This window comes from Nuphar pumila, chromosome 6 (genome assembly GCF_984573655.1).
Source record: "Nuphar pumila chromosome 6, dmNupPumi1.hap1.1, whole genome shotgun sequence".
NCBI classification, from domain to species: Eukaryota; Viridiplantae; Streptophyta; class Magnoliopsida; order Nymphaeales; family Nymphaeaceae; genus Nuphar; species Nuphar pumila.
The window spans coordinates 102,690,386-102,834,564 of NC_143254.1; the positions used below are offsets into that span (position 1 = coordinate 102,690,386).

A 144,179-nucleotide genomic window follows, 5' to 3' on the forward strand; every position below is an offset into this window, starting at 1 on the left:
TTTAAAGAAAATCGATTTTCTGAAATAAAGCTCAGAAATAAATCTAAAGGAAGGGAGTGTGGCCCCATTGAATATGTTCATGATGCTTTCTAAACCTAGATGATGCATGAATATGATCTTGAGAAAATATTTTTCTGAAACATCTTGAGAAACTTATTTGAAAAGGAATTTTTATGCCTTATAGAATTTCCATGAATCAAATTCTCTACATATCCCTAACTATAGCCATAAATATGGATTGAATATAACCCATTTGATTCTAAAAGGATAAAAAACATTTATAAAAGATTGAAATATGCAATGGTTTTTTAAAATAGCCTAAGAGTGTGGGCTGATTGTGGCTTAAAAGAATGTGATAAATCTGGATTTCGTTCGTATTCTGACTATGGCCATAAATACGAACTCAACTGAGTTTACCAACTCCCTTAAAAATAGTGCACATGCTATTCATGTAGACCACAGTAGAATTAAAATACGTGCATGAATGACAAACATAACAATTATATATCAAAGTTTAAACTATATGCAATGCAAACCCTAATTCTAAAAAAGAATTTAAATTTTTATTCCAAATTTATTTACAATTTACATCACTAATTGAATTTAAAATAAAAATAAAAGGAGAAATACAAGCTTGAATGTCCCTGCAAAACTAGAAAACTTGTTAGTGAAGATATGTTGGCTTTTCTAGATTTATCCAGTAATATCTGAAAATTTCTAGATTTATCTAGATATAAGTCTTTTTCTATGTTTTTCTGAGATAAACATAATGAAATATGAAATAAAATTGGAAAAATAATAAAACTAAACAACTTTTAAATTCAGAATTTGAGAAAAAATGACAAAAATACCCCTAAAAACAAGATTGGCCTTGAAATTATGGTTTTCAGAAAATATTTTGGTAAAATTTTGGATTTAGGGTTAAAAAAGACTCAAATCAAAGTCAAATCGAATATGAAGTGTCCTAGCATGATTCTAAACATGACCAAACCCTAAAATATATACTTTTATGAAAAAAATGAAAAATATCACAAAATCATGATTTTTGCTTGAATCAGGGACTCCGCGGGCATCCTGTTTTCATATTTTCATCAAATGACATACCAAATGGATTAAAAAATTAGCAAAAATCGGCATGGTTAGTCATGATAACTCTAAAATTGAAATATAATAAAAAAGATCAATTTTTGATATTACTTCAATATGGAAATTGCATAATAACCCTAAAATATATGATTTTTACCCGCGGGCATATACCTATCCCAGTGTTAGACCCGAATTAGGAACCAAATTACCATATAAATTCATAAAATTTTTCAAAAGAATACTAGACAAAAAAATAAAGATTTTTCTCTTTACAGATTAGAAAAATCTTCTCCGGTTAGGGAGATATCATTCCAGCATTGTATGCTTGAATTTAACGAATATAAAATATATTAAAACAGGCACTTTCAGTTTTGGGTACAGGGAAAAATAGCAAACCGCATTACAAATTTATTAAATTTTAGCAGTGAATAACAAACATATAGAAAAAGGTTTTCCTTTTTATAGATTGTCAATCAGATCTCCAGTTAGGGAGATACAATTGACACAAGTCAACTAAGAGTTTAAATGAAGCATAACGAGTTCTGAGAAATTGATCTTACTTTCTGACAGAGGAAAAATAACAGACAGAGACAGAAAAATATGATAAAATTACATCAAATAATAGACACTAATATGAAGCTACTACAATTTACAAATTATGAATCGGGTCTCGGATGACAAAAATATCACATATGCAAGTTATACTTGAATCTCAATAGTGATTTCAAGGCTAAGAAATTATGGTTCAACTTTTTATTTTTCTGACAGGGTTCTCGAATCCAAATTCATATGATTTTTTTACAAAGAGTTACTGACAAATCCGTGAACCTACCATAAAAATCAGAATTTTCTAACGAATATTTATACATAAAATAATATGATTTTTACGGCTCCGGGATTGAAATACATGAATATCCAATAAAACACTAAAAAAACCTAATTTGAACATGCAAGTTAATGAAAAAAAATATGTAAAAGCATAACGAAATTGAAATAGTTGTTGGAACATGTGAAATAAACACTAATATGATAAGAAAATAAAAAAAAATCCAGGGAATCCATGGTTAGATTTGATTTACCCTTTGAAAAGATGGATTTAGCCCATTTAACGGGCAAATCTCATCTTTTATTGGTTAAAAATATAAAAACCCTATTCTAATCTATTCCAATGGATCAAAAATGAAAAATCCACCTTAAAACAACATCTAATCCATTCCAACGTTCTTGATTCTATTTTAGGGTTCTTGATTCTATTTTAGGGTTCTTGAATGAATGGTATGGTCGAATCCAACATCAAATGGGCGGCAATGGCTAGAATATGAAATAAAACGAAGAAAAACTAAAAAAATAATAAAAAGAGGAAGATAATCATACCTTGGATGTTGCAGCAATGGGGGAAGTAGCTGGGAAAAGAGAGAGAGAGAGTCCAAGAAAGGAGAGAACAAAGCCTTAGGGGCCGACCCCCCTTTGGCTTCTATTTATAGAAATAAATTAGGTCAAAGAGTTTGAAAAAATCTCTTTTCTTAATTGGACTTCTTAAGGGGGGGGGATTTTTGTGGAGGATTACTAAACTACTCCTAACCCTAACTAACCTAATTAACATCTAATTAAACTCCTAATTTACCTAAAAGACCTTCAAATGTGGTGCCACCTAGTGTGGGCCCACATTGGATTTTTGAAAACTCTAAATTTAAAACTTTGAAAACTAATGGTTAAAAATCAAAGTAAAAACAATTTTTCAAAGTTAATTTTGACTCTTCTAAACTCCTAACCTAACTAGAACACTGACCAACTCTAGTCTAACCCTGACTTCTTCAAATGTGGTGCCACCCAGAGTGAGCCTCATTTGATTTTTCAAAAACGGTTTTAAAGCTTGAAAATGAGAGATTTCGAAAGAGGTTTGAAATTAGAATGAGAATTGAAAGTTTTTGAAATAACACAGAGTCCTGACTGAATCAGAATTCTTCCAGATATGGCACCAACTGAGTGGGCCCCACATCGAAGTTTTTTTAAAAAAAGTTGAAATAAAGATTAAAAATGGTTTTAAAATGGGGTTATAATCAACAGATGAAATTCAGAGGTTTTGAAAATAAAGCCCTAAGCGAACTGAGACTTTGAACCAGAGTTCTGAACCGACTAGAACTCTGAGATTTGGGTTTTTGAAAGCCAAATGAAGAAGTTTTTGAAAGATTTTATCAAAACTGGTAAAAATAAGTCTGAAAGTACATTCAGGGTTAGAGTCCTAACTTAACTAAAACTCTGAAGTAGAGTCTTGAATCAATCAGAACTCCACAAAATGGACCAATTTTGGAAAAACAAGTGGAGAAAATAAAAATGAAAGTAAAAACAAGATTCAGAATAGAGTCCTAACTGGATTAAGACTCTAGGACATAGTCCTAATCGGATTGAAACTTTAGATTTTTGGTATTTTCTGAAAAATAAATGAAAGAATTTTTTAAAACTAGTGAAAATAGAAACAAACAGTGAAATCCAAACAGAGTTCTGATCCAATTGAGAGTCTGGGGACAAAGTCCTAATTTAGTCAGGACTCTTAAAAATTAGATTTTCTGAGAAAACAAACGAGAAGATTTTGGAAAATAGGTGAAAATAAGGTAGAAATTGAAGCCAGGTTCAGAATCCTGATCTGACTAGGACTCTGAGGAAGAGTCCTAATTTGACTAAAACTCTAAGAATTTTTTGTTTTCTAGAAAACAAATGATGAGATTTTAAAAAGAACTTTTGAAAACAAGTGAAAATGAAGTAAGAAAATGAACTCGGGATAGAGTCCTGATTTGATTAGGATTCCAGGATAGAGTCCCAGAATTTTGAAATTCTGTGATAAAAGTGTAATAATTTTGATTTCTAAAGAGGTAAATGAAAAGATTTTTGAAAGATTCTCTCGAAATTGAAATCAAGGTCAGAGTCCTGATCCAGCTGGGATTCTTTGAATAGAGTCCTGGTCCAACTAAAACTCTAAGTTTTTGACTCCTTTCAAAAGATTTTGAAAGATTTGGTTGAAAACAAGTAAAATAACAAGGAAAGATAGAGGCTTAATTCGACTGAAACTCTGAAGTAGAATCCCAGTCTAGCTAAAACTCTAGAATCTTGACCAGAATGAAGGATTTTGACAAAACTTTGTTGAAAATAAGTGAAAATAGAGATAAAAAGTAGAGTTCTAGTCTGATTGAAACTCCATGATAGAGTCCTAATCCCGCTGAGACTCTAAGATTTTGGTTCTTTTGAAAGTCAGATGAGAAGATTTTCGAAAACAAGTGAAGAACAGGAGTGAATGATGAAATCAGGATAGAGTCCTAGTCCGACTAAAACTCTAAAGAAGAGTCCTGATCCAGCTAGAACTCTAGAATTTTAGCTAAAATGAAAGATTTTGAAAGGTTTTCTCAAAAACAGGTAAAGATGACAATAAAAAGTAGAGTTCTGATCCGACTAAGACTCTGGAAAAAGAGTCCTGATCCAACTAGGACTCTAAGATATTGGCCAAAATGATAGAAATGGATAAGGGATAAGAGTGCATCTGGTTTAAAATCAAAATGAAGTTTTAAAAAAGTTTAAAAGATGAAAAAACAGAGTCCTGATTCAACTAGGACTCTAGAATTTTTAAGAAATTTGATAAGTAGAGGAATCCAGAAGCGACACCACCTAAATGGATCTTATTTGAGAATTGAAATCAATTAAAATTGAGTTTGAAATGAATTCAGATCATTTTATGAGAAAACATTATGTAATATAAAATCTTGGGGGTTGACAAATGACAAAATGTCGATTCAAAACCCAAGTTTTAAAATTGATTTTGAAAGATGAGTTTTAAAATCGAATCTGGATTAAAAGATTTTGAAAAACATGAGTGCTGGATCTCGATAATGAGATGCAATGCCATGAAATGCAATGAAGTGATATGCCAAATGCATGCAGTGATATGCAATGACACATAAAATGTAAACCCTGGATGAGGGACTTGGAATCCCGAACCCCTGGCAGAGACAAAGAATTTGGAAACTCTTATATGAGAATGAGAACCGATAATTAAAATTGAGGATTGAATCTTGATTGCAGGATGAAGTATTGAAATTTTTTATAAGATTTGGGCTACGAATAGCCATGACTCAAATATCGACCAGTTGGTTCCCTGAAGACTGCAGAGAGTGGATACCTGTGGCAGGAGGCAGATGTTTGTGAATGAGGGTGAAAATTTGGGGTGTTTACAACCACCTCTGGTTCAAAACCAATAAAATGAAAGTTTGAAAATGTTTAAAAGGTAAAAAGACAGAGTCCTAATCTGACTAAAACTCTGAAATAACTAAAATTTGAGAAATCTAAATAAAGGAAGTGATCCAAAAGCAATGCCACCTAGATGGGTCCCATCCGAGAATTGAGATCATTTAAAAATTGAGTTTAAAACGAATCCAAATTGCTTTCTAAGGAAAATATTTTGAAATAAAGGAATATAAGATCCTAGGAGTTGACAAATGACAAATATTGATCTAAAACCCAGGTTTTTGAAATTGATTTTGAAAGAAAAGTTTTAAAATTGAGTCTGGATTTGATATTTTAAAAAACAAGAGTGTTGGATCTCGAGAATGACACACAATGTGATGCAATGCGATGAAATGACATAAAATAAAATAAAATGATGTGAAATGATATGAAATGATTACAAAATGTAAACCCTAGATGAGGGATTTGAAGTCTCGGACCCTTGGCAGAGACAAAGAATTGAACATTTCCGTTAGAGGATGAAAATTGTTAATTGGATTCAGATCCGACATTGGATCTGATCCAAATATAAAATGGGTGTCGGATATAACTAAGATTTTTAGAAAAAGAATTGATCCGAGCTCCGATTAGTGGTTGTACCAATTGAAAGAAGAAAAAATGATGTTTTGGACAAAATGATCCGAGAAATGATTTTGTCCCTGCAGGGCATGGAGTGACACTAAAAAACTGGTTTGAATCGGTTTCAACTAGTTTATACTAAATCCTAGGGTTTCTGAACTCAGATGAATTAAAATGACACTGACTTAAGCAAACTCCTAGACTGAATGATCAAGAAATGGTGTGATTCTCAGAGAAATTGTGAGAAATGACCACCAGAATGAAATAAACCACAAAAATGCACTGGGTTTGAGCTATGATAAAGATAAAAAATACTAAGGTGAACTAATTTCAGAGCTCAATCACTAGCTCAACTGATGAGGGTTAGCTCAATTTCAGCTGAAATGGGCTAAAGTGGACTGTGACATTATGAAGAGTAGACTTGAACTAGATCCGAGCCAATTGAACTTTTGGTGAGCTCAAGTTAGACTCAGAGGAACAAGACTAACTGGACTTGACAGACTCAGAGACAATTGACTGGGATTCAAGCTAGAATTGAGCTCATTTCTCAGAAAATGAACCAATTTTAGCTGAAATGGTTAGAAATGAATCGGATTTACTCATTGTGAGCTCAAGTGAGCCAGAAATGACTGATATTCTAACTGTTTTGAACTTAAGAATGAGCTTGGTCGACTCCGACTGATTGAGATCTAAGGTTATCTAGAGCTAAAATAATAATTTTCCTAATAAAAAAAGTGAAATGACACCTAAACTAGAATCAACCTAGGGCTAGATTCCTACATTGACCTACATGGGGTTGGCATCTGCTGAAAAGGGGTGTATGAGGATGAATGGGGAAAGTTTGGGGTGTTTACAAGGAGACAGTGCAGGGGGCACGGGGGATGGAAGAGGGCGATAGGTGGGAGAGGGGATCTGTCGCCTGCCCCCTCTCCCCCTACGTAGCCTAAAAAGCAGAGCGGTGCCCTGACCCTGATGCCTATTTTGGATCCAGGTCAGGTCCTGATTCAGATCCGACCCAGGTCCAACTATAATTTTTATATGGATTTTACATCCTTCTTTCCTTAAAAGAATTTCGTTTACGAAATTTTATTACATGGTTACCCTATAGAGATCATAGTCTAAGTTGATAGATATGGACAAGGATACACAACATGTGTATGATCCTAAACATGTATGCTTTTAAAGTGATCAGGATAACTCAAAATGAGTTTCTGAGAAAGCTTTCAGTTAAACTAACTATATGCGTGATTTCATTGATAAACTTTTGTTTCTTGAATGGGGTCTCGATATTTTATCATTATCATGTCATCGTTTGTTGCCTTTACTATTCCAACAGACTCTTTGTCTTAAATATCTTAACTTATTCCCATATCTCAAGGCCTTGTGCGGCCAGTTGTCTCATGTCATGACTTCGCTTAAAGTGTCATTCTTTCTCAAAATGGGCCAAAACATATTCTTATATAAAGATCTAAAATTAATAAGGATCTGATTCTCTAATATGAAATTCGTATATAATCATGTTATAACAGAAAAAGCTAAATCTATAGATTCATAACTGGATATCTCAATCAATCTGAGAAGATCGCCATAACTCAATATAACTCTCTATGTAATCAAAATTCATAAGATCCACGCCAAATCACCTGGTCTAAGAAACATACGACCTTATAAGGAATTACCGCTCTAGATGGTTTACTTGGTTTTGGACAATACACTTCCTCACAGGAATATACCGTCTTTGCGGCTACTTGATCTTGGACAATGTACTTCCTCACAGAGATTTACCGCTCTAGCCGGGTTACCTAATCTTGATCATACATATCTTCACAGAGAATCCTTTGGAGACCAGGTCCTCAACAGGTACCAAATTTAGTGATACACGCATCAATACAAATGACTGCCACAAGAAACATTGCATTTCGAAAATTGAACCTTAAAACATGCATAGCCAAAGCATGAGCTCTATGCATATGTGAACATGTACAAAGGATTCACGTCATATATGCATCTAAGACATTCAAATCATTGCATCATCTTCATAAGCTTTCACAATTCTTATATTAAATCACATTCGATCATGTCAGCGTGACACTCACATACCTGCTAAGAAATTTAGTCAGATATTAATAATACTCATCAATTATGCTATACAAGTATGATATAACCACTCAAACAATCATAATGTGATCATTTGCAAAAAAGCTATGTAGAGGTGATGTGTCATTCACTTAATAAGTAAAATCTAATCATTTGTAGGCGCGATATGTCATCCACCTAATAGGTCAAAACTAATCATTTGTAGGCATGATATGTCATTCACCTAAATGCTAATATAAACATCACAATCATAAGAATCTTGAGAGCACATTTGTCCATAGAAAGTTGGAGGGTTATCACATCATCCTAAGTTGGTGCTTTTGCAAACCAACTCATCCACCTTATGATCCAGGTTCTGGACCATTGCTTAGAGCTGTATAACTGCTTCAGTCAATGCATCTATTGACTCAATCAATTCATTAAACGACATCTAAGCAGAAACACATTTCTTTGACTAAAATAAATATAAAATAATTTAAATAATAATACTTATAGTGTGATGGAGATGCCGAAAGATCAAGATTCACTATTTTTTCTGTCGCTCTGATACCAAGTTGTAATGCCCCAAAATTTAGGACTTGTAACTTTTTATGAATAGTTTGAAAGCTTTGTAATCATTTATTTATCATAGTTTTTAAATAGTAATTCATTGAAAAATAGTGTTTGAAAAAGAAAGTCGATAGACATTGGGTGCATTATAGCGCAAACTTTCTTTCACAACAAATTTGAAACTCTGTACATTTTAAAAAACCAAAGAGATTATGAAAATGCAATTTTTATACTTTAAGACTTGTACAAATGAGAGATTTTTAAGAAAACTTTTATGTAAATTTATCAAAATATTCTCAAGAGCGAAACGTCAGGGAAAGAGTTTCATCTTGATCTCATTACTCCATTGTGTCATCGTAGTCTGAAACATCACCTGCCCATAAAATAGGCCAGTTTCGTAAAAAACTAGTAGGTGCACAAGTGAGACAATGTGAAAATGAAATAAGCACTAATCAATATGCAATACTCTGAAACAAACATGATTGGTTGATTTACTCAAGCAAGTAAGCCACCTAAAGCATGAGCAATAAATTATACAAATGAACAAGTGTCTCTAATATGAGCAATTGAGTTAAGCAATTGAGCAAGTAATTATGAAATCAAGTGAGCTAGTATCACAAGGTATACACAGTTTCTTGTCAAGTAGATACATTAATCATAAGATGCATAGAAAGTAGTTTTATAAATCACCCAATGTAAGTTGTAAGCAGTCATACAAGAGCCACTATATTAATCACACGCAGTAAGCAGCTTATAAGACAAGGACTTACAATAGTCATTAGTTGTAAATAATTCATAGATTACAAGTTGTAAGCAATTACATTAGTCATAAGAGACTCAAACCAACAAGTACTGTGAACAAGATATTTATTGTTTCGATATTAGCTGGCCTGTGGGTACGTAAAGAAGCAAAACATAGAAACAGTCGAGACTGAACCGGGGGTTTATTATGCCATGTGTTTTTAATAACCTGGATAGCTGACTGAATCTGCTCTTAAGGGTACTGTTAGTAACCAAAAGAGGATTCCCTAAAGACCACTCGTTCAAAGGATGCATTCAACTTTTCTAGAAGTGCCTGAAGCTACCTTTTGTAGCCCATTTCTCCTAACTCCGATGACTGAGGAAGCCGAGTTTTTTGCCCAAAATAGCCATGAATGGCCTGTCCATTAGAGTTTTTGTACAATTCATCATCTCTCTTGATGAACCATGGTGAATGGGCACAACAAGGGTTTCTTAACTGCTGCACTGTTCTACATGCTCTGGTCCATTAGACCCACTTGAGCATCTTGCATATGAAGGCGCATAGTCACCATTTTATGATTTCAACAATATGCTATTGCACGCTTCGAGGTTACCACAAACATCTCGTCTTACTCATCGTAGTACGCAATATACCTATTCAAAAGTACAACCACGATGAGAGGGGTCAGGATTTCTCCAAAGAAATCCCCACAACATTGTTTTGTAAAAATACATTGTGTAATCATTCAAGTTTAAATTTAACATGAAAGTCATTTGTACGTTTCGAGGTTGCCATAACCTCATCATCTGATCATCGTAACACCAACTTAATATATTTGTCCAAAGGTACGACCATACCTTTTAAAAGATACAACTATGATAAAAGGGTAACAGTTTCTAAAAAAAAACATTTATCTTTCATAAAAAAGTGATACAATAATTACTCAGTTTGACAAGATCAAGTCTTTTAAATTATATTAACAATAATAGGATATTGCACGATACGCGATCGCCTTGGATCTCTCATCTGATCATCATATTACTACCATGCTGCGCATGTCTATAAGTACGTTACGATGAAAGGCGTATAGGTTTCCCAACAAAAACCTCAACACAAAAATTACTCTAAGATTCAACACAAATCAGAAAATGCTTAGATGTCACATTTTCTCTTTTGGAGTGACGATACAATATTGCATGTAGGAGATCGCTACGGATCTTGCTTTTATTTTCCAGAGACACGTTACTTTGGGAGACTTTATTGTTATATCACAGCTCCCAAAACCTTCGAGCTTGCTTTGCAAGACTGTACACTCGATAAGTTATAACCCTTTTCAGAGTTTCTGAGTCATCAAAATATCAAATTATAGATGTAAAACATTCTTTTTGAAAATGCCAACTTGAGAAAACTTGATTACACTTTCGCAATCTGCAAGACTTTCAATATTTGCTTTTGCAAACGGTGCATTTAAAAGCTGGATTTGCATAAAGAATCCTTTTAAAAAGAACTGTAGCACACAAGCGCAACTCGCATCCTTTGAGGATGAGAAAAAACGAGATATATAAAAAGCTGTATTTACTTGTATACCATAATTGCGTGCATGCGCACATTATAGCGTGACAGCAAAGTACTAAGCAATACTCGATGTGTGAAATCACATATTGAGCAAAAAATGCATAAGCAAAATGCACGAGGTACGAAACCATACCTCAGCTAAAAAGATGGACAAGTAAGTAAATTTGTAAGCAATGCATGAGGTACGAAACTATACCTCAACCAAATACTTGAGCAAGCAAGTAAATATGCAAATAATGCATGAGGTACGAAACCGTACCTCGACCAATAAGCGTGCAGGCAAGCAAATATGCAAAGTCGATAAGTACAAGAAAAATAAAGTAAATCACGACATATCTAGCATGACCGTTTTAATTATTTCAACTTAATTTGGTTCATCTACTGCTCTTTTTGTGTAAGTTTCCCCTACCTCGGGGAGTTGCAGTACTATGTACGCTAGCGAGCATAAGCGAGGATGGGCTCATACCACAAGGCACAAGCATGCTCTGTTGCGCAATCTGCGAAGATACATCATATTAGTATATTAAAAAGGAATAAGCAAGAAGGAGCAGAGCAGGGGACGCGTCTCTGCCGACTACTGCCAAAAAGACAGACAAGGGGCATGTTTTTTCCCCTGCGGGCAGAACCAAAGCAATAGGAGGGTACAATAACACCCTCCCTCGCAGAGAAGCAGGGGTCAACCCTTGCTTATGGATCAATCGAAAAGATGGTAGGGGCAAGAGGGGCCTTGCCCTAGCCAACAGGACCAAGATGATGGCAGGGGCTTCATGCCTCTACCTGCAGGTGACAGAGGGTCTGGCAGGGGCTTCATGCCTCTGCCTGCAGATGACAGAGGGACTGGCAGGGGTGGGTTCGACAACATGGCTGAGCCTGACTCGAGTGAACAGAGCTTGGCCCGAGCTAGCAGAGCTCGAGTCTGGCAGGGGTGGGCTCGGTAACCTGGTCGAGCCAAGTTCGAGCTCGACCCTTACAAACGGGGGGGAAAGAAAAAGAAGGCCGAAGGGCCAATGCCCTCCGATCGGTGCCAAAAGAGAGGGAAAACAGGGAGGGGGCTGAGCCTCTCCCTTGTTAAATGTAAAGAGAGAGAAAGCAAGGGAGTGGGCTTGCCTGAGTCCGACCCATAGCAAGCGAGGGAGAGGGCAGCGATGCCCTCCCCTCTACCGCACACAGTCAGAAGAAGAAGAAGAAGAAGAGGAAGACACACAGAGGGGGAAGGGGTTACCTAAGGGGAGTCATCGACATCAGGCAAAATGAGGAAGGAGAGGGAAACAAGCGAGGGAGGAGGGAAAAGGGGGGTGTCGACTGGGGTCAGATGCCCGGTGAGGTGGCATCGGCGATGCTGTCGGAGAGGGAGGCAGTTGGGTGCCTAGCGAACCAAAATAGAAGAGAGGGAGATGGCAGTAGAGATAGGAGGTCGGGAGGTGCCCCAACTAGGGTCACCGACGGAGGTTGGTGGCCGGATGCGGGGTGGTGTCGAATGTGGCAACCGACATGTGTGTGTGTGTGTGTGTGTGTGGGGGGGGGGGGGGGGGGGGGGGGGGGGGGGGGCTCCGACGAACAGAAGAGGATGAGGGAAGGAGGCGAGCGACAGTCGGGGTGGTGGTGGTGGTGGTGCTCCGAAAAGGGGGACGACAGCTGGGCTATCGGCGGTAGATGGCCAAAGCTCAGACAGGGGAGGAGAGGCTACTAAGAGGGACGAGGGCGAGCAGCTGCGGTGGAGGGTTAAGGTTCTTTTAAGAACCCTAACCTACGTCCTCTCTTAAAAAGAGATTGGGGGGGGGGGGGGGGTGGACAGTGCAGGTGACACGAGGATGGAAGAGGGCGACAGGTGGGTGAGGGGGTCTGCCGCCTGCCCCTCTCCCCCCTGCATAGCCTAAAAAGCAGGGCGGTGCCCCGACCTCGATGCCTGTTTTGGATCTGGGTCAGGTCTGGATTCGGATCCGACCCGATTCTAGCTATAGTTTTATATGGATTTTACATGGACCATACCCGGTAAAATCAATTTTTTTAATTTTTATATTTAAAAATTGTGGGTCTTAATAGAAACTCGGGTCGGGTCGGGTCGGGTCTGGGACTGGTATAAAATTTCACAAACTATACCCGAGTCCATGTATTACTCGAACCTTCAGGTTGGACCCAAGTCTTAATCGGGTCTTCTTATTTATCACCATAACCAAATAATATAGGGTTTAGTTCAAGTCGGGTTCGAGTAAACCATACCCATTGACACCCCTAATCAAAGGTAGCGAGAGTAGGAAGTGGTGAATAATCAGGGCCGAAATTGTTTGAAATGGATGCAGTTATGGGAAGTGATGGAAGTCGGTGGTATTTAACACTTTTACTTTTACATTTCACTTACCACCTAGATGATGTGGAAGTGGTCAAATTCTACACCAGTTCTCACTTGGGTGACTGCTCAGATGAGCTTTCCAATGCTCTTTCAGTTTTAATTTCAGCTTTTCAGCTGCATTCTAAGCAGTTGAATAAGTAGAAATGATAAATCCCCAGTTGAACTGTTCCACCTGTCTCAAACAACCATGTGATTTGCTAAAACCACAAAATTTGGGAATTTCATAACTGCATGATTAGCTTGCCACCAACTGGCAGTTTCCTAACAGAGAGAAGGACGACTTTAACCAGCGCCAACCTAAACCACTGACTCAAATTTAGACCCACAGATAGGGATGTCAGTGGGGCGGGGCGGGGCGGGGGACAAGGTTTCCACCCCCGCCCTGCCTCAAAATTTTATCCTCCACCCCCGCCTTCATCCCCGTTTCATATCCTCCATCCCCGGTTCAAACGGGGATGAGGCGGAGCGGGACGGGGATATTGCGGGGAAAAGTGGTCGGGGCGGGGACGGGGCGGGGAAAAGTGCACGTCCATCCCCGCCTCCACCCCCGGACGGGGATGGATTTTAACCTTCGTCCCCGCCTCCATCCCCGGTCCAAACGGGGCGAGGCGGGGCCCCGCTTTCCCCCGGTCCACTGCCATCCCTACCCACAGATCAAACACGTTAGTTGTATCATTTTTAGACGGGTCTGGCATTGGACCCAATTCACATGAATATGGATCGTATCGCATTTCAAACTGGGAAGCTGGAGGGCCAAATGATAGTTCCACTTCCACGGTTGGGTTGCATTATCATAGGTGAGGGATCTAGAGTCCAAATCCCACCGGTTATCCTCAAGCTCGACTATCCAACACAAAAAGAAAAAGTACACTCCTGAAAGGGTACAGTCGGGTCTTTAGAAGCTTATACCTTTTAGGACTCTTTAATTAAGAGAAAAAATACTTCTTAATATTCAAAATTGTTTTTTCTGTTTTAAGCTTTACGCTTCAAAAGGCACTGAGACTTCCTTCTCAAAACACCCCTAAACTTTTGCCTCGTCAGAACTTTTCTAAAATGGGCCATTAAACATGAGCAATCAATTTCATAAGCAAGCTCATAAAACCAATCTCATAGGGTTGATTTGAATGGGGCCTACACTCAGGTGTTGATGGCCAACTCAATGATGCCATATGACTGCTTATGAGATTGCTGACTATTGGATCCTGTCACGTAGATAGCTTCCTTAAACCCTCAAGGACCGATACAAGGATCTATCATACTTGGTCCCAAGCAATTCAAGCTCTAACGCGGAGTTTTTCTTTAAATGCTAAAAGCTGCTAGATAGGGTGAAACATCCACAACGACACTAAAGGCCTGTTTGAAATCTCCCCACTGGGATGGGCGTTTATGCATTTGGTGTTCTGGTCAAACGCCCATGGTGGACACATTTGGAATCTCAGCGATAGGATGGGCGTTTATACATTTGGGATAGGAACTGAGGCCCTTTCTCCTGGAAGCAGATCAGGTCATGCTGAACATGAGCGTTTTTGCTCCTGCCGACATGGTGGCCATCCAATTTGTATTTTAAAAAGCAAAAAAAGTCAACAAAACCACGTGGCATTCATCCAAAATGCAAACAGACGGCCACGATGTCGGCATGAGCAAAAACGCTCATGTTCAGCATGACCTGATCTGCTTCCCTTTCTCTTTTGTATTTACACTAGAGGACGGATTTGGCTAGAGGTGGTAGCTGCCAAAGCAGCTGCCACTTCTTCAAATGCATAAACTCCATAAACGCCCATCCCAGCTACCGATCCCAAACAAGCCCTAAGGCTCTGTTCAGAAACCTTAAATTAGAGGTACATTGCAGTTTTGACCAGTGCAAGGTATTGCGAAAACACTGCATTGAAAATGGAATGGGCAGCCCCAACACTATATTTCAACATCATTCACAAGAAGTTTTTGACAAATCAATTCCATCTTCATCACCACATCTGTTGCAATCTCAATGAGATGCTCCCAAACATAGCCTAAATTACATCATTATCCAGTGCCGGTGGCGTTGGGATAAACAGCTGCTCACAAGCTTAAGGATCAGATGAGACAAGCTTCTTGGTCCATTGTTGTTGTATGATCAACATATAGTAAACCTTAAGGGTTCCTCTCATTTGTTAGGTGCGGCTACTAAACATCACCAAGTTGACAGGATATCATGAGTTAGAAACGCACGAGTTCAGGCTGCTAATGTGTGGTTGGTGATTGGGGAGGTTCCCTTCGCCTTGCCAGGGAAATTTTTTTTAACAGGTAAACCTCGTCTTGGATGGGGCTAAATCTATGTTATTTAGTACTTCTATTTATGTTAGCATTTGTTCATACACCAGTTGGATTCCTGTTGGATGGATATGCATAAAACGCTTCAGGACTTGAGAATATAAGGCTCCTTTAAGGATATCAATTATGAAACCGGTTTAAAAAAATAGAAAATGACTGTATTGTACGAGTAATTTAACCAGATTTCTTAAAAACCCTAAAAATTTTTATATTCTCCCAATGTCCCAAATATCTAACACTTTTATCCTTTGCAACTACGAATTTAAGCTTTTTTGCGATAAAATTTTACCGCCCATCAAATATGTCCAACACCCACTTAAATCTAGAATCGCAGGTTTTTTTATGCGAATTTAGATCTCATGAAGTCACATACATTTATTTGCAAAATCTCGATAATACTAAAACCACCAAAATCACAAATATCATACTCTTTCGTATATATTTCATGAAATCGCAAAAATATATGTGTGAAACTCTAAATTAGCAAATATCATATTTTTTCACATATACTTCTCGAAATCACATAAATTTATATGTGAAACTGCACTTGCCACCAAATTCGTAAATATCTTACTTATTCGCATATACGACACGATATTGCATAAATTTATAACATTGTTTTATTTTGTGAAACCTCACTAAATTTGCAAATATCTTACTTATTTGCATATACTATATGTTCTCGCATAACATAATATGTGGATGGCCTTATATCACAAATATCATACTTAACCATTTGTGAAATCATGACACATGAGATCTTGCTTATTTGTTATGAAATATTTTCTTGAATCATATATAAACTTGTTGTGGTCCCCAACCTAATTATTTTTTGCATAATCTAGGGTTTTTTTTGTCTTTTGTCCCAAACCAATGTTCCCTTACCTGTTTCCCTTCTAGCAACTACTTTCGTCAAATATTTCTGACAACTATTCATCAGAGGCATTTCATCGTTGATAAACCATTGATAATGTTTTCGTCAAATATTTCTGACAACTATTCATCAGAGGCATTTCATCGTTGATAAACCATTGATAATGTTTTCGTCAAATATTTCTGCAACTATTCATCAGAGGCATTTCATCGCTGATGAACCATCGATAATGTATTTTTTCAATAAGCACACTGTGTCCATTTGTTTAACGGTTGAATCAAACACTGTTCCATTTTTTTAATGGCTAAATGAAACACTGTTTTCATTGTATTTAATGGTTGAATCAAACACTATTTTATTTTGTTTAACGGTTGAATGAATGAAACATTATTCACTTTTGTTTGGTTTTTCTGAAATGCAAATATGTTTTTTATTTTTTGCAATGCTTATTCAATATTCCCTATATTGTTATTGCAAATTTTTTGAATATGTTTATTAATATAATATGGCCAATAAGAAGAAGATTGTGTCAAAGGGGACCACACACACATCATCTAAAATTTCTCAAGCACAACAACAAAAGCCAACGAAGAAGTATGAACTGTGTCATCCTGGTAATTTGGAAGCACGACTTAGTGTGCATAAGTGGGTAGAGAGGGAGCCACATTCATTGCCAAAAATATGGTTGTTTGATATTTTTCACAAAAAATGCACCATTGATAATCACATACAACTGCGTTTAAGTAGTGAGCTACAAATTCCAAAGTGGCTTGTATCTAAGGCAGAATGTGCAGAAAAAGTTAAGAAGTTTGTGGGTATAATCGTGTCTCCCATCTTAAAAGCATTTAAGGAGGGAGAGGGTGACCCATTGGTTGGTTGTGAGGTTGTTTCTAACCTCAATTCCCAGATAAATGAAGCTAAAGATGCAGCCACCTGTAGTGACAGTGGTGAGAAGGCGAAGAAAGTACCTGATCAAAAGGTTGTGCTTAATGTGGACCCTCCTCAAGAAGTAGATGTAAGTGAGAGTCATGCGGCTCGGTCGGATGCAAACACCGCTCATGAGTCTAATGATGCTCTCCACGTGCAAGAGAAAGTGCATGCTCTAATGAAAAGGTCATAGTAGGGAAGAATATTCGGTGCACATGAGTAGGTAAAAACTCATTGCAATAGACTAATTTCATTGATTAAATGGATATATATATATATATATATATATATATATATATATATATAGCTATTGGTACTATACATGAATTCATTGAAATTGACTGATTTGAGTAAAATTAATTTAAATTACAGGATTCTCTGCCAATGATTTATAAGAGCCAACATTCTCCATGCACTGGTTTTACTGGAACCAACCATACCAATGATTTTTAACACTAACGGTGGAAGCGAAGGAGTTGTTGAATCAAATGTTTTTTTGTAAATTCTTGGAGATCACACCATGGAACATCGGGCACCCCCTCTTAGAGGCCATTGTGCAGTTTTGAAATCCGACAACCACATATTCCAATTCATCGATCCTGAGATGACCATCACGTTAAAGGATGTGGCACGAATAACTGAATTGAAATACCATGGAAAGCCAGTTAGTGGATAGCGGTGGAGAAATTTCAAGCAATTGTGTGATATTTATTTGCAAGTAGATGATGATGCGTTCAAAACTGACAAGATCAAGTTTTCAAAGCTTAGGAACAATTATGATGGCAGTAAGGCGAGGAGGATGAAGGTGAAACTACCATGCATTGAAAGAAAGGGCAATAGTAGGGTGAACAAGACAGTGTGAGCATTCTTGCTATACTTTGGCTCTTGTTTATTCATTGACGTGAAAAGTCGGTCTATGCATCATATGTCAAATATTGAAAGACCTATATCGGGTCGATCAATACGCACGAAAAGCAACCGTACTTGCACACTTGTATACAAGTTTGAGTAGCACGATGAGCAAAAGAAAAAACCTTGCAAGGATGTTGGTGTTGTTGGAAGTATTTATTCCTTCATTGTACCTAATCTTTTTTATTTATAGATATTATTATACTTATATACTATATTTTGATACATATTGTATATTAATTCTTGTTAATCACTGTTATGCAGGTTTGGATATGGGAGCACATATCCCTTGAAAGGCCTCAGATACTTAACATTGTGTAATATTCATAATTTTTTGGCAATTATTTAATAAATAAAGATGATTTTTATGTTTTATTTATGAATTTTTAGGTATTCAAATATGCATCGGGATTAAAAGTGATTGTGTTATTAGTTTAAAAATTTAATCTTAAGGGAATTGATATTTTACTTACGAGGTAGGTGCATCAAACACATAGGCATTTGTCGATCTAAACACATGGGATATACATGGGGGTCATACCAAGATCATAACTAAGGGTGGATCAGACCTTGAAATAACAAAAAAGGATTTGGTTTTGGTTTTTAAAATTAGTTTTGGTGAAACCATGTCATCATAATTGATTTTCGAAAACCAGTTTGACAAAAAACAAGATTTGAAGCCTTAAAGCAAAACTCGGTTTTGGAGTAGATTAGATCTATGACTAAGTGTTGGATCTCAATTATTTCAAGCATATTTAATGTATAAATGATGGGTTATGTGTTACAAGTATAATTTATAAGTTCCTAAATTTATTTGGGCTTGAATCTTGGTTTAAATCAAGTAAAATATTTTATAAAGAGATTTTGGCAAAATTGATATGGAGTTTCATATCTTATGGTTAGATTAGATTCTAATTAGCATGCTAGTGAGTTATAGTAATGTAAATTAATATGTTAATACCTCTGAAAAAGTACCATGGTTATGCTTTGGTTGATTTTTAAATTGTTTGTTGGTTAAGTCTATGCTTTCAGATTGAATACATGAAAGAACCATCCTTTTGAAATGATGTATTTGGTTATTTTAATTGTTTTTTACACAACAAAACTTTTAATAATTGTTGTGATGTATTATCAATGTGATCAAACATCTGAATTTAGGGTTAGTCATGTATTTATAACTTTCTTGGTCTTAGTTATTGGGTAGATCATGAATATTGCAAATCACTGTTATGTTGTTCTCGCTTTTTATCCCATCGGTCTAAAAAAAAATTGTTCCTCCTAGAATATGAATCCAAAAAATAAAAATAAAAATAAAAATAAAAATAAAAATAAAAATAAAAGTATTAGGATGTTTTACACATCCATGAATTGATTTTAGAATCTTATTTGGTCCTGTTTGAGTAAGTATTGAGGACAAAATTATTGTTGCAATAGAGCATAATTTTTATGTCATGTTTGCAGAACTATTTCTATAATGCCCCAAAATTTTAACCCATTTTTTTTTGAGAAATTTCTTTTCTTTTAAAAACAATGAAAACAACTTTCTTCTTTGAGTTAAACATTCTGGGCGGGTTACAATACGATTAATCATTATAACTAAATAAAAATGTGAATAACATTTACGTTTAAAATTTAATTCAGTCTCAATAATTTAAAATACATAACAGAGTATTTTGGGTCCAAAATAACAATAAATATTTTTTTTTAAAACTATCCCTAAAAAAGAAAAAACTGCTCTCAATGTCGCCCAAGCATTCTGCATCTACTCCACAACTATATATCTTATTTCACCCAAAACTCCATAAAACGGGTCAAACTCGTGCAAGCGTGATAGGGATTACCAATACAGGTGAACCAGAACCAGTATACATGATCATATTCCTATAACTTGTACAATGCTGCAAACAATTATCAATTCAAACATGCATAACATCTCGGTGCATCACAAGATTATCATTCATAAATAGTTAAAATTTTATGCATGATCAGATAAACATGAATGCACTTACCATTATAGGATAGAGAATCATTTATACATGAGTGACTTAAATTACCTTTATTTAGGTTTTCTTTTTACGTGATGCATGTCATGAATATCTAAATGCACAAATAATTAAGATTCTCACTTCTTAGCCATGTGGGTACTACACAAGTAGTACTTGGATCAGGACCACAACTTAGGAGGCGTATTCATACAATTTGTGGCATTACCCTGGTCAGGCACCTTTCACAAGTCCTGGGTGAGGGATGACCTAGTCGAGATAGAGCTCCCAACACCTCCATCCTGATGCATCAGACTTCCACCCATGAGTTTTGTAACCATCCACCCTACGACTAATGCCTATCTTCATAGCTGGGGAGGAGTAACCTTTTGTACTCAAAACATATTTATGAAGTTAGAAGTATCACTTACCCTCTCATTGTAAGCCCAATAGATTTAGTGTCACATGATTATCTTTTTAATTTGTTAATTTCATCATCTATCTATGCATAGAATGAATCTAATCTACGATTCAAGCCTTCCATTCAGGCTCATGAATTCAGAATTCAATGCCAATGAAACTAGTATGTCATATATGCAGTTGTGACATGTCAAACTTATTTATGCATTCACCAATAAGCATTGATCATAATTAACTAGATGCATCCATACACAATTACATAACACGTAATGCATAGTACATTCATTTCAATATCAATGTGCAATAAGGCATACAAATGCAGAGTAAGCTCTTTTCAGTTCATGCCCCTTTAGGCACTTAACACATGCATAAATACATCATTAGAAAGTGAATTTACAAGTTCAATTAATATTTCAAAACATTCATTCATTGCATGCACTGTTGATCCGGTCCATAGCCGGTTCGGGACTCGATTATGCCCCAAACTATCTTGTTGTTCCAACTATCATAGTTTTGTGTATATTCTAGGAACAGAGCTCAGATTCTCATAGAATGTGAAAAAATTTATCAGCTTTTCAATGCCATAAACCGCTCTTAAAAACTCCTCTAGACGAGAAAGATACAACGAATTTGGGCTCGTATATGCTTTTCTGTTCTAATTGTCATTGTTTTGTGCACACTCTGAGAACATAACTCAATTTTTTTTCACAAATTATGAAAAATTTCATCAGCTTTTCAACTTTGTAAGCCATTCATAAAAACTCCTCCGGACGATGGAGATACAATGAATTTATCGGGTGTATATTAGATCTTCCACACATAGTCGGGAATACGCATTTGGGTGCAACGACTAACACATGTTTTATGCTTTCTTTTCACTGATTCTTCAAAACCAAAATCTGTAAATTTCTTATTTTTTTTTCTTTTTATGGATTGGGTTTAAACAAAACCCCAATTTTGATCTATTCAAGTTCATCACTGATTTGAAACGATAAACACATATAAGTTCTTTCGAAAACCATTTTAGCTTTTAGAAACAAACCACATACATTATTTTTTTTCATTTTTTTATCATTTATGACAGACTGAATGCATGCATACTTACAAACATATTAGTTCCACAACATCAATATGAATAATAAGGTTGAATTCAAGACGCCTAAGGACAAAGATTTGTGAAATACCTACAGGTTTTCAAAAACATTTTTTGAAGAAACCGTTTTTGAAATACCTACATCGTTATGGTCGGACCCAAGGTCAACTATACATGTCCATATACGAATTGAATTCATACATGATCAACATATAACCATGACTGTAACAGCCACACACACATATAGATACGCACATAAGCCTCCACCCAAAAACATTTTTCTCATAAACATTTTTGGTAAATCTACTCTATTCGTAGATTTTAGCTCTTATTATATTAATTTTTTTCGTGATAGGAATTTGACCAACCCAGCCCAACGTGGTCTAGTTAGTCTGTTCCTACGTTGATCAAAACTGATACACAAGAGAATTCGTTCAATATCCCTCGTGCGACCGATTTTGGACCAATCGGCTACGCCTGATTTACACACACACACACACACACACACACACACACACACATATATATATATTTGAAAACCCCATACCCTTACATGTATATAGGTACATATACATATGTACAACATAATTACAATCATACGATATTCATGATTGATTCATACTTGAATCGGTAATCAGTTTTGAAAACCGATTTGATGCTTAGTAGGATGGGACGACATCGATTTCTCATAGGTGATGATCGATGTATGGTTTAACCTATTCAACATCGGGATATGCTCGTGCATACGAGCCCCGACCCACGAGTATTGAGTAGAACCTCCTACTACTTTTGACGAAATCAGTGAGTCTGGGCACCAAAAAGACCAGTTTGTTAGCATGTATCACTCCCGTCCTTTGAAGTATGGTTGCAACTTCTTGCTCAGCCCTGATTTAATTGTTGTTTAGACCACCTTAGCTCAGAGAAAAAGGAAGCAAGGGGGAAAAGAGAGAGAGAGAGAGAGAGAGAGAGAGAGAGAGAGAGAGAGAGAGAGAGAGAGAGAGAGAGAGAGAGAGAGAGAGAGAGAGATCAACTAACAAAAGAAGGTCAATATGGGGGGTGTGAACCCCTCCCAGCCCTTTTTTACTCTCTAACGTTTCTACCTTCTCAAAATAATCTTAGCCCTTCTTTGTTTTTCTTTTTCTTTTTACTAATATATCTCTCCTAATTATTTTCAAAATTTTCTTTCTAATTAAATTTTTTTCTTACTAAGGCCATACCTTAGGTCTCATACATAATTCATATGATGTACATTATCATGTACATCATATTGCCATGTAATCAAAGGGGTCCACACACTTGCTTGAATAGCAAGTTCATGACTTTGCTATATTTTTTTTTCTATTCTTCCTTTCCTTCCTTGTTACTATTTTTTTTCTTGTTTGACAACCCAACCTAGAGAACCTTCTAAGATGGGACGTCCCACCCTAGAGAAAATTCTCTTCTAGTCAATAGCCAACACAAGTTGTCTTGTATTGGTTTTTTGCAAGTTTTAATTTAACCCAAATTTTATTTTTAGGAAACTTTAAAAAAAAATATTTTGCCTCTATTTTTAAATTTTAACTTTTGAATTTGAATTTCACTTGAGGTGTCACATAACATGGGCCCACATAGGGGGATGCCCCACCCTATAGACCTCTATAATTCTATTAATTTTAATTAAACCTAATTTTCTATTTCATAAAAATCTATTTTAATAATTAGCAATATTTTGTATTATGGGTTTCAAATCTATAAAAGCCAAATCCTAATTTAATGAAATGACATTACATACATGTTAAATTATCCTAAATTCATCTTAAATTATATCTAAATTAAATTAAATGCTAAATGTAAATTCACACTTAATTAAATTCAAATGCAAACTAAATTTTAAATCTGAATTCAATTAAGATTCAAATTAACGTGCAATTCAAACTCGAATTAATCATTCCACTAAATTCTAATGAAAATTTGAATCAAATCCAAATTCAATTAGAATATCTGAGATCCACTTATTAAATCCGAATTAAATGCAAATCTAAATTTAAAATTTCAGAAATCGAAATTCATTAAGACTCCAAATTCAAATCTCGACTAAATTGAAACTCTAAATTGCAATTAAGTCTAACTTAAATCTAGATTAAATCTGATTAAAAATCAAAACCTAATTCGAAATAAATTTTTAGTTTGAGATTCATTACAAATCCAAATTAAAGCTCAAATTACAATTAACTATCATTTTAAGTTCAAATAATATTTTAGCATTAAATTCATATTTATTCCTCATAAAAATATCGAAAATTCATGGGGTTTACAATTTTGAACTATTATTTTGAAAATTATGGAAAGCTATTCAAAATGACTTAAAATAAATTATGAAAAATCTGAGTGGAAGCCACTACATAGAAGAAGACTGTAAAAAAGATTTTATCAAATGAGTTCACAGTAAATCCTAAAAAATTCTTCAAGTTTGGAAAAATCTTTGCAAGTTACAAAATCTGTGTTTGAATAGAGGTTTGTTACAAAATTTTTATGGATTTATGGAGAACTATTTTGGAACTAAAATTTTGGTGGTCTGTTCCTGACATGTTAAGACAACTTAAGTTAAATTCTGGAGGCCAAAACTATTTTTTGTAATTTTTGGTGATTTTTTCAAAATCAAGTAAACAGAGATCCCAATTTCCTAAATAACATGTGTTAATGCCTAATTGTTTTTCTACATTACTAAGCATGATGAGTGGTGGTTAAGACATGATTTGTGATATTTTATGCATGTTAACTGAATATTCTTCATGCTGAATCATGTATGTTAAGAAGTCATATGCCATGTATGAGAATGTGCATTATGCATCATGAAGCATGATCTTAAGAAAGAATTGAATACACATGATTTTATTGAATGAGCATAGTTATGAATGAAGTTATGCATGCAACCTTTATATAAGCATGTGAGTGGGTAAATTGATGTTTGCATAATGACAATGAATATGTGGTATGAGCATGAACATGGCTTGTGAGTGAGCCTACGTTCGATGGAACCCACAAGTGTTTGTTGAGCACCAAGAAAAGAAAAGACTTAAAAAGACATGCACATAATCATATAATTGCCTCAAGCATACCGTGCTTAAGGTTACCAAGAGATGAAATTTATATTGCAAGCAGTTTGAATGGGTTAAGAAACAACCTTGTGTTATGAAATCTCTTCGAGTAAAGCTTGGTCTATTGAGCCTGTGTGGTTAAGATCACTTGAAATTAATTTATGAACTTAATGTTAAATAACACCTAATGACCCATTCAAACCTATGACCACCTTAGGGTGGTGGTACACTCGATCGGTTGACCGTTTGTTTCTTTGGAGTGCTAGATGTCTTCGTTGATTCCCAATCATCGGTCATAGGGGGCTAGACTATCATGTACCCTTGGTGGTATATCCCGAATCTCTGTAGAGTAGGAATCGATTTTGTATGGACCACTAAGAGTTTTCTCTATCACAAACTGCTCTAATAAAAAAATCTAAAAGGAGTTGGTAGATTCATCTAGTCACTGGGGCTAATAAATTACATGGCATAACAGATTCCCCATTGGATTGGTTGAATAAGAGTTAGGAACCCTGAGTGTATACCCTTCAGGGTGAAAAAAGAGAAACAAAAATTAAGTACTAAATCACTGTCATTACTACAGTTTGATAATGACTGCAGGGTTTATTATGAATTATCAGTTTACCTTTAAAATTGTGCATGGTAGGATACTTATCTTGAATGTTTCTTGTAACCATGACTGAGTTATGAATTTATGAAATGTGTATGCCTAAGCATTATAATTGCATAATTGGAACCTCTATCTAAACATGAATATGTGTATAACTCTTGTGTTTAGACTCTATCCATGTTTATGTCATTTAGTGTATCCTACTTGGGCTGTGGATTAATGACCCCCTACTTTAACATTTTTCAGATAGTGCATGAGCTAGTGTGATGGTGGGCTGCTCGGTGGCATCAAACAAATCATTATCATTCACTTTATCAGGGGATCTAGCTTCATTTTGGATATTTTTATATTAAGTTGTATTTTTATTGAGACATGTAAACTATGAATTTAATTGAGTACGGGTTTGAATTAATTTCTTTAATTAAGTTCATTAAATATAATTGTCTGTGTTGATGTGTTATTGTAACCTACCCAAAGTTTGAATCAGTTTCAAATCTTCTATTCTGTTGTGTTTGCAATTAGATCAATCGAATTAAAAAAAAATCCTTCAAAATTTTTGATAAAATTTTAGGGTGTTTCACGTTGCCTATGAATTTTCATGTGCCACAATGTGAAGTCAGTCATGCAATGAAGAGGGTCGTAATTGAAGATTAGTGGGTCCTTGCATGTCATGTGTCAACTACGCTGCATCACTTCGCAAGTTGAGTAGGGCAAACATAAGTATTGTTGTTGATATTTTGTATATTTTTTTAATAAATGCATGTATGCAGGATTAACCATAAAGAAAATGTAGGTAAACTGGTATCCCTATGAAGGCACGTTGGAGGAGGAGGAGAATGCCGATGTGGTTATGGGGGCGAAGGACATCGCCAAGAAAGACATTTTGATGCACAACATGAATGAAATTGAATGCCAAATGATCAATCGAGTCATTCGACAGTTTGGGTTTGTTCAACAATCAACCAATCGCCCTCATACAGTTAGCGAGCTTTTATCGCATGTTACAAAGGATTGGATGAAGGATTACCCCACGGTATTCCTCTCTGGACTTTAAGATTTAAGTGAGGGCAGCAAAGACATCGGCTTGTCGTCCATGAAACGTGCCACCAATGACAATTTTGTAGCCGTCCAGTAGGTTGCATGTTCTTCAATGACAAAGAGGGTCTTTCAAGATGAGAAGAAAGTTGGAGAGAAGCACAAAAATAACATAAGTGGATCGAAGGAAGGTCAACTCTTGTACTTGAAGAAATCCGCATGTTGAAAAATATGGTACGTACTCAAGAGGATATGATATATAGTCAAGCTAGAGAACACAAATAAGGTCATCGAGGAGCTATGATCGTGGCAATCACAACATCCTCAACCGTAGAAATTCATTTGATTATTTTTTTTTATATATATTCAAAGATCAACATTGTAACTCATTGATTTTTATATAATGTCATTTGAATGTTTCTATTAATGAATTTTTATATAGATTCATTCATTTGTATATAATGTCATTGATTGAATGTTTAAATGTAAAACTGAAATGACTGTTGAATGTTTAAACTAAAATCAATGCTCTTGCATTTTAGAGGTTTTGAATGTTCAAACTGAAAGCACTATTGAATGGTTTGTATATAATGTCATTGTTTATATATTTATATATTTTCAAATCATTTGAATATTTAAATGATTTGAATGTTTATTTGTTTACATTCACTGTTATTTAGGTTGTTATATGCGAAAATCCATAGTTGGTTTATATATGATTCGAGAAATTCCTAAAAAATAAAAAAATTTGTATATTTGTTATAATTTTACAAATATTTAAGTACAATATTTATGATATCTGAAGATTCACAAATAACCATGCGAGAGTGTTCAATATATGCGAAAAGTAAGATATTTGCGAAATTAGTGGTAAGTGTTTCACAAATATATCTTTGTGAAATATTAATGTATATGCGAAAGAGTATCATATTTGCGATTTTGGTGGTTTCAATTTCACCGAGATTTCACAAATAAATTTATGTAAGTTCATGAGATCTAAATTCGCGATTTTGAATTTAAGTGAGTATTGGACATATTCGACGGGCAATATAATTTTATTGCAAAAATACCTAAATTCGCAGTTGCGAAAGGTAAAAGTGTCTTAACGAGGTTGAAAATTTGCGATTTTGAACATCAAAAAAATATAAAAAATTATAGGCTTTTTAGAGATTCGGGTCAAATAACCCATACAGTGCGATTATTTTCCGCTAAAAAAATCACCATTGTGAAGAACAAGTCAAGTTCTGCTCAAATATGCATGCTCGGCTTCTCTCACAAATTAGATTTACAATATCACTGAGTCTATTTTGTTAATTTCAGGACTGTTCACTAAGCTGAATCGTGCTTTTGTACATGACTTATAATCAGCATATCTTTGCTCAAATTGATCCGTTTACTAATTAGGAAGAATTTGTGTAACTATCTACTTGCACATGAATAAAACAATAATTAAGAGAGCATATCACTACTAAAATACATCCGTTTTCTAATTAGGAATAACTACGATAAAACACATGCTCTTCAAGAAGTCAATAATTTTCATGTCTCTGATAAGTCTATCCCAAAGTTTTAGTGGCATTTTGGTTCTCCATCCCTTTCCTAAAATGACACAAAAATGCTTCAATTTTGGCGAACAATGTAGTGACCAACTACATAAGGCTCTGTTTGGGAGCCCACAGTAGGTGGGTGTTGGAGGAGATTCACAGGTTTCCCAACCACCACCATTATTTGGGAGTTTGGATATGAAAAATCCCATAAGACGGGATGAGATTTGGTAGCACCAAATCCCTTCCACCTCACAAATCCAGCTGCAACCATTATTGGTGTAGTTGAAAACTCCAACTTGTGACCACCCTTGTCATCTCCTTCCTCAACTCCTTTTTAGTTTATATTGGTTGCTTGTGAGCTGATGGTTGGCAAATAGATCGTTTTCAGCTGGTTGTCAAATGTCAGCTCCAAAAGTCATGGGATTCGCCAAATCACAATGCCCCCAAATCCTGGATTTGAGAATTCTAAAACTTGGCATTTCGATGCCAAATACAGGCTCCCAAACGGAAACTAATTAGCTGAATTGATCGAGTTAGAATCGTACTAGGAGCTATGCCCAAGCTTGGCTGGGTGGGGAAGTGTATAGTTACCATTAGGGGTTGGGTGAGCAACAAGTTGGGCAGCACAGCATTGCTAATCCCACCTGTCCCAACTTAGGCTGGGTTTGTGTCAGGGTTTTAGGCCATGATCCATTTAGTACCATACTGAAAACCACCCCTTTTAATAGTGGGTTTAAACTCGGGTCAGCCCATGGGCTACATGGCCAATACATCGGGCTTTACTTGAACAACATTGACGGGCCCCAAGGTTTCTTTATGTGGCTTCAAAGGGAGAAAATAACCCAAAAGAAAAAAAAATACAAAAATCTAGTAAGTTAACGAGGCAGGCGAACATCGTACCTCTACCATGCGTTCATTGTCAAGCACATTCGCGGAACTAATGAAGATACTTCCGCTTCTGCAATTATTCTCCTAAAATTGCCCAAATTTGAACCGGCGAAGTTTTCCAATATTGAACGTGAAAAGAGGAATGCAAAACTTGTGCTCCGAACGGCACACCATTTACTTGTCGCCAAACTAGATACATATTTTTCAAAACGATTCTGCTTTAGCACTCGATGGCATTACAAAAAACACGTGAGACTGCACGTGGAAAAGAAAGGAAAAGCAAAAGGCTGAAATGATGTTACAACAAATACAGTTGATGAAAGTTAGTGCTTTACAGGATGACTAGTGGAGTGATCGGCAGCCCTCTCTTCTTCCCAGATCTAAAACAGAGAATGGGAAATGAAAATAAGTCAGCAAATCAACCATGACATGAATATCCAAAAGCAGAAAAGGCCATGCAATATATAAATAATGAGCAAATAGTAATGTACACAGCACCAATCAAGCCGTTCAAGAAGGCTGAATAGCAGGATTAAGGAAAGATACAAAAGGGCAGATAATCAGCATTTGATTCCCAAAATCGCCAGCACAGATTTAAGGCCCTGTTTGGAAACTAGTAGCTGGGATGGGAAGTGGCAGCTACCACCTCCTAGAGGTGGTAGCTGTCAATTCCATGCTTTAGTGTAAATACAATGCCACTTCCCATCCCAAATGCATTAACTTCCATCCAAGCTACCAGTTTCCAAACCGCCACCAGGTGGTAGTTTGACCAACTTTTTGCCAAATGCATTAACTCCTATACCAGTCCTAGATTCCAAAAAGGGCCTAAGAGACTTTATCAAGTGGTCTCCACGTAAACACATGCAGTAATTGAAGTTTGATCCTACTCACCAAGGATGAAACTCAGAGTTGACTTCAGAATGTCTCATTGCCCTTGACATCAGCTTATTCAGTTTATCTACCACGCATAGCTCTTCATTGCATGGCAAAACTATTTTGACCAATCTTCCTTTCTTTTGTTTCATATACATTCTTAGAAGCACGAGAACCACCCACGAGCATGAAAAAACACCAAATCTTGATGGTATCAGAGCATTGTGGTGTATGTACAGTTTGAGCTATAAAGAAAATATTGATTATTTGACACCCTTGACTGGAGATCCAAAAGGTTGTTCTGCTCCCTTCTTTGGAGTTGAGACTTTCAGCTGCTCATGTTCTACTTCTCTTTGAGCTTTCTTTCTCTCAAGCTCAACCTGTCTACAGTTTTCTTCATGAGCGTGCCCAAACATCTTTGCAAAATTTAGGAGTGTAGAGACAACTGCAAGAATTATTCAAAAACAAATTATACACTTCTAAATCCACCAGAGTGGATGAAGGAAAGCCATGACTGCTATTTCAATTATATTAAAATAAGGGAATGGAAAGAAATAAGAACTATTGATAGAATAGCAAGTACCATCACAGCAGAGAGAGAATGAAACACCATCATACGATAACAAGAGTCCTTAGAATTTCAATTTTCAACAAGTTAGATTGCAAATATTTAAACTAAATCTGCCATTGGCAGCATGCCAACTCACCCATTTGCTAATACCAACCCAAGATAGGAGGTAGCCACCTTGTGTGACTGGTTGGCAGCCAGCTTTTCAACAAACTTTCTAAAAGCTCACAAAATGTCTTATAATAAATTACACTAATATTAAGGTGAGATGGCTTCTCATTCTATTCATGTCAGAGTTTAGTTCCTTGATCCATCCGTTAGGTTTAGCAAAATATAAAATGGACATAGAAGATGCAAGAATACCTCCTTGCTTGCACATATGGAAAATGAATTTATAATTGGAAGTGTCGCTCTATTTATATGAAGATATACTTGCATATTGAACAATGAAGGAAACTTATAGTACAACAATCTGGAGTTGGAATTTTACACCAAATTCTCTTCAACCATAGCATAAGGGCACGTTTGCTTGGCCCCCAAGTGAGAACCGTTCTCTCACAATGGTGAGAATGATTTCCATATGCAACATTTCTCACAGGTGAACAAGCATGAGAAAATGAGGCGATGAGATTCAAAATCATGTTTGGGGTCATTTTACTCACTTCTCATGTGATTCCAATCACATAAACCACATTGTGATTTGGAATCATATGACTTTGGATCACAAGGGATGGAATTGTGTGATTTCAATTCACAAGATGCAAGCAACATGCCCATAATATGAAAACAATTCTGAGATCCCTTTCCTAATAATTATAAAGCACACTCTAAGGAAAGATCAAATTTAAATTAAGAAATTAATGAGATCAACATATGCAATATAACATCTAGAGCAACAAGTAGAAGGTTGAGCTTTCTTAAAAGCTAAATGAAAATATCAAGTGTGGGAGTACCTTGTTCAAATGGGCAGCGAACAGGGTCCTCCCCAAAATATAGGGCAAGTGCATCTGCATTTCTACCCTGAGCAAGTGGATATAACAATTAGGGAAGTTACCTGAAAAGGTTCATGAGCATTTAGTAAACCTGTTCACATACCACTGCAGAATACAGCAAGGTTAAGGATCGTACTTCAGATTCAGCAACAGTAAGGAATCCCCTCAGGGTCTGAAGAATAAGAATAATATAAATATCCATGCACATAAAAGAATTGTGAGAAGATATAATTGAAAAGAAGACCAAATAAACATATATTGATAGAAAAAAATGTCCACATCACTCAAAATACATAATGATGAGGGAGCTTCAAAAGAAATGAATTAAGAAATAACACAAGTAAATTGTAGAATATCTTAGACTAAAAAAAATGAGTATGTTGTCTTTAAGGCAGGAAATAACATTTATACAAAAAAAAAAGTTACAAAACTTCCCATGGAATTCCATAGATTTCTTACAATGAAGGTCAAGAGTGAAAAATGAATCTAATTGCTAGGTTATATGGCTTAAGGAGGAAACAACTGTTGCTGTTGGTCATGAATCATTGAATTTGCCCAAATAATCAACTGGAACTTCTTCAATGAATGATGGTTGAAGGTTCCAAAGTACCAATGTAGGGTTTGATGGAAAATTTATGCGGACTGGTCGCAATCCTCCAAGATTTTGATTGGTGCAACAAAGAAGCTAGGGTACATTAAGAAGAACTAAGAAACCACCGAGAATGACCCCAACTATTAAGACTCCAAGTGTGCAAACTATCTTATGATGGCATGTTCCCTCAATGAATGGAGCCCTTCATTAGAGGAACCTTTAGAGTGTTGACAACGCTGCATAAGTGTGAGATGGCGTGGCTGCTACTCAGAGAAGTATGAAGTGAAAAAACATGATGTCTCAAACACAATCTGAAGATGTAAGAGGGCAGACCCTTGAATTAGTATTACATGAACTTAAGAAATTATAGGAAGATCTAAGCTATTATTATGCAAAAGTGGATAATGATGAATTTGATGAGAAGGCATTTGAACTTGATAGTAGGTATGATGTAGTGAAATATGTGAAAAAACAAATATAAAGTCTAATAAAGAACATTATAAAGCACTAAGGCACTACACAAGCACATAGTGCACATACAAGACTTCAAAGAGTCAAAAAATAACACAACATAAAAAATATAATCTTTATTGAGTAGAATGCTTAGGAAAAGTATTAGAAACAAATGGGGTTTTTACCCCTATTTATACACAAGAGGTAGTCTCAATAAAGTTGTTGGAATGATCCAACAACTATGTCACATGGGTGCGGGTGCGGGGATGCGACACTTCCAAAAAACCTGGGTGCGGCAGGGGCAAAAATGTAAAAAAATAATATATATATATATATATATATATATATATATATATATATATATAATTTTGAAGTTTTAACAGTTTAACATTTAACATTGTCTGAATATCATTCATCATGATGCAATATATCAACCTAAATATCAAATTATCAATCAAATAAGTAAAGCAATTACAGAAATCAACCTAAATATCAATCAAATAAGTAAAGCATAAAAGAATTAAATTACATACCAAAGTATATCCTGATGAAGTAATGGATGTTAATAATTTTCTTCTTCATCATCAAATGCATCATTAGAAGGAATACTGGGCTCAGATAAATCCATGTTTGTTATGTTGAAATCATGCTCTCCCTCGAAGTCACACTCTTCTGGGTTTACATCCCAAAATTTGGATGTTCCTTGTCTGTATTACAAACCCAATTTGAAAATGTTAAATACAATGCAAGTATATTTAAATGAAAAACTAAGAAATAATCGAATAACTAAGAGAGCAAATTAGTACCTGTATTCATCATTGGTTCGCGAAAGTAGTCGAAGATTTGAATGAACATATACTAAATCCTCTGCACGCTTGCTGATGAGTTTGTTTCTCTTCATATTGTGGATTTGAGAATATGTGCTCCAATTTCTTTCACAACAAGATGAACTAGCAAGCTGCGATAGCAATCTTAATACAAGACGTTTGAGAAAAGGTGTTTCTGATCCAAATGTTGACCACCATGCGATAGGATCTATATTATCTTCTTCTCTCGAGAATAATGCCGGTCCATATAATCTCAAAGATGAAAATTTTTCAAACTCTTGTGTGACTTGATGTAGAAGATATGCTTCTGGAAAAAGTCATCATACACATATTTCTATGTTTTGATAGCTCTGGGTCTAAATTTGGAGGGACACGACCAATACCACCAGCCCGCCACTTTTACAAACTGGAGCATTGTCCGTAATGATTTGTACCACTTTCTGATCACCCACTTCTTTTATCACTTCTATAAACAATCTCTTCAAATACTCTGTATTTTTATATTCCCCAGATGCATCAACCGCTTTCAAGAATATTGGGTCACTAAGCGAACAAGTAATGAAATTGATCAATGGACGCCTTTGAATATATGTCCATCCATCAAACACAATAGAAACTCTAATTTTCTCCCATGAATATTTTTTAATCTCCAGCAACCTCTCCACATTTACCCTCTCTTCTGCAAGAAGTGTGGTTCATATTTTTTCTGAACTTGGAGGCACATAACCACTCAAATTACAATTTGCCAAGGATGTTACTAAATCCTTCCAATAAGTATTTCTAGCCGCATTAAATGTGAGTGAACCAGAATAAAAATACCTCGCAACTTTTCTATCCAATTCTTCTCTTCCATATGTATTAAATGATGCTTGTATCGTTCTTCTACCTCATATATTGATTTTTTTTTCCGGCATCTTCTTGGTGGCTTGCAAATGGCACACTAACTGCAGAAGAATCAGCCATTGCCTTTCTCTTCTCATATTCTTTTTGTATTTTCTTATATTGTCTTCGCGTTGCCTCATCAACTTTTCTGCAAGCTGAAAGGCCATGTCCTGGTATCTTCAACAAATGAGCCTTCACTCTTGTGTAAGACCCAACAAAATCTCTTTCACAGAGCTTGCATCAAAATCTCTTGTTTCCACCACCGCCTTCTCCAGTTTTTGCAAGTTTATCTACATGTACCCATAGTGGCCCCACATCATCAATCCCACTACAACTAGCAGCAGAACTCACATGTTGGGATGAAGATAACGCAAGTCCTTTCCCTTTATCCGTTATTTTTATCTTGAAAACAAAAAAAAATACATTCAAAATTTTAAATCAATTATACAACATTATCTTGATATAAAATCACCAAGGAGGTGGGATCTGCCCCTTCCCTGCCAAAAACAAGGAGCAGGATGGGGGCTCGACCCCCTCCCCTGCCAAAAACAGAGGGAGCAGGGAGGCTCAACCCCTCCCCTGCCGACCCAACAAGAGAGCGAGAGGGGGGGCTCGGCCCCTCCCCTGAAATCAAAATGAGCAGGATGGGGGGCCTGACCCCTTCCCTGCCGAAAATAGGGAGGGGCTCAAATCCTCCCCTGCCGAAAACAAAGGGAGCAGGGAGGGCTCAGCCCATCCCCTGCAGACCCAACAAGAGAGCGACAGGGGGGGGGGGGCTCAACCCCTCCCTTGCCGAAAACAGAGGGAGCAAGGGGGGCTCAACCCCTCCCCTATAAAAAACAAAGGGAGCAGGGGGGGGCTCAGCCCCTCCCTTGCCGACCCAACAAGAGAGCGAGAAGGGGGAGGGGCTCGGCCCCTCCCCTGCCGACCCAACAAGAAAGCGAGAGGGGGGGGGGGGGGGTCGGCCCCTCCCCTGCCGAAAACAAAGGGAGCAGGGGGTGCGCGGCACCTCCCCTGCCGAAATCATAAGGAGCAGGGGGGGGGGGGGGGGGGCTCGACACCTCCCCTGCCGAAATCAGAGGGAGCAGGGAGGGCTCGACCCCTCCCCTGTCGAACCACCTTTAGAGCGAGAGGGCACGGGGGGGGGGGGGGCTCAGCCCCTCCCTTGTTGACCCAACAAGAGAAAGAAAGGGCACAGAGGGGGCTCGGCCCCTTCCCTGCCGGCACACGCAGAGAGCGAGAGGGACGTACCTGCGACGAAGGAGAGGAGGAGCTCAGGAGGTGGCGTCGGGAGGAGAAGGCTCGAGCTGAGCTGTGCGGGAGAGGAGAGGAGTGATTTGGGCAAAATTTTTTTTTGCCTAATCACTCCTTTTCATCGGGATTTTTTTTAACGTCCGAAATCTGGACGAAAATGACCCTGGGTGTGTTGACCGCACCCAAGGTCGTGTTGACCGCACCCGCGTCGCGTCGACACGGGCACCTACTTTGCTGAGTCCCTGTTACTTAGTCCAACAACTATAAAAGCGTTGTTGGACTGTTCCAACAGTTCTTTTGACTAGTCAACTCTATGTTGACTAGTCCAAAAAGAACCTAACTAAAAGAGACCCTTAAAACCCAAGGCAATTACAAAAAATATCAAAAACAAAAATAAATATAAAATTGTCCCTGTAGGACAAACCTATATACAAAAAGTAAAAAGACTAAAATGCCTCTTATGAGTTACAACAAAATACACACACACACACACACACACACACACACACATATATATATATACATATATATATATATATATGTGTGTGTATATATACACACACCACAAAACAACTTACATTTATCAATCATAACCAATCCACTGAATTCTTTTATTAATGAATCAATAAGAGTAATATGTTCCATGTCAAAAATGAAATATCAAACTGCAGGAAATCAGAAGAACTAAAAGAAAATAAAGTAGAGCCACTCTGTCCGTAAGTGAAGTCGTCTGAAACAAATGTGACCCTCGTATCTCTCAGAAGCTAGTCGACTTCACTGATCACCTGTGCCTGGAAAAAACCAATAAAATAAGAGGGTCAGAAATCCGAAGAATTCTGCGTACAAATTTCCCTAATGAATCAAATAAGAAAAAGAGCATAAATAAGATCCATGTAATATTTTGAGGAATACAATTATAGTCAATTCTTAAGTCAATTAACCATTCATGCATAATTAAACAGTTAACAGGAGGGAACACGAAATATGCAACATTGATCATAACTTAATCAATATGGCAATTAAATGTAAAATAGAACAACATCATACAATGATCAACATAAACAACTAAGTGAACAGGTAAATATGCATGAACTAATGCATAGCAGGAATATGCATGATTTGTGTGCAATGCATGAACCATTTATTATCTTCCATTTAAGTTTTTCTCTTTCCATATGCATGTCCTATTAAATGCACACATCCTTAAGTTCCTCTTTTTAATTACAGTGGCCCGCGGATACACCAAACGGGTACAATCCCCGAGGTTAAGTAGGGTTCCCAGGGTAGCTTCACACACAATTTGTATTTTGTTACCGGGTTCCAAACTTAGCCCTTGACCGATATCAGGAAACAACACCATCCATCGAAACCTTGGAAAACAGCATCCAAAGTCGGGGACACCAGGGAAAACAGCATCCACTGGCGCCACTTTCTTGGTATACCAAAACAAACTCACAGCTGTGACCAACACACCACTCCCGGGTAAAGTGGCGGATTCTCCCTAAAACCGTGGCCAAGAGAAGAACCTCAATATCGGGTTCAGGGGCAACAAAACGCACACGGAGTTTTTGTATCCTCACGGTTTCCCCTAAACCGCAATATCCAAGATTCCCACGCTAAAGCAGGGACATCAAGGAGAAAGTGAATTACACTGTTCTTTATTTTCTTTTATCTGGTTATTAATTCATTTCCTTTTACATTTGCAAATTTACATGCAGAATTAATAATATAAGCTTGCACATCAGCATGCTAAGCTTTTCACGGGACCACAACCCGTGACAACATAGAACAGTTCAGTAAAATAATATCACATTTGATTTGTTGCAATGCACCAAAAATAACTAAAATAGAGAACAACTGGTTCTCGAGGCTCACCCAACCCCTTATGATCCAATTGACCATCAATGCCTTCATAAGCAAAAATCATCAAGAGTATGTCACTTATGCATTCTTATCACACACTTTTCAATGCACATTCTTCTGCGACCAAAATCAATAATATTTTAATACATGAGCACGAGTTTCCACACCAACAATGCAATGCATACTTTCATTCATTGCACAATCCCTGCCAAATGCATGATTTCATTAATGAATTATTTCAGTTAAAACATACGAACACTCATGCTATTTTGATCTTGCAAAAGCACCTAAATTTCGTATATGTACCTGCACAAGTAAGCCTGCTTGCAACAACAATTTTAAATAAGTATCACACAACAAGTTCATTCACATAAGGAAAAGCACCCCTTTTGTGTGCATATGATTAGGCTCAATACACTTAACATAATCTGAAATATTTGCAGGCATAGCCTAACCAATTCATTTTTCATAAACAGAGAATTTGGGTCTGTCCAATACCAAACTGCATATATATTTTATATATATATATATATATATATATATATATATATATATATATATATATATATATATATATATATATATATATATATATATATATGTTTTTAAAAGGGAGACACCCAGCTGACAAACAGTCGGCTGGGACTCGGCTCCAGCCCAGCCGACTCGGTCGGCTGAGCTTGGCAGTCACCATACACGCCCAGCTGGGCCAGTGAGCACCCTGCTAAGGCCTAGCAGAATGCTGCCCAGCTTGCACCAGTCCGACCGGGCTGGACTAGGCCTGACAGGGCCTGGCATGCCCCAACCGACCCACTCGGCTGGGCTGCCAGGTGTCCAACTGGTACGAAGATGGGTCTGGTTCAGCCTGACCAGCATCCATCCTATGATGTTCAAGGAAGGATTTAAGTTAACAACGAATAAGTATGAACCATACAGAAAAAAAATGCTATATGTCTAGAGAAATAATGCAACTTAGCCTTTGACATTAATGTACAAAACAAATTCAAGAAACAAATTAGAAAAATATGAGACAACCACCTAAAACAGGAAATAACCATGCCAATCGAATAAAATAAACATGTAGAGATAAATTCCTGACTCAAACAAAATAAAAGATTATGAATAACATAAACTGGGAATATGCACTATAAAACCGATGGGAAAGAAGTATCAGTGCCAGGTCAGTCCTGCACAATAGATCAACCCATTTGTTTCCAAAACTGCTACTTTTTAATATGTGATCTAAAACGAGGTGCTCCAATGACATTCACCATGACCAATCATGCACACCTGACACGAAACTATGACAACTGTTGTGGGTACACTTCATAGCCCCACAGGCTTGCATAGGCCTTTGCATCCAGACTTTTTCTACAAGTACTCTAAAGGGGATAAACATACCACTCAACACCAATGTTCTCAACTGAAAGCACATAAACATACTATATCTCAAATCCTAAAAAGAAATATTGCCCATATGTCAAGATAGATAATACTCATGCAGTTAATTTTTTTCACTAAGTGGACGGTGAGTCTCATTCATATTTGAAAAACCTGCAATAGGCCTGCCCTTGGTTGGCCTGGCAGGGCCGACAGCTGCCCCAACCGAGCCCAGCTCGGTTGGGCTGCCAGGCACCCTACTGCGGCCAACAGCCCACATTAAAATATGTTTTTTTTTTTTGACATCATACCAAATTTCCTAAAAAGTTTCAGAACAGCATGTATGCTCACATAACTCAAGTATACACATATTTACAAAGTTCATAGCCATGTCATGAAATAAAATATCAGTCATAAACATACGTTCACCAAAGTTTTTTTTTTTTTTTTGGCCTTATTTCCAAATTTACATGTCTTACTAATCCACAACATGGGTTCTTCAAAGAAAATTAACATCACCATGGGCTCACACATGACAATCCCAATTTTGCACAGATAAAAATTCTGTTTTACTATAAGAATGCATTCATATGTACGTTGTTTCAAATAACCTAAAACAAAAGACCATGAAACACATGGATTTCATCAATGGATTGTAGAGTAAATGCTTAGATTTACTCACCCACATAGTTCTACACTAAAATACTTCAGGGAAATCGAATCCATGTTCGTTTTCCTCATTTAACCCAAAAGAAAACCCGTACCTTTTTCGCTGGTTTTCCGGCGATTTTACCGGCGATCGGAAACTGTAGGCGCGTCCCTTGCGGCTGCTGTGACAGGGGTACCCACCGTGGCTGCGGTGGGTGTTGTTTTCCGGTGACCTCCACCTCCCCAGAACGTGCCCACACAGTCCGAAAGAGAGAGGGACGAGGGAAGAGGGAAGAGAGAAAGAGAGAGACGCGGGAAGAGAGAAACGAGGAAGACGAAGGAGAGACCCCCTCTCCCTTCCCTTTTATCGGCTGATCCCCCCCTTTCCATGCCGAGATTGGTGGGGATCGGTTACGCCAGCCGACCCCCCCCTTCCTTCCTTCCTCTTTAGAAACAGTTTGCTCTTCCCCAATTTTTAAAAAGGCTGCAGCCCGATATAGGGTTTTAAAAACCCTATCGGGTTATGGATCTGGGTCGGGTCCGACCCGGGTCCAAGAGTTCACTTTTTTTTTTTTTTACTTACCTGCTAAGGGGGAGGCGCGGCCCGGGTCCGGGACTGAGACCCGAGATCCTATCACTATCAGGGCCAATGGATCCTTTGCCGATTTGGGTCTGTGAATTGGATCCATGACTTACTCGAAAAGGTGGATCCACAGGTTGGATCCAACTGTGGATCCCTGCACTAACCTTTAATTTTTTATTTTATTTCTTTTTATCTACATATATGATATTAACTATATATATTCCCCCTTATGGGTCCTGGATCCGAAGTACGGATCCTTAGGCCCATTCGCACATTTCGCATTATTTTATAAATGAAAATTCATGAAAATTTCTGGTTATTACATATAAGCCTAGACATGTTTATCCATCTTATCATGCTTCTTTCTACAATTCTAGACATGCTAAAATATTTTATGATAGAAAGAGTGATTATTTTCAAAAGAAACCAATATCCAAATAGATTTGGGTTCCTAAGACTAACTCTCATGGACCCAAAATGAAAAGGGGCAAAATGTTGTCTTTCAATTTTGTTGTAGATACACAAAATAAAGAACAAGTGGATCTTGGACAGCGGATGTTCCAAACATATGACTGGAAGGCCGGAGTTATTTTTCATCCATCAAAGTAAGGATGGAGGAACCATCACCTTTGGTGATAATAGCAAGGGAAAAGTAATCGGTATTGGTAATACAAACTTTCCTTGGATAGAAAATGTTCTTTTAGTAGATGGATTAATACATAATTTATTATCTATTAGTCAATTATGTGACAAAGGTTTTCTCATTTCTTTTGAACATAATTTATGTTTGATTTATGATTCTTGTTCTAAAATATCATCTTTAAAGGAAAGAGAAGGAACAATGTGTATGAACTTTATCTTGATGAGTTACCCACCCTCAATGAAAAATGTCTTATTGCTTCAAATGAAATTCAATGGTTATGGCACAAGAGACTTGGGCATGTTAACTTCAAATTAATTTCTAAGTTATCCAAGAATGATCTTATTAGAGGCCTACCTAGAATATCATATAAAAAGAATCACTTATGGGATGCTTGCCAAATGGGTAAACAAATCAAGAGTTCTTTCAAAGCAAAAGATATAATTTCAACAAAGCGTCCTCTCGAACTTTAACATTTAGATCTTTTTGGACCATCAAGAATTCAAAGTTTGAATGATAGTAAATATACTTTTGTCATAGTAGATGATTATTCTCGTTTTACTTGGGTGATTTTTCTGAATTTTCTTAACTCTGTAGAAGAATTACAAATGAAAATTTTACCTCTATTATTACTATTCGTAGTGATCATGGAGGAGAATTTGAAAATGAATCTTTTCTAAAGTTCTATGATTTACATGAAATATCTCATAACTTTGCTTTTTCTAGAGTGGCTCCCCAAAATAGAGTCGTTGAAAGAAAGAATAAAACATTGCAAGAATGTGCTAGAACTATGCTTCAAGATAAAAATTTACCAAAATACTTTTGGGCTGAAGCAGTAAATACATGTTATGTTTTAAACCGTGTTCTTATTCGACCGTTTTTACATAAAACCTGTTTTGAATTGTATTATAATCGTATACCAAAGATCTCATATTTCAAAACTTTTGGTAGCAAATGCTTCTTGTTAAATACCAAAGATAATCTTGACAAGTTTGATTCAAAATTAGACGAAGCAATATTTCTTGGATATTCTTCTAGAAGCAAAGCTTACTGTGTTTTTAATAAAAGAACTTCTTGCATTGAAGAGTCTTTACATATTGTATTTGATGAGAATGGTGAGCAAATTGCACCTCTAAGCGAATGAGAAAAAGTTATACCTCAAGGAGAACCTTTGATAGAAGGGAGTGACAAAAGCCTTATACTCCCCAATATGTTCAATTTTGGAATCACATTTCAAAGTTTCAGCCATACTGAAGATGCAATTTAATTTCAGCAAAAAAAAATCAGATTACCTCACTTGAACAACAAGTGTTATAATCATGCGTCAGGCAATATGACAGCCAATAAGAATATCAGGTCTTCAGGGCACGGTTAAACAAATCAGTCATATCTCGATCACAGGCAACAACACATGAAATGAATCTCGATCACACGCAATAGCACAGGAAATTAAAATTTCTGCTGCTCCCAAACAACAGGAAATCACGGCAGAAAAAAAATACTCCAAACTGAGGAGCTCAAGGGTTACGACTCCACATCTGCTCCCTTAGATCTGATGACAGATCTGGGTCAAATCCCAGATCTGTTATCAGATCTTCTCAGTTGGTTTGTCCATAAACTGTCTAACTTTGCTTACTGCTAAAGCAATATCCGGCCTGGTCACAGTTACATACAGTAGCTTCCCTACTATGGAGCGATAGCTTTTGCTATCAACCGGTTTTGACCCTTCTTCAAACAATTGAACTTTATGGTCCATGGGAATATTTGTTGGTTTAGCTCCCAACATTCCTGTTTCCTTTAATAAGTCAAGAACATACTTCCGTTGAGACAAAACCATCCCTTCACGGCTCCTGGCAACTTCTATACCCAGAAAATATCTAAGTGAACCAAGGTCTTTTGTAACAAAGTGTTTTTGAAGATGAGCCTTTGTGGCTTCAATAGCTTTCACATCATCTCCTGTAAGAATGATGTCATCCACATATACCACCATAACAACTATGCCAGACTTAGTTTTCTTGATAAATAGTGTATGATATGCTGCTGACCTATTAAAGCCAAAGTGTGACATCACTTCAAACAACTTTTGAAACCATGCACGAGGACTTGGTTTCAAGCCATAAATCGCCTTTCTCAATCTACACACCTTTTGACACTTCCCCGCAACCTCGAATCCTGGAGGTTGTTGCATGTAAACAGTCTCAAATAGATCCCCATATAGAAATGCATTTTTCACATCTAATTGGTACAAGCTCCAAACATGTTGAACAACTACTGAGAGAACAAGACGAATGGTACCCATCCGTGCAACAGGAGAAAAGGTTTCAAAGAAATCAATACCATATGTCTGAGTATACCCTTTTGCTACTAATCTGGCCTTGTACCTTTCAATAGAACCATCAAATTTGTACTTTATTGTATATACCCATTTACATCCAACAATGTCAGCATCCGCTGGGGAATCAACTGGATCCCATGTATGCTGAGATACTAAAGCATCCATTTCTTCTTGCATGGCCAGCTTCCAGCGGTTATCAAGCTCTGCCTGTTGATAGTTCAGAGGAATAGTTTCAGCAGATAAGGCTGAAATAAAAGATTTCATCTGATTTCCAATTCTGGCATCAGAGACAAAATGAGATATGGGATATAAGGTACATTGTCGTGTCCCCTTGCGTAGAGCAATAGGCCTGTTATCATCATCATGAAGATCACTATTGTCAGTAGAACTTACCTCAAGGGAAGAAGAAGATGAAGGCACTTGCGGAGGTGGAGCTCTACGCACATATACCAATGGAGGATTATTAAATTTGAAAGATGATGAAGTTTGGTTCAGTAATGAGGGCACAAATTCCAAAGGAAAAGGAGGTATAGGTAATGAAAAAGACTCAACTGGATCAACCTACAGCGGGGAACCAGTACTAGAGTAATATGGAGTGGATTCCAAGAAAGATACATCCGCACTGACATACTCTCGGCGATAAATAGGATCATAACATCGATATCCCTTTTGATTTTTGGGATAACCTATAAATATGCATTTTTTAGCTTGAGCAGCTAATTTATCACGGTCAGGGCCAAGTTTGTGTACAAAACAAACACATCCAAATATTTTTGGTAAGAAAGAAAAGAGTGGGGCATTAGGTTTTAGGATATGTAATGGAATTTGATAACCCACAGAAGACGAAGGCATGCGGTTGATCAGATAGCAAGCAGTGGTAATCGCATCACCCCAGTATAACGCAGGAACATTAGATTGAATCATAATGGTCCGGGCAACATCAAGCAGGTGCCGATGTTTTCGCTCAACCACCCCATTTTGTTGAGATGAATAGGCACAGGAAGTTTGGGATTGAATGCCATGATCTTGGTAAAATTGTAACAGACCTTTTGATTTAAACTCAAGAGCATTATCAGTGCGAACAATCTTGACAATAGATTCAAACTGAGTTTTTATTTCAAGAATTAAGGATTTGATAATACTTGGAACTTCAGATCGTTCTTTTATTAAAAACACCCATGACAACTTAGAGAAATCATCAACAATAACAAGATAGTATCTGTAGAGAGATGCACCGAACCCTAGGTAGAGAGAGAGAGAGAGAGGGGAGAGAGAGAGAGAGACGGCTGCACAGCAAGAGTAACTCGTTAATTCACATTAGGGCTCTCTCTATGTTAAATAGAGAGAGGCAAAAAGAATAAATTACATCTAAGTCCCTTATTAAATAAAAATTTCAAATAACCTCCAAACTAAGAAGATTTAAACTTAAACCACCTATTCTCAACACTCCCCCACAAGCTGGAGCATAGATATCAATCATGTTCAGCTTGTCACAACATTTTGAGAAATTTGGTCTAGCAAGGGGTTTTGTAAACATATCTGCAACTTGATCTTCCGACTTTAGATATTTGATAGTGATATGTCCAGCTTGAACCATATCTCTTACATAGTGGCAATCAACCTAAATGTGCTTTGTTCTCTCATGAAAGACAGGATTGTTCGCTATATATGTTGCAGCCTTGTTATCACACTTCATGGTCATAGGAGAGAAAACCTTCACCTGAAGATCATGAAGAACAGTACGAACCCACATCAATTCAGCAGCTGTTTGGGCCATAGCCAAATATTCTGATTTTGCACTCGACCTAGAAAACACATTTTGTTTCTTACTTCTCCAGGAAATCAAGTTGTCTCCCAGAAACACACATAATCCTGTGGTAGATTTTCTATCCACTACAGATCCTGCATAGTAAGAATCAGAATAGGCCACTATCTCCAGAGTTCCACCATTCCTGAACAATAACCCCTTTCCAGGAGAAGATTTTAGATATCTGAGAATCATAATAACTGCATTCCAGTGTACCTCAGTTGGTTTGTCCATAAACTGGCTAACTTTGCTTACTGCTAAAGCAATATCCGACCTGGTCACAGTTACATACAGTAGCTTCCCTACTAGGGAGCGATAACTTTTGCTATCAACCGGTTTTAACCCTTCTTCAAACAACTGAACTTTATGGTCCATGGGAATATTTGCTGGTTTGGCTCCCAACATTCCCGTTTCCTTTAATAAGTCAAGAACATACTTCCGTTGAGACAAAACCATCCCTTCACAGCTCCTGGCAACTTCTATACCCAGAAAATACCTGAGTGAACCAAGGTCTATTGTAACAAAGTGTTTTTGAAGATAAGCCTTTGTGACTTCAATAGCTTTCACATCATCTCCTGTAAGAATGATGTCATCCACATATACCACCATAACAACTATGCCAGAGTTAGTTTTCTTGATAAATAGTGTATGATCGGCTGCTGACCTATTAAAGCCAAAGCGTGACATCACTTCAAACAACTTTTGAAACCATGCACGAGGACTTTGTTTCAAGCCATAAATCGCCTTTCTCAATCTACACACCTTCTGACACTCCCCCTCAACCTCGAATCCTGGAGGTTGTTGCATGTAAACGGTCTCAGATAGATCCCCATATAGAAACACATTTTTCACATCTAATTGGTACAAGCTCCAGCCATGCTGAACAGCTACTGAGAGAACAAGATGAATGCTACCCATCCGTGCAACAGGAGAAAAGGTTTCAAAGAAATCAATACCATATGTCTGAGTATACCCTTTTGCTACTAATCTGTCCTTGTACCTTTCAATAGAACCATCAAATTTGTACTTTATTGTATATACCCATTTACATCCAACAATGTCAGCATCTACTGGAGAATCAACTAGATCCCATGTATGCTGAGATACTAAAGCATCTATTTCTTCTTGCATAGCCAGCTTCCAGCGATTATCAAGTTCTGCCTGCTGATAGTTCAGAGGAATAGTTTCAGCAGATAAGGCTGAAATAAAAGACTTCATCTGATTTCCAATTCTGGCATCGGAGACAAAATGAGATATGGGATATAAGGTACATTGTCGTGTCCCTTTTCGTAGAGCAATGAGCCTGTTATCATCATCATGAAGATCACTACTGTCAGTAGAACTTACCTCAGGGGAAGAAGAAGATGAAGGCACTTCCGGAGATGGAGCTCTACGCACATATACCAATGGAGGATTATGAAATCTGAAAGAGGATGAAGTTTGGTTCGGTAATGAGGGCACAGATTCCAAAGGAAAAGGAGGTATAGGTAATGGAAAAGACTCAGCTGGATCAACCTGCAGCGGGGAACCAGTACTAGACTAATATGGAGTGGATTCCAAGAAAGATACATCCGCGCTAATATACTCTCGGCGAGAAATAGGATCATAACATTGATATCCCTTTTGATTTTTGGGATAACCTATAAATATGCATTTTTTAGCTTGAGCAGCTAATTTATCACGGTCAGGGCCAAATTTGTGTACAAAACAAGCACATCCAAATATTTTGGGAGAGAAAGAGAAGAGTGGGGTATTGGGTTTTAGGATATGTAATGGAATTTGATCACCAACGGAAGAAGAAGGCATGCGGTTGATCAGATAACATGTAGTGGTAATCACATCACCCCAGTATAACGCAGGAACATTAGATTGAATCATAATGGCCCGGGCAACATCAAGCAGGTGCCTATGTTTTCCCTCAGCCACCCCATTTTGTTGAGATGAATAGGCACAGGATGTTTGAGGTTGAATGCCATGATCTAGGTAAAATTGTAACAGAACTTTTGATTTAAACTCAAGAGCATTATCAGTGCGAACAATCTTGACAATAGATTCAAACTGAGTTTTTATTTCAAGAATTAAGGATCTGATAATACTTGGAACTTCAGATCGTTCTTTTATTAGAAACACCCATGACAACTTAGAGAAGTCATCAACAATAACTAGATAGTATCGACACTGAGTCCTAGTAGGAATCTTACTAGGACCCCATACATCTGCATGAAGAAGTTCAAAAACTTTATTACTAGATTGACTCTGATTCGAAGGGAACGAGCTTCGATGAAGCTTGCCCAGTTGACATGCTTCACACTGAAAAGATGTGGTGGAAGGAATTTGAGGAAAGACCGAACGAAGCTTTGACAATGAAGGGTGACCAAGTCGGCGATGCCACTGAACAGGACTGAATGAATGTTCCACGGCAGCATGAACATTACCATTGGATGATGTAGGTAGTAAACTCCATTTTCTTCATAGCCTCCACCAATCTTCTTCCTCGTCAGCAAATCCTGAAAATGACAACCCATCGGATCAAATATTACTCTACAGTTTTGTTCTTTTATAAGGCAACTAACAGAGAGTAAACTTTGAGGAAAGTTTAGAGCATGAAGAACATTTTGCAACTGTAATGAGGAGGATATAGAAATATTTCCCTGACCAACAACCGGGGAGGAACTCCCATCGGCTAATGAGACTCCTCGATGAGCATTAATATCCTTTAAATCTGAAAAAACAAGAGAATTTCCACACAAATGTCTGGATGCACCAGAGTCAATAATCCACTTATTGTCAGTAGAATGAAGATGATTTCCTGTTGAATAGGCAACACCAGCTACTGGAGGGGTGGAACTCACAGGACGAAGAGCTATCAGCTCATCATATTCAGCACGACTGAGGGTGATACTACTGTCACTTGCAGAGATATTTTCCTGTATCTTTGTTGCCTCGAGAGTAGTAACATTTGCTTTAGGAGCATATGAATTTGATGAAGAAGAGGTTGGCCGACCATGTTTATCCCAGCACCGATCTTCTAAATGTCCAGATTTTCCACAGAATGTACATTGAAGCTTTCCTCTGCCTCCCATACCTCGTCCACGACCTCGTCCTCTGATATTCTGAATATTTCCACGCCCATAACCAGAGGAGACAACTAGAGTAGATGACTGGGTCACAAGCTGTGATTATAGAAGAGATATCGCAAGTCTACTCAGGCGATTGTATGCATCAGCAAGAGTAGGTACATCTGATCCAGTCAACATTTGGACTTTTGCAACAGAGAATTCTGAAGATAAGCCTGTAAAAAAATGAGCAACCATAGTCTGTTCTTGATGATCCTTCTGCTTCGAACAACAAAGAGGCCTGTGAACATTAAGTCTTTCAAACGCAGCTTTTACTGATGCATAATACTGGGCCAAGGTCTGATCTCCTTGTTGTAAATTATATATCTCCTGTTCGACTTGCAGGATACGACTCACATTAGTCTCTTGTGAATACGTATCTCTAAGATTGTCCCACATCTGTTTGGCTGTATTATAATAAATTAAACCATCTGCAATATGGGTTTCGACACTATTCATGATCCATGACATAACTATGTCATTATCTTCATCCCAGGTAACATATTTTCCCACTTTTTCAGTGGGTTCTTCTTCCAACAAGATATGTTTTCTACGATGTCCAGATACCGACATCATAAAAGTTCTGGACCACCTGGCATAGTTGGCTTCATTCAACCTTACAGAAGAGCTGTACGAGAAGGGATTGGCAAAAGCCTTATACTCCCCAATATGTTCCAATTTGGAATCACATTTCGAAGTTTCAGGCATACTAAAGATATACTTCTGTTTCAGTAGAGATAAAAATCTGGACAGACTTCAATCAACACAGGGAATAGCGTGTGTTACACTCACACATCAACCAATATGACAACCAGCAGCTGTTCACACACACAAAACCACGACAGTAAGAAATAGCAGCCCACAACAAGCGTAATTTCCCAGCACAGCAGGGAATCAAGCCTGCAGTTTCCACGACAGTAGTGAACAGTAGCCCACAAACATGAATAATAGTTCCAATTTTTTTTTCAGCACAGCAGGGGATCACGACCAACATAACTATGCATATGCATAAACTGAATCATAACAGAGGCTGCTCCCAGACATATATAGCTTGACAGTCATATCTCAATCACCAGCACAGCACAACAAGTGCGATTGGTGTTTCTCCCAAATAACAGGAAATCACGACAGGAAATCACGAAAAAAAAACCACGACAAGAAGATTGCTGTTGTGCCCAAACATCAGGATATCACGACAATAAAACTTGGCAACAAAACATCACGGTAGGAAATCCAGGAAATCACGGCAGAGATAAAACTCGGCAACAGGGAATTAAAGCTACAAACTCGGCACAAGAGAAAACGAGGGATATCACGACAACAGGGAATCACGACAGAGATATCACGACAACAGGGAATCACGGCAGGGATATCACGGCAACAGGGAATCACGGCAGGGATATCACGGCAACAGGGAATCACGGCAAGAAAAACAGAAAACGAGGAGCACGCATCCACGACCAGCAACACGCATCCTGTTCCCTTAGATCTGATGACAGATCTGGGCCATGACCTTGGTCAAATCCCAAATCTGTTATCAGATCTTACACAGAAAAATAAACAACTGACGTGGAAAAAAATTTCGTTGGTGTAGAGAGAAACTCGGCAACAGTTTGATCATGATCAATTAAGCTCCCACAATCGATGCTCTGATACCATGTAGAGAGATGCACCGAACCCTAGGTAGAGAGAGAGAGAGAGAGAGACGGCTGCACAGGAAGAGTAACTCGTTAATTCACATTAGGGTTCTCTTTATGTTAAATAGAGAGAGGCCAAAAGAATAAATTACATCTAAGTCCCTTATTAAATAAAAATTTCAAATAACCTCCAAACTAAGAAGATTTAAACTTAAACCACCTATTCTCAACAGTATCGACACTAAGTCCTAGTAGGAATCTTATTATGACCCCATACATCTGCATGAAGAAGTTCAAAAACTTAATTACTAGACTGACTCTGACTCGAAGGGAACGAACTTCGATGATGCTTGCCCAACTGACATGCTTCACACTGAAATGATGTAGTAGAAGGAACTTGAGGAAAGACCGAACGAAGCTTTGACAATGAAGGATGACCAAGACGACGATGCCACTGAACAGGACTGAATGAGTGTTCCACTGCAGCATGAACATGACCCACTGGATGATGTAGGTAGTAGACTCCATTTTCTTCATAGCCTCCACCAATCTTCTGTTAAAATGTATCTCCTAAAAATCCTTATTGTAAATATAAATATATATTTATATACATAGAGATATATTTACATATAATATATTATATGTACATATATCTCTCTATATATAAATATATATATTTATATATATATTTACCCAAAAGGGTATTTTTGTCATTTCTTGTTTTGCGCATATTCCCTTTTGAAGTATGTTGTAACTTCTTTTTTTATTTTTTGTAATTCTTTTTTTTCTTTTTATTTTTGACATTTTTTAATGTGCATTGGGGGTCCCCCAATAGAGTCGTTGGGGGCCCCCAACGGTCACAAATGTGACCGTTGGGGGGGCCCAACGGTCACAAATGTGACCGTTGGGGGCTCCCAACGACTCCTTTGGGAGCCCCCCCTTTGCACTCTCTTGCATTTGTATAAATAGGGGTGTTCCCCCCTTGTATTTCTTAAGCTTGAGAGTCTCAAGCATTTGGTTCTTTCTATAAAATACATGCCATTGTGCATGTTTATTATTTTTACGCTTTTGCGTACTTTGTTCAAGTGTTGCGAGAGTGCCTTCGTGCACATCTTTTCTATATTATTTATGCTTGTTTGCGTATTGTCTTTTCATAGACAATTTTACATGGTATCAAAGCAAGGTTGATTATTGAAGATCGTGGGATTCTCCATTTTTTAGTGCCTCGAAAAACATGCCTTCCGATCTTTGAAGTTTGAAGTGGTGGATCTTTCTTCTCAAATATTTTAGAAGAACCTTGTGCAAAGTTGGTGTTGGAAATATTGTGTTGGTACGCTTTTTTCTCTACCTCTTTACTCTCTAATGGGCGAAAAAGAGTCCCATTTTGCTCTTGGTTTCAAATTAAATGGGTCCAAGTATCATGTTTGGGCCAGAAATATGGAGGCTCATATAAAAGGGAAAGGCCTATGGGGATATGTACTTGGCACAATTCCGGAACCAGAACCCAAGATTACCGTAGTAAATGGAGGCAAAATCAAGATTCTTGAGGGAGAAGAAAGAACCAAAGCCCTTGAAGAATACTCCAAGAAACACGATGAATGGGAAATGAAGAATTTCAAGATTCTTTCATGGTTTTTCTCATCCGTGGAAACCAAGATTAATGCCAACATTATCAAATTCAAAAAGGCATCAGAAGCTTGGCATTATCTTGAAAAAATGTACACCTTAAGGGATCTCTCTCATAAGTATTACCTTCAAAAGAAGGCTATCTCCCTTACTCAAGGTGAAATGACGATTAGGGAATACTTTGCCGATCTTTCCTCTATTTGGGATGAGCTTGCAATGCTTGAACCAAAATGGAGTGGAGAGGCAATTGAGCTCCGTCACAAGCAACTTGAAGAAGATCGGTTCTTCAACTTTTTGAATGAGCTAAGGCCCGAATTTGAGTAAATAAGGTCATCTCTTCTCTCCTCTTTTTCTCCCCCTTCTCTTGAAGATGTTCTCACCAAATTAAGTGGTGAAGAGACTCGTATGAATTTATGTAAACAAGGACCAAATGTTCTTGCGGTCCCTTATAATATTGAAGAAAATAGTGAGGTCAATGCCCTATCCAGACTCGGAAACAATGTAAGAACCTATCGTCCCCCGCACTTTAAATTTCAAAATCAAGGTGAAAATGGTGGTCAAAGAGGAAGAAGGGACTATAGCAAAACTATTTGTCATTTTTGTAAAGAACCGGGGCATATCAAACCCGTATGTCCCAAATGGAAGAAACTTCTAGCCATGGCTACCACTGGTGTACCGCAGAAGGATGAGGCATCTTCGAGTGGGACCCTTTCTATAAATCAAATAGTGGAAGCTCTTCAACCTCTCCTCAAGGGATCTACCTCCGGTGCGGCCGTATCCACTTCTTCCTCTCCAGGTAAAATCTCTTGGCTTTTGGACTCCGGTGCATCCTTTCATATGTCCCCAAACATTTTTTCACTTTTCGATTATTCGAAAAATGGTTCTCCATCTTATGTCTCCACTGCTGATGGAACCTCTCTTGAAATTAAAGGAATAGGCAATTTTGAAACTCAAGAATTTTCTATTCCAAAAATCAGATTTATACCTAAACTTAACTTAAATCTCCTCTCTGTTTCTCAACTCACGGACCATGGCTGCGATATTAAATTCTCTTGTGATAAATGCTTAATACAGGATCGCCAGTCCGGGAAATTGATTGGGGAAGGCTTTAGAAGAGGAAATTTATACTATATGGAATCTCTTCAAGTTCCAAAAGTTTTGTGTAATGTTGCCCGACATAAAGATATAAATGTGTGGCACAAAAGACTTGGTCATCCTAATATCACCAAGTTATCATATTTGCATTTTGCAAAAGACCTATGCAAAAGCTCTTTTTCTTGTAATGACTGCATTCTCGGAAAAATGCGAAGTTTACCTTTTGAGCAAAGAACTATGTTCTCTTCTAAAACTTTCAAAATTGTTCATTCGGATGTTTGGGGACCTGCACCTGTTGTTTCAAAAGGAGGTTTTTCTTATTACGTAATATTTGTGGATGATTTTTTCAGATATTCGTGGATATATTTTCTTAAGTTTAAACATGAAGTGTTTTCATGTTTTAAAAATTTTCATTCAATGATTAAGAATCAATTCAACAGCAACATAAAGATTTTTAGAAGTGACTCTGGAGGAGAATATCTCTCCAATCAATTTAAGGTATATCTTGAGGATCACAGAATTATTCACCAAAGGTCTTGTCCTAAAACACCTCAACAGAATGGGTTGGCTGAAAGAAAACATAGGCACATTATTGAGACCACTAGGACCCTTCTTATATCTCAAAATATTCCTAAAAGCTTTTGGGCTGAAGCAGCTTTTGCTTCTGTTTATTTGATAAATCGCTTACCATCTAGGATATTAGGAAAAATATCTCCCTTTGAGGTATTACATAAGCTTGAACCTGATTATAATAGGTTAAGAGTCTTTGGATGTAAGTGTTTTATACTTACGGATAAGAATGACAAGCTCTCTCCCAAGGCTATACTTTGTGCCTTTCTTGGTTATTCCGAAACTCAAAAAGGTTTTCGTTGTTATGACCTTAGAGATGATAAGCTATATGTCTCTAGAAATGTAACTTTTTTAGAAAATGAGAGTGGTTTTGAAAAAAATGTTTCTCAACAAGAAAATTTTGATTACTCCTTATTTGACTTATTGTCTAGTAATGATGATATATCTAGTGATGATGAGGTATCATTAAACCATGATGAGGAAAATGATGCAGATATTGGTGAATATAACCCACTCAATGAACAAGAAAGTAGAGTTCCAAGTGAGCCAATAACCTACTCTCGCAGAGACCAAGACACCTTTAGAAGTGCTATTGATCAATATAGTGAGCTTTCTCCTATTCTTGACCATAGAGGATCTGAAAGGAATAGAAGACCTCCAACTCGTTTTGTATCCTTTGACTCTTTTTCACCCCGATATAGGGCTTGTCTTAGTGCCATTCACTCTTATTTTGAACCAATAAATTTTGAAGAAGCTAAAAAATGTATAGAATGGCAAGAAGCCATGCAAAGTGAACTTAATGCTCTTAAAAGGGCAGAAACTTGGGATTTCCAAACTCTACTTATAGGAAAGAAAACTATAGGTTGTCGATGGGTCTTTAAAGTTAAAACTAAGAGCGATGGTTCTCTAGAAAGGTATAAAGCTCGCTTAGTTGCAAAAGGGTATGGGCAAGAGTATGAAATTGATTACGAAGAAACCTTTGCCCCTGTGGCTCGAATGGTTACCGTTAGGTGTCTTATTACTATTGCATCTATTAAAAATTGGAACATTTTTCAAATGGATGTTAAAAATGCCTTCTTAAATGGTGATCTTAACGAAGAAGTATATATGGATGCTCCACCAGACATGAAGATTCCTAAAGATAAAGTTCTTCGTCTTCGTAAAGCTCTCTATGGTTTGAAACAGGCCCCCAAGGCCTGGTATGATAGATTTACTAGTGTAATGTTGGAAAATGGTTTTTCCTCATGTTATACTGACACCGCTCTATTTACTAGAAGATCTAATGCAGGAATTGTGATTCTATTACTCTATGTTAATGACATGCTAATTACAGGTGATGATGTTCAAGGAGTCAAGGGTATTAAGTCCGTCTTGACTTCAAAATTTGAGATGTCAGACTTGGGTTTTCTAACATATTTTCTTGGTATTGAGGTTGCCTATTCGCAACGTGGTTATTTTCTATCTCAGTCTAAGCTTGCTTGTGAGATTATTGACAGATCAGGAATTTCTGATGACAAAGTTTGCGAAACTCCTGAAGTCATGAGATAAAAAATGAAGATTGACGATGGTGTTCCCCTAACAGATCCTACTCCTTACAGGCAGTTGGTAGGCTCTCTAATGTACCTTAGCATTACTCGACCCGACTTGTCGCATGCTATTCACATCGCCAGTCAGTTTCAGCATGCTCCTACAACCGTTCATATGAGTGATGTCCTTCGCATCATCAGATATTTGAAAGGAACCATGAACAAGGGAGTTTTTCTATCTTCTTCCTCTGAATTAAAATTGCTTGCTTATACTGACTCAGATTGGGGAGGTGACCCTAGTAACCGTTACTCCACCACTGGCTTTTGTATTTTCTTAGGAGAATCTTTGATCTCGTGGCGATGTAAAAAGCAACAGAAGGTCTCCTTATCATCCACTGAAGCCAAATATAAAGCCATGGCATCTACCACCATGGAAATTGTATGGATTCGACGTCTTTTGGAAGATATGGTAGTAGTTGTCAAAGAACCAACAAAGCTATGCTGTGACAATAAAAGTGCAATCTACATTGCCAAGAACCACACCTTTCACGAGCGAACAAAGCATATAGAGATGGATTGTCATTATGTCCGAGAAGAATACTTGAAGAAGGTCATTGATCTACCATATGTGACATCTGAGTATCAACTTGCCGACTTCTTCACAAAAGCTCTATGTTCGCCTAGATTTCATTTCCTTCTTGACAAACTTGCAGTTATCACACCGTAAGTTTGAGGGGGGGTGTTAAAATGTATCTCCTAAAAATCCTTATTATAAATATAAATATATATATTTATATACATAGAGATATATTTACATATAATATATTATATGTACATATATCTCTCTATATATAAATATATATATTTATATATATTTACCCGAAAGGGTATTTTTGTCATTTCCTGTTTTGCGCATATTCCCTTTTGGAATATGTTGTAATTTCTTTTTTTTCTTTTTATTTTTGACATTTTTTAATGTGCATTGGGGGTCCCCCAATAGAGTCGTTGGGGGCCCCCAACGGTCACAAATGTGACCGTTGGGGCTCCCAACGACGCCTTTGGGAGCCCCCCCTTTGCACTCTTTTGCATTTGTATAAATAGGGGTGTTCCCCCCTTGTATTTCTTAAGCTTGAGAGTCTCAAGCATTTGGTTCTTTCTATAAAATACATGCCATTGTGCATGTTTATTATTTTTACGCTTTTGCGTACTTTGTTCAAGTGTTGTGAGAGTGCCTTCGTGCACATCTTTTCTATATTATTTGTGCTCGTTTGCGTATTGTCTTTTCATAGACAATTTTACATCTTCTTCCCCGTCAGCAAATCCTGAAAATGACAACCCATCAGATCAAATATTACTCTACAATTTTGTTCTTTTGTAAGGCAACTAACAGAGAGTAAACTTTGAGGAAAGTTTGGAGCATAAAAAACATTTTCAACTGTAAGGAGGAGGATATAGAAATATTTCCCTGACCAACAACAGAGGAGGAACTCCCATCGGCTAATGAGACTCCTCGATGAACAGTAATATCCTTTAGATCTGAAAAAACAAGTGAATTTCCACACAAGTGTTTGGATGCACCAGAGTCAATAATCCACTTACTGTCACTCGGATGAAGATGATTTCCTGTTGAGTAGGCAACACCAGCTATAGGAGGAGTGAAACTCAAAGGACGAATAGCTATCAACTCATCATATTCAGTACGACTGAGGGTGATACTACGGTCATTTGCAGAGATATTATCCTGTACATTTGTTGCCTCGATAGTAGTAACATTTGCTTTAGGAGCATATGACTTTGATGAAGAAGAGGTTGGCCGACCATGCTTATCCCAGCAACGATCTTCTAAATGTCCAGATTTTCCACAGAATGTACATTGAAGCTTTCCTCTGTCTCCCATACCACGTCCACGACCTCGTCCTCTGATATTCTGAATATTTCCACGCCCATAACCAGATGAGACAACAAGAGCAGATGAGTGAGTCACAGGCTGAGATTGTGGAAAAGAGATCGCAAGTCTACTCAGACGATTGTATGCATCAGCAAGAGTAAGTACATCTGATCCAGTCAACATTTAGACTTTTGCAACAGAGAATTATGAAGATAAGCCTATAAGAAAACAAGCAACCATAGTCTGTTCTTGATGATCCTTTTGAAAAGAAGTGTTTTCTCGGTTACGGGTCATGGATCTGAAGATCCAGGACCCGTGACATCCACTTCTTCATTAATGGCATTATGTAATATTGATTATTGTAATGAGGGGTATTTTAGTACCCTAAAATTTTGTAATCTCTTGTTAATATGAAGGAATACACAGCAGCCGACCCTATTGCTGAAGGGGTATCGGTTTCTCCCAACTTCTCTCTCCCTTTCTCTCTCTCTCTCTCTCTGTTTTTCAGATCTCACGCGTGGAAGGACCTGGAGATTCAAAATCTAACATGGTATCAGAGCCACGCTTCAGTTGAAACTGGATTCGATCTCAAAAGGTACGTCCGATAGATCTATTCTTCTCGATTTCTTCTTCTAAGTCAAGAACATATCCCTTCGTTCCCTACTTTCATTTTTTTTTTCACGAACGACCCCCCACATCCCTTTCTTCTCTATCAGATCTGATATCAATCAGATCTGAAGATAATCAGATCTGATTCAGATCTGGCTTCTTCTTCTCACAGTCTTCTTTTCGCCTCTTTCTATTTTTCTTTTACCTCGGTGGTGGCTGAATCTCGATTCCCCCACAACCTTCTTTCTATCCCCTGAGTAACTCAATCCAGATTTGGATTTTCGACTCCACAGCCTTCTTTCTATCCCTTAAATAACTCAATCCAGATTTTCGACCCAAATACCTAGTTTATCGCGGTTGATAACAGCGTGATCTAATCACGCAGGGTCCTTTTTCTCATTCTATCACTCGCATACCTAGTTTATTGCTGTTGCTAGCAGCGTGATCTAATCACGCAGGGTCCTATTTTGATTCAGCTGCATCCTTAATTAAGCCGATACATTCATTTTCTGTTTCATTCATATCAAATCAGAAATCTGATTGACATTCAATTTCTGTTTCATTCATATCAAATCAGAAATCTGATTGACATTCAATTTCTGTTTCATATCAGCAATCTGAATTGGTTTCTGCAGTCTGATAGCATCGATCTGAGTTAGTTCCTGCAAAAAAAAAAAAAAAAAACTACAGGTGTAAGCAGATTGTACTGAATACTTTCTTTATTCTGTGAAACATGAATTCACTTCCTTAGTCAATCAGTTCTTTCTTCCAGTTTTCTCAGTCAACTCGTGTCTGAAAAATTAAATAATGGTAATTTCTTGACTTGGAAGAGGCAAATCATACCTTTCATTAGGAGTCAGGATCTTTCTGGACACCTGGATGGATCTATTCCAGTTCCTCCTGAGTTCCTATCACAAGAAGAAAGGGACAGCAAAGGGGAAGCTAATACTGTATATGTTAGAAATCCTGAATTTGTGGCTTGGATGAAAAGAGACCAAGCGCTTGTTGCTTATATTACATCAATACTGTCACAAGAGGTTCTTGTAGCCATTCCAGATGACTGCACTGCCATGCAACTTTGGAACAGACTAGTTTAGACATACTCACAGGTTTCTCAGGCCAGGATTATGTTTCTTAAAAGAGAATTTCAAATGCTAAGAAAGGATTCCATGTCCATCATGGAATATTTGAACAAAATGAAGGTTATCACAGATCAGTTAGCAGTTGTTGGAAGTACAGTTTCTGATAAAGATTTGGTACAACAAACCCTCAGTGGATTGGGACACGACTATCATATGATTGTCACTTCTCTATTATGTTTACCTGAGCTGCCCAACTTTGAAGATCTGCGCGCAAAATTGTTACAATATGAGATGAATCTAAAGGGATTTTCTGAAGACTCATCTATGCAAACTGGGGCACAAGAAGTTCTTGCTACAGGGGTTACTTATGCACGAGAACGAGGAAGCTATGATATCAAGGGAAAAGGAGCACAAGGGAGAAGTAGCCATGTCGGTCGTGGATTATTGCCTACACCCAACTCATATACCAACTCACAAAGACAGAGGCCAATCCCTACTTGCTTTCTGTGTAATAAAAGGGGGCATATCAAAGCCAACTGCTGGTTCAATCCCTTAAATAAAGGAAAATCAACACAAACTGAAGCAAAAAGAGGCACAGACAGTACAAGGACCAATGAAGAAGTAAAAGAGTTGTTGTTGTCAGCCTTAGCAGAATTGAATCTGAAACAGAATGAGCAAGGTACTTGGTATGTGGACTCTGGCGCAGCGACTCATGTTACTGGTGATGCAGGTAAGCTCCTAAAACTTGTTCCTTACATTGGTAGAAGTAGTATAGTTACTGGAGATGTATCACACCACTCTGTCTCGCATATTGGAAACTCCATCATACCCTTGCCCGAATCTTCCATCAATCTTTCAAATGTTCTTTATGCTCCTAATATCAAGAAAAACATTGTTTCAGTTTCTAAACTTGTTGATGATGTCAAAGCCTCAGTTGAATTTACTCCTTCTTCTGTTCTTGTTAAGGATCTCTACACGAAGGAGACGTTCGCTAGAGGAAAACGACAAGGCAATATGTATGTTTTTCAAGAAGATCCTTCAGCACATGTTAGCTCTGCAGATCCAAACTTGAAGCTCCAATCATCGTTGTCTTCTGAAAATCCTACATGCGTTTTTAGTGTCTCTGAAATCAATAAGCCAAATCTTTGGCATGGTCGTCTAGGTCACTGCAGTAGTAGTTTCATTGAAAAGCTTGTTTCGAATAATCTTATTCCCAAGTCAAGTCTAGGAATAAATGTCAATGACAATAAATGTTCTAGTTGTCTCTTATGTAAGAGTCATGTTTTACCATTTCATTCTATCAATAAAAGAGCTTCAAGACCTTTTGAGACTATCTGTTCTGATGTTTGGGGGCCTGCTCCAGTTACTTCCATGTCTGGAACTAGATATTATCTTTTATTTGTTGACAGTTATTCTCGTTATTCCTGGATATTTTTCATGAAACATAAATCCGAGACTTTCAAGTTGTTCCGTAACTTCCATTCCTTTGTCAAAACCAATTTTCTGAAAACATCCTAAGTTTCCAATGTGACGGAGGAGGTGAATTCTCTTCCATTGACTTTACTAACTTTCTTCAAAGTAATGGGATAAGAAAAAAGGTGTCTTGCCCACACACACCTCAGCAGAATGGGATTGCTGAAAGGAAGCATCGTCATATTGTTGAGAGTGCGATGAGCATGATGCATGACAGTAATCTTCCGATCACTTTATGGACAGAGGCCTTTCATTCTGCAGTTCATGTGATAAATCGATTGCCCATGACTATTTTGGAAAACAAGTCTCCTTACTTGTCTCTTTTTGGTATACACCCCAACTACCATGATTTGCATGTCTTTGGATGTTTATGTTATGTTCATGTTGATAGTTCAAGGAGACATAAGTTTCAGGACAAGGCTTTAAAGTGCAGGTTTGTGGGTTATGCTGATGACTATAAAGGGTACAGGTGTTATGATCCGGTGAGCAAGCGCATCAAAATATCAAGAAATGTCATCTTCGATGAATTGAATTTTGATTGTCGATGTACTAGTTCTTCAGAATCAAAACATAGAGTTGAGGCTTATTATCCTTGGTTGAATTATGAACTTCTCTCAGGAGCTAGTGATGCTTGCTCAAATTGCATTCAAAAGGATAAGACACTTGTGTCTACTGATGGAATGATTGATCATGAAAATACCGACTCAACTTTGAATCCAGGAAGGTATAAAGGTCTTGTCTACACTCGACGAGGAAGAGAGTCACCCACCATAGTTGATTCAGACATGGACGCATCCTCAACATCCAACATTGTTGATACTAGAAGATCCACACGTTCTCGCCATCCAATTGAAAGGTGGGTCAGTTATGAAAATTTCTCATTAGATTTTCAACTCTTTCTAACAGCCTTGAATAAAGAAGATGAACCCACAACGTTCTATCAAGCATCAAATTCCAGAAGATGAATTGAAGCAATGAATGAGGAGATGGAAGCTCTACATGAATGTGGTACGTGGGATGTCGTATCAAGACCACCTGACAGAAACGTTGTTGGTTCGAAATGGGTGTACAAAATAAAGTATAAACCGGATGGGACTATAGAGCGATACAAGGCGAGACTTGTAGCCAAAGGTTTTACACAGGAGCAAGGACAGGATTATGATGAAACCTTTAGTCCAGTTGTGAGGATGGGGACAATCCGAGTCATACTTTCTTTAGCCATTGAACACCAATGGACCATTAGCCAACTTGATGTGAAGAATGCTTTTCTTCATGGAGATTTGAGAGAAGAAGTTTACATGGAACAACCCACAGGTTACGCAGAAGGTAATCCTACAAAATATGTCTGCAGACTAAAAAGGGCGATATATGGATTGAAGCAGGCATCTCGATCTTGGTTTGACAGCTTTTCTCTTGAAATACAAAAGTATGGTTTTAAGAAATCTCTTCTTGACCACTCCTTATTTATATTTAAGAACCAAGACACAATTACTCTGTTGTTGATATATGTGGATGATATTATCATTACTGGCAGTTCCAATGAGCACATTGAAGAAGTCAAACATCTCTTGAATCAGAGGTTCAAAATGAAGGACCTTGGCAAACTACGGTACTTTCTTGGAATTGAAGTCGACAGTTCCTCTGAAAAAATGACTCTCACTCAACATAAGTATACCATTGATGTTCTCAATAAATCGGGTATGAAAGACTGCAAGCCCTTGAGCACTCCTAGCGTTCATCAAAGGCTTAGCTCTCAAGACGGAGATCCATTTGATAATCCCACACAGTACCGTAGCATAGTGGGTATGTTACAATACCTCACTTTTACTCGCCCTGATATAGTCTACTCCGTGAATCAAGTTTCTCAGTTTATGCATGCCCCATGTGAAGGGCATATGGAAGCAGTTAAACGGATACTACGATATCTGAAGGGAACGGTTGGAGATGGTCTCACATATAAGCGAAAGACAAATGGGCAAAGTGCACATGAGATCACTATTTATTCTGACGCGGACTGGGCGGGAGATCCAGATGAACGCAGATCAGTATCAGGCTATTGTGTATTTGTTGGGATGAATTTGGTTTCTTGGAGTAGTAAGAAACAAAAGGCTGTTGCCAGATCCAATACAGAGGCTGAATACAGGTCAATGGCAGCCGCCACTGCTGAGGCTACTTGGGTTAAACATCTACTGACAGAAGTCGGAGAATCGATATCTCGATCACTTCTTCTGTGTGACAACCAGAGCGCCATTAGTATGTCTTTTAATCCAATCCATCACAGTCGTGCCAAACATATTGAAATAGACCAGCATTTTGTGAGACAAAAGGTAGAAGAGAAAGAGATTGAGCCTGAATTTGTTCGAACTACAGATCAAGTGGCGGATATATTTACAAAAGGATTGACAAAAGACAGATTTTGGATGTTAAAAGGCAAGTTGTTCATGATTCAAGATCATGCACAACTTGAGGGAGGGTGAAAAGAAGTGTTTTCTCGGTTACGGGTCATGGATCTGAAGATCCAGGACCCGTGACATCCACTTCTTCATTAATGGCATTATGTAATATTGATTATTGTAATGAGGGGTATTTTAGTACCCTAAAATTTTGTAATCTCTTGTTAATATGAAGGAATACACAGCAGCCGACCCTATTGCTGAAGGGGTATCGGTTTCTCCCAACTTCTCTCTCCCTTTCTCTCTCTCTCTCTCTGTTTTTCAGATCTCACGCGTGGAAGGACCTGGAGATTCAAAATCTAACACCTTTTGCTTCGATCAACAAAGAGGCCTGTGAGCATTGAGTCTTTCAAACGCAGCTTTTACTGATGCATAATACTGGGCCAAGGTCTGATCTCCCTGCTGTAAATTATATATCTCTTGTTCGACTTGCAGGATACGACTCACATTAGTCTCTTGTGAATACGTATCTCTAAGATTGTCCCACATCTGTTTGGCTGTATTATAATAAATTAAACCATCTGCAATATGGGTTTCGACACTATTCACGATCCATGACATAACTATGTCATTATCTTCATCCCAGGTAACATATTTTCCAACTTTTTCAGTGGGTTCTTCTTCCAACAAGATATGTTTTCTACGATGTCCAGATACCGACATCATAAAAGTTCTGGATCACCTGGCATAGTTGGCTTCATTCAACCTTACAGAAGAGTCGTACGAGAAGGGATTGGCAAAAGCCTTATACTCCCCAATATGTTCAATTTTGGAATCACATTTCGAAGTTTCAGCCATACTGAAGATGTAATTTAATTTCAGCAAAAAAAAATCAGATTACCTCACTTGAACAACAAGTGTTATAATCACGCGTCAGGAAATATGACAACCAGTAAAGAACATCAACCCACAAACAGGAAGAATTTTCCAACACAACAGGGAATCACACTTGCTGTTTCCACGACAGAAAAAAAAGCAGCAGCCCACAAACAGGGAAATTTTCCAACACAGCAGGGAATCACGCATGCTGTTTCCACGACAGAAGGATAACTGAAACTAACATGCTTCTTTCACAACACGCATGTTAAAAAAAAACCACGACACAGCAGGGAATCACGACTGTTGAAATCCATATTCTGAAATAAAACAACCAACTAAAATCCAGGGAATCACGACCATTGCTGCTTCCAAACAAATCACGACCAACAATAATATGCAGGCGCAGAAAAGGAATCACGACAACTGCTGCTCTCCAAACATATAAGGCTCGACAGCCAATAAGAATATCAGGTCTTTAGGGCACGGTTAAACAAATCAGTCATATCTCAATCACATGCAACAACACATGAAATGAATCTCGATCACACGCAACAACACAGGAAATTAAAATTTCTGCTGCTCCCAAACAACAGGAAATCACGACAGGAAAACACGAAAAAAAATCACGGCAGAAAAAAATACTCCAAACTGAGGAGCTCAAGGGTTACGGCTCTACATCTGCTCCCTTAGATCTGATGACAGATCTGGGTCAAATCCCAGATCTGTTATCAGATCTTCCACGACAGAAAGAACAACAAACCTGATTTTAATATAAGTTTTTTTTTCGTTGGTGAAGATCAATCCCTATTGATTACGCTCCCGAGATCGAAGGCTCTGATACCATGTAGAAGGAAGATGTGATGGGCAGTCACCTGGGTAGAGAGAGAGAGAGAGAGTCGGCTGCACAATAAGAAATTCGTTAACTTGTTATTAGGGCTACTCTCTATGTTAAATAGAGAGAGACCAAAAAGAATAAATTACATTTAAGTCCATCATTAAATTAAAATTTCAAATAACCTCTAATCTAAGAAGACTTAAACTTAAAACCACCTATTCTCAACAGAAAGCACTTCATAAGAAAACATTCCTCAAAATCTTCCACCGATTTGGAAAGAACTTCGTAATCATCCACATGAGCAGATTATTGGAGAAATAAAGAGTGGTGTCCAAACTAGAAGCCAGTTGGAAGAATATATTACAAATATTGTTTTCATATCAAAATTAGAACCAAAGAATATCAATGAAGCTTGTGATGATGAATTTTAGCTTTTGGCAATGTCTGAAGAACTTAACCAGTTCACTCAGTATGATGTATGAGATCTAGTTGATAGACCAAAGGATCATCCGGTAATTGGAACGAGATGGGTCTTCCAGAACAAGCTGGACGAGAACGATGAAGTCATTCAAAACAAAGCAAGGCTAGTAGCACAAGGCTATAACCAAGAGGAAGGCATAGATTTTGATGAAACCTTTGCTCTTGTGGCTCGATTGGAGTCAATTCGAATGACGCTTGCTTTTGCTAGTTACATGAATTTTAAGTTATACCAAATTGATGTTAGGAGTGTATTTTTGAATGGATACATCAATCAAAAAGTTTATGTAGAACAACCACCAGACTTTGAGGATGAGAAATATCCAGAAAAAGTCTACAAATTAAAAAGAGCTTTGTACAGATTCAAACAAGCACCAAGAGCATGGTACGAGTGTAATGAAAAGAGGCGGAAGCACCAATATAGCAAAAGCACTCTTTAAGAGTGACGCCAAGAGCCAAGAACACAAACACTAGAGGTGTACACACAAAACTCACAAAAGTAGAAAATGACTTAAAGTCATAAGTTGAATATTATTGAAGAAAGAAAGAGAGGGGTGAAAAACCCATGCCTTACAAGAGAAGACACCTCCTCTATTTATAGAGGAGGGAGTGCAAAGGAAGGGACCACAAGGGGCTCCCATGTAGTCGTTGGGAGCCCCAACGGTCAGAAATCTGACAGTTGGGGCCCCAACGACTACATGTGTGAGGCCCTTGTGGTCTTACAAAAAGGAGAAAATAAAAAAGAAAAAAGAAAAAAGAAAAAAAAGAAAAAAGCAAAAAAGTAAAAGAGAAAAAGGGTACATGTGGTTTTACAAGAATACTCCTATTGGGTATTTTAAGAAATGGAAAATGTATATATATACATATATGTATATATACTTATATCTATAAGTATATGTATATATATACATATTTTAACACGCCCCCTCAAACTTTACGGGGAGAAGACCGAAAGTTTGTCAAGAAGAAACATAAATCGTGGAGTTGGGAGCGCTTTGGTGAAGAAGTCAGCCAGTTGATATTCTGAAGTGACGTATGGTAATGTGATAGTTCTTCTGAGGTATTCATCTCGAACGTAGTGGCAATCCATCTCGATATGCTTGGTCCATTCGTGAAACGTATGATTGCTTGCAATGTAGATCACACTTTTGTTATCACAGCAGAGCTTGGTGGGTGAGGAAATGAGGACACCCATGTCACCAAGGAGTCCTCTGAGCCACACGATTTCCATTGTCGTCATTGCCATAGCCCGATATTCAGCTTCAGTGGATGATAGTGAGACCTTCTGCTGCTTCTTACATCTCCACAAGATGAGAGATTCACCTAAAAAAATGCAAAGACCAGTAGTTGAGATGCGATCATTGGGATTTCCTCCCCGGTCAGCATCAGTAAAAGCAGTTAATTCAAGAGATGAGGAAGAGGATAAGAAGAGTCCCTTGGATATGGTATTTTTGATATATCGCACAATTCTCATTACAGCTGCCATATGAACTGTAGTAGGTGCGTGCTGAAACTGGCTTGCAGCATGAACTACATGAGCTATGTCTAGACAGGTGATGGATAAGTAAGTGAAGGATCCAATTAATTGACGATAGGGAGTTGGATCCTCAAGAAGAACACCATCCTCAAGTCTCAGTTTTGCATTGATAACTTCAGGAGTCTCAACCTTCTTTTCATCAGATATTCCGGATTTGGTACAAATGTCTGTTGCCAATTTCATCTGAGATAAAATGTATCCTCGTGGGGAGTATGTCACTTCAATTCCTAAGAAATATCTCAAGAATCCAAGGTCAGACATATCAAAGGTTTCTTTTAACATAGACTTTACATCATTTACCCCCTTTTTGTCATTCCCAGAGATGATCATATCATCAACATATAATAGAAGAATAACGATGAGATTACCTGTTTTCTTAACAAAAAGAGCAGTGTCAGTATAGCAAGAAGTAAATCCTAAATTGATTAAAACACTACTAAACTTATCATACCAAGCTTTAGGAGCTTTCTTAAGACCATATAGGGCATTTTTCAATTTCAAAATTTTACCATTTAAATTCATACCCGGAGGTGGTTCCATGTAAACTTCTTCATTTAAATTTCCATTTAAAAAGGCATTTTTGACATCTAATTGAAAAATAGGCCATTTTTTAGCAGAGGCTATTGCAATAAGAGCTCGAACACTAGTCATTCGAGCAACAGGGGCAAAGGTTTCATCATAATCTATCCCATACTCTTGGGCATATCCCTTGGCCACTAACCTAGCCTTATATCTTTCCAATGAACCATCACACTTAGTTTTGACTTTAAAAATCCATCTACATCCAATGGGTTTCTTGCCATTGGGAGGATCAATGATTTCCCAAGTTTGTGCCTTTTTAAGAGCATTAAGTTCTAGTTCCATAGCTTCATTCCAATGAGCATATTGTTTAGCATCATTGTAGTGAGATGGTTCATGAAAGGAGTGAAGAGCAAGTAGACATGCTCGATAGTTGGGAGAAAAAGAATCATAAGAAACAAATCTATTTGGTACTTTTGAAATACGATTTGATCTTCTTTGAGAGGTTTCTTCGATTGACTCACTTTGAGAGAATTTTTCAAGGGCACAAGGTGGATTTCTTTCATTTCTTCTAGAGTAGAATTGTATTTGTCTTGACATATTTTCTTCTAAATTTTGATCATCATTTGGATGTTCAAAATGATCTTCAATGAGAGGTTCACTAGGATCAATATGATCATCTATGATGTTTTCTTTAGGCAACAAGTCAAATAAGAAGGAATAATCAATGTTTTCATTTGGTTGGTGCGAAAAACCATTTTCTTCTTCTAGGAATATGACATCCTTTGAGATATAAAGTTTGTTTTTGAATATGTCAAAACATCGATACCCTTTTTGTTTTTCGCCATATCCTAAGAAAATACATTCAATAGCCCTAGGAGAAAGTTTATCATTTTTGTGAGTTAGAACAAAGCATTTACATCAAAAAATTCTTAGTCTTTTATAATCGGGAGACATATTGTAAAGTTTTTCAAATGGAGAGAGATTTTTCAAAGAAGAAGAAGGGGTTCTATTGATAAGGTATGTTAAGGTTAGAACCGCTTCGGCCCAAAAGGATTTTAGAATATTTTTTGAAATTAATAACGTTCTTGTGGTTTCTATTATGTGCCTATGTTTTCTTTCCGCAAGACCATTTTGTTGCGGAGTGTTGGGACAAGACCGTTGATAACAAATTCCGTTTTCTTTTAAATAGCTTTGAAAATCATTGGACATGTATTCACCTCCCGAATCGGACCTAAGAATAGATAAGTTTCCCAAGAATTGATTTTTAACCATCGCATGGAATTGTTTAAAGAAGGAGAACACTTCGGATTTGCGACTTAGGAAGTAAATCCATGTAAATCGAGTGAAGTCATCAATAAAGACCACATAGTACGAAAAACCTCCTTTAAACAAAATAGGGGAAGGTCCCCATACATCAGAATGAACAAGTTCAAAAGGCCGAGTGATGAAGTAACTTCTTTGAGGAAATGGAGTAGCTTTAGATTTCCCAAAAATGCAATCTTTACAAGCCATGTGATTGTCTTTACAAGTATTGTTCAAAAAAGGAAAAAGAGACATTTTTACAAAATTTGGATGATCAAGTCTCTCATGCCAAATTCCAATACTTTTGTCTTTTACAAGATTGCAAGATGACTTAGATGGAAGAGTCAAAAAATCCATAAAATAGAGATCACCACTTCTATGGCCTTGCCCAATCAGCTTCCCTGACTGGAGATCCTGCACGGTGCAATCTTTAGGTGAGAAAGAGACTTGGCATCCATGATCGGTGATTTGGGAAACGGAAAAAAGATTTAGATTAATTTTTGGAACGATTCTTACTTTAGGAACGAAAAAGTTTTGAGAATTTTTAAAATCAAGTGTTCCAATACTTTCAATTTTCAAAGATGTTCTATCGGCCGTTGAGACATAAGAGGATATGGGTTCGGAAAAAATATTTGAAAGAGAGTTTTTATGAGATGTCATATGAAAAGAAGCACCAGAGTCTAGTATCCACATACCTGGAGGTGATGAAGAATAGGCGATGGCGGCTCCGGATGTTGAAGAAGACGTCTTGAGAAGATGTTGGAGAACTTCGGAGATATGATTAAGAGTTTCTTTGATATCTCCCTCTTTGGCACTTTCTTCTTCCTTCTTTGGAGAATTTTCTCCAACCGCGGCTACTTTTCCCTTAAGTTTGGGACAAACCGGTCTAATGTGTCCCGGTTCATTACAATAATGACATATCACTCATTTTCTAGGCCCATTGTTTTTGTTAAAGTGAGGAGGTCTATATGCTTTTACATTTGATCCAGGCCTAGTAACGGCTAAAACTTCATCACTCTTAATGCTTAGGCCAAGTCGAGTTTCTTCTTGGCATATTTCGGCAAGAGCGTCTTCTATGGGTAAGGCTTTGCTTCTATGGAGAAGGGATGCCCTAACTTGTTCAAATTTCGGTCGAAGACCATCAAGAAATTGAAAAAAGTGCTCATTTTCTATTTGTTCCCTTCTTAACTCAATATCTTCCGGGGCCACCCATTTGGGCTCAAGAAGAGCAAGTTCATCCCAAAGAGGGGTTAGAGAGCTAAAGTAATCCCAGACACTCATATCCATTTGTTTGGTGGAACGGATTTTTTCTTCACAAAAAAATTGTCGAGCAAGATCCTTTTGGGTATACATACCCTTAAGGAAAAACCAAGCCTGATTGGCCCTTCTAAATTTGGCAATATTAGCATAATTTTTAAGGTCAACATTGTTCATAAACCATGCCAAAATTTTGGCATGGTTACTCTCCCAATCCTCAACTTTGGATTGATGGTCATTGATAGCTTTGATGCGCTCATCACCATTTAAAGCTTTTTCAACATCATTTTCGATTTTAGTGAGAACAAGAGAGGGTTCGAGAGTAGTTCTCATAACAAAACCCCAAAGTTTCTTACCTCTTAGATGATTTTCCATAGCGGAGGCCCACATAAGATAGTTGGACCCATTGAGCTTAAAAGAGAGCTCAACTTTAAAATCACGTTCCATCGGCACCAAATATTCTTCCTTTCTTTAAAAGTTTGAGAGGCACACGTCCCAAGATAACAAAGAGAAGCCCAATCACCAGCCGAGCTCTGATACCATGTAATGAAAAGAGGCGGAAGCACCAATATAGCAAAAGCACTCTTTAAGAGTGACGCCAAGAGCCAAGAACACAAACACTAGAGGTGTACACACAAAACTCACAAAAGTAGAAAATGACTTAAAGTCATAAGTTGAATATTATTGAAGAAAGAAAGAAAGGGGTGAAAAACCCATGCCTTACAAGAGGAGAGACCTCCGCTATTTATAGAGGAGGGAGTGCAAAGGAAGGGACCACAAGGGGCTCCCATGTAGTTGTTGGGAGCCCCAACAGTCAGAAATCTGACAGTTGGGGCCCCAACGACTACATGTGTGAGGCCCTTGTGGTCTTACAAAAAGGAGAAAAGAAAAAAGAAAAAAGAGAAAAGAAAAAAAGGAAAAAAGCAAAAATGCAAAAGAGAAAAAGGGTACATGTGGTTTTACAAGAATACCCCTATTGGGTATTTTAAGAAATGAAAAATGTATATATATACATATATGTATATATATACTTATATATATACGTATGTATATATATACATATTTTAACAACGAGAGACTACGAAGTTTTCTAGAACTATCTTTTTTTCTATCGGTCGGGTAGACTCCACTCTATTTATTAAAATTCTAAATTCAGATATTCTTATTGTGCAAATTTATGTTGATAATATAATATTTGATTCTACTAATCATTATCTTTGCAAAGATTTTGCTAAAGCTATGCAGGAAGAGTTTGAAATGAGTTTGATGGGCGAATTGAACTACTTCCTTGAACTTCAAATAAAGCAAACCGAAAAAGGAATCTTCATCAATCAAACCAAGTATACAAAAAAACTTCTTAAAAGATTTAGCATGGACTCATCTAAATCAAGAAAAAATCCTATGAGCACAACTACCTCTCTTGACAAAGATGAAAACAGTAAAACTGTAGATACTAAGCTCTACAGAGGTATGATCGGATCTCTATTATATTTAACTGCTAGTCGACCTGATATAATGTTTAGTGTATGTATGTTTGCTAGATTTCAAGCTAATCCGAAGAAATCACACTTAATTGTTGTAAAACAAATTCTTCGATACTTAAAAAGATAGTTCAGACTTTGGATATTTTTACCCAAAGTCATCTTCCTTCGATTTAGTTTCATATAGTGATGTAGATTTTGGTGGAAGCAAATCTGATCGCAAGAGTACTAGTGGAACTTGTCACTTCTTAGGACATTCCTTAGTCTCTTGGTTTAGTAAAAAACAAAATTTGGTATCACTCTCAACAACTGAAGCAAAATATATAACAGCTAGTTTAGCATGTACACAAGTACTATGGATGAAGCAAACCTTAAGAGATTTTGGTTTGAATTACTCCACAACAACTATTTATTCTAATAACACTAGTGCTATAAATCTTTCAAAAAATCTTGTTCAGCACTCACGAACTAAGCATACTGAGGTGAGACATCATTTTTTACGATATCATGTTTTAAAAGGTGATATTTCTTTGAATTTTATACCCACAAATGCAGAACATGCCGAAATTTTTACTAAACCACTCAAAAATAAAGATTTTATGAGAATTAGAAGAAAACTTGGTATTTACTCATTATTGGACTTATAATGTTTTTTTTGAAATTTTTGTTTTACTTAAATTTTTTTAAGACTAACATTTTTTTTAAACTTTGATTGCTATGATAACATTTTTTGTTTGTAATATTTTTGAACTTGTATCTGCATGTATCTTTTTGATACTATGACTTCACCCACTCCTTTTGATAATGACAAAAGGAGAGAACAATATGCATGTGAACAATGTGTGATATATGGAGAACAATATCATGTGAACAATGTGTGATATATGAAGAACAATATGCATGTGTGATATATGTTATTTGATATGCTAACTTCTTATGTTTTGACAACATATTGATAGGGGGAGTAAGTTATTCTATCTGTTTATCAATGCTCAATTTGTGACTAGTTTGACATCATAAAAAAAGAGGAGATTGTTAAGATAGGGAAGTTGTATACGATAATTCAAGTACGATATTTTGATGATGAACAACTGAAACAACTGGATTTCAGCTATGGCAATAAAGAAAGAAGAAAAAAATTGAAGAAGTTTACAAGTTCTACATTGAAGAATTGATTGAAGATTTCGTGCAAGTGTAAATCTCTTTAAATTCTTAGATTCTTGTAAGAGCCTTACTTTGATTGCATATCTCACTTGCATTACACTTAAAAATACTTAGGAAAACTTTCCTAAAAAGAACCCTTTGCAAAAATCATTTTAGAAAGCCCTTTACCTATATTTTTAGTTTTATTAGTCGACCAATAGTCTTATCAGTCGACCAATTTTCTCGCGTCTTTTTTCAAAGCCAAATGTCTATTTTTTGATCAGCCGAATAATCTACTCTTAGTCGACCGAAACGAATGTCCGATTTCTGAAAAATTTAACAGAAGTCGATTGAAAGCTTTTTTCAGTCTACTGATGATTTTTATCAGTCGACTAATTTTCAAAATCCCAAATTCAAATCTTTTTAGCTAGACACAGTAGTCGATTGATTTAACAATCAGTCTGGTAATATTTGATTTCAGTCGACTAATAACTTTTTTAGTAGACTAATATAGTCGGGGGGGGTTGAACTTTTCTGAAGTTATGTTCTTTCTTTTTTCAAACATTTTGACTATTCAAAACTGTCAGTTTGACACCCCTTCGTACCACCAATGTTTGAAATTCTTCAGCTATAAATAAGAGTGAGATCTACACTTAAAATCAATGAATTGAAACATCGAATTCTGTGTTTTTCACTCCTATTCTTTCAAGCATTCATTTTCTCACTCACTAAGTCTTTTCACTCAAGTTCTTCACTCACATTCCTTTTGTGAGTCAGTGAAATCGTGAGTTGAGTATTTTTGAAGCCTTAAAAGCCTTTGCAAACCTATTCCACTTTCTTTGCATTCATAAAAAAGGCTTATAGGCTGATTGTAAGTTGTTTATTTCATTTTTTCTGTAAAAGGACAGAGTCTCTTTGGTTTAAAGGAGAAGTTTGCTTTCAACAAGGTTGTTGCTGAAAGTGGGACCGGTTTTGGTCAGTTTGATCTTGTCGTGACACAAGTTTGATAGTGAAAATCTCAAACGGGTTTTGCTTGGGGACTAAATGTAGGTCTGGAGGACCGAACCAGGATAAAATCTTTGTGTTCTTTGTGTGTGATTGCTTTGCAGAATTCAAAATTTTTCAAATTCCAAAGACTAAGTTTAAAAACACTATTCACCCCCTTCTAGTGCTGGTTGCATCGATTCTACAGTACTTTCATGGTCAAAAGAACATAGAGTCATTGAGAGCATCTCAACAACTATAATTAGAGCCCTTTGGCTCTCCTTGTATACAAAGGGACTTTTTGTCCCTATTCAAACCAATGCTTTTCTTAAACATTTTATAAATTATTTCTATTATTTTTACTTGTGTTCTCTCTCTCTTTGTGAGCGATTCATGTATGCCTTTGTGGCTTTTGTATTTTCCCATTAGTGGCTTTTGTATTTGTGAACAATTTGTACTCTTGTAGACCTTAAGTGACATTTCTCTTGTGCTGATTGCATCGATCCTACAGTACTTTCATGGTCAAAAGAACATAGTCATTGGGAGCATCTCAACAACTATAATTAGAGCCCTTTGGCTCTCCTTGTATATAAAGGGACTTTTTGTCCCTATTCAAACCAATGCTTTTCTTAAACATTTTATAAATTATTTCTATTATTTTTACTTGTGTTCTCTCTCTCTTTGTGAGCGATTCATGTAGACCTTTGTGGCTTTTGTATTTTCCCATTAGTGGCTTTTGTATTTGTGAACAATTTGTACTCTTGTAGACCTTAAGTGGCATTTCTCTTGTGCAAACTTTGATTTCATTACATATAATTGGCTCATATCTTCACCAACTCAATAGATTGGGGCATGTAGATCTATTAGGCAAGTTGAGGATAATTAATATCTTCTACTTTTTCTCAACTTGAGGGTAGTGCAATAGTGTTAAGAGTCATTTTCCTCGATATTGATGTTGATCATGTTGACCAAATGCCACAAGTGGTGATTGGAATATGTTTTGTATTATTAAGGGTACTATTGTCTTTCTATACAATTTCTCCATCTAAATAACAAAAGAACTAAGCAAGCAATTGTAGGTCATGATTTTAACCCCGAAAGTATCAAGTCTTCACTTTCTTTTCTTCTTCATTCCTCCCTGTGCTTTCTTATAGCAAAAGACCATCAATCACACCCTCCAACAAGGAAAAGGAGGTTGCTGATCACAAATACTATTGAATGCACAAAATTTTGTAATGTAAAACGGAGAAAAAAAGGAGAGAGATTAGTGTATCAATATTAGCCATGTCTTTGTTGATTTTTCACTCTAGATCAGCCACAATATGCTTCTGCTTGACAAATACCATGATACAGATAAATTATACACCATAAACAAAGCAGACAAGAAAAAAACTGAAAGGCCCTGTGAAAAACTTCCTTCTCATTCATCAACCATAAGAATGCAAAAAGGGGTTTAAATGTCTAACGTTACCTGTTGAAAACCATGTGACACAGGACCGTCATTCACACAAGCTGTCAATTCTTGTTCAACCTTCTCTAGACCTTTACTTATAGCTTGCATCTCTTCTGCCAATGATTTCAATTGTATCTAAGGAGTAACAAAAGGAAATAATAAGGCATCTCTAAAATATGAGAAGAAAATTATACAATTATCGAAAATGAATTTAAATTGGTAAGTTGGGAAATATACCTTTGATGCAACTTCTAAGCTTATGAGGTCTTTGTGAAAATCTAGAAGCTCTGGAAGCTTATCAGCAAGCACCTACAATTAGAAAACAAAAATAATAACAATATAATAATGAACAAAAAATTGGAAACGGCAATCATATATCTATATGTATGAAAGGCTGGCTTTTTGACTGATCACCTCAACAGTACTAGGACCATCACAAAACTAAACTCATGAAATATATCAAGTGGACATCACATAAAACTCTTGGGAGAAGAGAAAACTGAACCAAAGCATCTAAGTGACATGGACATGAACATGGATGCAAATTCAATATGGATATGAGACACAAGTTCACAATTTTTTTGAAAGCTAGGATATAGAATTTTTAGTATTTAATTGATAAAAGAATATACTTTCGATATTTTAATATGTAAAATTTATAAACAATAACATTAATGCTGGATATATCAAAGGGTGTCACATGGCATACACATGTGTCATGCCATGCTATGCCCCCTAGACAAAGGACCGTATATAGTGTGTCCCTGTGTTAGAACTTACAACAAAACATTGAAAGAGATTTAGTGCATACCAAGTCTTCAAAGCAATCGATATCCAGGAAGCAACTCAAGCAAGAAAATTGACCTTAGATAAACCTGTGTTTTAAGAATGTTGCATACCCATCTTATGCACACATACCTGTGTTTTAAGAATGTTTCATACCCATCTAATTATGTGCGTGTAACATATATGCATGTTTGTGCTAAATTTTCTGCACCTATAGGTGTATCAGTTACAATTACAACATACATAGGATACTTTAGCTAAAAGAAATTTCTGGTTTGTGACAATTAAGGACATAAGTCTAGTAGTCAGAAGGCTTTACCTTAAATAAACCCTGAAACTGTTCTTTGATGATAAATCCATGATCTCCAGGCCTTGCCTTAACATGTGTAAAAAGTGCATGTGAGAATTATAATATAGTATTGAGGACTTAGCGATAATAGAGTTGTGACATTGCAATTATCGCTTTCTTAAACTTTATAATTTCATTAATGTTTAGTAAGTGTTGAATTAAGCTAACTACAATTCATACAAAAATAAGTTCATAATTGAACCTGTAATTCAGTGAACCATAAAAAATAAGTTCATAATTGAACCTGTAATTCAGTGAACCATAGTGATGGCTTGTGAATACGGGTTATGCCCTTATATGTAAAAAGATGTATTGGTTTAACACTGGCTCATGAATTGCCAAGTTTGTTACTTGAGGGTTTCGCAGTGGCCCCTTGAGTTTATAAAGCTAATACACAGGTAAACTTAAATATTAACTTTTGTCTGATTGGTTTAAAGATATCAGAGCATTTGTGCTCGTCTGATTTAAAGGTACCAGAGCACTCTGGGTGAGATTTGCACAATTAAGTGGAGAAAATTAGTAACAAACCTATCTATGGTAGAAATAATTGGGAATATACTACTACTGTAGTATGATTCATAATTTTTGCGAACACATGTGGCTTTGAGCTAGTGGGTACAAATCAAGGAAACCCTGAAAAGTTAGAGAACAAAATTATTAAGATAAGAAACCCACTCGGACTTGGGCTTACCTTGGAGAGGGTAGGTGGTACATAACTTCGAGAACATGTGATCTTTAGCTTCGAGCGACAATGGCTCGTTGCTCCACAACCCTCGAAGTTAGGGGACTCAGACTACCAATTTATCCTAAGTGGTAGGTCTAAGTTCTTTTGCAGAAATTAAGGATGCATTCTGTTTGTTTGGCCATCGGGAGGTTCTCTCGGTTATTTAACCGCTCGCTTAGGATTTCAGTTTCAGTTAGACATTCGGGTTAATAAAACACTAAGCATAATAAACCCCCGAATGTTCTCTTCTTTTACGGTTGTCTTGGCCTGCGAGTACCCGCAGGATAATTACAGAGAAACTTAAACTAAGCATGTTTATGTTCTTCAGTCAGCTGAAAATTTTTGGAATACAGTGATTGAACCTGTTATTATTTATTCATTGATAGTCAAGAATTAGAAATGTGATATGCAATTGAATGATTTCCTGTTAATGTTTTAATTTATGTCATGTTATATCACAACTTTACTTTTCATTGAATATTCAATTACCTTGCATATTCTTGATACAAAGTACATCTTCATAATCATAGTTTCCAAATACTCAGACCGGTTGTAGTCTGATTTAATTTACTTTACCATTTTTTAAGTGAAGAATAGATTAATCAGAGCGGTTGCAGGATCATGTATGGGCTATGATGCATGAATTATTGGTGTTTCCAGGATGTTCAGAAATAGAGTAGTTATTTTCAATGCTGCCATTATATTGTTCAGAACACTTGGTTTATTATTAATTTTCATTAGAAATGGAATGGATGGTATTGCTTTGACATGCCCGAGATGCTTAACCTGGTTTAAATTGAATATTTTCGCTGTTATAAAAAAAATCCTCGAAATTTGAATTAAATTTCGGGTCGTTACAATATATATAAAAGAAATAAAGGTCAAATGTAATTAATCAAGTATGACTGCACATTGGAAGCTACAACCTGCCATTTTGTAAGGAGTACAAATAATTCAAGAAGGAAGCAGAGCTATCTCCATCAACTAGTGAAACTTAGCTTAATTAAAAATAAAAAAGGACACTAGCAGACTTTTAAATGACTAAATCATATTCAAAAGAAACAAAACAAACAAAAAAAAAGCAGTAGAAAATGCATTTTTAAGTCAAATTGACACCCTTAAGCTCAAAATGGACTAATAGGAACAGTCAAGAGTTTGCAGCAAAAACATATAAACAAACAGTAGGATGTAAATCTATGCTAAAATCCAATTTATTCTTTAAGACACGTAAGTTAGATAGCACTGGAAAGGGATTATTATCCGCATCTGGAAGAAATGGCACCCGATTCCTTTTTCAGATCCTTGCCTGGCTGAAGTCAACGTTGCAGGTTAGCAGCACCTATCTCTTAGGAGTATCCATCGCGGAAAGTGGACATTGACTCTTTTTGTTCATCAGGATCATTTCACTGATCAAACTACAAGGAATCTGCCCGAGGTTAAGTTCTGAAAGAAAGGGCACCGGCACTGAGCATTGAGTAGGAGGTTACCTGCCTCTTCCAATGGAGTTCCTAGAGTAGAATCAATGGACCTTCCTCCTATTTAATGAGACAGAAATAAGCTATTTGTGAAGTCATACAATCCTGACTTAGGCCCTGATACCAGATTTTAACATTTCTGCTGACACCAGTAATCATTATTGCTTCTTGACGCACAAGAAGAACAACAAATATTCAGAGATAAATGCATAGCATGGCAGCAGATTGTTGAACACTAATGGAAAAAATAGATTCTGAGGAAAAAAGAAAGTCCAACACAGTCCCTACTATTACAAACACATTAATGATCCTTAGCACTAGTTCACTGAAATGATCTAAAGAGTTCTGATTAACAAAATGAATGGTTCATATCTATGTTGGACTTTAACCGAGTTAAGTAGATTACCCTCACTTCCAATTGGTGAAATCTACAAGCACTTGTCACTTAATGGATTGAAGTTTAAATTTAAAAGCAACTACATGCCTGTTGTCACAGTGACATATGTACAAGTGTTACAAAATGTGAGAATCAAGAATGAAAATGTTGTGTGAAAACTATGTATATTTCTTAAGAAGCTGAATACATACATCCAAACCAATGACCACTTGAGTACAACATAAAGAACATTAAGAATTAATAAACATCCAGTTCCATATGATTGAAGAGAGATGAATAAAGAAAAGGATCTAATACATGATTTGTATCATGGTTTCAATATTTTGCAGTTCTATTATTGTCTGGGGGAAAAGAATATGCCATAGGCCTCTCTTTATCAAAGAAATCAGAACATAAAAGCTAAGACAACTTGGGCTGATCATATGCATAAAAACTCTATGCAACTTAATGTTAAAAGATCCTACCTTACAAAGATAATGCATAAGTGTCATCTTGGTGTTGCGAGCACGTGTATCAGTTAGTTTCAATAGGCTGTCCAACCTAAAACCAATTGCAGAACCTGGAAATTTTGGATTCGGTTATGTGTACTCACCAATTGCAACAGAAACACCAATTAAATTTGCTATACATCAGTAGCTTAGAAAGAAAAATCAGGAACCTTGAAAGCTTGTAAATTTGACACATTAGTTACAACTTTATGCAGGTTGTCAATTTAGTAGAAAGAGGTTGGCATGGAGTAAGCAATAAAGTCATGTCCATGATTACATGGATATAGATATAGACACAGACATGATACAAACTCAAGACATGAATAAGCAATTTTTACAAAAATTAAGACACATCAATATGCGTTGTCTTCAAATATTTGATATATAAAATATACTTCTAGCAGTTACAACAAATAAGAATATGTTTGGAATAAAAAATGATTAAATTATATAAATGGTGTAAAAAATGTGTTGCATGTGTTGTCCAAGTGTTGTTGTGTCATGTCCCCCACACAAGGGGCTAGGATGTCCCTGTTACAGGCTACGTCAATTGGATACAGAAGTAGATAGTGGTTACTGCTATGTCACAGGGATTCGGCTAGCAAGGTGCCGCACCCGCGTCGACGCGACTCGACGCGGGTGCGGTCAACCCGATCCTGGGTGCGTTGACCGCACCCAGGATCATTTAGGTCCATTTTTTTTTGGATTTTTTTAAAAAAAAAAATCCCTATGAAATGGGCTGCGATTTTTTAAAAAAAAAAAACTATGCTGACAGCAGCTGTCTGTCAGGGCTGCGATTTTTTTTTTTTTTTAAATTTATGCTGACAGCAGCTGTCTGTCAGGGCTGCGAAATTTTTTAAAAAAATTTCTGCTGACAGCAGAAAAACTGTCAGCAAAAAAACCAGCGTCGGGGAACCCCCGACCCCCTTTATATATATATATATATATATATATATATATATATATATATATATATTTACATTTTTGCCCCTGCCGCACCCCCGCACCCAGGTTTTTTGGAAGTGCCGAATCCCCGCACCCGCACCCACACCCATGTGACATAGGGTTACTGTCATTTTATGGAGTTCTCCATTATGAGTTAGTACGATAGTAAAAAATGGAGTATCCATATGATATAGAAATAAAGGCTCATAGGCATACATTTGTGTTAAAATGTAATATGTATATATATAATAATTATATTATATTATATTATTATATATATTTGTATTTTTCTTTTATTCATTTTTTTGTTTTTTATTATCTAGTTCTATTAGAACTAGAATTAATAAACCAGTCAAGTCCCAACTAGGACTTGACTAGCTAATGGTCGTTGGACCCTAGTCCAACAGCTATATTTAGAGCCATTAGACTAGGGTCCAACGACTCTATGGAGAGCTCTAAATGAGCTCTCCTCCTCCTCCTCTTCTCAAATGTGTAAAAATAGGGGTCATTCCCCCCATTCTTGTATTAATGCTTCTTAAGCATTTTGGTTTTCAATAATAAAGATTTATTATTTCATTTTCTGTTCTCCCTTTTATGGGTTTTGCTTGAAGTGTCGTTTAGACACTCTTTTAGTGGATTCAAGTGCTTTTGTGGAAGACCACCATTTCATTACAATTTGAAGCAAGGGCAATCAGTAGGTATTAAGTCTTCTCTAGCTAATTTTGCAATTTATGGTGAGAAGTACATTCCATAAGGGCTGTAACTTTGAATAAATATTTTTTTCAGAAAAAACTAAACAGCATGAGGAGAAAAACAAAAAAGAGGGTAGTTTTTGCAAGAATTTAAGGTTTTGAAGGCAATTTGGGAAATTTCTATTTTAACTTTATGGGAATATCACAAGAGAAACCTAAAACTTACTTTTACAATGAAGTTGGAACTTGGGAATCTATTCTACAACCCAAAATTTTCTTACACATAAAAGGGTGAGAAATACCAAAAATGCCATGAGGCATTTTGACTAATCCTTGTTGGGCAACAGCAGTATTTAGACCCATAATAGGCATTGGATTGGATCCATAATAGTTAGATTTAGACCCAACTCTAGATCCTCAATGCTTTTGGACCAGTTATACAGGTTTTGATTATTGGCCTAAAATGATTGAACCAAATGTAGATCCAGTTAATAGATCAAAATAAGTCATTGCATTAATTTGAGCTTTTATGGACCCAAGTATATCATTGTGTGATGATTCCAATTGTAGTATACATGTTAGTAGAGGTTTTATAGTGTCACATCTTTCTAGAACTGGATTGACTCAACCCCAGCATGGCTCCTTCCATTGGGGTTTCAAATTCGAAACTATCTCCAATTGATATATTTTTAACCTCTGGAGCTAAGCCCTATATAAATCTACGTAAGCTTATCCTCTCTTTAATGAGTCCCAACACTTGAATCCCTAGGCCCAATGATTTCAGACCCTCCATCTATCCAATCCAGATTACATATTTTTAAAATAATTCAAACATACTCTACAGGTTCGAAATCAATCTGACAAAAAAATCCAAGCTATACATACATATATACGAACTCACATACATATATACATATAATATATTTACATCCTTCATTCCAATAATCAGACTTTTGCATCCTTATTTCCAATAACGGATTCTTGGATTATTAACTTTACTAAAATTCATCTCTTTGACAAACAACCATCCATATTATTGATATTATTCTATATAGAGGACGTATATGATTTGCTTAGTTGAAGACATAAACATATCACTCTAAATATGAACAATCAATTGGTCTACAAAGCATTCCTTGTTGCAAAAAAAGTGTCCTGTCTCTCCTTACATATGGATTTGTTTATCCTTGGTAAAAACAAATAAGTTTCTTCTCTCGAAGGGCTTCCTCTGCACATTCATTTAGTTTAGTATGCTGTCAAGGAGAAGGCTTTGAATCATCAATTGGTCAAGAAATGGATGACAAATCATCATAATAAAACTAGTCATGAAAAGGTTGGTGGTAATCCTATATATGTAGGATCATGATGACATAGCTAGGCTAGCAATATATTATGAAAAAGAAAAAAATAATTAGATGCTGGTGCCTCAAGAAACATGTAACTATCCATCGCATTAGCAAGCCATGAGAGATGACAAAGCACAGTGGTTGATGGCAGAGCATTTGGCAATGGTGCACACTAACACCTGCTACTGATCCACTCCCAAAAGTTATTTGAGGTCTGTAGGTTAATGAGTTGAGTTCAACTGCACTGTTCGGTGAGGAATCTAGACCTACCTTCACTCATGGAAATTTTAGGCTTCATTTGGTTTTGCCACCTGCAATGCTGGGTAGAAACGACACCTTAATTGAACAAATATTATATTGAGGATGAGAACTAAACTTAGTTCAAAGTATGTCAACCAAGGCCATGCAATATCACCAGTCATGGTTCATAACAAGAATATAATGGGATTTAAAAAGTACTATAAGAATTATCTGAAGTCTCATGGAACTTGCCTAAAAAAACTGCACATTTGGATATTCTAGAACCACTTGGATCTTGATCTTCCATAAATGAATTTCCATTGTATCTTTTAATATGCGATAATGCAAGCACCTTTCAACTTTTGAATGCATTTGGATCAAGATTGCCACAAAGGGAAACAGAATTGGAAATGCCTTCAGAAATGGAAGCTGGAAACATGGTTTCTCTAAGCTCATGGACACACATGCACACGCGAACACACCCACCGCCCCCCCCCCCCCCCCCCCCCACACACACACACACATATATATATATATATATCATAGTCACATGTATCGTTAAAGGTAATTTCTCAGCGAGGGTATTTCTCGGAGATATTTTCAAAAGTTGATAAATCTCGAGAAAATCTCGGGAGTTTAAAATTTTGAAAAAATATAAATAACAACAAAAAAGCTAAGAAAATAATAAGTTTTGCATTATTTTTCTTTCAAAAGTATAAAGAAACATGTTTTAAAGGTTTTAAAATATAAAAGAAACAAAAAATAGGAAATGCAAACTTAAAAAAAAAGAAAGAAATTTTCTAAAAAAATATTGCGCTATTTGTTTATGGCGATATTTTGAAAATATCGCGATATATTCCCGATATTATCGGCTACCTTGAAATAGCCGATAATATTGGCAAAATATCACCAGAATTCATATCACAATATTTTAAAAAAAATATTCTTATATATTTTCAGCCAGTGCAATTTTTTGGTTTCTCTTGTATTTTAAAAACTTTTCAAACTTATTTCCTTATATTTTTGCAAGAAAAATTATACAAAACCTATTATTTTCTTATCTTATGTTAGCAAAGAGATATGCAAGATAACATGGACATCTCTGTCAATGTACTTTATTTATGTTCGTAATAGTTTGTGACACTATTTAAGTGACACTAAATTTAATATACTTGCAGTCAATGTCCAAATGTACAAGACCTTGTGAAGGTTATCTCCAACTAATCACAAAAGAGAATAGGGCTTCTGCCCCCTTAGTGTGGCTGCTCATTTTAACTATGAAATTCTTGGTCACTCTCAATCTCTCACGCCTTCTTGTACTGTCTTCCTTATTTTATACTTGAGTATTTCCTTTTTTTGTGTGCTACGGCAGACCATACACAATTTTTCCAACAGTACATTGAGACATGATGCTTCAATTGTCCTTCATCCATGAAGAAAAATAGTAGCATTCTCAAGCTCATGAATTTGTAAAGCAGCATAGAATAGTGTCTAAACATATTTACCATCAAGAACACATCACCTCCTTTTCAGTGCATCATCAGACTAACTGTCTTGATTTATAGTTCTTTTGCTATATTATTATTGCTGCTAAGAAATTTCACTAGTGTTTAACCATTGACTACTTCTCACCTTTATATGTATTTCCAACAGATGAAACTACAAATCAATGAGACTTTAAGAAATAAATTGGTACCAAAATTCACCTCTTGCAGTCCCTTGATTTAATGCATTCCCTAGTGATAGAATTGTCTGCATAATTCTCTTCAATTTGACAGAATTTCTTATCTGATAAACATGGGGAAGTAATGTAAGACAAGCTATGTGTCTCTACTTTGCACAAATGGAAAAAGAGAAAAGGAGCTAACCTCTTCAGAGGCAGAATTTACAATGTTCAAATTATTCCTTAAATCTGAAACCTGCAAAGCAGTCACAGAAAATAATGCCAAACTCTGGAATTCAAAAGGATGGAATTTGGGTTCCGCAAGCAAACCAATATGGTTGACCTTGGACAGTGAAAGTAATCATCATTATGCCATAAGCTCAACCAACCTGGGAAGAGAATTGAATTTTAAAAGAAAATACTCTTAGCTTGGATTCCACCCGAGGTACTTTCATTAACTCCAGGAAAAACTGTTATGAATATTGAAAATTTATCAGAATCATGGAGAATAAATTGAATGAAGGAGAATCTAGTAATGCAGATTTTATTCTTCCAGAGCTATGAGTAGTTCTATTGCACAAAGGTGAAAGCACAAAAAATCACCACTAGGCCAAATGAACACAGAGTGGCCATAAATACAAAATTGAAGGACCGGTAGCTACTGAGCAAGGCAACCTTTCTCAAATAAAGCACTCAAGTATTTAGAGCAGCTAATGAACCTGCTCACATTTTCCTAAACTCTCTTTGTCTCCAGCATAGCCCTACGAGTGAGGCAAAAGTAAATTAGTGAAACTTCAAAGAAAAGCCGCTACAATATACATCAAAAGAAGTAAATAACTGGCTCTATATGAGCATCCAAAAGAGTTTATCCCATGCAAATATATATTGTTCAACCTTGAGCAGTTCCATTTCCTCTTTGGTGGGGCAGAACTTTATAAGATTGTCCACCTGATCAATATCTAGTACTGAATCATCCAAGGCAAGCAGTGCACTCTGTAGTGATCATAAATGGTATAGGTCAGAACTTTGAATGCATTGTATTAGCAACCCAATTTTGTAATTGCAGTAAGGAGGCAAAACATGCAAATTGATCTTTTTTAGCTTCACAAAGACGCTGCTAGAAGCACAGCACATGAGGACATAATAAAGGAGAGGAACTGAAAAGCACATTAATAATCCTCAGCATGAACCCAAAAACAATAACACCAACAGCACAAGGCTATATATGATCAGTATGTAAAGAGCTTCCATTAGGTTGTGCCATAAGCTCGTGGCTTTATTAGAATCATGACCAATATTTTATGTAAAAAAAATGAACCAACAAAATTCAATGACTGAGATGGACATTAATTCCCAAGAATTCCAAGACATAAGGATTCCCGTTGCCTCTTTCCTTCAACAAGAATCACTTCATGCATGGATCCTGCACAAAGAAGCATAGGATAAAGGACTATATAATAGATGTGACATTAAAAACAGGGTTCATTTCACAGAACAATAGATTATGTTGGGCAATCATAGGTGTCCGGCGACAGTAGATACATTTTCTTCCCCAGCATGAGGGTTATGATCAGCTTTACTAATCCTGTTACAATATTTCTGAGACCTTCGAAGAGAAAGATACTCATTAACTCAACCATGTCACCGGTAGCATGCCTCACTACACCAGAATTAATTTACCAAGATCATATTCAAAACTGCTGTTTAAGTTTACACAGGATGCAGAGCTCAGGGAGCATTTCTTGCTGCTAAAAAGAATATTATGATTTGAACATTCATTTAGGGGCATTTTTTGTGCAAGTCATTTATTCGATCTTTAGGTTTATTGCCATGCTCAAGGTTGTCACAGTCATTGTTACATGTATTTATCATAAAGTTTAGGGGTATAATCTCTTAATCCTTTGTTATATATATATATATATATATATATATATATATATATATATATATATATATATATATATATATATTCACTTCATAAGGCAAACAAATAAAAGATCAGTAGGAAGTGAGGTTCATTGGTTCAAAGAATTCCCTTGCAAATCTATTTAGAAAAGGGTGCAAGAAGAGAAGATTTTTGCCTTCAAAATCCAAGTTGTGCATGGTCAATAACCGTGTACAACTTGAAGGCTAGAAGCTATTAAAAATGTAATTTTTTCAGTGGCACCTTGGTAATATTTACTTATGTCTGTCTTCTGGTGTATTATTATAGCAAGGGCATTTCTGATATTATGGTAAGAAATTAATAATAGTGGCAGTATTGTAGTTTCAGAAGCATCTTAAAATAAAGGAGAAGAGGCACACTGCACAACACATTAGGATCGTGCAGTGTTGAGACCCCCAATGACTTTCATCCTTCTTTGCTCTTCTTTCTGCTACTTCTTCCATGCAACTAGTACAACTTCTCAAGTCATTAAGAGAGAAATCCCCTTCCGTTGGACTTCTTATTATGAAGGAGCAACCAACAACTTGAAAATTTACTATGCTTGCAAAGAGTTCAACTATATTTACTGCCGGATTTACACGTCTCAGATATTTTAAAAAAAGAACATGTGGGATTTGTGGAGACCAGATACTTTCTCCTACGCCATGGCAACACCAGATTATTCATCTCAACAAGCTCAAATGGTGTTTATAGAAAAACTATCTCACTATGATAGATTTTGAAATTATTTTACTGTTGACTGTGTTTGACATCCTTGAGGTACAACCTGGGTCTTCTTCACTTCTAGGTCTGTCAACTTTCACAATCACAAAGCAAAACACAAGGGACAGTCTTCAGCAACACTCTTACATGATATCAATATCACAAGAAGTTAACACAAACAGATCCCTCCAAACCTAACTCCAATACCGTAAATAAGGTCAAAATTCTGGAGGTAAAAGCTTATACTTTTATTAAGTGCAATATATACAGCGTATGCACATTTGATAATAACATAAACAAACCAACATGATGCCAACAAAATGTGAGGACTGTCCAAAAGACAAACACACCAAAACTAATAAATAAAGAAAAAGTAAATATTACTAAAAAGAATTTTCTAACATAAGACAATCTTATACAAATAATTATATAGCAAGCAACAATTACAAGATAACAAAGAGTAGCGCTTGGAGGCCTATTCCTAATAACAATATTCATGGAAGAAGTGAACTTATCAATATGATCCTTAATGTACAAAGGGTACGTAATGAAGGAATAAATGCTAAGTTAGATTTCAAAAGGAAAATGATACAGCTCATCATGCACATTTATGTAAAGAACAGCAGTCCCTAGCACTTTGGATTTCTTTTCTAAGAGGCATCCTAGCAATTTCATACTAGAAACCCAAAAGCTCAGAGCATTATAATTAAATACAATTCCAAAGATATAATGACCAAAAGTTCCAAGCTTTACTGTAAAGAATCTCACAAATAATCAAGTTTATAAAAACTTGACAAGAACATTCACTCATTAAATGCACTAAGGTGTAAATATCACAAAGTGCACTAAGGCACAAATATCACAAAGTGCTCCACGACACAAAACACATGAAATACTGAATATTATTGAGAGAAAAATCTCACTGGAAAGACACTTTACAATGGGGAAAATAGTCCCTTATTTATAGACTTGAAGGAGAGCTATAGCCGTTGGGCTACTTCCCAATGGCTCTAACAGCTCAACGGCTGGTCAAATAGTCAAATGTTGACTATTGACTAGACTAAAAAACAAAAAAGACAAAAAATAAAATAAGAAATATAAAAATACATATTACAAAATTGTATTTCATATATATATATACATACTCTTGTATTACGAAGAGTATATATACAACAACAACAACAACAATTTGAAGAGTATATATATATATTCAAGTATATACGTATATATGTGACTTTCTAACAGTCCCCTTCAAACTTATGGTGCAATCACTGAAAGTATGTTAAGTAGAAAATTAAATCTTGGTGAGCACAGTGTCTTGGTGAAGAAATCAACAAGTTGATATTCCGATCTCATATAGGGAAGATCAATAGTCTTCTTTAAGTATTCTTCACGAACGAAGTGACAATCAATTTCTATATGCTTAGTCCTTTCATGAAACTTATGATTTTGAGCAATGTATATAGAGTTTTTTGTTGTCACAACATAATCTTGTAGGATTCTGAAGATGAACTCCCATATCTAAAATTAGTTATTTGAGTCACACAATTTTCATGGTAGCAATCGTCATTGCTCTATACTCAGCTTTTGTAGATGATAGTGACACTTTTTGTTGTTTCTTGCACTTCCATGAAATCAAGGATTCACCTAAAAACACATAAAAACCAATTGTCGAGTGCTTGTTATTTGGATCCCCTCCTCAATCAACATTTGAGCATGCAATAAGATCTAATGAGGAAGGAGAGGATAAAAAGACTCCCTTATTTATTATGCCTCTGATATATTTGATAATTTTCATGACTGCACCCATATGAGCATGTTGAAGCATGCTAAAATTAATTAGCTATATGTATAACATGAGCTATGTCAGGTCTTGTAATACTTAGATACATAAGAGATCCCACGAAATGTCTAAAGGGAGTTGGATTGTCCAAAGAAACTCCATCATCAGTCTGCATCTTCATTCCAACAATCTCTGGAGTATCAACAACTTTGTCATCTGATAATCCTGACCTGTCAATGGTATCTAAAGTAATTTTTTTTTTGACAATATATATCCTCTGTTAGAATATGATACTTCTACCCCAAAAAAGTATGTTAGGAACCCAAGATCAGTTATTTTAAAAGAGTTTTTCAAAAAATTGTTTTACTTATTTAATTCCTTTTTTGTCACTTCTTATAATTGACATGTCATCAATATATAAAAGTAAAATTATAATACCTGCAGAAGAGTTCTTAATAAATAAAGTTGTGTTAGTATAATATGATTTGAAACCATATTTTGTAATAAGTTAATAACATTGTTGAATGTGTCAAACCAAGCTTTAGGTACTGGTTTGAGTCCATATAGTGTTTTTTTTTTAATTTAAGCACTTTACCTCTAGGGACTATCAACCCAGGTGGAACATCCGTATACTTCCTCATTGAGATTGTCATTTAAAAAGACATTTTTAACATCCATTTGGAATATATTATAATTTTTAATAGCTGCAATAGCTACAAGAATTCGAACAATTGTCATTGTGGCAACATGAGCAAATGTTTCTTCGTAATCTACTCCATATTCTTGAGATAACCTTTAGCAACTAATCTGACTTTATGTTATTTCAAGGATCCATTGCATTTTGTCTTGACTTTAAAAACCCATCTACAACCTATGGTTTTCTTTCTGATGGGTAGACTTAGAATTTCCCAAGTGTTGGCTTCTTCAAGAGCATCCAATTCTATATGCATGGCTTTTACCCATTCAGGTAGGTTTTTGGCTTCATTGTAACAGGAGGGTTCAAAATATAAATGAATAGCCAGAAGACATGCTCTATGTTTAAGAGAAAATGAGTCATAAAAAACAAATCTATTTGGAATCCCTGAGGTTCATTCAAATCTACGAATGATGATTTGTTCATAGGGAATTTCTAATGATTCATGATTATCTTGATTTACACATTCACCGGATATGTTTCTATTTCTTCTAGTGTATACTATTGGTTCAATTGTTGTTCTATTCTCAATAGAGGGTTCTAGATAAGTATCTTCATCGTTAGACAATAGTTTAAATAAGAAAGAATAGTCAAAATTTATGTTTTGAGACATATTTTCTTCAAATCTACTTTCATTTTCAACAAAGTTAACATTCCTTGAGATAAAGAGTTTATTATTTTTGATATCATAACATTTAAACCCTTTTTGTGTTTTAGAGTAACCAATGAAAGCACAAGAGATAGCCTTAGAATATAGTTTATCTCTTTTATCATTTAAGACATAACATTTGCAACCAAAGATTCTTAGTCTTTGATAGTTAGGTTGGTATTTGAATAATTTTTCAAAAGAAATTTCATTGGATAAAGTTTTTGAAGGTATCCTATTTATGAGATATACTAGGTTAAGGCAACTTCAGCCCAAAGATTTTTAGACACATTCTTAGCAATAAGTAGTGTCCTTGTAGTTTCCATAATATGTCTATGTTTTCTTTCTGAAATCCCGCTTTGTTGTGGAGTTATAGGACACGATTGTTGATGCAAAATTCCTTCATTTTCTAAGAATTGTTTAAAATCATTTGACAAATATTCTCCCCCAAAGTCTATTCTTAGGATTTTAATCTTGCTTTCAAATTGATTTTTAATCATATTATGAAAAGTTTTGAAGGTTGAAAATATATCAGATTTAAGCTTAAAAAAATAAATCCAACAATATCTAGTGAAATCATCGACAAACACAACATAGTAGGAGAATCCTCCTTTAGAAGTCACAGGAGCAGGACCCCACACATCCAAATGAATCAACTCAAAAGGCATTGAGGAGTAAAAAGTTCTTTGTCAATAAGGCAAAGATGTCATTTTTCCAAGTAAACATTCCATACATTCAAAATTATCTTTGCAAAGATCATTAGTAATAGGTACAAAATTCAATTTTCTTATATTTGGATGCCCAAGTCTATGGTGTCAAACTTTTATATCTTTTGTGTGGGCAAATATTACAAAATTATTCCTTTAGAATACAAAGAAAGTTCATATAATAAAGATCTCCTTGCCTAGAACCATCTCCAATCAATTTCCCAGACTAGCGATCCTGCACCCAACATTTATTTAATGAGAATATGACATCACATCCATGATTCGAGATTTGAGAAACCGAAAGTAAGTTAAGATGTAGTTTTGGTATAAGTCTTATTTTTGAAATATAAAACTTGTGTTTTATCAAATCATTTTTAAAAATCTCAACACTCTTTATTTTCGAGGAAGTTTCATCGACAATGGAAACAAAGGATGCATTTGAGTTAGGTTGACACTCAGATAAAATAGACTTGTGTGGGGTCATATGAAATGAACCTCCTGAATCAAGAAGCCAAGAGAACATACTAGTGGTTGAAGAAGATGCAATGGGCGCTCTTGATGTAGATCCTTTAAGCAATTGTTGTAATGCCTCCGTCAATTGAGATAATGATTTGGTGAGATCTTTGAGGTTTAGAGTATCCTCTTCTTGTTTTGACAGAGCCACAACAACCCTTTTTCTTGAGGTCTATAGTCCTTGAATCTAGGATATTGAGGTCTAATGTGTCCGGGCTCATAACAATTATGGCAAATTATTTTTGACTCTCCTCTATTCTTATTAAAATGAGGAGGTTTATATGGTTTGATATAATTTTCCGGTTTGGAAGCGCACAATCCTCTTGACTATTGCTAGAAATAGCAAGAATACTATCATTCTTACTCATGTTTAGCCTAGTATCTTCTCCACTAAGTTTAGTGAGAATCTCATGAATAGGAGGAGGTGATGAGGAAGATAGCAAGAAAGCCCTAGTTTGTTCAAACTCGAGTCTCAATCCATAAAGAAAAGAAAAGAAAAGAAAAGAGTCTATCTTCTTCAACATGAGATCTCCGCATCTCAATACACTTACCTTCCTGTTTGGGTTCAAATTGAGCAAGTTGAGTCTAAATGGATGATAACTCCATAAAATAATCTCTAACATTCTTATCTCCTTGTTTAATATTTCTAGCATTTACTTGGAGATAATACGTATGAGCCATATCTTTTTCGGTAAACATACTTTTAAGATACTCCCATGCTTCGTTTGCCTTTTTGTAATACAAGAGATTTTAGGTAATTTTTATTTCGACTCCACTTAGCATGTATGAAAGAATCTTGGCATTTTTCATGTCCCATTCATCTAATTTTTTATGATATTCTTCTATTTCTTTGTCTTTTTCTTCGAGACTTATCTCGACACCATTTTCACGTATTATAATTTTAGGAGTGGGTTCAAAAACATCACCTCTCACGTATCCCCACAAACCTTGACCTTTTATGAATGTCTCCAAGTGTCCCGCCCAAATGATGTAAGTGCTTCCATCAAGCTTGAATGGTGAAATAAAATTGGAGTTGCTTGAATTGTGTGGAAAGAATTCACCCATGATGAAAAGGAGAAGAAGAGAACCACAACCAAGGAAGAATTACGAGCATGCTTCACGAGGCAGCCTTTACGAGTGGGTATAAACCAAGCTCTGATACCATGTAAAGAATCTCACAAATAATCAAGTTTATAAAAAGAACATTTACTCATTAAATGCACTAAGTCATAAATATCACAAAGTGAACTAAGGCATAAATATCAAAAAGTGCTCTACCACACAAAACACATGAAAACATGAAATACTGAATATTATTGAGAGAAAAATCTCACCAGAAAGACACTTTACAATGGGGAAAATAGTCCCTTATTTATAGACTAGCCGTTGGGCTACTTCCCAACGGCTGGTCAAATAGTCAAATGTTGACTATTGACTAGACTAAAAAACAAAAAAGACAAAAAATAAAATAAGAAATATGAAAATACATATTACAAAATTGTATTTCATACATATATACTTCATATATATATATATGTGTGTGTGTGTGTGTGTGTGACTTTCTAACATTAAGGACACCATAAAGTTTGATAAGCCTTAAATTAAAGCTTCCTGGGAACTTCACATTCATATAATCAATTCAAAATATATGTTAAGAGAAACATAGTAAACAAAATTGAACTTAGAATTTTCACAACAAAAGTTAGATTACTAAAGTGAATCATCACTTCTAATTAATATATGACTAGGTATCCATTAGATAGCATGTTGTGGAAGATTACCATCAAATCAGACAATGGCATTTTAACCTTTGTAAGCATGATTTCACAATTGTTAGCTCGTCTCAAATCAATCTGCAGAACAAGTAACATAAAAAGTTGATGTCATTGAAAACATATCTTGGATAGAAAAATGGTAGTACATCAGTTCATGCTCCAAAGTTGTAGCTCAAGATAAGAACCATTCCAAGGTTTTTTCCATTTAGTAGGGCATCTGGTAGATAATAGATCTCCCAGGGATTAAGCATCGAGTTGCTACTTAATTTTTAGAGTCAGTTAGGGATGTAAACGAGTTGGATTTGGGTCGGATGTAAGCATTACCAAATCCGACAAATCGAATATGATTTTAGTTGGACTCTGATTCGGAGTCGGACAAGAGATTATTGAAATCGAATCCGAATCTGTCTAAAAGCTAAATAACCGAATCCAACCCAAAATTCACTTAAAAAGGTGATTTGGATCGGATTAGCTGTTAGTGGTTATAAGAATTAATGTTCAGCAATTTATCACAAGTGCAGAAATGCTTGGGTGGTTAGCTGCTAACATTAAAATTTCTGTTACTCTTAAGGTTTGCTGTTCTAGTTTTACTGGTGCCTCTTTTTTTTCTTGAAAATGTATAGCCATATAGAAACCCTGAGAATCCAGTCGGATATCGGTCAGAAAGGACTCCAAACCCGAATTTGACTGTACAAAAATGAATCCAACACAATTTTGTGATCAGATTCGGTTTTTTGTACCAAACCCGGCTAATCGGGTTCGGGTTCGGGTTCGGGTTCGGGTCGGTCAGATATCTGACCCAAAACAGAACCATTGACATCCCTAGAGTCAGCCGAGAAAGTGAGAGCATGGAATATGGTATAAAGTGCAATATCTCAAGTGTATACAAATAAACTATGTGCGGTCTCTCCGTGTGAGTATGTCTTAAAGGCAAATGTTCATGAATAGCTAAGCTTTAAAGCTTATCTTGAGAAGTTGCTAAGATCACCTCTAAAAGTACAACATTAAGTTATAGCACCTCTAATTATGCAAAGAATGGGTAGTGTCCTTAAAAGTTAAAACTCTGATGAATGTGAAGTGTAAGCCTTTATATCACAAAGTTATCAATATTCAACAATTTGATTCTAAAGTGAAGGATAATTGGAGTCTCTGACTGCCAAAAATATGATTGTCAGGAATATCTTCCTAAGAAAATATCAGGTAAGATTCTCTAGAAAGTTAGTTTTCTTATAAAACTACATAAAGTTGAAGAAAAGTAAACTATATTTTTGTAGGAAAAAATTGAAATTTGATATTTTCCAACTTTTGGGGTAAATACAGGATAACATAATCTTGTGATATTATTAGGATAGTATTTTTTTGAGAGGATTATTAGGATAATATTTTGAAGTAGCTTCATAAATTCAAATAAAAAAATATTTTGATAATATTGGAATATCCTTAAGATATTGGCTGTGCAGATATCATGGCAAAAATATCACCATGGTTTCAAAATATCGGAGGCATTTTTGACAGAGGGTCTCTACAATGAGTAGTTAGGTTGAGTTTCTTGAGTGGGTGCCAAATTAGGGCAAGATGGCCTCATTTCATGACTTCAGCAAGGCATTGACATGGCATTCAATCTTGCATTCTTGCCCAAGTCATTGCTATGCCATAGCCAACTAAACTCAACCAGATACATCTGTTCCTGAGAAAGTGACTTACTGTTATGAAGAAAGCACACAAAATTTTCAAGCAAAGAAACAAGGCCTCAAAAACTATAAAACCCAATTAAATTCAATGGAAACAGCATTGAAGAGAGACGTCAATATATGTGTCCATTATCCATCATCAAGAATAAAAGTAACTAAAAACTACAATTTTAATATATGCATCTGGCCAAAGAAAGATGTATGATTATATTAACCGTTCTAATGGAAAAGTAAGTTATTCTACACAATCCAACACACACAATACTGAGAATTTTCAAATTGATCGGATAATGATAATATGTTGATTTCAGCAAAAACAAGGGAACTGTAATGTGTGCTTCCTTGGACCAAAAAACTCCTTAGTTTCACAAACCGAGGTAAGTATCATAGCTCCACACACTCTATGTAGTCAAAAGCACAAACTGGTTCACCTAGTCGGCCTAGGCGTAAGTAAAACGCCTAGGCTTTGCAATTATAAGGTGGATACCATAAAAGCTACCAATTTTGCTTACTAAGTGTCGACTAGGCCGCTCAATCAACGGTTAAGCTGCCCTCGCCTAGGCACTATTGAGATGGACTGCCACTATGTTCGTGAGGAATGCTTGAGAAGAACCATAAACCTCCCATATGTTACATCAGAATACCAGCTGGCAAACTTCTTTACCAAAGCGTTGTGCTCACCAAGATTTAACTTTCTTCTTGGCAAACTTTCAATTATGTCACCCTAAGTTTGAAGGGGGGGGGTGTTAAAATGTAATGACCCTTTCATATATATTCATATATATATATATATACATATTATATATATATATGTATCTATCTAAGTATATATATTAATATATCTTCAAAACCCGATAAAGGGTATTTTAGTCTTTTCTTATTTTGCGCATATTCTCATTTGAGAATATGACTGTATTTTGCTTTCTTTTTATTCTTTTTAGTTTTTCTTTTTTCTTTTTATTTTTTGTATTTTGTGTCACATGAGGGGGCCCTCAACATAGACGTTGGAGCACCCCCCCCCTCCCCCCACTTCTCTAACTTTGTATAAATAGGGGTGCTTGTAATGAAGTGCCGGATGAAGTCTCCAAGCGCAAAGCAAGAGAGCACGCACATACACAAATAGCCACTAATGGGCAAAAGAACAACACAACCACTTAAAGTGGTAAGGCACCCAAAAGAAGAGGAAAAATATATATTCCACTCAAAAGGCTTCAAAGAAGCATGCTTTACAATGGGGAGAAACCCCTTTATTTATAGACAAAAGAGGAGGCCTTGGAAGGGCTCCTAGAGGGACGTTGGAGCCCTTCCAACGGTCATAAATATGACCGTTGGATGCTCTAACGTCCTCCTAGGTGGGGCCCATTCCAAGGTGGAAAAGAAAAGAATAAAGAAAAAAATAAAAAAGAAAGAAAAGAAAAGAAATAAAAGAAAAGAAATAAAAGAAAAGAAGAAAAGTTACAATATGCGATAAGAAGTAAAAAGACTGTTTTACCCCTATGGGTCTATTTACAAAAGATATATATATATATATATATATATATATATATATATATATATATATTTATATATGTAGATAGACACATAGGCATATATATAATTAATATATATATATATATATATGTATGTGTCGTAATCTATCTATATAAATATATATATGTACAACATATTTTAACACCCCCCCTCAAACACACGGTGAGATCACCGAGAGTTTGCTAAGGAGAAAGAAGAAACGAGGCGATGGCAAAGCTTTGGTGAAGAAGTCCGCCAACTGGTACTCGGTTGGAACATAAGGCAATTGAATGGTGCCTCGTAGGAACTCATCACGAACATAATGGCAATCCATCTCAATGTGCTTTGTTCTTTCATGAAAGGTGTGATTGCTGGCAATGTAGATAGAGCTCTTGTTGTCGCAGCACAGCTTTGAGGGAGTTGAGAATGAGACTCCCATATCTTTAAGCAAACTTCTTAACCATACGATCTCCGTGGTGGTAGTGGCCATCGCACGATACTCTGCTTCAGTAGAAAAGAGTGAAACTTTCTGTTGCTTCTTACACCTCCAAGAGATAAGTGACTCTCCAAGAAACACACAATACCCTGTGGTAGAAATACGATCATCGGGGTTACCACCCCAATCAGAGTCAGTATAAGCAAGTAAAGTAAGAGGTGAAGAAGAGGGTAAGAATAATCCTTTTGTTATGGTGCCTTTCAAATATCTGATAATTCTCATGACAACAGCCATGTGAATGGTGGAGGGAGTAGTCTGAAATTGACTTGCACTATGAACTGCATGAGAAATATCAGGCCTAGTGATGGATAAGTATGTGAGCGACCCAATCAATTGACGATAAGGTGTGGGATCAGCTAAAGGAGTGCCATCACTGGCTCTCATCTTGGCATTGATTATTTCTGGCGTCTCCACCTTCTTGTCATCAGTCAGTCCAGACCTATCAATAATGTCGGAGGCAAGCTTCATCAGAGATAGGACATACCCTTTGGGAGAGTATGCAACTTCAATACCTAAAAAATATCTTAGATAACCAAGATCAGACATATCAAAATTTTCTTTGAGAATATTCTTAATAAGGTTAATACCTCTCTTATCATTACCTGTGATAATCATGTCATCAACATATAATAACAGAATTGTAATGTGATCATTAGAATTTTTAACAAACAAAGCAGTATCAGTATAACATGAGGAGAAATCATTATCAAGAACTACTTTGCTAAAAAGATCATACCAAGCTTTAGGTGCTTGTTTAAGACCATAAAGAGCTTTATTTAACTTTAGAATATTTCCTTTACCAATTTCAAGACCTGGTGGAGGATCCATAAGGACTTCTTCATATAAATTTCCATTTAAAAAAGCGTTTTTAACGTCAAGTTGATATATAGGCCATTGTTTAATGGAGGCTAAGGCAATTAAAGTTCGCACACTAGTCATCCTAGCTACGGGAGCAAAGGTTTCCTCATAATCAATTCCATATTCTTGGGCATAGCCTTTTGCAACCAAACGAGCTTTGTATCTCTCAAGAGATCCATCACACTTGGTTTTAACTTTATATACCCATCTACACCCAATTGCCTTTTTTCCTAATGGTTGGGGAATAATACTCCAAGTTTGAGCTTTGTTAAGAGCCTCTAATTCAACTTTCATTGCTTCAATCCAATGTGGATGATCTTTAGCTTCTTTAAAGGAAGTAGGCTCACGATATGAATGAATTAACATGAGACAAGCCCTATAATTAGGTGAGAAAGTTTCATAAGATACAAATTTTTGTGGAGGTCTACTATTACGAGAAGATCTCCTAGGTGCATTAATAGGTTCTTCTAATGAGAGATCTTGAGAATATCTTTCAAGAGCAGGTTGATGTTCATTTCCTGACCGCCGGGTATATACATTTATTTCATTAAGATTCTCAATTTGAGAATCATTACCATGTTGGAGTATATCATTATGATGGGAGATGCCATCACAAGTATTATCGCAAGTAATTGCATCTGGTGTTTCAATTCTAGGAGCAAGATCAAATAGGAAGGAATAGTCAAAGTTTTCTCTAGATGTGTGAACATCAAATCCATTTTGTTCTTCAAGAAAGTTTACATTTCTTGATATATAGAGTTTATTATTTCGAGTATCATAGCATCTATAACCTTTTTGATTTTCACCATATCCAATGAATGCACATTCAATAGCTTTAGGTGATAGTTTATCTTGTCCTTGAACAAGCACAAAACATTTACATCCGAATATCCTTAATCTATTAAAATCTGGAGTAATTTTGAATAATATTTCAAAAGGTGATACATTTTTTAAAGAAGCAGAGGGCATACGATTGATTAAATATGTTGCGGTAAGAAGAGCTTCGGCCCAAAAGTTTTTAGGAACATTTTTAGAAACAAGAAGTGTTCTTGTAGTTTCAATTAAATGTCTATGTTTTCTTTCCGCAAGACCATTTTGTTGCGGGGTTTTAGGACAAGATCGTTGATGTAAAATTCCATTTGTTTTGAAATAATTTTGAAAATCTTTAGACATGTATTCTCCTCCAGAGTCGGATCTAAATATAGCTATATTGTTTTGAAATTGGTTTTGAATAAGGATATGAAATTCTTTAAAATTATTAAAGACATCGGATTTGTTTTTAATAATGTATACCCATGTATATCTAGTAAAGTCATCAACAAAACTAACATAGTAGGAGTAGCCTCCCTTGGACAGAACGGGTGTCGGTCCCCATACATCGGAATGCACAAGTTCAAAAGGTCTTTTTGACACAAAATTACTATGAGAATACGGAAGCGAATGAATTTTTCCAAGGATACAATCATTGCATGTGAATGTATTTGTATTACAAAATTTTTCCAAAAAAGGAAAGAGATACAATTTAGAAACACTAGGATGTCCAAGTCTTTTATGCCAAGTCTCAATATCTTTGGATTGAACATGATTACAAAATGATTTGGTTGGCAATGACAAAAAATCCATATAATAAAGATCCCCTCTTCTATGGCCTTGCCCAATCCGCTTCCCGGACCGGAGATCCTGCACATAGCAATGGGTAGGTGAAAAAGTGACATTACATTCAAATTCGGTAATTTGGGAAACGGAAAATAGATTTAAATTAAGTTTTGGAATAATTCGAATTTTGGAAACAAAAAATTCTTTGTTTTTATTATAAGTTTTCTCAAGATTCCCAATGCCTTCAACATCCAAGGATGTTCCATCGGCAGTGGAGACAAAAGATTTAAATTTGTTGAGACTTGTTTTTGATAAGAGTGATGCATTCAGAGTCATATGAAAGGAGGCACCCGAATCAAGAATCCAAGAGGTCATACCTGGGAAGGAAGAGATAGCGGCGCCGGAAGTGGATGGTGTAGAGGAAAACTGAGAGGAGCTCATCTTCATGAATTATTGAAGAGTTTCGGTAAGATGAACAAGGGACTCTTTTATGTCACCATCCTTCTTTGAGTCTTCATTTGGAGGAGCTTCACCAATGGAGGCCACCTTCTTTTTAAATCTTGGGCAATCCGGACGAATATGGCCCAGTTCATTACAATTATGGCAAATAATTTTCCTTCCTCCACCACCATTATTTTTGAAAAAATGAGGTGGTTTGTATGGCCTTACATTATTGCCGGGTCTAGATACGGCATGAACTTCATCAACATCTCGTTTTAATGCCAAACGAGTCTCTTCTTGACATAAGTCGGCCAAAATATCACTTAGAGGAGTAGAGGCCCTATGGAGAAGGGATCCTCTAAGTTGCTCAAATTCGGGGCGAAGCCCATGAATAAATTGGAAAAATCTTTCTTTTTCCATTTGCTCTTGCCTCATAGCAATAGCACTACCTTCCCATTGGGGTTCGAGAAGGACAAGTTCATCCCATAAAGAAGATAGGGCACTATAGTAGTCCCTAATACTCATATCACCTTGTTTGGTAGCTCTTACCTTTTCTTGTAGAAAGAAATGCCTAGCAAGGTCTCTTTGAGTGTACATGCCTTTCATAAAGAACCAAGCTTCATTAGCCTTCTTGAATTTGGCGAGATTTGCACAAATCTTTAACTCAACATTGTTCATGAACCATGCTAAAATTTTAGCATGCTCACTTTCCCAATCTTCTAATTTAGAACAGTAATCAAGAATAGCCTTCTCTTTTTCCTCTTCGTTCAAAGCTTTTTCCTCATTACCTTCAAACTTAGTCAACTTCAATTGTGGTTCCGGAATGGTTCCACATACATAACCCCAAAGTTTTTTACCTTTGAGATTGTTTTCCATAGCGGCCGCCCACATGCGATAATTGGTTCCATCCAATTTGAATGAGAGGTCGATTTTTGCATCCTTGTTGGCCATTTGTAGAAGAGGAATATGAATGCACGAAAGAGAAGGATATTGCTTGTCAAAAGAAGATTCGATGAAGCTTTATCAACCAATGCTCTGATACCATGTAATGAAGTGCCGGATAAAGTCTCCAAGCGCAAAGCAAGAGAGCACGCACATACACAAATAGCCACTAATGGGCAAAAGAACAACACAACAACTTAAAGTGGTAAGGCACCCAAAAGAAGAGGAAAACTATATATTCCACTCAAAAGGCTTCAAAGAAGCATGCTTTACAATGGGGAGAAACCCCTTTATTTATAGACAAAAGAGGAGGCCTTGGAAGGGCTCCTAGAGGGACGTTGGAGCCCTTCCAACGGTCATAAATATGACCGTTGGATGCTCCAACGTCCTCCTAGGTGGGGCCCATTCCAAGGTGGAAAAGAAAAGAAAAGAATAAAGAAAAAAATAAAAAAGAAAGAAAAGAAAAGAAGAAAAGTTACAATATGCGATAAGAAGTAAAAAGACTGTTTTACCCCTATGGGTCTATTTACAAAAGATATATAAATATATATATATATATATATGTGTATGTGTCGTGATCTATATATATAAATATATATATGTACAACATATTTTAACAGTGCTCTCCCTCTCTTTTCTTTATGCTTTTGTAAAGCCCCTCTTAGGATCCAATATATTGAAGTTGATATTTTTATGCCCTTGTGCATTTGTATCCGTGCCTTTGTGCACACTTCGTGTTTTTAGTGTTATGATTATACACAAAAATCTCTTTTTATAGAGATTTTTACATGGTATCAGAGCAAGGTTGCTTGGGAAGGAAAATCTTGTGATTCTTCACAATATCGAGTGCCTCGAAAAGCGTGCCTTCAATTTTTTTCGAGATTGACATGAAGACTTCTCTTCATCAAATATTTTAGAAGATTACTACAACAAGTAAGAGTTAAAATCTCTTTGTGGTATGTAATTTTCTTCTTCATCTTATCTCTCTAATGGGTGAAAACTATGTCACATGGGTGCGGGTGCGGGTGCGGGGATTCGGCACTTCCAAAAAACCCGGGTGCGGGGGTGCGACAGGAGCAAAAATGTAAATATATATATATATATATATATATATATATATATATATATATATATATATATATATATATATATATATATATATATATATATATATATATATATATATATATAGAAGGGGGTCGGGGTTCCCCCGGCGCGGGTCGGGGTTCAGTTTTTTTTGCTGGTGTGTTTGTTTGAAGACTTGTTACCCATGTTTTGCTTGTTGTGTACTTTAGCTCAACGAGACAAAATTGATGAACCGAAAGGATTGGCAATCTGATCGACCTGCGTTCTGTTGACTGTCATGATTCAATCATGTCTGAAACTCCCTGGTCTTCACGAAAAAAATATAAGCGAAAGGTTTGACGTGGTTTGTTGGAGAGAGAGACTTCACGAGGCCTACGGCGCCACTGCCACGCCACTGCCTAGGGTTCTTCAAATTTCATTTTATATACAGTTGCACACAGATGACAACTAAAAGAAATTTATTGGATTTGACATGTAGACAAGAGAGGTCTACACAAGGCTACGGCTAGAGCACCCATCTCGTCAGGAGAAAAGTGAATACTAATAGCCACCAAGGCTCTACCACCACCATTATCATTTATTATGGAAAGAGAAAATCCTTGACGAAAAAGGATCTGGTTGGTTGAAGCATAAAGACTTCAAAAGGCGCTTGAATTTTGGTTTTAATTTTTGAGGAAGATGGATCATCATTTCCGAGTCAACAGTATGTTTTACAATGCTGTGAATTAATTGTTTGGAGGCAGGAATAACATGGGATGCCAACAAAGCTAGTCAGATGTTGTGGACACAAGTGCCCCTTTATAAAACAAGAGCAGCAGCAGCAAGCAGAATTTTTTTTTTAATTCTGCAGCCCATTTCGTAAGGCAATTTTTTTTTTAAAAAAAAATCTAAACAAAAATGGACCGAAATGACCCTGGGTGCGGTCAACGCACCCAGGATCGGGTTGACCGCACCCGCGTCGAGTCGCGTCGACGCGGGTGCGACACCCTGCTAGCCGAATCCCTGTGACATAGGGTGAAAAAGACTCCCATTTCTCTCTTGGCTTTAAGCTCAATGGCTTTAATTATAATGTATGGGCCGGTAATATGGAAGCCCATATTAAAGGAAAAGGGCTTTGAGGTTATGTTCAAGGCTCGATTCCGAAACCGGAGCCAAAAATTACATTGGTTGAAAGTGGAGAAATCAAAATTCTTGAGAGAGATGAAAGAACGAAGGCTCTTGAAGAATATAATAAAAAACATGAGGAATGGAATATGAAGAACTTCAAGATTTTGTCATGGATTTTCTCATCCGTTGAGACTAGAATCAACGCCAATATCATAAAGTTTAAAAAGGCTTCTCAAGCATGGGAGTATCTTGAGAAGATGTACACATCTAGAGATTTGTCCCATAAGCATTACCTCCAAAAGAGGGCGCTAACCCTTCTTCAAGGAGAGATGACTATAAGAGAATATTTTGCCGAGCTTTCATCCATTTGGGATGAGCTTGCTATACTCGAACCTAATTGGAGTGGAGAAGCCATAAAGCTTCGTCATAAGCAACTTGAAGAAGATCATTTTTTCAACTTTTTGAATACACTAAGGCCCGAGTTTGAGCAAATTAGATCTTCTCTTCTATCTCCCTTCACTTCTCCCTCTCTTGAAGACGTCATTACTAAATTAAGTAGAGAGAAAACTCGTATGGGCATTAGCAAGCAAAATCCAAGTGTTCTTGCAATGCCTACAAATCAAGATGAGTGTGATGGAGCGAATGTCGTTTCTAGGCTCGAGAACAACTTAAGGACATATAAACCTCCTCATTTTAAAAGCCAAAATCAAGGTGGTCAAGGTAGAAGAAGGGACTATAGCAAAGTTGTATGTCACTTTTGCAAAGAACCGGGTCATATCAAACCGGTTTGTCCTAAGTAAAAGAAATTACTAGCAATGACCACCACTTCTCAACCACAAAAAGAGGAATCTACAAATGGAGATCTATCTCTAAATCAAATTTTGGAAGCTCTTAAACCGCTTCTTAAGGGGGCCACTTCTCCAACTTTGTATAAATAGGGGTGCTCCCCTTCTCTTTTCTTTATGCTTTTGTAAAGCCCCTCTTAGGATCCAATATATTGAAGTTGATATTTTTGATGCCCTTGTGCATTTGTATATGTGCCTTTGTGCACTTGTGAGAGTTCTCCTTTGTGCACACTTCGTGGTTTTAGTGTTGTGATTATACACAAAATCTCTTTTTATAGAGTTTTTTACAGGCACAAGGGCAGTTTAGTCATTTTATTATTATATATAATTTTTAAAAAACATAGGAAGGGAGGGGGGTTAATTTTAAATGATTATGTTTTTTATGTGTATGTGTTAATTTGTTTATGATGATTTTTTCTGTTAAAGGCTGAAAATGATATATATATATATATATATATATATAGAGAGAGAGAGAGAGAGAGTAGGTGGTAGGTAGTAGCTGCCTACCACTTTTCTAGCCTACCGCAAGCCTACTAGGATTTTGAAGGGTTTTTGTCACGTTTTCCTTAAATCTGACCATGAAGATGTGTTCTACAAGCTTAATTTTATAGGAATCGACTCTTGGATTGTCCATTTTTGATATACAGATAGTTTTTTTATAAGATTTTAAAATCAACGATCTAAGATTTACATAAATATTCAAGGCTTAAAAATCATGTTTTTTTATCGAAAAAAAACATGTTCCAAGTGTTGTTTTCTAGAAAAATTGACCATGCCAAATACATCTGTAGGGTCAGATTTGCAAAAAAACCTGAAAACACTGTTCACTCACAATAGGCTGGTGGTAGGCAGCTACCACTTTTCCTATATATATACATATATGTGTGTGTGTGATTTTTGTTTGTATATGTGCGAGTTTTCATAATTTTTTCTACAAAAGCCTGAAAGCATGTTTTTAGTATTACTGATTATGTAATATTTATATATGTATTTGTTACTGTGCTTTTGTGATTTTTTCTGTGAAAGGTGGAAAGTATGATTTTTTTATGTGTATATATACATATTTTGATTATGCTATGAATAAAATATGTGTGTGCGTGTGTGTTACAATCACTTTTTCCGTGAAAGGCTGAAAGCATACTTTGTTGATTATACTGAATATGTTATGAATAATTGAATATATATATATATATATATATATATATATATATATATATATATATATATATATATATATATATATATATATATATATATATATATATATATATAGTGAAAGCATGTGTAATTGGGTACTTGTCGGATGAAAACATCTTATTACCAAAAGAAGTAAACATATTTTTATATATAATTTGTACAGTTTTTATTTTTAATTGGGGTACTGATTAGTCCGTCTAGTCCTCGACTAGCCTTTTTAGGGGTCTACTGACTAGGCACCGCCTAGCCCTTTTGACTAGATAGCACACACTTATAATATCTGAACCAGCAAAGCATGGTAAAACAATATGGTTTGCAATAAAAATGGGTTTTGCCATGTAAGTCCAATTTTCGCTCAGACCACTTGTGAAATCCCCAAAATGACCAAATGATCAAGACCAGAACATACCAATGTATTATAACTTAACGAATCTAAAAAGTGGACTAAAAATGGAATGGAAAACAATGCAATGACAAGAAGGAAATTTCTGTACCAGATGGACTCTATCGGATCTATGCCCAATAGAAGTTCGGCGACTTGATTTTTCTCCCACACTGCTGTGTTCAGCACTAGGAACTGCAACTGAGAAAAGACTCTCAAGTTCTGACATGTCAAACTCTGGGGGCCTATCAATAAAAATTAGGATGGCAAAATAAGTTTTGAGTTATCAAAAATAGTGGTAAGCAACTTTAATCTATGTTAAATGAAAATCGTTAGATAATTATAAAAAATACTGACAAATAAAGGAAGAGTAAAAGAAATAACTATGATGGACATAAAAGGGAAGTGGTACTTGATAGCCTCATCATGCTTTTGAGACTCTGCCCATAAGCTTCCCTGCATTGCTCTTGTCACTTTAACCCAGTGCAATGGCTTCAATGAAGTTTTCTTTGAAGATGACTGCGAGCTTGGAGATCGTGTGAGCCCACGTCCTTTTATTCCGAAAGTTGAATTACCAGGAGCCCCTGAACCATTATTTGCAGCTTTAGCACCTACATGTTGAGGTACTGAAGATGCAGTTACTGGCCTCATGGGAGTAGGTCTGACACAAATGGGGTACAAGACTCACCTCCATCATGATCACCAGGTTTTGTATTTGGAGAGAGAAGGTTTGAAGAACCATGATGCTTTGAAGAAGCAGATGCAGAATGTGGTGGAGGGGGAGGTAGTGGCACCACTCCCGTTGCACTGGAGGCCCTAGAAGTTAAAGATGCCGGTGGTGGAGGGGGACGTTTAGCTGCTACTGCCACCACTCCGGTTCCACTGGTTTCCCTAGAAATTAATGGTGGTGGTGGTGGTGGAGGGGGAGGATTAGCTGATACAGCAGCATTCTTCAGCACTGGAGTAGGGGGCAGAGAGGGTAACTGGGAGGGCTTTTCTGTTAGTTTCAGGGGGAGAGGTGGGGCAAGAGGTGGTAATGGAGCATTAGCTTTAGCAACTAATGGAGGAGGGGGAGGTGGTTGAGAACGAGATATAACTGAATTGAAGACAGAGGTTAATGAATGCTGAGGATGCAGAGGAGGTGTTGAGGGAGGTGGAGGTGGTGGTGGAGGTGGGGCTTTTGATGGCAGTGGCAATGGAAATGATGATATAATTCCTGATGCCGAAACTTCAGATGAGCACGGTGCCACCATTGGAAGGGATGGGGATAGTGCACACGAATATATGGACGGCTTTGCCATATCTGTACCAGCATTCTTGCTGACATAATCCTGACAAGTGTGAAAGTCAGTTGATGCACTGTTTTCGTACACTAATTCATCTACAGTGGCATCACTAATTTGAAGATGTAATAAATTTTCTGCAGGTGAACTGCCTTTATCACCATTGAGGCTTGCAGAAAGCACTGAACTTTTAAGAGAAGCAAAAGAGTCTTTTACATTCTTGCCATCAGCATGATCCTGTAAAAGATCCGCAATACCAAGAATTGCTGGTGCACTATGGTATCTTGCAGTAGGCAAAGGTGAACCATCCAGAGAATTACAATGAGAAGGTGGAGCAGACAGAGATGATGGTGGTGCCCTCCGAGACAAGGCCTTTGGTTGAGTAAGATGAGGAACAGCATCCCACATTTCTTCTGGTTGAACCAAAGTCTTTGATGATATTAGATCACAGGATTGTTTCATGTTAGATTTGGTTTCACTCTGTGAAACATGTGGTGGATATTTTTCAACATTTCCTTCTGACAGTTGAACCGTTTTCTCTTGATGTACATCAAGATTCGATTCCTGCACTGCATCCTGAGTATCTAAATTATTTTTAGCAATGTTCTTTTCCAATTTCTGTCGGAAAACATTAGATGTTGTCATTTGCTCAAGCATATCACGCTCAACATCCCCCTTTTCATCTAACCAATCCACTCTGTTGAAGATCTCTTGAGCTTTATCAAATGCTTCCATTGGGAGCCCCTCCTTCTCTTCCACCCCTGTAACATCAACAGTGCTCAGTGTTGAAGCACTATCCATGTCAGATAGAAGAATCTGTCCAAAAGAAAAAGTGCAACTAAGTTGTCTACCAAAGCACATTATATTTTAGATTACCAAGAAAAGAATAAAAATCAGCAGCTATGATAGTATAACCAGGATACTTCATATTGAACAATTTGACCTCTGCTCTGAAGTCCTTCAGGAACCGATCCTTAGCATCCCACAAAATATCAATTTCATCACGGTTGAGAATCAAAATATTCGACCTGATGAAAGCTGTGTTGAACATAACCCTGAACATCATCTCTTCACGTTGCATATCCTCATCCAAGTTAATACATTCTAGCACAACATCACCTTGAATATGGCAGCGAATGTCAACTTTAACTAGGTCGCAGTTTTCCTGCCAAAAAGAAAAAGAAAAAAAGGATATATGAGAAACAATGTGGATTTTGTCAGTGCTGGTCTAACTAAATAAATAATTGCAGGAGCATTGGTTACATTGACACAGGAGCTCTGAGGAAAAGGGTTTATACTTATTTTCCAATATTGGGCCCAAATTGGAAACTTTAGCGTATTGCCAAGAGTTTCACACATCAATGCATAGCCCTTTATCTAAATGGCAAGCATCACTAAGGAATCCAACCAGAAGCATAATGTCTCCACTAAGCATACTGAACCCACTTAGAGGTAACTCCAGAGACATTTTCTGTGGAAAGATGAAACCCACAGGAACATAGCCAGAGAAGGGAACCGTAGTAAAGCAGAAAAACAGTAGAGACTACCTGCCGATAGAGCCGAATGTTCCTGTTTTTCTTTGACATCAAGAATAGCACTTTGGTACTTCGATCAGTAGCACTAAATGGGTCCTGACCATAGATGCGAAATAAAGGCCTGCATCCACCCTCTCCATCAAAGCTGGGTAGCACTCTGAGGATAACGCAGTCCAAAGTGAGTGGCCTATCAGCAGGAGGCCATTCAGAAGCTAAATTCCTCCTGGAAATGTAATTCAGATATCGCAATTGAGAAGGCAACGGATTCAAGGGAGACAAGAGCTGCAAAAGTTCCCGAGGGGCTTGCTTATATATCATATCCAAAGTCTTCTGCTCTCCGCTATACTGTTTCCTATAAATCAAGAGCCCTGCTAGCATGAATGCGAGCACCGGCCATCCTCCACGTTCGCAATGCATCATCAATACATTATGCTGCCCTTCCAGAGACAGCCAGCTTTCGCTGGACCTCAAGAAATGGTGTATCATCTCTAGAGTTATTAACGGGCATCCTTCATACTGGCGAGGGTAGTCCATCACTATCATATCATGCTCGGACAAGATGTCAATAAGCTGGCTTCTCCTTCCACCCTCTCTGAAGTTGAAAACCATATAAGATGCATCAGGAAACTGTTCGTGGAGCTGCTTCACAATGCCTTCCATGTAGGTTTTGTACATGTCTTCTTCCAAAACATCCGTAGAGAAACAACAATCGAACACTACACAAACGAAATGGAAAAAAAGGTGCAAACAATCAGATAACACCACCAAAGAAACAAAACTCAAACACCTTCAATTGCATGTGAACAAGGAGGAAACTCGTTATTACATGCTCTCTCCTCAATCAAAAGGAGCGCAAGGCTCGTAAAGATTAACCACTATTGCCCAAACACCTTCTTATTCAACACAAGTGGGATAAGTTGGGAACTTGCATTGTGCACCATACATCAGTTTCACAATTCCTTCTACTCTTCTAGGTAAGTGGGTATGCACACACACACACACACACATGCAGAGGTGCACGTCAAAGAAGAACTTGTCTCCGCAAACAGAAATCAAAGGCAAAAAAAGGAAACACCAACCGAGATTTGATTGAAACAACATTCTCAAAACCCGGAATCACCGCCAAAGCCTAACAGCTTTCTCACATCAAAAGGAGAGCAACAATGCCATAGTTGACGAAACTCACGATTGCCACAAAAAAACAACAACAACAGAAGATCCGAGCAAGAACGTACCGTAGACTCTCTCCGCAATCTCCAGAAGCCCGTCAGGCGGTTTCCTGTAGAAGAACTTCCTAAACAGCGCCATCTCCCCCCCCCCCCCCCCCGGGAAAATCACAATCGAGATCCTAGAACGATAAAACCAGCTCCGAATCCACCATCAAATCAACCCCTCCTCCCGACCGACTCAAACGACGCAATGTATCAATTCGAGCAACCAAAGTAGCATCCCCCATTTGCTCTCTCTCTCTCTCTCTCTGATTCTCACATTCACGAAGAGTGCGAATCGAGACAGCAGAAGATCGAATGGATTTTTCCTTTCTTTCCCGTCAAGATCTCCCACACAATCATTAGTTTCAATACTTTCTCTGTCCTTTCTTCGCAGGGCTTTGCTTCAATGACAAGTCTGAAAATCGTTTTGCTTAGACTGGCGGGCTTTCCAAGGCGTAGACCACGATAATCTCCAACTCATTAAAAAACCAGAAACCCTCGATCGGGAAAGTCTTCGTTCAGCATTAATTGCTCCCTCGCGGGATGGGATAGGGTCCGGCAGTACCGATCTTGGTCGTCCTAACGAAGGTTTGGGCGATTTGGACTATTTGTCTTGTTTGATGTTACGCTCCGCTTGCCTTAAACGTGGGTGGGGAGTACGCAGAGGACAGCGCCTTTGAGTCTTGACACCCTCTCCCTGTTGCTCCTTCGCCTGTCCTTATTAAATGATGACATTGATAAAAATAACTTTGGTCAGACGATTGAAGGATTGAAAAATGACATCTTGGCTCATGGGATATTTGAAGAATAAATCTCTGACATGTCCTTGCTGCCACGTGTAAATTAGGATAAGTCTTTCGACCCTCCAATTTTGGGTAATTTGCGTTTAATGTTCTTAATTTATGGCAATTTTCTTAGAAGCCCATGCTTGAATCTCATGAGGAATTAAAATTCTGCTTATAAGAAGTTTTGGTACGAGAACTTTTCTTTACTAAATGCAGGAGCTATTAGTGTACGTCACCATGTATTGGGATGTTGCAAGTTCAAAACCCAATGGTATTTTGTGTAACTGGTGGACCCTAACTAGCCTTTAAAAAAAATGTTTTTGTCTTGTTGGTGTGACATGAGAAAATCAGGTCAAAAAACTGTTAATGTTTTGACTTAGGGTGACGGCTGACCTCAAATTTTTTTTTTGTCAAAATCAACATAAAATAAAAAAAAATCTCTTCAAAATCGTTTAATTTACTTGAAATGAATGAAAAAGTTGCCATTTTTCCCTAACTTGATTTTTTTCTTATCATTTTCTCACTTCCAAATGTGCACTGTTCAAATGACCAATAAGATACTTTTACTCTTTAAAAATAACTTGTTTGCTCTCTCTCTCTCCCTCTATATATATATATATATATATATATATATATATATATATATATAACAAGGTTGTTAAATGCGATGAGGCGAAGCGAGGTGTTGAGCCTGCGCTTCGCCTCTGAGGCGTACGCCTCTCACAACTGGTATGGAAGTGAAGCGGTGGGAGGGGATGCAGGGAGCGGCGGAGGAGCAGTTGGCCGACAAGTGGCGGTGGATCCACCGGCACTTGGGGTTAGCACAGCCGACGAATCGGGCGGAGGAGGAAGACTTGGGGATGAAGGAGGGGGTTCTGGAGGTTGATGAGGGCCAGTTTGCGCATCACAGCACGCCTCAGTACCTTGAGCATGTGCCTCGCCTCTGAGGCGTACGCTTCAGGTACTAAGGCGTACGCCTCTCACAACACTGATATATATAGTGTGTGTGTGTGTGCAAACGGGTCAGATCTTGTTAGATCTAAATCTAAATTTAAAATTCAAACAATAGATCCGAATCTAGATCCATATCCGAAGAGGTTAGATTGAGTAAGAATCCAAAATACATGAAAAATTGGAAAAAAGCAAGCTGTTTACATGTAAGAAATGCATTCTGGTTAGATTTTGACTTAAAATGCTGACATGAATCCGAAAATGATCTGATTGAACAAATCGGAATCCAATATGAATTCTCATTCAAACTTTACTTAAAGAATCCATATCCGAAAAGCATGTTAGACTTGGATCAGCCGACCATATCCTGTCCGTTTGCAGCCCTAGGTACATTATGGCCATCTCCTCTATGCCCAATGCCTTCCCGTCTTTATGTAAAGCCTTCTCAAAATTTTTAACAAAACTGCCATCTTCATTTTCTCAAAAACCATCTTACTGTTTGCCCCAAAACAAAGGTCAAAATTGTCGAAAGTACCTATTATTTGGGCAGTTTGTAAAAAAGTAAATACCAAAAAAAAATTGAATGGTTTAAACATAAATGTTAGGTGCTTATATGTAAATTACTCCACAATTTTTCATTCAACTCTGTGCGTAGCCCTCATGAGTCCCAGAGAAAGATAAGATGTGGCTGAAGCTTTGTCAATTGAAGGCAATTGACAATGATTATGGATCAAACTGGGTCCAAGAGAAACAAGTATTTTGGGGGCATGAAACCTTCATTTTGAATTCAACTTACTCTACTATCTACCTCTAGGTCACATTTGGAAGTGGGAAAAGGATAAGAAAAGTTTTCACATGTGAGAATTCTGTATATGATATAAATATTCAATTTATTTAAGAAAACTTCAGCACTTCCTCAGAGGAAAAGTCCACATCATTTTCTATTGGCACGTCTAAATTAGCTAGACCTTTTCCAAAATGTTCTTATAAGTCCTATAATTTATTTTCTCAATTCTTTAACACTGAAGTGTTTTGCTTGAGTTTTAGAAATCATCTATAGTCACTTTAGAATGACAAGTTGGTCCTCTTAGAGTTGAGAGAAAAAGTTGACCTATGTCACAAGGATAGGACAAAAAGGATTAGGGCACGTAATTTTGTGGAATTTTATGAAAATTTTAAATACCTTCCAAATTTTGGGGTCTAATTCAAGCACACCAAAAATTTGAGACTTTGCAAATTTCTAACAAAGGTTTTACCTGGGACTCCTAGTGTAGTTATCTCTAATAAATTTGTTATATATTTATTAAAATAACCATGCTACCCATATACATTCTTCATCGAGGCCTATTTTTTTAAGAAAGTTTTTCTTCTTTTCTTGATCTTCCTAACCTACCCGTCTCTCTCTCTCATGCATGACAATAGCTAATTGGATTTTGGGTCAAATGAAGACGCAATTAATTAAGTTGATTTGGTTTGGGTTCAAATTTATTGGATCAGTCATTGAGAAACCAAACCATTAGTTTGTAATTGGAAAATTTTGATTAAACAAAAACAAAAACATTGGTGGAAATTAGAAAACTCTCAAACTCTTGTCGCGCACATGAATTAGACCTAATAGTTTGAGGGGCATCTGAAAATTTTTCTAAACTTTTTCATAGATTGGAATCCTCAAAAAAGGTCGGTGTGCTCGTTAAGAATAGTATATAAAGAAGACACGATAGAGAACTGAATTGGAGTATCCTTGTAACAGAGAAATTGACCAAGCTCAATAAATTAGTTCCATACACTCCCTCGTGGTTGAGTGGCCATACCAATAAAGTCATCATCAGTTGCCCACCGAAGATTTTGCCATGATGGTTGTGTTTGAAAATTCTGTTGGTTTATCAAAAACATAATGGTTTGAAACAAATGACATGAATCTCAATCACTTTTCTTGGTAAAAAAACTAGGTGAATTGTCAAAGCTGAGATGGTCAGTAATCACCAAGTCTCCCCGATCAGTCTCTGATCATTATGGGTTGTTGGTGATAGCTTAACCCAACCTCATCCTTCAAATATTTAAAGTTATGGGCTACTCAAGAAGCGTGTGGTGAGATGGTGAAATCTAGTTGGCGTATGAAGATACGGGGCTGCCCTATGTTTAGACTGGCAGCCAAACTAGATGTTGTCAAAAGGAATCTCTCCATGCGGCGAAATCATCTATTGGCCATATTCCGATTCGAATCAAAGCCACATCGAAAGAGCTTGTAGAGTGCAATGAGGAAGCAGATTCAGGGGTTCTAGGGGCGATGTCAAGAGAGTTAGCTTTAAGGGATGATCAGTTACAGACATTGCAAGAGCATGAAGAAATGATGTGGAGACAGAAATCTTAGCACAGATGGCTGAAAGGAGATCGGAACACATCCATTTTTCATGAACAAGTGAACAGAAAATGTCATGAGGAATAGAATTTCCCAAGTGAAGGTGGAAGATGAGGCTATAATAAGTTCACAAGAAGAAATTAAAGACGAGGTAGCAAGATATTTTGAGAATCTAGCAACTTCAGAGCCAAGGGATCAATAGGGCAGATTTTGCGAGCTCTCGAACCCCGATAGTTACAAAAGAAGAGAATAGTCTCCTAAATGCAGAGGTGTTGGATACTGAGATCCAACAAGCTGTCTTCAGCCTAGACCAAGAAAGTGCGCCCGGGCCCCATGGATTCACTGGGGCCTTCTTCCAAACCTTTTAGTCCATGGTGAAAATGCTCCTTTTCTTCAAGTCAGGAAGTTTGCTTAGGAGGATCAGTTGTACTAATTAATATAGTACTGATTTAAAAAACTAAAGGAACATCTCAGCGATCACAGTTCAGGCCCAACAGGTTTTTTTACGTGGAACAATCGAAGTTTTTTTTACGATTAATATAGTTTTTTTAATATAGTTTTTTTACTAATTAATATAGGCCCAACAGGTTTTTGTACTAATTAATATACTTTTTTTAAAAAACTAAAGGAACAATCGAAGAACAAACCCAGAACCAGAATATTCTTAAAGAAAAAACAAGAAAAGGAAAAACACAGGTTTTTTTTACGTGGTTCCAACTTAAGCTGATTGCTTAATCATACTCTATGGGGTGCTGGGGTATTTCCACTATCAAGAAAGTCTGAATAAAGAATTACAATGGGAGGCAACCCTAATTTGCTTTTATATCCCAAGCAAATTAATTACATCGCAGACCACAAAAAAAAATGCGTATACAGTAGTCCGGACCGGTCTCTCGTTGGTCCGGACCCGGGTCATAAAAATCCAGTCGGTCTTCACACTTAACAATCTCCCACTTGAAGATTGATTCAGACATTCCGCCAATCATCAATCGTGAACAACTGTCACCAACAATCATCAACACCACCAGCACCCAGCCTCCCACTCAAGCTTGGAGACTCACAGAAGCTGAACAGGACTTCAACGTCTCTACAATAACCACCTTCGTAAACATGTTTGCCGGATTATATCTAGTGTGAATCTTTTCCAAAGTGAACTGACCATCCTCTAACAAACAACGAATAAAGTGATACTTTATGTCGATATGCTTGGTCCTCGAATGAAAGGCTGCATTCTTTGCCAAATGTATCACACTTTGACTATCGCTGAACAATCTACAATTATCTTGTTCCTTACCCAACTCTTTCATGAAGCTCCTCAACCATATCATATTCTTGCACGCCTTCGTGGCTGCAACATACTCCGCCTCTGTTGTGGAAATAGTTACTAATTTTTGTAGCCGCGAAACCCAACTGACTGCTGCACTCCCTAAAGTAAAAACATACACAATAGTGCTCTTTCTGTTGTCAATGTCCCCAGCTAAGTGTGAATCTACAAATCCTTGCAAACAAATATCAGAACCCCCAAAACACAGCCAAATCAGAAGTACCTCTCAGATACCGCAGAATCCACTTGACCGCCTCCCAATGCTCCTTGCCCGGATTTGCCATGAACCTGATGACAACTCCCACTGCATAAGCAATGTATGACCTCGTGCTAACCATAGCATACATCAGGCTGCCTACTGCCGAGGCATATGGAACTTTGGCCATATAGTTTTTCTCTTCATCAGTTACTGCCCCTTTTTCCTTCGAAAGCTTGAAGTGACTCGCCAACAGTGTGCTAACAGGCTTAGCACATTCCATGTTGAATCTTTTGAGCACCTTTTCAACATATTCTTTCTGTGACAACTTCAACTTTCGGTTCACCCTGTCCCTACTGATTCACATCCCAAGAATTTTCTTCGTAGAACCCAAATCCTTCATTGCAAACTCCCTGGACAGTTGTGCTTTGAGATTAGCAATCTCATCCATACTTGAACATGCAACAAGCATATCATCTACATACAATAAAAGTATAAGATAAGATTTACCAAGCTTCTTAAAATAACAATAGTGATCCCCATGACATCTACTAAACCCTGTTACTCACATAAAAGTATCAAACTTTTTATACCACTGCCTAGGTGCCTGTTTTAATCCATACAGACTCCTTCGAAGCTTGCAAACCTGGCTGATGCATGTAAATATCCTCCTCCAAATCCCCATGAAGGAATGCAATTTTTACATCTAATTGCTCTAAGTGTAAATTCTCAACAACCGCAATATTAAGAACACATCTGATAGTAGAAATCTTCACAACAAGAGAAAATATTTCAGTGTAGTCAATATCTGGTTTCTTCTCAAAACCCTGTTTCTGCTCAAAACCCTTCACTACCAACCTCGCCTTGTACCGTTTACTCCCATCAGATTCTTCTTTAAGCCTGTATACCCATTTGTTGTGCAAAGCTCTCTTCTCCTTGGGCAATTGAACCAAATTCCAAGTCTGGTTTGATGAGAGAGAATCTATCTCATCATCCATCGCATGCTCCCACTCCTCCCTAGTATCCACCTGCAATGCTTCCTTAAAACATTTTGGTTCACCACTATGAGTCAACAAAAAATAGTTTAAAGCCGGAGAATAACGCGTTGTAGGTTTAACCATACGAGTGGACCTCCTAAAATGAGGAGTCTGTGGATCTGCTTGTGGAGTAGGTTGTGTATTAATATCATGAGGTTGTAAAAGTTTCCTGTTAGGGATCCCCTCAAACTCTACAAAGTCTGAATTTTCATTAGCCTCCTCAGATTGATTTTGTCTATTTTTATAGAGAGCAGACTCATTAAATATCACATCCATACTCCTGCGTGTTTTTCGGTTTTCAAAATCATATAGCCTATACCCATAGCTATCAGTACCATAGCCTATGAACACGCACTTTCGAGTCTTAGCGTCAAGTTTATTCCTTTCACTTGATTCAATATACATATATGCCATGCAACCAAAGACTCATAAATGCGATAAATTTACCTCTTTACCCGACCAAGCCTCCTTATGCAATCCATGATCCAAAGGAACTGAAGGCCCCCTTTGATTAAATACACCGTTGTATTCACTGCGTCAACCCAAAATTGCTTAGGTAACCCAGCATGTGACCTCATGCTCCTTGCACGCTCTAGGATCGTCCTATTCATGCGCTCAGCGACTCCATTCTGTCTTGGCTTCTTTGGGATCGTTTTCAACCTCTGAATCCCATTTGCAACACAGTAAGCTTCAAACTTAGCATCACAATATTTGCTGCCATTATCAAACTTTAAACACTTCAATTTCTTTCCTGTTTCATTCTTAACTAATGCTTTCCAGTTCTTGAAAACACCAAACACATTAGATTTGTGCTTGAGAAAATAAACCCATAATTTTCTAGTAGCATCGTCAATGAAAGTGACAAAATAACGTGAGCCACCAAGAGAGGATACCTGAGATGGACCCCACACATCTGTATGAACTAGCTCCAACTTTTCTGATTTTAAATTTCTTGCCACCTTTGTAAAGCTAACCTTTTTCTATTTCCCGAAGATGCAATCCTCACAGAAGTCCAAGTCCAGTGACTTACAACCCAGTAATTTCCCCTTCGACAACATTACTTTAATCTCTTTTTCACTCATGTGTCCTAACCTATGATGCCACATGGTACAATCAACCACTGATGCTGCCACTACGATGCTACTGTAAGTGCCTGAAGATACATATATAGGGTTCCTTCCTTTTCACCTCGAGCCACAACCAGGGCCCCTTTGCTCATCTTCCAAGCATCTGTTGTAAATGATGTGACTACTCCACCCTTTGACAACTGACCCATTAAAATAAGATTCCTTGTTAGATTAGGCACATGTCTAACATTCTTCAGATTCAGTATTGTCCTGTCTATTTGAGTTATCTGCATATCCCCTTTTCCAACTATGCTGCAGGCTTCATCATCACTTAAATAGACCTTTCCAAAATTTCACTGCACATAGTTCTGTAACACATCCATGCATGGAGTAGCATGGAATGAGGGTCACAAGTCTATAATCCATGACTCATTACGAGAATCCAGCCAACAAATTAGGGCTTCATTATCCGACTCATCGGTAACATTTACGTTGTTCTTACTTCGCTGATTATTCCCGTTCTGTTGTTTTTTCAGTGGTACTTTACAGTCTCGCTTCTAGTGCTCCGTCTGACCACAATTTCAACAACCTTCAGGTTTCGGATCTCTAAAACGAGATTTACTCCCGTTTCTACTACTTCTAGAATTTCTTCTTCCCTTACCCTTTTTGCCTCCCCTATTCGTAGACCTGCCCCTTTCCTCTGTGCTTAGTGCTGAACCCAAAACAACATCCTCACTTGATGCTCTTCTTCTAGTCTCTTCTCCTAATATCAACCCAGTAACATCCTCCATTTTAATTTTCGCAAACCCAGAGGAATTACTCACTGCCACGACAAGTCCATTCCAACTTTCTGGCAAACTCGATCATAGGACAAGAGCTTTAATCTCATCATCAAAATTAATGCCCACGGATTCTAACTGATTCGTTACCGTATTAAATTCATTAAGATGTTCAACAACAATAGAGTTTTCAGGCATCTTTAGGTTAAACAACTTTTTCATCAGATATACCTTGTTCACCGCAGAAGGTTTATTGTACATCTTTTCTAGGGCTTTGAATAAATTTGTTGTAGTCTTTTCTTTGGCAATATTTGACGCAACCGATGGCGCGAGGCTCAGTCGCACAGTCCCCAAAGCTTTGCGATCCAAAATAACTCAATCTTCTTGTTTTACGCTATTTGGCTTCTTTTCGTTGATCAACTGATATAGATCCTTCTGATACAAGATATCCTCCAGTCGCATCTTCCAAAAAGCATAGTTCGTACCATTGAACTTCTCGATCTTGTATTTGTCTTCAGCCATTGTGTTAGCCTTAGACCTCCGAACGTGGGCTCTGATACCAGTTGTAGGGAAGCTACCTTTGTAAAGACCCATGAGCAAACACACACACAATTGAAGAACAAACCCAGAACCAGAATATTCTCAAAGAAAAAATAAGAAAAGGAAAAACACAAAGGTTTTTTTACGTGGTTCCGACTTAAGCTGATTGCTTAATCGTACTCCACGGGGTGCTAGGGTATTTCCACTATCAAGAAAGTCTGAATAAAGAATTACAATGGGAGGCAACCCTAATTTGCTTTTATATCCCAAGCAAATTAATTACATCGCAGACCACAAAAAAAATGCGTACATAGTAGTTTAGACCGGTCTCACGTTGGTCCGGACCCGGGTGATAAAAATCCAATCTGTCTTCACACTTAACAGTTCGGGGGTTCAGGTGGCAGCACTCATTATACGCGGATGATGCTTTATTTTTTGTGTAAGATCATGAGAGATATATTCAAAATTTTATAGAAATTATGGAAACCTTCGAAGCAATTTCAGGATTGAAGGTGAGCATGAATAAGCCAGTTTTTTATACCTTTTAACTTTTCTTTGAATCTAATTATGCAGATACAGAGCTGGACTAGATGAAGTATCATAAGTCTCCCTCTGGTACATTTGGGTCTCCCACTTTTCAAAGGCAAACTAAAGTGGCAGATATGTGAGAGGTTGATCCTCAAATTCTGATATGGTCAGTTCTCGTTGTTAAGGCAGTAGACAAGTGAGTTTTGAGACTTTCCTTAGTACTCATCGTACTTTTACTCTTGTCTTTCCTTTGTTTTGGATGTTCTATTTTAAACTTATTGAATTTTGGTTTGATCCCTGAAGCAACGATGTGATTAATAAGGAAAGATGGTCACACTACGAATTTCAGCAGCAGACGTTGCGAGTCTCGAATCAGGTAATGGAGTCGATCCAATGATGCACATGGGATCCCAATAATAAGGACAAGCTAGTATGGAATAACTCAGATGAGTTCTCCGTGAGGGAAGTTTGGGAATGTATCCGAGAGAGAGAGGGCAACCAAACACTCTGTTCATCATTATCTTGGGGAAATGACATTTTCCATGGGCATCGCTTACTGTGAGATTTCTTGTGGAGATTAGGCTTTTGACTTAGGAAAAGCTGAAGGAGAAAGGAATCAAGATGGTGAGCTGGTGTGTGCTATGTTGCAAGAAGGAGACAACAAATCATCTCTTCATTAGCTGCTCTATGGTGCAACAAACATGGAGGAGGAGGAAGATAACTGCCTTGTCCGGTCATAGATGGAAGGAGGAAAAGAGTATGACCCAAGCTTTGATGGTTTGGTATGGGAAGAAGTTTAAGGATAAACAGGTTGGGTGAGCTTGGAAGTTGGCCTTCCAAATAACGATTTGCAAGGTGCGTAGTAGACAAACCTTTTAGGACAAGGAGCTAAATGAGGTCCACATAGGAGAGGGGAGTGCAGAAGCATGTCATGATAAGAAATGATAAACTCAGTACAATGAGTGGCGGTGAAATGTATAGGCATAGGCTCAAAGGTGTGGGTGGAGGATGTGCGTACAGACATCACAAAGTAGTGTCACCCAGACTTTAGATGGAAGAGGTAGCACCCACGACCCGCCAACCCGCCTCTTAGGCGGGTTCAGGTTTGTCTTAAACGGGCTCATGTCATAAACAGGTTGACCCGCCTAACCCATTTATTAAACAGGTCAAGTTCGTGTTAGGGGTATGCCAACCCGCTGACCCGTTTAATAAACGGGTTAGACAGACGCGTCAACCCGTTTACCCGAACCCGACCCGCCAACCCATTTACCCGAACCCGACCCACTCGTCAACCCGCCCACTAACCCGCCAACCCGTTTACCCGACCCAACCCATTTATTAAACGGGTTAACCGGGTCGTGTCGGGTTACCCGTTTAATAAATGGGTCGGGTTCGTGTTTGCCACAGCTGACCCGTTTAATAAACGGGCCAGACTCATGTTGAGGTATGTTGACCCGCCAACCCACCGACATGACCCTCCAACCCGACCCGATTGCCACCCCTATCAGGGGACAAGAATCATGTATAACTTTTATATATTCACACATGATTTTTTTGGCCAGTCAATTGGCCAAATTGGCTAGATCCAGGGTATTAAAGTCCCGGAAGGCCCAAACTGGAAACCCCAATGTTAAGGAGATTGTATTTTGTAAATTTCTTTTTGAATAAACAGGTAGGGGTCTGCCAAACCCCAGCTTAACTAAAATACAATGGAAAATGACTGTACTATATGCCAAAATTGATGCCATTTTCTAAAATGTCTTACAACTTTTGAAATCCACCTGATGTTTAAATTCATTTTTTTTGTTATAAAAAGACCTTTTTTTTACCCTTCGTACAATCAAATATTTTCCTAAATATGCAAATTTCCTCCTAAAGGCAGCACTTGAAGTGTTGCTAAAACTTTTAAGGGTGTTTTCAAGCGCCACTAAAGGCTTTTTACATTTAGCATTACTTTTGCAAATACTAGGCATGAGGCCCTTTGCCTGACATTCACAAATACAGTACGACATTTACAACCATGAATTACGAAGGTCTCCAAAATGTATGAACTCCTTTTACTAAAATCACATAAGAACATTCTTAAATGTGTGAGGACATTCACGTGCGAAGGTTAGGACATTTACAAATGTGAGAATATTTAATTAAAAAAGGTGTGCACCTTTTGGAGACCTTCATAACTGATGGTTTGTGAATGTCCCCAAAATGTGCAATAAAATTCATAAGGGGCACAAGCAAGAGAACATTTACAAATGTGAAGAAAATTTATATATTTGAATATTTGAAAGGAAATTTGCTTGTAAGAAGGTTAAAAATGTTATTTTATAGCAAGACATCATGCATATTTAAAAAATTATAGGCATTTATAAAAATGCATCATTTTTATCTTACAGTAAGGTCATTCTCCAAAAAAAAAACTTGGTGAATTGACCTTCATTTTAGTCTTATTAAGTTCTCGTGGCCAAGTATAGATTTAAGGCATGTTTGATTCGTTTCAAACAAATTGCTTTCTCAGGTTCCCTGAGAAAGCGACCAGTCGAACATGAGATTTCACCCATTAAAGATTTCAAATATGAATGATTCAAAATCACATTCGTGAAACAAAGATCTACAACTGAGAGTCGTATTTCATGGGTCTGCAACGACTAGTAGAGGAAGACGGTGTTTCCTCCTCTCTCCTATATGAAAAGGCCAGTAGAGGAAGACGATGCAGGAAGGAGCCACCAATCCACTTCGCGTTGCCAAGTCGGTCGTCAGAGGTCTCATTCCTGCTCGTCAAAAAAATAGGTAACCTGTTTTTTTTTCATGGTTGAGATAGCAGGGGGAGGGAGTGGAGAGGGCAGAGCTCATTGGAATAGATTGGCGAGCTCTACTAGTCTCGATGCAGCTAAAGAGGCAGAGATGGAGGTAGAGGAGCTCAACGGAATGGATTTCGGCTAGCAACCACTACTAGCCTCGATGCAACTGAAGGGGCGGAGGGGGTGGAGGAGCTCGCCGGGATGGATTATGCCAGGCAACCACCACTAGCCTTTTTTTGTGCTTTATAAGATGGGTTGGAGTTACAACCCCATTCTGAACTGGATTTGACCTCTACTGTTAGATTCAGAGAATATGTATCTAAATATGGTTTGGATCTAGAACAAACATGCTTGAGTCTATTCAGTTCTAGGTTGAAAACATACAAATATAAAATTTCATTGAAAGATCCAATGGATCTGAATCAAGAATTAGAACTGTTTGTTCAAAAGAACAAATCTATTTTTGGGTCAAAACCAACCCGCTTGCAACCCTAGTTATTGCACACATGCAGCTCAATAAAGTATTTAGGAGATTCTTGGTCCATAATGATCTATCACAATTTTTATCCCATTTTCTAAGATAAGTGGGTGCATTTTTTCTATTTTAACTATTTTTTTGTTATTTTATTCTTTGCTCATTGAACGACCGAATAGATTATGGTGAACTCCATCACCTTTCCTAGGAGTGAACACGGACCATATTTAAGATTTTTTTTATTTTTTATTTGTTGTTTTTGAAGCACATGTAGGAGAGTTCACTAAACGTCATAATTGATTTCGCTGAACTCCATCGCCTTCATATAGTGTTTGCATATATTCATGTGTTTGTTTTCATATTGTAGTCATAGCAAAAAACAAAAACAAAGAAAGGGTTGATTGTATGGATATGTAATCCCACTGTAGAAGAGAAGAAGAGAAGAAGAGAAGAAGAAAAATCTTTTTTGGAATCACGCATTGAACGAAAACTTTTTTGACTGTTTGATTGAACAACAATTACAAGGTTGTAAAAAAGGCAAGGGGTTTAGCAAGCAAGCTTGAAAAAAAAAAACAGATGATGGATATGTTTGGTCCAGAATTCACAATTGACAAGTTAAGAAATAGGATGAAAACTTTGAAGAATCATCATGAATTGATGCATTCAATACATAATTAGGGGTGGCAATCAGGTTGGGTCGGCGGGTTGGCGGGTCAGCATACCTCAACACGAACACAACCTGTTTATTAAACGGGTCAGATGTGGCAAACACGAACATGACCCATTTATTAAACGGGTAACTCGACACGACACGGTTAACCCGTTTAATAAACGGGTCGGGTTGACACGACCCGATTACACCTCCATCTGTACTCTGTTCTATCCTTTTTCAAGAAATGGTGCCTGTTAAAATGCTTTGGTAATGATGAAACATTGTAGGTCCTTTTTGTCACTACAAAAGTTAGTAGCATTCAGATAAAAAAATAAAATAAATAGTGACCAAGATAGGTTGATGATGCAAGAGATGGTCACCATAAATGCTCAGAGCCGCCTGAGTTTATTATTTCTGCCAGAGACTGAAGGACAAGAAAGAATCAGAGATTCAGGCAATGATGACATTGCATTCAACCTCAATGACAAGAACAACCTCGTGCTTCAGTCTTTTGCCTCCAACTTTTCAATCTAAAAAGCCTATGTCTTCCTTGCATCAAACAATGGTATTACTGTCACCAACAAAATTTAAATCCCAAACTATTCATCATCTATCCCCTGTCAAATGTTCTTTCAGTCAAAAGATGTTGATCCTAAGCACCAAACTCAGAAGTCTGAACCTTCAAGACTCACTAAATTACATAAATACCCTTAATGCAGAGAAAAAAAAAATGTGAAAACCCATTCAATGCACAAAATATCATAAGGTATTATATATGTCATTAAAAGCCGAGAGCCAAGAACTTATCCATTAAATAGACAAGACCAGAAATAATGTCGCCGCATAGCAAATTGCTGGAAAACCTTCTTTTTGGAAACCGCATCTGGGTTATCTTCCTTGAAACATATATATAAATGGGTTGCGGGTTGACGGGTTCGGGTAAACGGGTTGACCCGCCCGCCTAACCCGTTTATTAAACGGGTCAGCCGGGTTGGCATACCCCTAACACGAACCCAACCCGTTTATGACACGAACCCGTTTAAGCCAAACCCGAACCCGCCTAAGAAGCGAGTTGGCGGGTCGTGTCAGATTTTGCCACCCCTATGCATAATACATTTGGGTTTGGATCGAATGAGGAGGATAAAAAATTAGTTGTTGAATGAAATGTTTGGAGGGATTTCGTAAATGTATGAATGCAAAATATATTATAGTTAGTTCATTTATCTTAAACCTAGCATTATAAATTAAAGTACTTGTTTTTATTGTAGGCAAATTCCAAAGCTCACAGATTGAATGATTTCAGTTTGTATGATAAATTGTATCAAGTGTTTGAAGGAGTCTTAGCTATAGGCGATAACATGTTTGCCACAGGTGATGAAAATGAACTAGAGAAAAAGGAAACATAAGAAAAAGAACAAGCAAGAGATGAAAATAATCATGATTATTATTATCTTGGATGAAACTCTATTTTCTAATGCCGATGGTGAAGATGTCGGGGGTCTAAATGATATCCATAAATTTTTATACTCCAATGAGCACATCTTCGATGGCTTGTCCATCTCCTCGAGCACCATTCAGGAAGAAGGCTTCTGAAATTGCAAAGAAGAAAAAGAAAAAATATGTTGATGAATTCATTGACGATGGCTAATGTTAATGAGACTTTCAGAGAACTTGTCAACCAAGAAAAAGAGCAAAATGTGACACCTATTGAGCAAAATGAAACATACTACGACTTCGATGGCTATCGAAGATGTTGTAGTTTTTGGGTCTTAAATGGGTAGCTGGGTTTATGAGAATGACAATTTGCATGCCTTGGGAATGACATATTTTATTTAAAAACTTTGTTATTATATAATTAAACATGCTACTTTCATATTATAGGATTTTTAATTTGATGTTATATGCTTGTAGATGAACATTTTGCATGTTGCATGCTCATATAAGTATGTTATGTTACTTTGCTTGTGTTTTATGATTTTATGGTGTGTAATGTTTAATTTTTAAAGTTGTGTAGCTTATGATAAAAATCAACAGTGTTTAATATGCTTGTATGTTGCATGTTCATATAAGTACGTTAAGTTACTTTGCTTGTGTTTCATGCTCTTATGGTGTTTAATGTTTAGTTTATCACAGTTGTGCAACTTGTCAAAAAAATGAATGATGATTATGATGACATGATAATGAAGGCTGCATGGACAACCATGGCTATTTTAATGATCATTTCTATAATGATATTTAATCAACGATTTGTTAGAAATTGTGTTCATGATTCAATTAATAGTGAAAATAATTGTGTGACTGCCTTGAAGGACATCCTTGAAATAGCCTTAATTTATTATAAATGGAGCCAGAAATATTTGAACACCTTATCACTGAATTAAAAAACGTAGGATTGTTGCATGATAAACGGTTTGTGTAAATGGATGAACAAGTGGCTATATTCTTGATAACAATGGGTCATAATGAAAGCAACTGTGCTGTGAAATACATATTTCAACATTCAGGAAACACAATTAGCATATACTTTAATTTAGTATTGGATGCTATATGTGCGCTAGCAAACGATTATATAAAGCTGCCAGGCAATGCGATTCCTGTAAAGATGAAAGGCAATCTATGATTTTATCCATATTTTAAGGTACATGTATATCTTAGTAATTTTTAGTTGTTTATTTATAATCATATACCATAAAAAATTATATTTTGTTTTTTTATTATTAAGATTGTATTGAAGCGATTGATGACACTCATATCGTGACAAAGATGGAAACATTACTCAAAATGTGATGGCAGCTGTTTAAAAAGAAAATATCATGCTAAATGTATGTTATTTGAGCAACTTATGGTATAGAAAGAAATCATTTCAATACTTGTACATATCCATTAAATCATTTTTCTAATCTAGTAAATTCAAAAATTCATAATTTGTATTGGATCAAAGCTTAATCCTAACTGGATCCAAATATGATAAACCCAAACCATGCATGATTCATTATAAATCCAAAAAGCCATCGATCCAAGCCATGATCCATTAGATCTAATGTATGGTCATTAAATCCAAAAAAAAAAAAACATTGATTCAATCCATGATCCATTAGATCTAATCCATAATCCAATTTTTTAAAACATGAGAAAATGAATCCATGTCACAGTCATAGTGACAAACATTTTTTTTCGGCAAAATCTCGTTTGTCAAAAGCTCATGAGAGATTGAAAAATATTCATAAATCTCGCATTTTCTCCTGCAAAATCTCAGCAATATATAAAAAAATTAATTAAAATATATAAAAAATATTTTTTATAAGAAAATATTAATAAAAAGTAATAAAAAAATATAAATACATGGTTTTTCCATGATAAATAGCTGTTTAAAACATAAAATATCGTGTTTAAATCACGGTATTTATGGTTTTTTCATAATTCTTGCGATATTTTGAAAATCTCATGAGAAATTTTCATTTTAAACTTTTAGGCAATTTCTCCTGATATTATCGCGATGTTTGTTACAGAGGTCACAGTAACTAAACCAAAAAAAATAATGAATCTCATTTGTATGAGATTCTTTTCTCAAGCCAACCGAACATGAGAATCGCTTTCTCATGAGCTCATAAGATTCTAAATCACATGTCCTGAGTGCAGCCGAACGTACCCTTAAGTTCAAAGAACACTGTACGGAGAATGGTCCAAGAGAGATGCTGTTCATCACCAAAATGAGAACTCGAAAGCCTCCAAATACTTGCACATTTTAGACAAATTCTGTAGCCATCTGACTTCGAAGCTGTCAGTGTCATTCATTGCTAAAGCTTGTGGGGCCTCATCCAGGTGGAGAGCACATATTGGTGAGTTTTTCAGTGGATATGAAACAGCATCTGATGATGGGTTTTTGTCCAAGCTTCCTTGGAACTGATCCAAACTTTTGCGACCCCATCCATTTAAAACAAAAAAACTAAAAAGCAGTATCCCAGTGTGAAAGCCAAGTCATTTGGAGTGGAGAACCTCACATTTTTTTCTTATACTTTTTTATAATTTAACACTTTTATATGGTACAAAGACTTTCGTTACTATGAACCAATGTTATCAGGATCGAGTCGGCCTGAATTGGCCCCAAATCGATTCACTTCAAGGTCGAATCCGGCCCTATTGAAAATGGCTGATTCAACCCGAATCACATAAACGATTCAGCCTGACTTGATCTAAATCATGGTTGAATCAGTCCTTTTTGTTTGTAATTTTCATTATTTTTTTTAATTTAATCAAAAACAAAATCGACTGCATATGCTCGATTTGATTCAAGATCAGTTGATTCTCTGAATCTTTTTGAAAAATAGATTCGGTTCAGAAAACATATTTTGACAACACTGGTATGGACTTTAGCAATATTCAAAATCAACATTATAGCTCAAAATGCCACCGCGGCCATATCCAGTAGGCTTGTTGTGCGGCATTGAGATGAAGAAACCAGATCAAACCCCACTAACACGTGGATGTGTCCGTACCTTTCAGGGGTGGGCCACGTAAGGCAGGATGGTTGTGGGGGCCAGTGTTGTGAGAGGCGTACACCTCACGGGCGAGGCGCACGCTCAAGGTACTGAGGCGCACCCTCAGTAGTTGAAGCGTTCTGGAATTGCTTTGAATACATAATTATCTAAAATAATTTCAAATATAACACTGTTTGGATTGCCCTCACTATGATTTCAGCTAAATGTTTGATGCAAGTTTCAATAGCATTAATATCTCCGGATTAATTGCGTGGTGGTAAACCACTAAAAATCTTACATTAGTATAACTAACTTAAATTTACATATACCTGTATATAAGTAAGAGATGTGCGCAAAAGTGCATTGATGAAAAACTATAGTTTCATGATAGTTCTATTGCATGTATGCATTTGATATGTCCAAGAAAAAAACATTTATATGCATCACTAAGATTTTTTTTTTGTTTAGGCCATTTTTTATGGAAACAAATTCAAGGTTATAATTTAAAAAAATTGGGAGCTATTTATTTTTCAAGTCCTTCAAAAACCTTATATTTACTAAATCAACCATAAAACAAACTCATATATGTATATAACAAACTCATATAGGTATATTTATATTAAAAAACCACTTACCAGTGCGATTTTATTAATATTATATATTTTATTATTTTGATCATGAAGCTTACGCTTCAACGCCTCGAGGCTTACGCCTCGCTTCGCCTCATCGCATTTAACAACCTTGGTGGGGGCTCTATATGTGATTTTTCTTGTTTGAGCGAGTGTTTCTCGTCATGATATATATATATATATATATATATAACTGGAATATGTAAACCAACAAAATATACAAATTAGTATGAATTGAGATTTTCATAGTTTTTTTTTTCTGAAATGGGATAAGATCTAGATGCTTGGTTTTATAAAAACAGATTCTTAAATCATAGGATTAGGATGTATAAAAAGAATCTTTTAAGGCTTGAAAATTAACAGCTCCAAAATTTGTATATATATTCAGCATACAAAATCACATTTCTTGATCCGATTACAATGATTCAATAGTCAATTCCAAGCAAATGGACCATGCAAAATGCATCTATATAGTTCAAAATGCTTGACATGACCACTATTTCCCACATCTCCCAGCCTGTAAGCATGGCTTAAGCAGTGATTTAAGCCATACGATGGACCCGAGATAGGGTGACTCGTGAACGCCACCAACTTGTTGAAACACCATGAGTTCAAAACCCAGGATGTGCATCCTTTGCCCAAAAGCTCGTTCTGGGTGTACTTCTTGGGTGGGAACAGGATCCAGTCATCCCCCAAATCGTCCTTATCATCATACATTCCCATTCCCAAGGATCTCATTATTGCAGGCTGTATTAATCAAATCTGCCTCCATAGATGGGATTGAACATAGTCAATTTGAGAGGAATTAACCCTTAGATCATATTTTTAATGAAAATTATGATTTTTCAATGATAAAATTTTCAGTTTTTTATGACTGGATTTTTTTTAATTGCTAAACACCTGTTGACCGTGTAAATCACAGCTTTAGGGTCAGATTTGATCAAAACAACTTGCAATAATGAGACCTTAGCAGGTATAATGAGGGGAGATTTTGGTGATAACTAAAGGGACCAGGAGTTTTTTTTTTTTGAGAGGCAAGATGGGCTTAGGCAGAGACCCCCACCAGTTATTATTTAGCATACCAGTGGGTTTTGAACCTGCAACGTTCCACCACAACGAGACATGCACTAACAGCTCCAACCAACGATACCCATGAACTTAGTGAGGTGATTTTTCCACGGTTGTAAAAAAAAAAAAGTGTAATTAACCGGCATGAAAGGCAAAGTCATGGGCTAGCTCTCCATTGGAAGGGTATCCAAATCTAAGCAGACCCCCACACATTACTAACAACTAATGTGAATGAAACTCCTAGCATAAACATAAATACTAGTATTTGGCTTTTCTAGTTACAATAGTGAGAGAATTTTGCTGTTCCATGCATGTATTTTTTTTTAATTAAGTTCTATCTTAAAGGGTTTGGTTACCATCCAAATGCCAAAATAGACATCTAGATTAGGCCGCCCCAAGTTGACCAAGTGATTAGAGCAGTTTTTGGGAAGATATTTAAACCACGTACGCCCAACATCAATTGTCCCTGAAATCATATCTCTTGCTTGCACAATGAGTGTTATTGTGGCTAGGGCATTCACCCAGGATTATTAAATATGAGGATGCTCATTAAGTGACCCCCCTTCCTATATATGTTCCTCATCATAAAATAAAAATAGAAAATGAAAACAAAAAATACTATATATATAAGAATTAATTTAATATTAAATTAGTTGTGTTTAACGTTAGATTAATTCAACTTTATGAAAATAATTAAAAAACTTAAAATAATATTTCTTAAAATACAATGTTACTTTTTGAGGTAAAAAAGGTGGCTTTGATAGCTTTATAAAATGTGTTCCTTTAGACAGACGACTCCTATCCGGGCTTATCCCCGGGTGGTTATTAGTGGTCCTTACTTTTTTTATAAAAAACTGTTTCACTTTTCAAGTTAAAATACTTATAAAACTCAAAATTTAAACATGCATTTTAAAAAATATCATTTTTTCAAAGATATTTTAGTTATTTTCATAACGTTGAATCCATCTAATATTAAATACAACTAGTTTAACGTTTGATACATTTTTGAGTATTTTTTGTTCTATTTTTAAAAATTTAACCATACTGATGTGATCTACACTTGATTTTATACCGATCAACTCTTGAAGTGTTCGATTTTGACATGTGTGGGTTCTTATAAGGTTAAAAAATCAATGATCCAAAATCTGTGTAAAATTTTTTGGGCACTAAATATCATATTTTTTTTTATCAAAAATACATGATTTGAACACCAATTCCTACTAAATCAACCATGTCAAACACATCTACAGGGTGAGAATCGCAAAAAAACACCAAAAAGCCAGAAAACCCATTTGTTTTGTTTGCATCTCTCTCTTTCTCTATGTTTGAATCAAATACTGCAAATTGAAGCAAGATATTGGATTTTCTGTGTGTTTTTTTTTTTAATTCTGACCATACATATATGGTCTATATGCTTTTTTTTATAGGAATCACTTCTTGGAATATTTGATTATGATGCATAGATAGGTTTTTATAAGGTTTCAAAAATCAACAACCTACAATTTTTGTATATTTCTTAGGCTCCAAATACCATTTTTTCCATCTAAAATGCACGATCAAGTGTCAATTTCGAGTAAATCAATCATTGTGAAGACATCTCTGGGGTCAGAACTTTGAAAAAAATATCAGAAATTCAATTTCATGTTTCATTTACCACGGTGCCTTGCATGTGAGTTTTTTTATGCATGTTGGGCTGGACTTGCATCAAGACAATTTACAATAAAAATGGATCAAAACTTTGACCTAGTTCTGAAGTAGATTCGATTCATAGTGTTGGATGCAAAAAATGTAGTCCAGGTAAAGTCAGATTTAACTTCATCCAGGTCAGAATTTGGTAAGTAAACATGTTCACGACGTACCAAACAAAGGTTTAACCAACTTGTTTTGCCTTTCTCAAATAAAAATCAATATATTTGACCTATTTTCTCTTTATCCAGCATAATAGGATCTTAGAAAATATGTATTATGGAACTCCACAATGATATCTGAGTAACATTCAGATCTAAATTTGATTCACTTTTTGAATTTTTGATGTGTTCTTGGCTGAACATTGAAACCATGTCTAACCTGATTCTAAAAAAGTTAGTTGCATGTGATATGCAAGACTTGATTAGTAGATAGACCATATGTTTTTTAATGGTTTATAAACTAGACCTAAGATTTAACCTGAGATCGGCCGATAACAATTTATAATGGAAAAATATTAGAAATGCATATTTTCTGAATATATATCTTAGTAACTAAGCCTGAACAGAAGTCCAATATTGTGTAAAGCAGGTTTTGGATTCAATCACAAACTCAATACAATACCTCGAAGCTGATCTCAATCCAGACTCACCCAGGTCCAACATCCCACAAAATGTCAAGAGTTCGTTGTATATGAATCCAACTCTCTCTCTCTCTCCAATGACTGGTGATCACCGATCAGCATCACCTAACTGGTTTCTCCCCCCACCCCTTTTTATTTTAGCTTTCTGATTCTTCCTATTAACGAGTGGCAAAGCAACAACAATACAACGTAGGATGAATTGCTGGAGTCGTTTATCCATATTTACTTGGATTGCTAACATTCTTGTAAGCAGAATAAAAAATTCGGTTAATTTTTAAAATGAATAATCGTGTAATTGCAGTTCCACATATTATATATATATATAGGAAAATGTGTAGGTGCATGACCACTTTTGAACATGACCAAAAGGAACGCTTAGCGCAAGTCTGCGTCAAAATACACCTTTAGTGGTGACAAAAGTCCAGTTAAAGGTCCCATACCTTTAGTGATGACTTTTGTCACTCTAAAAGTCTTTTTGCAGAAATGATGATGACGCACACGATGAACACTTAGCGCAAGTTCATTTTGATCATGTTTAGAAGTGGTCATGCACCTACACACTACTCTCTCTATCTCTCTCTCTCTACGGCAAGGATGTTCGTTATCTTCACTTTTGTTTAATACAGTGGCAAAAGGACTTGCGGTAATTCTTAGATGCACGCAGACAAGAGGCTTCCTATAGTCATTGGATATCCAAGGATTTTTTGGACATATTATACAATATGCAGACGATATGATAGTCTTTGAAAGGGTTTCACTACAACAAATGCTTCGCGTTAGGCTTCTTCTCATGTTTTTTGCAGCTTTGTCCGGGCTGAAGCTCATTGAAAATAAGTGTTTGGTCACGCTATTGAATGGCGATCCGACCAGTCAAAACGCGGTGGAAAAAATTTTCAACTGTGCTTTAGGGTCGTTGCCGATCAAGTACTTGAGGCTCCCTCTACAAGTCAAGCCAACCTCTACAGCATCATGGGTATCGGTTGTTGACAAGGTGCGTCTTAAGCTCCAGTCTTGGTGTGCCAGATATTTGTCTCTTGCAGGCATAATTACTTTGATCAAGCATGTTTTGTCTGCAATTCCAAAATTTTTCATGTCGATTTGTGTCTTGCCTGTCAACGTTGAGCACCAACTTAAGCGCGTCCTGTCGAGGTTTTTGTGGTGTGGTGTAAATGGACTTTATAAGAGGTACTTGGTGGGATGGGACTCCATCGTTATGCCAATGACTATGGCTGGCTTAGGAATCTTTGTTTTGCGTAAAGGAAGTGTGGCATTGACTGTGAAGCAGTGTTGGTTGGCTCATACTTCACAGGATGCATGTGCAAACTTTCTTCGACTGAAATATGGTCACATCGATTCGCTTGCAGTTTGTCAGGGGGCTCGTGGACCATACACATCGCATTTGAAAAAAATATGATTTAAGGCATTGCATTTGTTTCTTGATAGGGATTTGAACGTGGAGGTAGACGAATCTTGGCTTCAATGAGCAGTCTCTAATGCAGAAGTTTTCCAAGTCTACAGGGTCTACCGTTCTCTTTTACCTCCAGGGACGGACTGACTCTCCAACAATGCTTTATGGGCGAAGGGACCATCTTTGATGACCAAGGTATTGGCTTGGTTGATTCTTCATGACCGGATACAGACCCATAACAACATCAAGAGGATGGGTTTTCAGTTTCCCAGTTGGTGTGTGCTTTGTTGACTGGCTAAAGAAACTACACAACATCTTTTTTTGTCGTGTGCAGTGTTTCAAGAATTATTTTCTAAAACTTGGAGGACTCCATCAGTTGTTGTGCAGGAGGGTCGCTTTGCGTTGTATCTTATCCTCGGTTCTGCTATAATTAGACGTGAAAAGAAGTGGAAGACTATTTGGAGAGTTTGATTATTTACAGAGTAGTGGATCATATGGATGACCAGAAATGATGCTACTTTTCGGGATGTTCCGTTCAACCTTAACCGTCTGACTCATAGGGTCTTGGCTGATGTGTATGCCATCCTCTACATATACCTCAAAGACCTGCCTCTGCCACCAACCGATCTCCATCTAGATGTCTGTGGTCGTTAATAAGTTTTCTGTTTGTGTTCGGGTTTTTTTTGTTTTTGTGTTAATGGTGTTCTCATGTTGTTGTGGTTATGCTTGTGAGACTCAACGCTTTGTTGAGTTTCACTTTTAAGTAATGTTGATCGCTTTTCATCTCTCTCTCTCTCTCTCTCTCTCTATATATATATATATATATATATATATATATACACAATCATGCTAAATGAGTTTTTCGTGCTTTTTTCATTTTATTTTTAAAAATCAACTGCATCAAATTTTTGTGGATAAAAAAAAAAATATTTTTTCATTGAAAATAAATGATTGGGTGTCGATTCCTAATAAATTGACCATGCCTAACACATCTATGGGGTTGGAATCGTTGAAAAAGCAGCAAAAAAACAAAAATACCCATTTAGCATGTTTGTACCAGTGTTATGTACCAGGTCCATGACATTGATATCTAATGCAGTATGTTGAGTCTGGGTAGGCAAGTGTCTAAGTTGAGTGTTTGGTTCTTAGAAGTGGGTGAGTTCTATGTCGATAAAGGGATCCAAAGACCCAGTTAGGATTGGTCCTCAAAGAAGAAGAATCTTGACTGAATTCATGGTAAATTCTCTAACAATCCACCCAATTTTCACCTCTAATTTCGACAATCGGGTTGTGGAATTCCCCATTCTTCCTCAGCTAATTCCCTATTTTCTCAGTTAGTAACAGGGTCTGAACGGGGCAACTAACACCAACTTTCTCGCCTGGTACCTTCCAAATTTGGCTCCAAATTGGCCTGAAGATGATGATCTTGATTGAGACCTAATGTGATCAAATCTCCACGCCGAGTCATATCATCCAGTAGTTGAATATTTAATTGACTTTATCATGGAATAATGTGATCTCATAGTGTTCCCATTTGCTTCAGCTAAGCATTTCTTTTGATTGAGGCTCTGCCATGGTCCGGATGGGACCATGAGTTGAATAATGTTCATTCAACTGCTTGCTTTGTCATGAGTGAATTCCAAATACTTGGAAAAGGTGTAAAATGATTTTTGCCCCTTTTTTTTTTTTTTACATATAGATCAATAATGAGGGGGAAACACAGATCCGACCCATTTTTATCAATCCACTTACCCCACTCTTCTGCATTTTGACAAGCTAGGAAACCTGGACATTGCTCTCTTTAACTTGCGTGACTATTCTCACAGTATGCCTAAGTCAGCTGCTAGGTTAATTCTTTATTGGTTATCTTTCATAAAATTAGTCGTCATATGCAGTGGTAGTCATTGAAAAAATGGTTACAAAGAAAGGAAAATTTGATGGCCAAACTTTCATAAAATTGGTCACTATACATAATGCGATTTTTAATTTACATCATTCAAACAATTGTAACAACCATTCAATATGCGGAAAAAATGGACAAGCTGTGATGCTTCAGTAGCATACGTATAAAATACATGATAAGTTGATAGGAGTTATTTGTGAAAATGCAATCCCTCAAATGTAACTAGTCTTATACCCTCAGACGAAAACTAGAGATAGAACAACCAGTTCCTTAATCTCAACCCTAAGATATGTCCTATGTTGGACACATCTCCTAGGCTATGTCTTCAGCACCTGTGGACTTCATTAAGGTTTTTACAATTACTAAAAAGGTAAAAAAATGATTTTAATCTTAAAAATAAGAACCATCTTGCTGGAGTATTCATTTTTCTTAAAAAATATTAACAATTTGCCTATAGTACGTTTTTTATATATTAAATTTTTTAACAAGCTTGTCAAATGCTTAAGAAGACTTGTTAAAAGTTGTATTTGGTTCGTTCAGACATGAAGTCAATTTAAATTTGGGTTCAGTTTGTCAAGGCCCTGCTTAGATGTGCCGTTAGAACAAAAACACATTTTATAAAATAAGAATTTTATCTTTATGAATCAAGTCAATTGTTTAGATCACAGATTATTTAAACAAGAATGAATGAGAGAGTGGTGTGGTGAGTGGCCAAACACAATGCTGGTCAGGATAGGCCTTCCAAAACAGCTTCAGCTCATGATAAGCCTTCCAAAACAGCTTCTGCTGTATGAGAGAAAGAGAGCCGTGGATGTAGGTCTGTCGACCGAACCATGTTAACTGTGTCTCTTTGGTTTGTGCTTTGTTTGTGTGTTCGATTTTCTTCTTCCTTGCGGTTGCTGTGCTGGCTTAGCAAGGTGGTAGTGATGATAGTCTTGGTGTTTTAAGAAGAAAAAGTGGTGATGGTAATGGCGGTGAAGAAGGGGTAATAGCTGCGGTAGTGTTGCTAGTAAAGAAAGGGTGGTGGTAGCAGTAGTGGTGAAGAAAGGGTAGTGGTGGTGGCCATGACAGTAAAAGAGAGGTGGTAATGACAGTAATAAAATGAGAGCATACAAGTTAAAAAAAAAAATCTCCTTTGTTTTTTGAAAAGTTGCTATTAAAATAAATACAAATGGCAAGAAACCTTTTATTCACAGTTCGTGGTTACCTGTATTAAGAGTAGACTACAGTGGCAAAACCAAGGGCTAGATAAAGGAAGCTTCATCATAAATGTAAAAGACATCATAGACAATGTTATTGAAGTACTATAAGGCTTGATTTGGGAGACGGGAGCTTGGATGTATTTGAGGATCCTACACATAAACTGCAAAAATATGGTTTCCTACTGCACTTAGTTGGGTTCAGCTTTAGAGTACGGCCACTTTTTTATGCCAATTTCACCTGAAATGGTACTGTTGTGGGAAAGAAGGGCCCGTCTCCATGACTCTTGCAAGATTTTAGCCTCTGATGGTAGTAAGAGAATTGAAAGCACCGTTTGAGTCGGCGTCCTCATGACATTTACAAATTAGCACCTCCCTACAGTGGTAGACTAGTAGTTGGAGTTTGGAACTTCCTACACAAACACCCTCATACACTTTTTTTTTTTCAGTTTTTCCAAATGTATCACGATGCACCTAAAATATGGTTGAAAAAAATGATGTTTTAACATGTGGGCTTAGCCTCAAACGTGTTTGGCCTAGTGGGATGGGACCTAGGCCTCTAGGCAGGTGGTCTAGTTTCAAATCTCATGGGTGTCATCCCTTGCGCAAGCCAAAGCGTGACGACTCCCTAGGTGGCAAAGGGTAAGCCCAAGACAGCGACCCTAAGTAGGACAGGCAGAGCCAGCGCGGCTAGGTCAGGTCCCCGATCTTGAGGGTGGTTTCTTCCAAAAATTTAAAAGAGCTTGTGGGGCCTGCCCATTTTTCGCAGGAAGAGCAAGCGCACCTCTTTCATGCATAGATTTGAGTATTCTGTGTACCTCAACTGTTAAGCAGAGCAGCATCTGAAGGTCACTTTTGCATGTTTCAGCTCATTTGCATGCTTTCTGATTTGTCTTGCGAAGCAAATGAAACAAAAGGTGTTCTTGAGTGTTGATTTGGGGACGAAAAACCAATAATAGAGTGGCTAAGAAGAAGACAACTGGACTGCTGTCAGCTCTTTTTTAAGCCATTTTGTTATAAAAAGAATTGCTTATCATGTATAAAAGAGGCAAAACAAAACGTTTATGATTATTTGAGGGTGGAAAACTGCTATTCTTGCTTTTTCATAAATTCTTTTGGCCAATTCCTAACAGAAATGTTGTAGACAAAAAACAACTTTCTTACCATGTGTTGTCGTCTATAAATATGCATATTTAGTTTAAAATATAAAATCATAATTTTATCTTAAACACCATTAATGCATAATGTAATTTTAAGTTTTAACAATTAAGTTTACAAACAATGATTTAGATGACACTAATTTTTAGTACAATACCATAACTGACCGGGGACTAGAGAATACAACAAACATAGCCTTTACTGCTTTTTTGTTTGGTCGAAATCATGGCACCTGATTTTTTCATAAGACAAGACGCCTGATTTTTTTTAGGCCGCAACTTATATGGTACCAGTATTTTGGTGTGACAACTTAGATAAGTAGCTTAAATTTTCCAGGTGAAAACGGGGTAGGACAAATTACTGTTGCGATATATATAGTACTTCGTTCTTCTTTTTACCCTTTGTTATTTTTCCCTGCGCACACTAACTGACCAAAGTTTCTTTTTTTTCTAAAGAAACTAACTACCAGGGTTTTTTTTTTTCTAAAGAAACTAACTGACCAAAGTTATTCGAATTGACTTCACGTCTCAATTATGTGCTACAATTAAGCCCAAATAAATTATCCAAGGACGGTGGTCATGTGCTTTGGATGAACTAGTAATGTGGACCGTTGGATCTCCAACGTTTTCCCAATCTGGATAAAGGTGGTGTTTGATGGAGGGACATGAAAAGATGGACCCCACAAAAAATAAAAATCGAAGCCCATCTGGCCTTTCCAGGTGGGGGTTGTGTCTCATTGACAAATAGGTTAGGCAGTGCACTGCTCTCCTTAGCAAAAGAGAGTAACCAATTATGCTAAATATGAAAGGCATCCGGTCATTAGCAGAAATTCTTTCTGTCAAATTTTTGACTTCGTGAAAACGCGTCACTTACTTTCCATACTTAGCTGAACTGCTTCCCCTCCTCTTTTTTTTTTTTGATTTGTGTGATTTACATAAACCCTTTTTTTTTGCAATTCAAATTCTAAGAAAACTTATAATTCGAAATCATGATTAGTTTTATCTTCAGTTATTCAGATTCATACCATTTTGATTGACTATTTTTACGTAGATGACAAGTAAAAAAAAAAAACAGTAGGAACTAAAATGAACAGCGGCACAGTATCAATAAATGTGAGCATATCTACTCAATACTCATACCCTGGTAACTATTCCCTTTAGTTAATAAATTCAAAACCAACCAGTTTTAACCTTATAAATATGCTTCTTTTTGTTCATTTCACCCTCAGTAATCTCTCTCTCTCTCTCTCTATATATATATATATATACATTAGGGAAAATTAACTGTTTTTCAAGTGAACTCATGAATTTGAGTCAAAATACAAAAACCGACTTAGTCATGATTTTGATTAGTTACAATTTACAAACTAATTGAGGCATCCAGCTCATTAATTATGAAAAAGTTTGGGTATGTTTTTGTAAATAACTTTTTTCTCATCACCTCAATGCGCATCACAAGAGAGGGAAAAAAGTGAAGCGGAGGTGGAATTTAATAACTGGAGCAGATTTCCTGACCCGACGATTGAATAAGATCTGACACTTTCACCCGCAGCACGCATGAAGAAATTAAAATCCACCGTTATTAGCAAACACCGTCATCACCAAACTCAGAATATTTCAACCTCCCCAATTTAATGCCCTGTTGTACCGGTATCCATCCAGTATCCACCCGCTCTCAACTTTTAAAGGCAGGAAAAAAGAAAGAAAAAATAACACACACCCCAAATTTCCTTGCGAGGCAAACAGGTACAAGACAATATAATCGCCAACCTTTTCTTTACTTTTTTATATTTTTCGACAGGGAACCTCCTCATACTAGTCTGGCAATAGGGTTTTAGTAGACATCTCCTCTCCAACCCCTCTCCTCTCACCAAAAAAGAAAAAAGAAAAATGTGTAGAGACGCCTGGGAGAAGAGAGAAGAAAAGTGGAAAACCATCGTCCTTTTTTGAACTCTCCTTGTTGATCTAATAAGTCACTGTCTTGCTGAAAAAGGTGTTTTAGAGATTTGGCAGAGAAAAGGGGGAGGCTTTTTCAAGCAGAAACCATTCAGCTTTTTGCCTGTGTAGAGAGAGAGAATAATGGCCTGTTTCTCATTTTTTCTGTGGCATTTTCCGGTCGCTCTGCTGACCCTTTTCGCTGGCGTTGCTGCTATGGAAGAGCCCAATACAGATGGGTTCTTCGTTTCTTTCTTCTTTCAGAAGATGGGCTTCTCTCACTCGGAGCTCCGCAGCGAGAACTACAAGGACGACCCGCCGGTGTGCTCTCAGAAAGGGGTGGTTTTCTGCGGGGAGGGAGGGCGGGTGACGAGGCTCGTGGCCTCCGGTTTCGGCCTCTCAGGCCCCATTCCGGACACCACCATCGGAAAACTCAGCCGCCTCGAGGATTTGGACCTCAGCAACAACTCTATCTCATCGTTTTCGTCGGATTTCTGGGGTTTGGGAGGCAGTCTCAGGAGACTCAATCTCTCCCGCAACTTTGTCTCCGGTGCCCTCCCGAACGACATGGGCAACATGGGCTCTCTTCTGGTGCTCGATCTCTCGAACAATAACCTCTCCGGAGAGATTCCGGCGACCTTCAGCTCGCTCTCCGCTCTGCAAGTCTTGAACCTTAAGGGCAACGCCTTCGAGGGGACGATTCCGGGAGGGATCGCGAGTTGCGCCTCGCTCGTTTCCCTCGACCTCTCCTCGAATCGGTTGAGCGGGCGAGTTCCCGACGGCTTCGCTTCTTCATTGGCGAAGCTCACAGAATTGAACCTCGCCAACAACGGCATCGTCGGAAGGGGTTCCGACCTCGTGTTGAAATCCGCCGTCTATCTCAACGTCTCCGGCAATCTGTTCCTGGGCTCCGTCGGCGGCGTGTTGTCCCTCCCATCGCTGCAGGTCGTCGACGTGAGCCGCAACCGGTTCCACGGCCACATCTCGCGGGCGCAGGCCCGGTGGCCGTCGAACCTGACCTTCGTCGACATGTCGGAGAATCAGCTCAGCGGCGAGATCGTCGTCGCCGCCGGCCGGTCTCTCCGGCACCTCAACCTCGCTCGCAACAGGTTCTTCCGTCAGAGCTTCCCTTCTGCATTGCTCGAGCTTTCCGGCCTGCAAGTGCTGAACCTGTCGAGAACCGGCCTTATTGGGGACCTTCCCTCCGGCAGGGAGATTGCCAACCTGAGCGGCCTCTCCGTGCTGGATCTTTCGAGCAATTTCATCGCCGGAAGGATTCCCGATGGCTTGGAGGGACTTTCCCATCTGAACCACCTCGACCTCTCGTGGAACAATCTCTCGGGCGAGATACCGCTGCCCCTCCAAGAGAAGCTGCCCAAGATGGCGGGATTCAACTTCTCATACAATTCCAAGCTCAGCATCTGCTCCTCCACCTTCTTGCCCCAGTCCTTCCCCCTCTCTTTCCTCGGCCTGTCCAGCGGTGTCTGCCCGATTGCGGTGAATCCGAGTGCCCCGAAAACGATGGCGGACGGGGCGACGGCGAAACACAGAGGACTCAAGCTTGCCGTGGCTGTAGTTTTGGCCGCAGTTTGTTTCGTGGTGGGTTTGATCTTCTTGGCTTTTGCTTGTAGAAGAAGAACCAGGCTGTGGGCTGTGAAACAAGTCTATTTCAAGGAAGAGCAGCCGAGAGCTTCGGGACCATTCTCGTTTCAGACGGACTCCATGACCTGGGTTGCAGACGTTAAGGTCCCGACCTCCGTCCCCGTGATCATGTTCGAGAAGCCGCTGCTCAATTTCTCATTTGCAGACCTTCTGATTGCAACTTCCAATTTCGATCGAGGTACATTGCTAGCAGAAGGGAGATACGGCCCCGTTTACAGGGGCGTTCTGCCAGGAGGGATTCATGTGGCCGTCAAGGTTCTGGTGAATTTGGCGTCGATCGACGACGAGGAGGTGGCGCAGGAGCTCGAGCGAATCGGCAGAATCAAGCATCCCAATCTGGTTTCACTGACTGGTTACTGCTTGGCCGGGGAGCAGAGGATAGCGATCTATGAGTTCATGGATCACGGAAACCTCCACCGGTGGCTTCACGATCTCCCCATTGGGACTCAGATTACAGAAGATTGGAGCAATGATACTTGGGAGGAAGACGATGGAGCTCGGCACGAAGGCCTTCCCACCACATGGCGATTCAGGCACAGAGTAGCATTGGGCACAGCCAGGGCCCTTGCTTACCTTCATCATGGATGCTTCCCTCAGATCATTCATAGGGATGTAAAAGCTAGCAGCATTTACTTGGATTCTTCGTTGGAACCCAGATTATCAGACTTTGGTCTGGCCAAGATCGCGATCGATCTCAAGTCCGAGGCTTCGTCCGCAGCATCGTCTGGTTATCTACCTCGCGAGCTGGCTCAGTCGGAAACGTACGACTCTGTGACCCCGAAATCCGACGTTTACGGATTCGGAGTCGTTCTCTTCGAGTTGATTACTGGAAAGAAGCCGGTCGGCGATGAGTACCCCGATCAAGGGGATTCCAATTTGGTGAATTGGGTCAGGGATCTTGTGAGGAAGAACGACGCCTCGAGGGCGATCGATCCGAAGATTGCGGAGACTGGATCGAAGGTGCAAATGGTGGAAGGGCTGAGGGTTGGGTATCTGTGTACTGCAGATTTGCCTTCAAAGAGGCCTAGCATGCAGCAAGTGGTTGGGCTTCTGAAAGATATCGAGCCCGTTGCAGATCAATGAAGATGCGTGATGTTTTTTGTTGGTAAACAGGCTACTCCAACGTATCCTTCCACCATTGGAAGGCGTTTTGAGGCCAATCACAGGTAGGGAAGAAATGGGGAAGAGGGAAGAAGAGTGTAGGAACCAAGCGACGCTGGATTCTCGAAGATATTTTTCTGCCAAGAATGAAAGTCTTTCTCTGGAAGACAGAGGGACCCTTATCGATTATAGGAGATGCCCTGAGCCCTCATCCCACTTTTGGCTACTGCTAATTTTGTGCATCAATTGGAAGGAGGTATGTGAAAACCTTGAGCCTCTCCCACTTCCCTTTAGTTTTCTTGATGGGAGAAATTGTACAGTGGTTAGTACAATTTGGCAAAAAAAAAATCTATTACCGTTCTTGCTTTGCTTGTGGCCCAAAAGACTGATCTGGAAACACTTTTTTTTTTTGTGATAATCCCAACGGAACCCCTGACCACCGGGGAGTACACCCAGTTTCTTTGGGCAAGAAATGCCACCAGTGGGATTCGAACTTGTGATGTCTAGTTAACTTTGGTGACATTCACAAGTCGCCCTTACCAGATGAGGGAAGCCCTTTACACAAATTTTTTTGAATATGAACAAATCCGCGCGATTTAGTTTCTTTCTGTTTCCTTGGCAATGTTGTGGGAAATCTCAAATTCTTCATTAATGATGGGTCAATAAAATGAAGTTGCAGAATGAATGAATCCATGATTTCGGAGCCTCTTTTCTGGACCACTTTGTCTGCATGATATAATCTAAGAATTGAACTTCCAGCCTGACCTTTCTTTGATCTGGTGGTCTTTAGAATAAGCATGCTTTCGATCAAACGCTGGGCCAAGATTCTTGCAGCAATGCACATGCATTGCCATACTTCTTTGCTTAAAAAAAAAATGGTCTTGAAAGGAACAGTTACAGTTCATACAATTGTTTTAGAAGGCTCCAGTTTTTGGCTCTTTTTTTTGTTAAATTCTTGGTAATGATTATTCCAGTTCACCCGAACTACACCGACACGCATATTTGAAAAGCTGTTCTCCTTAGATTCTGTAAGAGTTAGCCATCCCCCTATTGAAAAACTGTGGCAACTTTGATGTTCTTCGTAGTGTGTCAAGGATGGTTTAACTGCTTGAAAATTCAATTCCGTTTGCATGACGGTTTTCATAATGTTTGTGTTAGCATATTGTTTTGGAAATTAATTTATCAAAAATTTACTTTATTAAACTTTTTTTTTTGTCAAATTTGACTTTTTCCTTACCACTCAATCACCACATCCACCATAATATCATCCATCATCTTCTTCCTCTGTCAGCCACCGCCTCATCATTCTCTTTCATCGTTACCATCCACACATGATTCTCTCTCTCTCTCTCTCTTAAATTCCTTTGGCATCATCAACATAGCCACCCATCACCTTCTTCATTGTCTCTATCACCACCACTATCAGCATTCTCTCTCTCTCTCACCACTGTGTGCTCTGCGTTAGAATAGTCCCTACTTTTTTCATCCCTTCTTGAGTAAACAACAGCCCCAATCCCCCTCAAAAAACAAAAATCCATCAAATTTTCCTGAGTAGAGCGCTTGTACATTTGTGGATATATCCTGGTAAACAATATGCAATACACTAGCTTAACAAGAAACAAACGATCCCATCCACGAAACATAACCAAGTTATGGATCGGGGCTTCCTTTATTAAAATAGCATTCCCGTATTCATGCAACTGTCCTAAGCTACTAGGTAATATGTTCGACCGTGGTGCGTTCTATTAAAAATGGAGTAAAAAAAGTAGTAGTCTCTAGTCCACAATGATGAAAAACCAAGAGAATTTGTAGCTCATATACGGAGTATCCTATATATTGCTTTTTGTATGATGCATCCATACACCCTCAACATATCCAAAAATACTGCTCACTAGAGAGTTGTTTGAAATGGGCAGTCATAGTGATCTCATCCAACAACTCTCAGGATGAAAACATGGAATAACGGGACAAATATGTCAAAAAGATAGTCAACCGTTGCATATCTTTTAATGTTAAATTTGGGCATGGAAGTCCACATCGTAACTACTTCTGAAACAGTAAATCCGGAATTGGCGGAAATAGATTTGAGAAATGTCTGCTGAGAGAGAGAGAGAGAGAGAGAGAGAGAGTCAACCCATTTATTCACAATGCCATGGTGGAACCATTTTCAGTACCAGGCTCGGTCCGTTTTAATTGTAAAAATTTTGTATCTTTTCTTCAACAGAAAAAGCTGGGGTTGGCCATAAACGTTTTTATCGGCAAAATCTTGTTTTTCAAAAACTTGTGAGAAATTGAAATTTTTTCATAAATCTCATTTTTTTCTGCAAAATCTTGGCAATAAAAAATAAATTTAAAAATATAAAAAATAATTTGTATAAGAAAATATTAATAAAAATTATTTTAAAATAAAAATACACAGTTTTTTCATGATAAATAGCCGTTTGAAACATAAATATTGTAATTAAATCATGGTATTTATGTTTTTTCATAAATCATGCCATATTTTAAAACAAATTGCCATTTTAAACTTTTAGGCAAGCACAAGATTTTCATAATTTTCTGGCGATACGGTTAGACATACCCCTACCACTTATACAATCATACTATTGGAATTCAAACTTGCAACATCCCAACACAAGGCGACATGCACTAACTGCTCCCAAGGGGAGCCACTATAAAAAAATTGGATTTGGATCTTGGACGGATCCGAAACCAGTTGGAGTTTGATTGGTTTTTTAATAGATCCAAATATTGTATAACCCCAATCAAGATCTGAAAATCAATTGGAGAATTTTATAAATTTATAGTATTTGAGATTCCAACATAAAATTTGAGATCAGTTGAAAAACCTAAATGTATATAATTAAATTAATGTAGACATAATTACAACGAATAGTAAAGTGTTATGGAAAGGTTTGTTGTCTCTTTGGGAGTAGATGGTAGTTCAAATCCCACTACACACGCTTTTGGTAAGAAGCTGTTACATTTCTTTTTGGAAAAAAAACTATAATGCCTATATGTATATAAATAAATTAACGGAGACTCAATTTGCCATAAAAAGAATAATAGTGTTGTAGAGAGGTTTGTTGCCTCTTTGGGTAGTGACTTGAGTTCAAATCCTCTTATACATGAGTTTTTATTTTGGTGCAATATGCTTCCTTTTTAACAAAAATCTAGAATTAAATAGTAAGATTACATATTTTATTTATGAAAGATATAGACTAGTCAAACATTTTAAATTAAGAAACACAATTAGGGTTTTGACATTCAAAACCTTGATTTTGACATATATGGCAATCCTGCTCGTCGGCAGCAACCACTGCCATCCTTCGTGGGAAAATAGTAGCTATTGCTATTGACCTATAGCTTGTGGGTCACCGGTCAATGCCCCTCCCGTCACCGTCCAACTTTCCAATGTTAAAAGGGAGTCCAACGAGGGAGAATAACGTCAACAAAAGTTTTGGCGAGCATCGCATGGATACCGGTGCACCCACACCCCAAACATGCACAACGAAAGCGCAGTGTGGGCCTATAACCCAATGTTAGCGTAAACCGGAATGTAAAAACCAAAACCACATACCAGTAGCCGTCATGGATGAAAGGAGCAAAAGGGAGCATGGACGTAGGTGCTCAACATTCTTCTCTGCCTATCAATGCCAACGATAAGTGCATGCCTTCATGTCAATGGTGAGCAAGACCCTGAACCCAATGAGAGAAAGAGAGCACCTTTGTTGCACTCATCAAGCAACCATGCCTCAATTTATAGTGAGAGGAGAGTGGGGGTTACATACATGACATTAGTTCATGTGAACCCTTAATATGCCATATTGAATGTGAACTCTTCACATTCATGTAACCCCTTCCCCTCTAACTCCCCACTAATGCCTTCATTCGTGCCTTGTGTTAAACCGGATCACTCAGGGTTGAATCCGATCCGAAATGTCCAACACAACTTTCATTTGTTTTGGAGTTGCCATTTCTTTCAGCTTCTATCTGTATGCACTTGGGATTCGTTTAACTAGCTATCAAAAGTATTTTGGGTCCGCTAAAAATGGAAGGAGGCGTTGTCTGCAACTCCTCCTGCCCCCCTTAGGGTACGTTTGATGCACCGTTCTCAGCGTGATTCAGACAAAAATTGTGCTAAGAACAATGATTTTCAACAAACGTTGGATGTGGCGGACGACGTTCCACGCGTCCGCCACATTCTTATTCCTATGTTATTTTTGTTCCACCCTCCCCCCTATTACAAAAATAATAGGAATCAAT

The 144,179-nt window shown here is 37.3% G+C and overlaps 2 protein-coding genes across 2 annotated transcripts; one reads left to right on the plus strand and one right to left on the minus strand.

Annotated features, from left to right (window-relative positions):
- Nucleotides 1-29,021: 29,021 nt before the first annotated feature.
- On the minus strand, nt 29,022-107,650 carry LOC149835461 (formin-like protein 18). Its single transcript, XM_090009589.1, has 19 exons — nt 107,578-107,650; nt 106,355-107,058; nt 105,751-105,972; nt 104,213-105,623; nt 103,937-104,135; nt 103,637-103,769; nt 91,381-91,452; nt 83,504-83,602; nt 83,329-83,370; nt 82,999-83,079; nt 82,815-82,865; nt 82,653-82,734; nt 77,700-77,794; nt 73,742-73,813; nt 73,523-73,639; nt 31,459-31,527; nt 31,317-31,383; nt 29,814-30,240; nt 29,022-29,302 (listed from the first exon to the last, which is right to left on the minus strand). Exons 1-18 carry the CDS (start codon nt 107,648-107,650, stop codon nt 30,059-30,061), a joined length of 3,771 nt encoding a protein of 1,256 aa, XP_089865715.1. The 3' UTR covers nt 29,022-29,302; nt 29,814-30,058.
- A 29,383-nt stretch (nt 107,651-137,033) lies between these two features.
- LOC149835462 (putative LRR receptor-like serine/threonine-protein kinase At2g24230) lies at nt 137,034-140,272 on the plus strand. The gene has a single exon (XM_090010539.1). The coding sequence runs from the start codon at nt 137,295-137,297 to the stop codon at nt 139,893-139,895; it is 2,601 nt and encodes an 866-aa protein (XP_089866665.1). The 5' UTR covers nt 137,034-137,294; the 3' UTR covers nt 139,896-140,272.
- The last annotated feature ends 3,907 nt before the right edge of the window (nt 140,273-144,179 follow it).

Coding starts and splice junctions, on each gene's coding strand:
- LOC149835461 (XM_090009589.1), bottom strand. CDS start 107,650: ATGGCGCTGTTTAGGAAGTTCTTCTACAGGAAACCGCCTGACGGGCTT. Junction 82,735..82,814: donor TAAATTCTGCCTCTGAAGAG/GTTAGCTCCTTT, acceptor CATGTTTATCAG/ATAAGAAATTCTGTCAAATT. Junction 31,384..31,458: donor CCTTGCTGTATTCTGCAGTG/GTATGTGAACAG, acceptor CCACTTGCTCAG/GGTAGAAATGCAGATGCACT.
- LOC149835462 (XM_090010539.1), top strand. CDS start 137,295: ATGGCCTGTTTCTCATTTTTTCTGTGGCATTTTCCGGTCGCTCTGCTG.